The sequence below is a fragment of the Musca autumnalis genome, unplaced genomic scaffold (assembly GCF_047663935.1).
Source record: "Musca autumnalis isolate F117 unplaced genomic scaffold, ASM4766393v1 scaffold_1, whole genome shotgun sequence".
In the NCBI taxonomy this organism is placed as follows: Eukaryota; Metazoa; Arthropoda; class Insecta; order Diptera; family Muscidae; genus Musca; species Musca autumnalis.
Window position 1 is genome coordinate 291,502,932 of NW_027411644.1, and position 144,179 is coordinate 291,647,110.

Sequence of the window (144,179 nt, forward strand, 5' to 3'; positions counted from 1 at the left end):
GACTAGTACAAATTTTTGTTATGATTGTTTATGTTCCTTATTTTTAATATTGCTTAGCTGATTTACTAAACAGATCTTCATATTTTCTTTAATTACATCCTGTTAATGAATTTTAAGACTATTAAATGTAATGTATTGTTAGTTTTAAGCTTTTGGATTAGTGTATGTTTTGTAGCTTTTGGAACCGCTCTTGGCCCTATGGGCTAGGTTCCCATTTATGAAAATAAATTGAATTGAATTGAAATCTTTTTATGCTTTGTTTTGTTGTTTACGTTTACTTGTGAAAATAAAAATGAAAGAAACTGGAAGAAAAAGCTTGCAACGAATAACAAGAAGAGTCAACACAACAAACACAGAAAACCATGTACGTGGGTTTCACTACTTCATACACCTCGCCTATAAACTTAACGTCTCCATGTTGAAATCGTGCTAGTCTGACCATTGGAACTTGAAACCCAAACCCACTGGGTTAATCCGGTTAATAGCCCGTTTAGACTATACCCTTATACGATGATTAAGGGTATTATAGCACGGTTACACTACAGTTTTTTGCCGGGTTAACCCACTTCATGAGGGTTTATTGCTTAATCTGGTCAAATGTGACCAGATTTGTCATACAAAAATTAAATCCTCACGACTGGGTTTATTTTAAATCCGGCACAAATCCACCAAAACTACAGTGTTGTATTCGGTATTTGTGCAAAAAAATCCAACTCTACTCAAAAAGTACCAAATGTTGCAACTGTGTTTGCAACAGAGTTTGCCGTGTTTTACACGTTTACGATTGGTCGCATGAGATTTTATGGAGTTAATAAATCTAAAGTGATTTGAAAATCATAAAATTATTTATTTTTTTACATTAGATACTTTTTTAACAAAAAGTACGCTTGATACCATGATACAAAAATGTATTCCTGTGTGTAAAATATGCCAATATGAGCAAAGAGAGGACGATATCTCATACGAGAAATTGTAAAAGTGTAAAACACGACTTTATTAGTTATTTTGTATGTATACGTAAACAAACATCAGCTGACAGTTTATATCTTCGAAAAGCTGCTAAGTGTAACCAGCAAAGATTAACCCACTGGATCTATTAAACCCAGTGGGTTAACCTTCAATAGTGTAACCGGGGTATTATCTCGATTTAAGTGCTTAATCCACCCAAATCCACCCTGATTTACCATACAAAATTAAATCAACTCAAAACTTGGATTTGTTTTAAATCAAATGTTAAATCGAAATATTTTGATATACAACACTGCTTTTTGCTCCTAAAAATGCAACTATTGCGGTCTGTACCAATATTGGCAACTATGTTCATGTGTCGTTTATTTACTAGGGTTATGACTTTATGACCTTTCTTCTCAAAAATGATTTCCTGTAGCGAGAGTGAATGAAATTTTGCCTATTAATGCCAAAAATAACGTTCATTCCATTTAATTATTAAAAAAGGTCACGCACAAACCACTTTAACATTTTTTTTTTTGAAAATACTATGAAATGAAAAAAAATTGCTCCAAAATTTTTTCCTGTTGCACGAATAAATGGCATTTTATTGATTAATGACTAAAATAATTTTTATTCCATTTAAATATTGAAAAAGGTCCCGTGGAATAAAGCTATATATGATATAAAATTATATATATGTAATATTATGACGATAAAATTAGTGAGAAACAAAAGCTTATGTCATTCTGGATATGTCGTGTGGTATTAACGATTGTTTTGAGTTATTTATGTGCTTAAGGTGACTCCAAAATTTTTTCCAAAAAGCTCATCTATAAAAACTTTAAAAGCTTTTTGTGAGTGAGCTTTTTTCTATCGAATCACCTTGTAATTAAGATTTTATCTAATCTTATGCAAAAGCTCATCCAAATATGATACAAGGATATGAGGTTGTAAAAAAGTCGTAACCCTATTATTTACATTTTTCAAATAAATGTAAACACAAACACACAAAAACAAACAGAAGCGGAAAAATAGAAAAAAATATTAAATAAAAATAAAATGGATGTAGCTTTAATTTAACATAAATTGTAAACAAAATATTTAATAGCAATTTGTCAGATTATTTTTTGCAGTATTCCATTCCATTTTTAATTTTCAAGCAATTCTTTTTGCAAATTCGCCTATGTATACGTAAACAAAGATCAGCTGACTGACATCTTATATCATTTTAGACTAGTCTAAACAACTAGGATTTGAAAGTTGGATTTAGAAATCGAGTCGATTTAAAATGACTAGTCTAAATGGGCTATAAGTGTAACCGGGGTATTATATGCTGTTTATATTATAGCTTTTCGCGGGTTAACCTTCATTACCGGGATTTAAAACACGGTTACACTTGAGCTTTTTGCCGGGTTAAACCACTTTATGAGGATTTATTTGACATTTGCGCTATGGAACATTTGAAACCCAAACCCATGGTTTAATAAGAAAGGTTAGCTAATGATTTGTGTCAATTTAATTTTTTTTTTTTTGAAACTTCAAAACAATATACACAATCTGTATACATATGTGTGTTCAGTTTGAATAATATGCCAAACAATTTTAAAAACAATCGAATTCAATTATTTTTAAAATTGTTTTTAGAGCATTAGTATGAAAGAAATTCTTCCGTTTTGCATTGGAACAAACATTTACAGCCTGTTTCTGTATATCGAAAGAAGAATATGTGCGAAAGAAACACGTCCAAACTCTTGTGTTTTGTTTCAAATTTGTTTTTTGTTTTGAAGCAAAAGCAAATGTAAAACTATTTCGAAAACTAAAGTTGGGGCGTGTTTCAATCGCACACATTCTTCTTTCGACATACAGAAACTGGCTGTTAATCATATCCACAACTCGATTATGTGGAGAAACCTTGATACTTCATTCAATTTTCCCGTTTTTTATAAAATGCTCAAAAAAGGTATTGTAAACAAACGCACCTGTTGTTTTTGTGTTTACTAATTTTGAAGTTTTAGGAATTCGGGAAAAACAAGGGTTCTATAGATACTTTTCATTTAAATCTACCTCTTTACCATGGTACAATAATACAGGTAGCATTATCATGCCAGCTGATGGTAACATAATGTGTCAACTGCATTGAATTGATGTCAAATTTTGACACCTTATGTTACCAACAATTGCCGATGCGGCTACCTGTGTATTTGTACCATGCTCTTTACTTATAGCCCAAACCCACTGGGTTAATCCGGTTAAGTGTAACCCAGGTATTATACGAGTCTTCTTCTTGACAATCGAAAATGAAGAAAAATGATAGCGCACAATCACGAAAGACTCTCATCAAAGACATATGGTCTGTTCCTTTACTTTTAAAAGTGGTAACTGTGGCAGAAAATGGTAAAAGTGGTGAACTGTTCTCATATAAATTGTATGCTTTTAAAAGTAATAGCTATATTACATTACGTGTATTTCATGTGTATGTTTTGAATTTTTTGTCCTCGTGTAATTCTTTGTGTGTGCGAAAAATGACGTTTTACATATGATTTATAATTTTTGCTATTACACCAGTATATGTTTTTTTATGTGACATAACCTATAAATGTAAACAAATCCTTTATCAAATCGATTTATTTAAGTTTCTTTAAGAAATTATTTCTTTCATCAAATTTTGCAAATTTCTGCTTTCATCAAAACAAACAAATCAGCTGTTTTCTATTTATTGTACATACAAAAATAGGAAGGGCTCTAAAACGAAAAAGTTACACATGGGTTCACACATCATTTTGATAGATGAAATTTTTTATATGGATCACACTATGTGTACAACATGTAGATGTAAAAAATGCAAAACATACACATGAAATACACGTAATGTAATATAGCTATAAGGGAACACTTTGCGGGTAAAAAGTGGTAAAAACTGGTAACCTCTGGCACGTAAAGGAACACGACTATAAATACAACTAAGACATGACAAAATGCATGCAACAAAAAAATGTTTACGAAACTTTGTATAGAAAGACGGCTTTCACACAGTGTCGTTTTGACGACACCATTTCACAGTTTCCGTTTTGATGTTTATTCGTAGATGTTGTCAGGGTGGGAAAATGTAGTGAAGAAAACGTACGAAAAAGTACTGTTGATGTAAATTCATACACAAAATAATTATTTTATTGCACTCATTTTTTATGTTTCTTACCTGCAATGATGTTTTATAATCAGAATCAATATATATACATATTTTGTAATCTCTATTTCAACATATTTCATTAAAATATTTTTGTACATTCGGTACATAAATAGTACGCTTAGGTAAATTTGTACGATTGGCACAAAAATCCCGCAAAAATGCAACCCTGCTTACAAAAAAATACGAATGAAGCGAAAACGGAGAGCAAGAAATGACGTCGTCTCCGTGACGAAAGTACACTGTGTGAAAGCCGACAAACATTACCCTTAACAGGTTGCAGTTAATTCAAAATCGCAACCAAGGAGGAACATTTCATGTAATGGTATCAGAAACGAAATTTATGAATTCAAGGATCTATTCAAGAATAATTCTATGTCAATTGGATCGGTAAATTCGGTTAAATACGCAAAAATGTATAAAAGAAAAAAATGTTATATCACCATATCGTGATATAACATTATGTTAAATTCAAAAGCCATTCACTGAAGAATGATAGCAAAAAATGTCTTATCTTGTTGTATTTATGTCTTTGCTCTCATTCTCTTGATAAGTAATTGGTATTCGTTGTCTGTGTTGTCTGTACGTCACACGAATTTTAGCGCCGAGAAATAAGTAAACATTTACCTTCATTTAAAATTTTTTCCAAATTAATACAATAAATTACAATTGCAATTATGCCAGCTATTGCAAAATCCAAAGAAATTCCTATGGATACGACGAACGGCAAGTCTTTGAAAGACAAGAATATAAAAGATAAGAAGCCAGTAACACTATTCAACAAAGTTGAACGTTTTAACGAAAAGGAATGCAAAGCTTCACCTGTGGCATCACGCACTAGACAAGGATGTCGAAACAAATATGCCCAAGAAGCAGTTGAGCAGATGCCGCCACCACCACCACCTCCAGTCATAAAAGAACCAGAGTTGACATTCGAAATGTTACACGAAGATGACTCCACCGATGATGAATCCTTCGATGAGAATACCGTTTTCAAAAAACGTCCCCCTCCACCATCATGGAGTTTTGGTATGTGCCTTAGAAAAAATGTACAGTAAACAGTATTTTATGGGCCGATTCCGTACAGCGAGGCGAGTCATGTCGCGTCGTCTATCGTCTCTGTGACAAAATTTAAAAAATGCACTACGTACAGCGATAGAAAATAATCGTCGATAACAAGTTATTTTTATTTTTTTTTTATTCGTTAGTAAAAATGTATGGCGACAGCTAATTTGTTGTCGCCGGAAAATGAACATTTCGGCGACAAAATTTGACGACGTCAGGCGATATTGCCATACGGAATCGAAAAATTGCATTTGGCAACGCGACACGACTCGCCTCGCTGTACGGAATCGGCCCATTAGTCTTCGCTGGAAAAAGTTTTTACCGGTCAATTCCATACAATATGGCTGACTTCCGAAACGCCATAAAACTGCGTTGTTTCAATAATTGCTCATGCTTTGGAAAATTATTTGTACATTTAAACCGTTGCAAAATCTACCTAATGCATCAGTTTTCTACCTGATGCTTATTTTGTGTGTATTCTGCGTTTTAATTCTGGGCATAAGTTGAATTTCGTTGGATTCGGCGGATCGATGATAAAAAAATTCGATTTAAAGGAAATTTTTCTTCGGGTTAGCCGAGATTTGCTCCTGTCCATAGGAGAAAGTCTTAAATACCCGGTCGAAGGCCGGCTATATATGAAAACATTTGGATTTAAACTAAACTTATCGTGAAAACCAAGGGATTTTTTGAACTTTCGGAGCCTATATCTCGGGAAGTACGGACTTCCTGCCCATGATATATTGGCGTGATCATCGCTGCAAGCCCTATCTGTGGTAAAATTTTCAGGTCGATCCGAATCCAGTCCAAACATTCAACCTGCTCCTTATTCTGTATCACAGCGGTATGTGATGGAATTTCGGTGCTTCGGTATTAGAATTGCATTAGTGTGTTTATATGTTTTGAAAATCAGATGTATATACTACAACCACGTCTATAAATTAGACGGTCCTGAATCTTTTTTTTTTTAATGTGAATTCTTGTATATTTTAGCTCATAACCGCAAATCATTTGTTTTGAAGCAAGAATTTACGCCATCTGATTACGTTGATTGCTTTTTCTCAGTTCAACCTATGACACCAGATCTAAGAGAGATGTTCCCGAACATACATGCCCGTCATTTGAAACGAAGATCCAGTGCCTTTTGGTCTACACCACCTCGATACTCGGAATTACCTAGATACTAGAAGAAACATGGAAATGCCTTGCCAATATAGCGTTTAAGATCTTTACTTCATTTGTGTTAAGTTTATTGTTAGTAATTACTGATTTTTGTCATTAATAGCTTAATTTTTATGCCCATATTACTCTTTTTATATAATTTATAAATATATTGTCCTATTATGAAACACAATGCCAGCTTGTATTTTTAACTAAGATGCTTGCATTATAATTTTACAAATTTCCTTCTAGTGATTTGGAGTTGACTTCCCTAGACATATACATCACTTCAATTCCCTTTACATGGTCCTTTGTTTTGGAGGCCCTTAATTGCGATACTCTCTGAGAGTTTGTCTTCATAAGTTCGCATCTTCTTAGAGACTTTAAGGATTACTTATTTAGTTGGCCTTATACCTACAGGACATTTGTATTATAAGTCGGCCCGTATCTATACACCTTTTTAGCAGGTTCATCATTCTTATACCCCGGTTACACTTAACCGGATTAACCCAGTTGGTTTGGGTTTCAAATGCCAATTCCATAGCGCAAACCTCAAATAAATCCTTATGAAGTGGGTTAACGCGGCAAAAACACTAGTGTAACCGTACTATTATGACATGGCTAGCCAACGCAATCGTATCCCGATACGTTTTACTATTCTGAAGTTTGTTGTATAACCGTACACTTCGCGGTTCATGTGAAGCACAATGGTTCAGGTTTCGATTTTCTTGGCCACACCCGCATTTTTGTCGTCACCGATTGTTAATTCCTATATGGGACTCGATAGTAAACATATTAAAGCTATGGAAACCAAAATATTGGGTCCTAATATTGGAAGGTGTGGCATGCTCCTATAGACGACCTTTTTCCTTGTTTGGGAAAATTTGTCATTTTTGTAAATTTCTGGAGAAATAGCTACAGTGACTGTCACTGAAAATGATGCAACCTGAAATAAAAAAAATTTAAACGTTGATAACATGGAAACGAGTGGAGATTTTCAACAATTTAAAAAACAATTTTGTAGGCTGAAAAGTTGTCTTTAAGATGGCATACAAAAATATTCCGTTTACAGTACCGTTGTACACGTTTTTGCCGAAAAAAAAGGCATTTTTAAATTGATCAACGAAAATGATGCACCACAATAATCGATTAATAATTTCCAAATTTTTTGCTTTTTATGCCATTTTAGTAATCAGTATGGTGGGGTAATTAGTACCCTATCGTTTTCAGTTGTTTTGTCATTGATTCCGACAGAAAGAATGATGTTCGTAATTAGTCCCAATTTACATTAGGCGAGTTTACTTGCGGCAATTGTCAGTTTGTGGGTGAGAGAGGGTGTTGAGAGGCAAAGGGTTACCATATACCTCACCTCTCTCTCCATCAAACTGACAATTGCCGCAAGTAAACTCGCCTAATGTAAATTGGGACTATGTGTCCCTTTATAGGCAATTTGTCTTCCAACAAATGACTATGAAAAATCTTTAATGGTTATGTCTAGAGTACGTACAAACTATGTATTGATGGGAAGTCCTGGGGGGTTACTCTGTATTCCGATGCGAAAGCAAATGCGATGCGAAAGTTAAATGCTTTAAGAGTACAATTTGGTACTCTGTATCCCAAACGCAAACGCTTTCGCAAAATAAACTGAAAATATGGCAACGCTGGCTGCACAATGTAAACAATAACGAAGAATAAGAAAAAGAAATGTCAAAAAATTGTAAACATGGTTTAACAAGAAAGGTTAGCCAAAGCTTCATGTCAATTTAAATTTTTTCATTCGAGTATGCCTAAAACTTCAAAACAATATAAACAAACTGTGTATGTGTGTATGGTGTTTGAATAATATGCCAAACAATTTTAAAAACAATCGAATTCAATGATTTTTAAAATTGTTCTTAGACCATTTGTATGGAAGCAATTGGTGAGATTTGCATTGAAACAATCAGTTTATCATATTCGCGACTCGATTATGTGGAGAAAACTTAACCCTTCATTCATTTTTCGCGTTTTTTATAAAATGCTCAAAAAAAATCATTGTAAACAAACCCACTTGTTGCTTTTATTTTGAAGTTTTAGGAATTCAAGAAAAACAAGGGTTCTATAGATTTTTTTCATTTAAAGCTACCTCTTTACTTATACCATGATTGTAAATAAAAACATTTTAAAAACATTTTTGTTCGGTACGTGCGTTTTTAAAACTTGCTATACGTTTATAACAAAAAAAAAAAAAAAAAAAAAAAATAATTAAAAATAAAGATGCGGTTATGTACATTTAGACAACTAATGTATTGCAAATTGTTCGTTTGTAGCAACAAATTATGTAAAAGCTATTACGATTTCTTGTGCAAATCTCTTGCTATTGGTCCTCAAAACAATATTCCATTTAACTATACAAAGTGTTTTTACGATTTATAAAAAATACAGTGAAAAATAAGCATTGACTACTACTTTGGGTGACAAATAAAGAATTTGGATCAAGTGTCGTTTAGAAGCACCTCTTGGATTGGTCTGAAATTTTTACCATAGCTAGCCCTTGGTACCCTGATTATAACGATATTTAATTTTCCAGAGCTTAGTCTATACTTCCCGAGATATGGGTCTTAACATTTTTACTTCTATCACCATTATTACTAAAACCTATGAAATATTAGACTCGACGAAAGGAACTTTCCAATGCCGCAAATAATTAATAATTGTAATTTGATTTTTTTAATAATAATTTATTAAATTATTATACGTCAACATTTTAGCAACATTTCCCTAAAAGAATAAACAATTCTGACATAAATACACGCATTTAATTATGCTAACTCCCATGATTCGTTTCCTTTGCGTTTGATATTTTGTTAACGCAAGATATTTGCGCTTATCGCACGAGTTCGACATACGCTTTCGTATTACAGAGTGCGGTGATACCAGATTTGCGAAAATTAGATGCGAAAGGAGATGCGAAAACGCATTAGAGAGTACGAATTACTGGATTCGGTACAATTTTTCTTACGCATCGCGATACAGAGTAACCCCCCTGGGGTTCAATTCTGTTTCTATGAAAATGTGAAATGAAAACTTTTATAAAGGAGAAAACTGTCAAATGAAAAGAAAAATTTAAAGGAAATATTTTTCATTGCAAATTTTCATAGAACAAGAATCCAGCCCCTGTATTAGCCAGGCTTGCCCTTTATTATACTAGTGTTTAACGGCGTTGCCCTGATAGAAGTAAACATCAGGGGGTTTACTCTGTATTGCGATGCGAAAGCAAATGCGATGCGAAAGTTTAATGCGTTAAGCATGGTACAATCAAGTAGAGGTAGGCCAGGTATGAAAATCACTGAGAAGTGCCACCCTGCAGCCATGGCTTAAAACGTCAAATGGCATGGTACAATAATAATGGTAGATGTACCTGCATAGCTATCCCGTATTACAAAAACATATGGAACTTAAAGCTTCACTTTTTATATGTTAAAAGTGCCATATACTGTAAAAACATTTCTTTAGCTAGTCTCCAGAATATTCTTGTTGGAAAAGTGTTCCAAAAATAGCAAAAGTTCTTCCAAAACTTATGACAGTGAAAAAATGCCATTCACTTATTTTCTACTTGACAAGTTTGGCTAATCTGACATCGTGATTGCTGGTATCCGATTTGCAGATAAATGTCTGCAGAGTTTTTACAAAAATTGTAATTTTTACATTCCTATACTTTTGGAACAAATTTAAATTAATATCAATATTTGATAAATGGTTCATTCGTAAGTTTTGCTAAAAAATCAACAATTTGATTTTGCCGCGCGAATACATATTTTTTGTCCTTGTTTTCAATTTTAAGATATAGTGTTACAGCAGAAGTTTTTTGTTGGAACAATTCAGCGATACATCTACCTTTATGATTGCATAATGTCAAAAACAGTACAAAATGTCAACCCTGCTTTTGACAGATTAGGCCATAAAAAGAAAAAAATTGTAATCAGCTGTTAGCTGTAGCCTACCTTTACTTTATTCTACCATGGCGTTAAGAGTACAATTTGGTACTCTGTATCGCAAACGCTTTCGCAAAATAAACTGAAAATATGGCAACGCTTTCGCAGAATAAACCGAAAATATGGCAACGCTGGCTGCACAATGTAAACAATAACGAAGAATGAGAAAAAGAAATGTCAAAAATTTTTAATTAAAACAGTTTAAAAAATTTTTTGTTCGGTACGTGCGTTTTTAAAACTTGCTAATCCTTTATAACAAAAACAATAAATACGGATTCGGTGGCGGAACGGATTACAAGGAGAAATTTCAAATTTTCATTTTAATTGTTCGTTTATAGCAACAAATCGTTTATAGCAATAAATTGTGCAAATTTCGGAACAAATTTCCTTTACCGACCCTTCGCAGAAAAAAATACAAAAATTTCCTTTAAATCGTAAGTTTTCTTAAGTAGCCGGCCTTCGGCCGGGGATTTAAGACTTTCTCCTATGGACAGGAGCGAATTTCGGCTACGCGAACAAACTTTTTTTGAAATCATAAATTTTTCCCCAAGTAAACAAGGGAATTTTCGGAACTTCGGAGGCCTATATCTCGGTAAGTATACATTTCCCCAACAAAAGAAATACATCCTTGGAATCGGCATAAAAAGCACTATCTGTGGTATTTTTTTCATAATTTTCTGCGGTGGGTCGGTAAAGGAAAAATATGCCCAAATTTCTTGCTATTGGTCCTCAAAACAATATTCAATTTAACTATACAAAGTGTTTTTACGATTTATAAAAAATACAGTGAAAAATAAGCATTGCCTACTACTTTGGGTGTCAAATAAAGAATTTGGAACAAGTGTCGGTGGAAGCACCTTTCGGATGGGTCTGAAATTTTTACCATAGGTAGCCCTTGGTACCCTGATTATAACGATATTAAATTTCCCAGAGCTAAGTCTATACATTCCGAGATATGGGTCTTAACTTTTTTACTTGTATCACCATTATTACTAAAACCTATGAAATATGAGACTCGACGAAGAGTACTTTCCAATGCCGCAAATAATTAATAATTGTAATTTGATTTTATTAATAATTGTTTATTGAATTACACTGTGTGTAATTTTTTGTGTCATGGAAAATTAACCATATTCTGACACCGCAGCGTGATAGAAGATGAAAAATAAGAAGACACGTGTCTCGTGGCGTTTTTCCCTGTTACTTCGAATTTCGCGGTTATGGCCCCCAAAGATCGAGGCCTTGATGTTAAAAAGGACCATTTTGTCAGGCTCATATCTTCTAAACCGCTAAAAATTTTGGTTTACTCGTGGAGGCAAAGTTGTAGCTCTCATCTTAATGAATAATAATTGTGAAGACATAAAATCCATTCAACCTTATCTTCAAGGTCAAAATCGTTAAGATCAAGTTTCTGTTATAATTTGTTCTCAGATTTTGGCCTACAGATATCAAACCGATCAAAATTGAAACAAACAACCAACTACAAAAATGTACCTTAGATCTCAATAAACAATTTTCTAGAACATACGAACCCTGTAGAAATGGTTCTTAAAGGTCAAAATAGCAAAACAAATGCAATTTTTATTTTTCGTTTTTCGGTTTCTGCTCCATAGAAATTAAACCATTCAAAATTCAAGAAAACATTCAACCACAGTAATGTAGCGAATTTATCAGTATACAACTTTGTGGAACATCAGAGCCCACTACGAACTGTCCTTAAAGGTCAAAATAGCAAAAAACTTTAGAAAATATTCGATTTTTATACTTTTTTCTCCGATTCTGGTCCATAGATACCGAACCGCTCAAAATTCAAGAATACAAGCAAATACAAAAATATACCTAAGATCTCAGTTAACAACTTTCTAGAACATATGTATATGGTCTGTTCCTTTACTTTTGAAAATGGTAAAACTGGCAAAAGTAGCAAAAGTTGTAATCTACTTCCATATGAATTGTATGGTGTCTGAAGTAAAGGAACGCTTTTCGAGTAAAAAGTTGTAAAACTTGAAGATTCTTGCACGTAAAGGAACAGGGCTATAAACATTCTAGGAGCGAGCGAACTACCGAAATACGTCGAGCGTATACTTTTTGTAAGTTGAACAAGTTTAACTTTGACATAACGTTATTGTTTGTATGTGTGTGTGTTTTGTATTTTAAAAACAAAAGCCCAACAAAACATGAAATACAATTCATTGCAAAGGAAAATTATTTGTTTTACGAATGAAAACATTTAAGTAAGTTTTGGTCGAGGATTTTGTGTTTTAAATGTGATCGGGGACTCAACGTATTTGGGCAATACGGACGCTCAGAGAGCGTTGTTTTGGTAGGTTGGTGAAATATTTGTGTACGTCCCGTCGTTATTTAGGTTTAGCAGTAATACACGTGTTCTACTTTATTCACCACACACGCCCTGGGCATACGTCCGTATATAGGCATGGGCCAAAAAAAAAACAAACATTTCAACACCCTTTGTTGCCATTCAAGCCCGATTTTTACGACGTAGAAATCAAAAATGTCTTTACGTTGCCTTATACCCTAGACAGACGGCAGTGTTAATTTGCATTAAAAATTCCTTAATTTGAATTAAGTTTTTACCCTGACAGACGATAGTTTCTGCATTTATGAAACAGCTGTTTGTGTTGTTTATTTGTACCCAGCCGACCATTTCATAAAGTTTTACAAAAGTTCGCCAACATATGCGAAACAAATATACTTTCTACCATTGACTTTTTCACCAAGATAATGCAAAAATAAATTTAATTTATTCGCGATATTTTTGAATTCTTTTAATATTAAAAAATGTCGCAAAACTCTAAAGGAACATTTGAGGAAGATATTATTTTCGATAGAATTGGTATGGTGGGTAATGAAATGCTTGTGAAAATAAACATTTTAAAAATAGGTTTGATAGAAGGCGCGAAAAACGATTAGCTGCTATTCTATGCGAGAGAGACCACTACTTATTTGAAAGAAACGCGAACATTTCTGATTTGTTTTCCTTTTTTATTTTCTTAAACATGGAAATTTGACAAAAGACAATTGATTTTCAATGCAAATTGTGTCTCAGAGCATGAATATGCTCTCTTTCCTACATGAATATGGACTTTCTTTCACAGCATTGCCATATTGAAATACCTAAATTCAGTTTAAATTTCCTTTGATTTTGTGCATTAAGAATGAGGATAATGCACGAATTAATTTGAATTAAGGCAGTTAATGCAAATTAACGCTGCCGTCTGTCTAGGGTATTAGCCTGGGGCTGGATTCTTGTTCTATGAAAATTTGAAATGAAAAATATTTCCTTTATAATAGGTTTGTCCTTGTACTTTCTCAGTAAATATTACTCAATAACTTCATTTTAGAGGGTAAAGCATTTTATACTCTTTCAAAGGAAAAAAATAAAAAAGTAAAAAGACAACATTCAGTAAAAATATTCAATTTGATTAATATTTACGTTTATGGTATTTGAATATTTTAAACTTTTGACAACTGCCTAAAGCTACAAAATGTTACTGAACAAAATTCCTTCAGTAAAAATTATAAGTTCTCAGTAATAAAAATTTCAAAACAAGTTTCTCAATTCATTCTCTTTTACCAAAGGATTACACATGCAAGTAACTTGCAGAGAGTTGTGTATACATATTATAGTCGAAACTTCAATTTTTTCGAACTGACACTTGCATGTGTAAACGTTCGGTAAAAAATTGAAGTTACTTTCAAAGCACTTACATTGATTACTGACAAGGAAATTTTGTCGGCAGTGAGGTTGTTAGTTGGTGTGGCAGTGAATATGTGTGAGTGTATTGGTATTTTTCGAACTGCCACTTGCATGTGTAAACGGGGGGTTACTGAACATTTGTGTAAAAAAACAACATTCAGTAATAACAAAGATGTCAATATTACAAGATAGGAAAAGTCAATTGTTAAAAATTAACTGTAGAGGGAGTTAACCTCTGTTGCTACGACATCATAGCAACATTCTGTTAAATGAAAACTGTTACTCATTGGAATATTGACAAGAAAAACATTAAAACTCAAATTTTAAGGCGTTGACTTTTGTTTTTTTATTAAATAAAAAATAAGAAATAGTGAAGAAATAAATTTCAGCCACAAAATACAACGTTAATGTTTTCTGCCGCGAGAAATGGGAATCAAAAACTATTGACATTGCTGTTATCATTTCCAATGAGTTGTGTAGCCATCTGAAACCAAAATGTGAAACTATTATCATATGTTTTTGGAAAATGCATTTGTTCGGGTCTTTATTACTTTACGTCTTTGGTAATAATTTGTAATAATTATTACAAATTATCGAGTACGCAGACACACTTAATTTTTTTCATTTGACAGTTTTCTTCTTTATAAAAGTTTTCATTTCACATTTTCATAGAATTGAGCCCCAGGATTACGTTTCGTTGCATTTCCAAGCATTGGCAACATTTAAGCTCTGTTCCTTTACGTGCAAGAATCTTCAAGTTTTACCACTTTTTACTCGAAAAGCGTCCCTTTATTTCAGACACCATACAATTCATATGGGAGCAGTTTACAACTTTTGCTACTTTTGCCGGTTTTACCATTTTCAAAAGTAAAGGAACAGACCATTATTTGCATATGAGACCTCGAATATTTGGTGTCTTATTACTTACTAAATGTTGCTGAAACATTTTTTTCAGCAACTTTTCCTTTATACAACTGTCAAAATCTGCAACATTAGTAATAATTATTACTAATTTTTGTATGGCTTTAGTTGACCTTTGGACTTAGTCTTCCTTCTTAATTTAGTTTGGCTTGAGGTCAGTGCAATAAAAACAATTTATACTTTTTGTTTTTATATCTTTTTATTTTCCAATATTTCGATCGACGTCGTCGATCATCATCAGGGATTGTACTTTAAAAGAACAAATAACAATAATTTTATAATTATAAAAACCTTTTATATTTTATGACAATAATTACATTTCTTTTTGTTCTCGAAAAACAGACTTTACTTCCACATCGATTCACAGGTATTTTCCAACTAAACTTTTTGGTGTTTTTCTACTATGTTTCTATAAATTTGTGCACAGTGTTCTGTGTCTGATTTAAAATTCATTCTGTTTTCAGCTGGGACATTGATAATGTGAAGCATCTCTAACATATCGAGCCCTTCCCGCGAAAAAGATGTAAGCGACATTTTTTCGATTTTCGTTTTTTTACGGAAATCTATGAAGAATATTCCAACACACCATCTCCCAAATTTTTAGAACTCAGCCATGTACCGTTACGAAATTAGAGCAAAAACAATTTTGATGTAAGCGCCATTTTTGCTTTTGCGTACATTTGTTTGTGACAGCGAATTGTCGCTTACATCAAATTGCACATTTACATACCATGTCGTTATTCTACTATATTACAAGAAATACGTTTTAATCTTATAATTCTTCGAATAAATACTTGCTATAAAATTAGTGTGCTTTGTTTTTAAATTGTAGATAAGAATTACTCTAAAAATGATTTGTTTCACATATTTTTTTTTTTTTGATGTAACCGCCACTTCTCGAAGTAAAAGTCTGATTGCGTGACAGCGAAAAAGATGTAAGCGACACAAACTACCGTTATATTGAAGATATTCCACATTTTTTTATTTTTTCAGTAAATAGGATTTAATAACAGAACTATACCAAATTTGAATAAACAATTTTGGTTATATCAAAAGTTATTCAATAAAAACAGTCTCCTGTAAAATTAGCTTCTTGTCGCTTACACCTTTTTCGCGGGAAGGGCTCGATATATCTTCGCTTATAATTGTTTTCTTGGGTTAAAATGTCAACATTTTTAAAATCAGGTGCATGTCCTGTTGTTGCACAGTGTGCGGCAAGCGCTGTTTTCTGTTCCAAAGATTTGCCTTCAGCTTTCTGGTTAGATTTATGGGCGCTTAACCTAGTTTTTAGTTTTGATTTAGTTGTCCCAACATATACTTTTTGGCATATGTTGGACCCGTCACCATTGCATTTTATTTTGTATACGACGTTGGATTTGTCGTCTCGAGGAATTTTGGACTTCATTCTACTAAAGAGGTTGTTATTTGTGTTTGTACTTCTCAATGCCAATTGATGTTGTTCCTTATTGTATAGGTTTGAGTTAGATAGTCTTTCAGAAAAACCAGGTATATAGGTTGAACGCTTATAAATTTTAGCTGGCTTTTGTTCAATGTTTTCCCTTCTTTTGTGTCTAACATGTCTGATAAGTTCATCAACCGTACGTGTTGGAAAATCATTCATCTTTAGAATATTTTTGATTTTGTTTATATTTTTGGTGTGAAATTTATAGTCACTGATATTTAGTACCCTTTGTATGAAATTGGTGGCCGTATTTATCTTAATTCTGCGTGGATGTTTAGAGTGATAGTTAATTAATCTACCTGAGGAAGTAGGCTTTTGGTACCAATCTATTAATAGTACGTTGTCTTGTCTTAGAACAACAGCATCAAGGTAAGGTATTTGGAGGTCTGATTCACATTCCATTGTAAATCGTATGTGCTTGTTGTACATATTTAGTGTCTTCAATGTGTTATCTATTTGATCCTTCTTTATTATGCAAAATAAGTCATCAACATATTTTGTTAATAACCTTGGTTTTACAGGTAACATTTTCATCGTTTCATCTAGTAACTCTTCCATCACGATATCAGCAATAATAGGGGAAATTGGTAAGCCCATTGGCATCCCTTTTAATTGCTCAAATATTCTGTCGTTGTATACAAAGTACCTTGAGTCTTTTATGCATATTGTTAAAATCTCTATAAATAGATTCAAGGGGATTTCAGTGTGTTCCTTGATAATATGCCACTTTTCTTTTATAGAGTTTATTTCCAAGTTCACAGGAATACTGGGAAACAAGGATATAACATCAAAGGATATTAGCATCTCACTATCGTCAATGTGTTGGTTGTTTATCCTCGATTTAAATTCCACAGCGTCTTTTATGTTATAGCTAGATTCCATAGTTAGGCATTTTAGAATAGATGCCATATATCTAGACAATTCGTAGGTTGGTGAGTTCGTGAATGAACATATTGGGCGCAATGGGATCCCTTCTTTGTGGATTTTTGGTAATCCATATATTTTTGGGGGAACAGCAGTTCTTGTTAATAACCGATTTTTGTCCGTTTCAGAAATTAGTTCGAACAATTTCATAACCATCCTGTTGTTCTTTTCCTGCAATCCTGTTGTAGGATCTTTTCTTAGCCGTCTATACGTACATATATCCACTAGAATTTGATTCATTTTTGACTCATAGTCCGTTTTTAGCATTGCTACAGTTTTTCCTCCTTTTTCGGAATTTTCTATGGCAAAAGACAGCCCAGTATACTAAAATTACTTGAGATAATAAGTGTGTCTGCGTACTTGATAATTTGTAATAATTATTACAAATGTTTCAAATTTTGACAGTTGTATAAAGGAAAAGTTGCTGAAAAAATGTTTCAGCAACATTTAGTAAGTAAAAAGACACACCAAATATTACAAACTGCATGTGTAATAACTAGAAAATGATCTAAACGGTATCCCACGGAAAATATTTAATATGTACGCTTATTGCAGGCTTCTCCTGTAGAAGCAGAACATTTTTATAAATATGTTTTGGTATTTTATAAAATGACACAAAATATGTTGGGATACTCCCTCCAAACATTTTCTATCGCTTGCTTGACGCAAAAGTCACTGAAAACGGATTGTTGTGTCTACTGCGACAGTCGCATTTGTTTCCGAAAAGACAAAAATTACTAAAGAAACTGTTCCACTTATGCGGTCCAAACTCTATTTTCGCTTCCGTCACTGTTGTATGTTTCTTATGCGATTCAGTTGGAGTGTCGGAAGCGGGGCACTTTGAGTGTGCATTAGGTACTCATGCAGGTACCGTTTACGAAACTTTCAGTAGTGACGGAACCGACAGTATTTGTAAAAGGCTATTTAGTTTTTTTATTGTTTATTCAAACATATTATGATTCATTTGAATTTAATGTTACTGCGGTTATAAAAGATGCATTTTATTATAAAATTGATCAAAAAAGAGAAAAAAAATTATAATACAATGCACCTTTTATAACCGCATTAACATTGAATTCAAATGAATAATATGTTTGATTTACTTTTTTATAAAAGTTGTAAATATACAATAAAGAATCTAAAAAGCTTTATTTTCATTTAAATTTTTGTATCAAGTTTGTACCGATTGCTAACAGAACGTCACAAGAACTGAAGAAATCACGTCAATCAACTCATGTTTTATTCTACTTATTTGCCACTATTGTTTTGAAAACATTATTCTCTATAATAGAGAGTAGTATCAATACTCCAGACTTTAAGCATTTGTTTTTGTACAACATAAAGTGTCGCTTTTTATAATACTGTAAGTCGCGCAGTTGCGACCACATAGGGATAAAAAAGCGATATCAACATATTTGTTCTTGTAAATAGACAACATTCGCTTTTTTAACTGAATGCAGGCACTTTACGGAGACGCATTTACTGAGAGAAGATATATTTAACTTCCAAATGTTTGGAGGGCTATGGGAAATATTTGTATTTTCAAACAAACACAATCTCAAAATATGTACATATCGTCTGCTCCGTCGGAAAAGGTCGTAAGTCCCTTTCAATAAATTTTTCAGGAGGAAGAAAAAACATTACAGCGCTTTCTGTATTAAAGATTTTATTTTGGCGGTAAGGACAGTATTTTTCGTTTATTTATTCCGCTTCAATACCTGTACTTTGTTTGATAAAGTTCCGTCGCGTTTGGGAGATAATTGGGATGTCTTTGGACTTACGACCTTTTCCTTGTACAGTTTTGTATTTTTGTAGGGACTTACGACCTTTTCCTACAATTTACGGACGTTTTTAAAATAAAATATTTATACTTTACAAAACAATGTGGAAAGGGTATTATACGCTTGGTTTGTCCAATATTCGTGTAACATCGCGAAGTATTCGTCGTAGACCAGACGTGACCAAAAAGAGAACAGCCCAAAATGTGAATGTATTAAAACTATTGGCAACTTATGACTGTGTGTTAGTGTGTTTTTATGCACGCACGCTACAAAACAAATCAAAACATTGTGTCTTTTTAGTACGCTCTTTCTATGCATTCGGGTCGTATGTGTGTAAATTGCCGAAAAACTTCGGCACCGCTGTGTCAAAGAAGAACACATTTGTCGTAGACCCCCTCCCTTCGCCATTTTTTCATATCTTGACGAGATAAAGCGATCTAGCTATGTGTGTCCGTCCATCCATTAACAATTGTAATAAAACTCCAGGCCTCAATTTTGAATCGATCGTCACGAAATTTTGTGGAGAGGTCGGGTTCCGACCAGAAGTGACCCCATTAGATGTTGGTTATGATCGAAAGGTGTGAAATGGACCAAACCCACAATTTTTACCCGACTTTGTAGCTGTCCTGTAGATCGCAGTAATATTCCGATCGAAGCTAAATTTTAAGAATGATTTGAGTTTAAGACAAAGAATAAGCTTGCAACTTAACATGGAGATGAGATAATTATTAGCGGGTTTAATATTGTGTGAAATCTTATATATAATAGACAATGTGGGTATGTTTGTACCCAGCAAAAATCCTCATTACAAACCTCCTTTCCCACCCATTATTTTAACAAGGGCATGTCGCGCGAAATATCTGGTTATTTTGTAACCACTGAACAAAGTAGATGGTAACAACTGAAATAAGTATATACTGAGTAGATTCTGACAGTGGTTACAAAATATCCAGATATTTCGCGCGACATGCCCTTGTTAAAATAATGGGTGGGAAAGGAGGTTTGTAATGAGGATTTTTGCTGGGTATGTTCCGCATAGACTCAAAAACGGCTGAACCGACTTTTTTGAAAAGTTCAGAGAATATATAAGGAACAACCGAGGTGAAAATAGGCTTTATATTTTTTGAATTTCGGAAGGGGCAAAAGTTATGAAAGTATCGGTCAGAAAAATAGTTTGCGAGGCAACGGTTGTTGAATCTCCGACGATAAGTACTTATTCCATGTAATTTTCAGATTATGCACAGGGATGTCCCTTGGCTATATATTTTGTTGAATGTCGGAGGAGCGGGTTACACCTGTGCCCTATTTTTTAAATGCCCTGTATATATAAAAATTACGAACGATTCCGTTTCCCCAATCCTGGGTACATATTTAAACAATAAGACCCGACCAGAGTAAAATTCTAGGTCGGTATAACCATGACCGTCTGTCCGTCTTTTGAAATTAAGATACAGCTCGCAATTTTTAAGATAGATCTTCGTGATTTAGTATAGAAGTTTCTATTACTTCTAGGATGTTTGGTATTGACGCCTTCATATAGCCCCCATAGAACGGTACCACCCGATTTCCGTTATTTTGAAGGTGTGGCCTCAATATTCCTCCGAAATGGCTGAAATTTGGTATTTATTCTTCGTTTCCGGTATAAAACTTTCTCCCATAAATTTGTCTATATAGGTCCACGACTTCATATAGCCCCATAGAACGGTGCCTCCCGAATTTCGGTATTTTGAAGGTTAGCCACATTGTTTTACCGAAATTGCTGAAATTCGGTATTTAGTCTACTTCATAAACGAAAGGAAACTAATTGAACTAAAATTCAATACAAATCATGGTGGAGGGTATAACAAGTTCGGCCTGGCCGAATTTAACGACGTTCTTACTTGGTATTGATATTCACATGCATATTCCAACTAATTTGCGATGAAAAAAAATTTAATTGACATAAGAAAAGGTAACATAAACTGTTTCAAGGGCCAGAATCGTGGACCGGTTCGGCTAATATTTAATATAAAACATGACACGTTCAATTAAATTTCATGATTAATTCCGTTAATGTACATGGTTTCTTAGCTACATTGTAATCCCAAATAGTGTCCTTTTTTGTCTTCCCAAGTATTTCTGCCCCAACTCACTGCATCTTTTGTTTTTGTCTGTAAACCATGTAGAATCTTCAGCATGGAATGTCTTCCTGCGTTTAGGAAGTTTATCATCAGAGCTTTCAGAATCACCGTGAAAACCATAGGGAACTAAACCCATGACACCATCGTCTAATTCCATTCCAAATTCATACTGCTCTTTGTTAGCAAAAACCATGATGTCTTCTTAGTTTAATAACATTTCTATCAATTATTATTTTAGAATCATTTAATAATATAAACATTGCATTTATTCGTCCGTTAGAAGGTATTACTTTATTGAATTCAGAATACAAACTAATCTCGTTATGTGAATAAATGTCCCTAGAGAAACCACAAATTACCAGTTGATAAAGTTAAGTAAGATATACGACAGAAAAATACAGTAAACATTTTGTTTTTTTTTACAAATTTTTCAATACATGAGGAATTTGAACACATACAGAATCCCAATTTGTATCAATGAAAAGGCCAGAAGTCCATCTTTCATAAGCAGTTCGCTTATAGGGGAAAATAGATTTCAAATGTAAATTTTCGTTGCAATATAGAAATTATCAAATTTTTGTTCAATAGTTTGGTCCACAGCCTCCGCCAAATATCATCCGATTATCATCCAAAGGTGTAGGCTAGTTCTTTACATTGTACCCCAATCATGTATGACGTTAAACATGATATCTGAACTACATTAGCTGTAGTATTCTTTTAAAGTATACATTTTCCTGTGGACTTACGACCTTTTCGTACTCAAATTTGTACGTTTTGTGGACTTACGACCTTTTCCGACAAGGGCAAAACATATACAGGGCAATCATGAATAAAAATTCCGTGCGGAATTTGTTCCCTTTCCCCATTTTCAAAATTTTTATTTCCAAATTTATGGCCAAAAAGGGAATATTTTTGGGAATGCGGCGAGAATATTCCATAATCGAGTGATTCTAGCAGTTTCCAACGTTTTAAAACATTGATTTTTAAAAGAATTTCACTTTTCAAAATAATTTTCTTGCGGAAAATTCCGAGGGAATTATTCATGATTGCCCTGATAGAAAAACGCGACATACTACCATTTTCTTTGTATGATACGACGTGTTTTGACTTGTACTATCATCCTGTAACAAAAACGCGATTTCCACAAAAAGTGGACTTACGACATTTTCCGACGGAGCAGACGATATGTAGTTGTGTGCACAGGCCTAGTCTCCCTGCAAACATTTTTTCAAAATTTTAATCGCTTAAAGATAATCTGCGATACGCGGGGAAGATCAATTCAATCGCGCAAGAGCGCGCCTAATGATAACCTGCGAATCGCCGACATAAAGTAACTGTGTCCGGGAAGCGAATCGCGAGGAAGAATCGCAGATTAATCATCTGGAAGATCTTCAAAAGATCAACATGTAAAGAAAAATTAAAAAAAGAATAGAACAATTGTTTTTTGTTTCTTTTATTTGTTGTTTAGTTTTCTGCTTTTGTTTTCTTTTCTGCTTTGTTATGGTTTTTAATTATTCCTTTATGTTGTGGTTATTTGTTATAGGCACTGTACTCAGTACTGTTTCTCAGTCACTATGTTGTCTTTTGTTTAAACTTGGCAAAACCTGGACATGTGAGTATTGACATTGAGTATTGACAAACCAATACTCATAATATTATACGTGCATTTATATCAAAGTTCTGTAGAAAGTGTATATGAGAATTATATGCAACAAAATCAAAAATGTTAGTAACAATCATCTGTTGCTCTTCCAGAAGAGTCTTCTGTGATTCCCAACGGCGATCATTTGAAAAATGTAAGAAAAAAATGTAAACAATCACCCAATGATCGCCGTGGGGAATCACAGAAGATTAATCTAAGCGAACAATCTTCCAAAAATTGAAAAAATGTACATAGAACTTTGGCAATAGTCTCAGATTTCATGTTTTAAATATTTATGACACGGGTATAGCCAAACATTTCCTGGCTAACACTATGTTTACGTTTACGAAATCAACTCGATTTCAACTGCCAATTCCATTGCTCAAACGTCAAATGAAATCCAGTCGATGTTATGTGCTGTTTATATTAGAGCTTTTTGCAGGGTTAACCTTCTTTATAAGGATTTGTTTGAAATATAAGCAATGGAATTGACATTTAAAACCCAGTCGGTTTGTTTAATCTGGTTATATATTCATTTGACGTATAGGCAAAGGAATTGACAGTTAAAATCGAGTGGATTTCGCAAATGTAAACATAGTATTGCACCCACTGTGCTTCCAGCAACCAACCATTGTGGCCATCACAAACAACATCATTAAATAACTTCATAATTATGTTTGTTTTCGTAGACTCCGAACATGTGGCAACATTTCGTTTTATGTTGGCGAGAGAGAACATGAGAAGAACCATGCAAAACTGTACGAGAGCGCAACCAGATTAAAATTAACACAACTCTAACGAATCGATCGTAGTGTTATTAAAATCGCCATCCGTTAGTGTTGTGGAAATGTTGTGAAGAGTGGTTGCCTCTGGCTGTTTGTTTGGCTTGTTCTGTGTCCTATCAACGTTCGTTCGTTGTCTTCTCATCGATATTGATTGATAGAGTCAACATTGGAAGTTGGCAGTTTGTTCAAATAGTGGCAACTGTGTGTGACTATCACCTCCTGTTGTGCTGGTGTTTTTGCATTGTAACTAAATTTGTGCCAAACAAAAGATCCAGACGTTACTATCGTTCATTTGACAGACGTGTTCAAATCACATTTTGGTGTGAAGTGCGCTATATTAAAGAAAACAATCTGACGACAGCGGCAATTTAAACAGAAAAAGTAAGCTTATTAATAAAACACATCATATAAAAAGTTAACAAAAATAACAACAAAAACACAAATCAAAATAAAATCACAAAAAAAAACTGCAAACTAAAAATAAACTGAAGTTAGTATTTTGCTAAAAAAAATCAAAGAGAAACAACGCTCTTGCAGTTGTAATTATGAAAGTAGTGTTGAGATATTAGCAGTGGGCTTTGTGAAAAAGCCACGTATTTGTTCGCAAAATAAAAACAAAAATAATAAACTTAATGAAAACGAATCATGAAAATGGTATCTTAATATTATCGTGAAAAAAGAAATTTAAGTCGGCGTACGTAAACCAGAACCCATCAAGAAAATAGTGTGAAACATTGGTTGGTAAAGACTTAAAAATTGTACAAACAACAAAAATTGCAGACTGTTGCTAACCCTCCTTTGGCTTGTGTGTAGATCACTAATAACAACAAAAACGAAAGAAAGTGAGGTTTCTTTACATTGCTCTGTGTGTTTGTGTTTTGTGAGATATTTAGCACATGTCAGGGTTACCATAATTACGCAAATATAAACAAAAATGGTAACAAATGAGCTAAAGTTGTGTTTGTTTAACCTAAATAACTAACGGATTTCTTTTAATTTGACAGTTATTGGAAATAGGTACCTAAAATTGTCATATTTTACGCACAAGTGAAGGAACAGGTCTCGCTTATGGGCACCTCTCGGCTCCGGCTGAAGTTTTTGACATAGCTAGTGCTTGGGACCCTGATCACAACGATATAAAATTTTCCCGAGGGAAGTAGGTCCATACTTCCCGAGATATTTATCTAGACATGTCAGAAATGTCTTACTTAAACACCATTACCTTGTTTATGGGTGCCTCTCAGATCGGGCTTAAATTTTTACCATAGGTAGTCCTTTCCCAGGGGAAGTTCAAACTTCTTTAATGCCATTAAAATTTCTGCTAAATTGTAAGTTTCTTTAAATAGATGCCCGGGATATTCAAGCCTTTCTCCTATATACTCCTATAGACTGTAGCAAAAGTCGGCTACGCAAACAAAAATTTCTTAAAAATTATACGTTTTCTTTCAGCTTTACTCTTCATAACCTTTGAACCGATACTCATATTGTCCAAGTATGAATAGTAAAATGTCAAGACCATATCTAGGGATGTATGGACTTCCCCGGGAAAGCGATATATCGGTGTGATCACTGTCCCAAGAACTAGCTATGGTAAAAATGTCAGCCCTGTCCGAGAGGTGTTCATAAACATATCTCGGGAAGTGTGGACTTCTCGAGTTCCCAAAGACTAGCTGTGGTAAAAATTTCAGCCCGATCAGCGAGGTTCTATACCGTTAATGTGCCGAATTACATATCTCATCCTTTAGCTCTTGATTTGTTGCTGGCTTATCGACGTGCACCTTTTCTTTTTAATAACCCCAAAGAAAGAAGTCTAACGATATAAAATCCAAGATATTGGCGCCCAATTAAATTTATCGCACAAAAAAGTCATTATTTCGTTATTTGTATGTCAAGTCTCACCGTCCTGTTGAAACTACATATCTGTGCACAACCATATTGTCCAATTCGGCACATGAAAAGTGCGTTATCATCTCGCGATAGTGAACAGCAATCAAAGTAACTGCATGACCGGTCTCATTTTGGAAAAAGAAGTACGGCCCCTTGATGCCGCCATCCTATAAATCACCCCAAACAGTTACTCATCTCGGCAGCAGTGGTTGCAATTAGCCTTGGATTAGCAGTCGAATAAATACGGCAAAACATGTACGTTTAGGTGTAGTTTACGTTCAACATCGGAGTTGATTTTACCCTCGTCTCTCTGTCTAGCTGGATGATAATCACTAGATTTGTCGAACGGATAAAACGGTTCAAAAATTTTCAAAAAATGTTCCTAAAAACACAATTTAAGTACATGTCTCGGATCGTTTTGCAATTTGTACAGCAGGTATATTTTTCGAGGACAAGTCCATACTTCTTGGGATAATTTCTCTAAAGTTTTAAAATACCTTTTTATTTCTTCTTTAATATCAAGTTCCAAGAATGTCAATATCGGACAACATCTTCGGATACCTCCTTTACAAATGTTCGAGACTTTTCCTTTGAATATGTATATTTTTTTCTTTTTGACAAATGGGGTCGCAATGTATGGGAGCAAGACACCAAGTTCCCTTGTCATGGTTGTATGTCGTGTTGTTTCGTTTTATTTTGTGGTAATGTTTAAGATTCGGTATCCTTTTTGCAGGTTCGGCACCTTGGTATAAGCCCCGATCCATGGTACAATTATTATTATTATGGTACCATGGTCCCGACCGAGCGTAGGTGGAAACCCACCAAAGCACCGTATTAGGCAGTACGCAAAAATAGGGTTTTTTCGAGTTTCATTTTGAATTTTTTTACCGAAGCTACTCCTTGTGGTTATGTTTACAGTAATATAACGTTCTTCATGTCTATGCTTCCAGATAATGTCTGGGAAACTCTAAAAACAGCATACTGTAACCAAATGGCTGGTGGGCACGATGACTATCGAAAGAGGTGACTGACTTGCATTGGTTGAACCTTTGCACAACGCAATATTTCACTCAAGTTTGAGGAGGGTTTAGAAAATTTCATGGAAGGTATTTCTAATTAAAACTAAACAATTCTTTGTCGGAAAGCCCATGCTTTCTGGAGTAAGGGCCAAAAAGCGCTAACAAATCCAACGGTGACCAGCTAAAATGGCTGGTTGGCAAGATGACTATCGAAAGGGGTGACTGACATTGGTTCAACCTTTACGCATCGTAATACTTCTCTCAAACTGAAATCGATCGATGAAATCTCAAACAACTCCTCACGGTACCTCCATCATTAATATTCAAAATTTTCATTACTAAAGTACAGTTTAACGTATTTTCGAGGATTGTTTTGACATTTTCTTTGTAGGTAATCCTTGTGATTCTGATATAATTTTTTCGTGGTCAGGACCATGCATACTGACATCCAGAAGCTACAAGATGGACTGTGTAGTTCCATGTAATTATGTTTTTTGTCGTCTTGATTGGACCCTACCCCACGAACACCTAAAAACTTAGGCCATGTTTATGTTTATGTGGATTTATTTGAAATATAAGCAATTGAATTGACATTTGAAACCCAGTGGGTTTCTTAAATCCGGTTATATATAAACGTACTATTACTCCGGAAAATGTCAAAACTTCTTGTTACTTACCTCTTCTTACTTGGGTATTTTAATAACCGTTTATGTTCCTCTGGTCAGATGGTACTTTTCATTTGATGCACATCTTATGGGTATGTTTTTTACATATGAGTTGTCACTTCTCCAATACAAGATGTATATGCAAAGTGACAACTCATATGTAAAAAACACATCGTGTAAAGTACCCATTACCTGCGTGTGGCTTCCGGTCTTTTAACGATTCATAACCAATGAGTTCTTCTTTATTTGCGTATCCGATATTCGGATATATTCAAAAATATACATATTTCAAATATAGATATTATCTAGTTGTAAGTAAGCTCTCGATTTTTAGCGGCATATAGTAAGTTAGTTTCATCTCTGTGTCCCGTCCAACCTTCAATGCTTTTTGTCCAGTATATCTGTCTCCTGCATCTGGTTTCCCTCCATTTTGCTTTTTATTGGTAATGACTATTTACACAGTGCGACCAAATTTTTTTCCTATAAATATGTGGAGAGAGAGGTGAGGCATATGGTAACCCTTTGCCTCTCAGCACCCTCTCTCTCCAACAAACTGACAATTGCCGCAAGGAAAATTGCTTAATGTGAATATGGACTAAAGGACATTTTGTTCTACTTTTGCTTGCTTTTATTTTTTTATAGTAGGGTTACATTAGAGTTTTTTGCAGGGTTAACCCACTTCATGAGGATTTATTTGACGTTTGCGCTATGGATTTGACATTTGAAACCCAAACCCACTGGGTTAATCCACTTAAGTGTAACCGGGGTATTATCTTGAAGCACTATGTTAACGGTTGTTAAATGTTGCTCCACAAACAACACTATGGAGAGCTAAATGTTTACAAGGTAAATCCCATATGTATCTTTTTAAAGATTTCACCCAAAACATTACTCATTATCTCCATTACTTCATATTTATCCCATTTTTCTCTATTTACCCAAAAATGGAAACACTAACACCCAAAGTACACAAAAGAACCACTAAGCAGAGGCGGGTTGTTCACTGATTTAAGCATTTTTTGTGTGTATGGGTGCAGGTCCCTACTCTTTTTTGTTGTTATTGTATTTTAATGTTTTTTTTTTTGCATTTAGCCCTTTGTTGACTGAAATGAGTCCGCACTTTTTTGTCGACGATTCCGTCGTCGTTGGTGTTTAAATTGCAAACGGGCAAAAGTTGACATGACATTTCGAAATACGTTTTAATTTTTTTTTGGTAAAATATAAATTAATTAGAGCATTAAATAGTACGTCTGTAATGTGTATACAATTAAATGTGGTAACTCTTTTTCCCTCCACTTAGTTCTCGGAAGAGTTGGTTAGGTTATTGCTTTGTTCTTACGCGGATTTTTATTGGTGTTGGTAGTAAAATTCAGCTGCTGTCTCGTTTCTTTTGTTATTGAAATTCTCTTGTTTGTTTTTTTTTTTCGTTCGTAGTAGCTCTGAACTATTTATTATTACTTAACAGCGGTTTGTTATGTTTTGTTCTTTTATTTGTTTTGGTCTAACGCACATACTCTCCCTCATTCCCTCGATTTCGTTCTGTTGTATCTATGAGATAAATGTCATAGAGTTGCCGTTGTTAATGTCAATGGTGATCGCATAACATTTTGTTTGGTCGAAAACTACCAATCAAATTTGTAGCAAAAAGAGATGCATTGCCACCGAGTGTAATATCAGTAGTGGGATTCTCTAAAGCATTTTTTTGGTTATCGAAAAAAAATCGCTAAAATTAAAATGCTTATAATTTCGTTAATTAACGATATTATTCGGTAAGTTAGCGACCAATAAAAATTACTCGCAAAGTTCTACCGATAGCAAGAGTGATATCAACTTTTATTTAAACTTTTCATTCATAATTTTGCGTTTTAATTTGACGGATTTTTGTCGGTAACCAAAAAATGTCCTAGAGAATCCCGCTACAGGTATAATCGCCTTGCGAACTGAATGTCCAGGTTCGATTCCCAGGCAAAAATACTCCTCAGCGTAATGTTGGCGGCATTTACCGAGTATTTCAGCCGTGTTTTCGCTGGTGGTGGTTTCAATAGCCAAACTTAAGATGAAATAAAATATGAAAATTTAAGAATATTTCAATTCGGATAAATATTTACTTGCAGCAAAGATACGTACGCAATGATTAAACGTAGCAAATAAAGAACAAACTGATACAGCACGGAAGTTGGATATCGGTAAGCTGTAATCGCAACAGATAGCCACAGCATTCAAATAACCCAATTGGTTAACGAAAGTACTTCTCGTTCCGATAACATATCTGCACAGTGGTAAAATTCATACATACTTGGATATCGGAGACCTTCAGCAAGGAACCCACGTTACGACCAGAAGTGTCTCGTGCTGCTACAGAAGAGAAAAATGTGGCATATAGGGCTACTCTACAGAGAAATGGAAAATTGAGAGTTCGATAGCAGTCTGCGTAAGGCACAGCTATTTGCGATAAGATCAAGATGCTGACCGGCAGGGGTGCTGACAAAAAACCCTGTTGACATCTTACAAATTAATATCTCGGTCTGTGGTAACCCAGTAAATCTAAAGTCGGATGTCCGACACGTCTGAACAATTTCGGAAGCCAAATCGATCAGATTTGGTTTGATGGGAAGTTATGCGCTGCCAATGTGCATGCAAATGTTAGCGCTACGCAGTGGAAGAATATCCAAACCTGCCGAATACCGCCCGGGACCATCTATATGGGGAGACGAAGGTTTTACCGGTGCATCAGCACAATAGGATTTTGTTTGCATGTTATCCCTGTGAGCATCCATGTCACGATTTAATGGACAGGCTTCCCCCACCCAGGCACGTCAGGATAGATCTTTATGATGTATAGAGGGAGAGGTGCAAAGGTATGAAGCTCCGACATCGAAACAATGTTTGTTCTTCTCTCCTACTAAATACTTCCCAGATCGATATAATTGAATGAATATTTCAATTCACCGTTCTTTTGTGTATTCACGCGTTTTCATAGTGCTGATCTTCGGTTGTTTTTTGTTGTATAGAGAAACAGTGTACTTGGGGACCACCCCCATCCCTCGCAGAAGAAGAACTCCAGCTGTTAAAGCACTCCAACCCGATTTCTTGCCACGGCATGTGGATTGGGACCATACGATACGCTGCATTTGTCTAGCTGCCCAGCTAACCCTATTCACTTGTCTTCTTTAGGGACGCAACCAGTCCAGGTTGCAGAATGTTTGAGTCTGAATACGGAAAAACCACAACCTGATAACAGAAATAATACAAGAACGAACATATTTGCTTTGATACAACAACAACAACACTTACCCGATGATTGGAACGTGAGCATCTATGTCCCGTCCACAAGAAAGGAGATATTCTCAAATTATAGGGGTATAAGTTTGCTCCTTATGGATATAAGGTAGTGTTAGGATATTGAGCAAACGACTAACAGGGTGTTTTTGTAAAAATGATTGCCTGTCACACGAACCGTTCGTACTAAAACGTATACGTTCAAAATTTGGTTCTTGTAAAATTTTACGAACCATTCGTTTTTATCTGAAAGCTTTCGTCTATTTCATAAAAGCTTTTATATTTCAGGGTTTCCATGATACTTATTTTGTGAAGTTTGCATATGCTTCTGCACGTAAAATTTGTTACTTGATGGCAACCCCGATAAACAGATGAAAAACAAAAAATAAGAAAAATATGTAATCAAATTTGTCCAAAAATAATTGTGATAACATGAAGAAACGGATGTACATTTACGCGTGTGCTTCTATGGAAAAAAATAAAATTGCATTCCCTTCCAGTTTTCGTGTGTTTTGTGCCATTTATTACTCAAATTATTTAATTCATTCAAAACGATGGGTCTTTTCCATTCGTTTATTTTTGACGTATTCGTTCGTCTGATTTTGTTACGAAAACCAAAAAAAATTACGAAAATAAAAAGCTTTCATTTGTTTGTCACACGAATACAAACGTCAACCGCTATGAAAACCAAATTGTGTCTTCGTTCATGAAATCGACGAACGAATGGGCAAAAACTTTTTACAAAAACACGCTGTAAAGCCAATGGTTGGTGAAATAATTGAGTCGGTCTAAAGCCGCATTGATGGCTTTAGACCCAACCCCGACTTCACCATTGGCGTTGGATACTTGTGCAAGCAAGTTTGGTTGAGAGAAAAAATTTCGAAAGATTTTTGGGCAAATCGGCGTTGACGTGGAATACCGAAGTCATATGAACCACGAGCTGTACGGCTATATAACGTCAAAAACAACAACCACATGAAAAAAAGTGTAAGTCATGCCATACCTTATGTACCGAGGCCTATAAAAAGGCGTATAAATACGTGTCACTTTATAGGAAAACAAAATATATCGGAAAACTAATGATGTTGGTTTTGGTATTGATACAAAAAAGAAACATTCTCGGACGCTAATACGCTAATGATATAAGCCTGATGATAGATAACCCTAAAACACTACAGAAAATGATTAGAAAAGTATGACTCGTTCTAAATGGGGAATGGAAGTTAACCAATTAAAATCAAAGACAAATGTATTCAGAGGAGGAGAAATCCTGTCAGCATATAAAAAATGTGATGTTGCCTTGTCGTATGGTGTATTTAATGTCATGTCGCTCAGTAGTATTTCGGAAAATATTTGAGTTTCGTCAAAATAGCCAGTAGCATAATAATATATTGTAATATATGTTTCGCTATCAATTTTACCTCGGAACATTAAGGGCCTGTTTCACTATGTCGAAAGAAAATTATTGCGAACTAAAAACACTTAAACTTTGCGCTTCATGGCAATATTGACATTGTGTTTGATTTAAAACTACAAAATTTTAAAATCTTGCACGAGTTTCGTTATTTTTCTTTCGTTTTCATTTTCGTTCGACATAGTGAAACAGGCTGCAAGTCAACTTAAGGTCCAAAGACTGTTAGATTGGACTGCAATTTTGCAATTTGAGGAGAGCTCGCACAACAGAGGTGTTTGCCTAACGTTGGAAATGTGATGTTTTATAGGACGGTATTTCATTACCGTCAATTTTTAATAGTTTTGGTCGGAATTCATCGTAAAAAAATATAATACAAATGAAACGACAACACTGTTTAAAAGGTTACCAAAGTGAGTAACACAGTTCTCAGATACCATATCTCTGTTATGTTTTATTTCTTTGTTTCCTTCACCAATTCCTCTCTTTAAGCATCTCAGACATACTGTTCTATGTACATAGTTCATATTGAGTATCAAGTAAAGGTCATGGACAAAATAAAAATAATTAAATAAGAACAAGAGTTCTGAGAATGTGTAACATGAACAAAGAAACAGATCTCTATTCTGATGGTCTACTAAAAATCTTATGAAGATCGTTTTAGATAAGAGGTTGATGAATCTGCAGTAAACCTAATAAGCGCAGTGGGATATGTATGTAGTACACAGATATTCAATGGAAATTCTCTAAAATCTACTATATAATTATGTATCCTGCATTAAACGTAGAACAATGTAGGAACCAGTAAGGGTACATTTACATTGTATTGGACTGAAAACCTAGTAACTACCATTCCATATACGTCAAATAAATCCACATGCTATAATATCTAATTCTTGGGCGATTCCCATGATTAGTAAATACCTATACATAGTAAGTAGTGCGAATTCTCTTAATTCTCCCAATTTTTATTTCATTAATACCTATACAAATTATAATTTTCTTCTGCCTCTTTCATATTTTTGTATTTCGTTCAATTCTTAAGATTTGATGTTGTTGTCAAATTTTGTTAGGTATTTATTTCAACGTAACCCAAGTTCAATGGCCAACAAACACGGTCATTGATGATCACCGCCGCTTCATTAGGTAACTGAAACCTGACACATACCGATTTACGGAGAAATTTTATCGGCTGCATAAAACAAAAAAAGAACAAAACAAAGATACAATTTGTGTACTATGAGTTGAGTGCGTACATATAAACATACACAGATTCATACATGTTCCAAATGCCATCCGTCACAAGCGTCACAGGCTAGGGAGAGATTGAAGTCAGGCATTTTGCAAAAAGCAGCTCTCTGGCCTTTTGTGTGACCGACCCGACTAACCATCCTTTCCGTCGGCAATGTGTATGTGTAAATGTGTATGTATGTATGAATGTATAAGCTACTATAACACCTGCCTTATTTCCATTGTTTAACAATTGGACACACTACCAACAAAAGGTTGTTGCTCCTTTCCGTATTGCATGTACGATTTAGGTATGGATGTTATGTGCCAATGTTGTATATTGTGTTCTTGTGTTTTTTGTTGTAGCCGTTACTGCGATATATTGGTATCCAGAGAAGTGACTATACAAATTGGGCTGCATACTGGGCACAGTGTTTTCAGAACAGAATAAATGAGAGAGTTGTTGCTGTAACAGTATTGGATATGATTGTATGTTTATTTTCCTGCTTAATGCGGCTGTGGCATTATCTCCAGGTCTAGAAATGTAGCTTCTTCGATTAGTCGTAACTACAAAACTACTAGAATTAGTTGAGCAGGTTTGGCAGGGTAACTGAAAATGTGCAGTGTGTCGTGCAGACCTGTGGCAAATGTTGGGCAGACGTTGTTCACGGTGTCATCGATCGTTTTCTGATCTATAGGATTTTAGGCGACTGCACCATCCCGAGTGTAGCTAAGTCAAAAATACCCTGGTTTATCGTGGCAGCTAAGGCTCGTCAGCTACGATAGATGCTTGACATTATCAAAGGCTTTTGATAAGCCACGGGCTGCCATCACTGTTCTATCACACGACTAATATGTATGAAGATGTCGTCCCTAGGTTTTGTCGTATTTTCTGCTTAGGTTAGGTTAGGTTTAAGGATGCGCAGCCCTCTGTTATAATAGGTGACTGCTTCACTCGGAGACTGTTTGTCCATTGTGTTCATCCTGTATAGGCTATTTTGAGATGCTGGAAATGATGATTTAAAGATGATTAGATGTTTGAAGATGAAGGAGATGATAGAGTGTTGATGCAGCTTGATGAAATGAGGATGATGGATAGAGGTGAAGAGATGATGGTGAGTTTAGGAGGCGTATCTGGAAAAGTGAAAACGAAATTTTTTATTAAGGGTTGCTAGTGATCTTTGCTAAGCCATGCTAGATGCCTGGCAAAGTTGAGTAGGACGATGGGATCTATGTTAGACAGGAAGGTCAGAGTGTCTATCTCATATCCGTATCATATCTCTGTACGGTATTTCCTTGTGTGCAACATGGGGCACCTACAAAGCAGATGTTCGGCAGTATCTATCTCCTCCGCATCTTCACATAGTCTGCAGTAGTCAATGCCACTGTCGTCCCATTTTGAACGTAGGGACTGGAGGCTCGAAATTGGGAACTTTGCGTTTCTTATTGAATAGTACAAGCACTGTTTTCTCCGGGATTACTCCCAGACCATTGTTCTGGGCCCAGTTTGCGAGTTGTACTAATGCTCTTTGCATGAGCTCAGACAGGGTTGGCAAGAATTTGCCACTTATCATCACAACCACATCATCAGCGTAGGCGACCACCTTGATCTTCAGCCGATCGAAGCACACAAGTATTTCATTTATTACCAGAAGCCATAGCAGAGGTGAGAGAACTCCTCCCTGCGGAGTGCCTTTGTTACCAGATTTCCTCACGGAACTCTCTCCTATGGATGAGTTGATGATTCTACTCTTCAGCATCTCATCAATCCATTCCACGAGGATGGAGGAAACACCTGCGTTGCTGAGAGCATTGTGGATTGAGTCAAGCTTCACGTTATTGAAAGCCCCCTCTATATCAAGGAAGGCAGCCAGCGTGAAGCCTGAATTTTCCATATGCTTCTCAACATGCCCGACCACCTCATGCAGGGCAGTCTCCACTGATTTGCCCTTAGTGTAGGCATGTTGTGATTTGCTGATGTTATTGGGGTTTAATAGTGTTCTAATTTCAAGATCCAGTAACCTTTCTAATGTTTTCAAAAGAAAGGCAGAAAGACTAATTGGTCTGTAGTCTTTTGGCGAAGTATCACTTGGCTTCCACAGACCAGGTATGTACGATAACAATAAACAAGCCTTGAAATTTTCTACCAGGATTGATAGCGCCGGCTCAGCCACATTCTGTAGCATTGCCGGTATTATACCATCCGGTCCCGGTGATTTATAAGGCTGGAAACTGTTGATCGCCCACCGAATTCTTGGGTGAGTGGTTATTCTGTCAATCAGCTGTTCATCCTCGACGGTTCGGACTCGACTAAGATTTGCTCTTGGCAAGGCTACGTCAAAGTCAACACAACCGGGAAAATGAACCCCTGACAGCAGATCCAAAGTCTCCAGACCGGAGTTAGTCCAGGAACCATCGCTCCGTTTGATACTACCTATGGGTTTTGGGTCCTTAGATAGTATCTTACGGAACCTGGCAGCTTCGCTAATTCCTTCTATCGACTCACTGAAACTAACCCAAGAATTTCGTTTAGCTTTCTTGATTTCACTCTTGTACTTATTGAAATTGACCTTGTAGGCATCCCAATCCGTATTGAGTTTAGTCTTACTGGCTTTATTGTAGGATTTCCTAGCTGATTTACGTAGCTTGGCTATTTGTTTAGTCCACCACGCCGATTGGGATTTCTTCCCCGGATAGGTGATAGGACAAGAGTCCTCATAGCTCACTAGGAGGTTTTTAGTTAGGGAATCCACAGTTCTCTCTACCTCCTCAACAGTATGGAGTGTGTTCATTCCACTTCCATACAATCTTGAGGCCGTCAGAGCTTCGAATTTACCCCAATCCGTTCTCCTGGGATTTCTATGAGGGTTCTGTGTTACCCCAAGTATAGAGATTTGAAAAAGTATCATCTTGTGATCCGAAAAGGAGCACTTTTCTGATATTTTCCAGTTCTCTACAACGGAGTCGTCCATGTTGGTCAGGGTTATGTCAATGACTTCCCCCCTTAATCTATTTTGAAAGGTGGGAGTGCTACCCCTATTACAAATTCTTAAATTATTTTTTAAATAAAATTGAAAATGTACTCACCTCTGGCATTTCTGTCACCGCTTCCCCAGTGAAAGTGGTGGGCATTGGCATCACATCCAAGGAGGACCCAGCCTATGCTCCCTAGTTCATCCACTAGATCCTGAGTGACCTTGCCTGGTAATTCGGGGTCTTCATAAGGCAGGTAAATGAAGACAAAACTAAGGGTTTGCTCCGACCGATTTTCTGCTTACGGAACCCAATGCTGATGATCAGCAACTGAATATCTATTTCTGACGATTTGGAGGAGAAAAGCATCAAGAGTTTTTTCAAATCGGTCTGTACGATTCACTTGGCTTAAGTAGCGGGACTACCGTGTCCATTTTTTCGCTAATGATGTGAGTGTCTAGTGGCAGGTTGAGAACTATCGTGAGATACTTAACCCCCGGCTCATCCTGCTTTTTCAGCATTACCCTGTAGATACCGTCAGGGCACAAGGCTGTGGATAATTTAGCATTCGTGATGACATTTGCGACATTATTCATTGTGGTTCATCCTCGGCAGGAAGATATCTAATGCGACTCTTCCCTTCGCCTTGTTACACCCGGGGTGTTCGAGAAAAAACCTTGCGCACCTCTTCGGATCAGTCAACGTAAGGTCGCCAAACTTCACTCTTTCCAAGGTTCGAGACTGACTTAACTGTTGCCCTCATTTCACTAATTCCGCCTAAAGTGTTGCAATTCTTCTGATGATCTAGCCACTTGTTACGCTTGTATTCCGCTCCTTAACTCTGGGGTCCCTAGGTTTGGCTCGAAGAAGTTTATCATGTTCATTTGCTCAATCCCAGGCGTGCGTACCGGAGTGACGCGAAACCATAGTGTTTCGTCCAGCGGCTGCCCAGCATCAGCATTGCGCTTCTACGTAGGTTTCGTGCTGCTATTTCCGCCGCATTTGTTTGCAAGTACATAGCGATCGGTTGCAGCTGTAATTATTTATCGTAACAGGCTTTCTTCTACCTCAGAAGGACAGTTCTCTAAATCTGTGATTGGTGAATTCTTTGAAACCTAGCCAATTAGCTTTGTCATGATTGATGAAAGTGCGGCGTTTAGAGGTGATGAAGTCGGACGCTCTGCTAATGGGGCCGATTATAGGGAGATAAACAACGGATTGCCAGTTGACGTCGTTTGTCAGGTCTATCCGCCACTTCTGTTTGGGGCATACGATCATTGAATATACCTCTCAGGTTCCGCCGCCTTTGCTGGGAAATTTCGTCTCACTTCGGGTAGTCGACCCAAACATCAGAAGATGTCATTTGGCGGAGAAGGGCACTCTACGATAATTCTGTTGCAACGCAATTAAATTGTAAAAATGAACCATTTTCAGGGATTGGAACAACAACGGTTGGTATTAAGTGCTGCGTGTTCGGCTACTGTTAGGGGCGATTGCGGAGGAGTCACGTATTGTGATGATGACGACGACTCATTGGCGGATGTGTTCATCTATCACCATAATTCCGCTGTTGTTGTTGTAGCAACGCAAATATGTTCGTTCGAGTATTATTTCAGGTGTCATGTTCTGGTTCCTCTGTATCCAGACTCAAAAATTCTGCAATATGTTGTAGTCCTAAGGGCGGCATTCTGGCAGGTTTGAATATTCTTCCATTACGTAGGGCTAACATTAACATACCACATACCAAAGCCTATTGCTTTGTAAGAGGTCCACACGATTTCTTTGTCGGCACCCCATGTGCTGCCGGCCAGCGACTTGGGACCTTGTTCCTACTTCTGATCTTATCGCAAATAGCCGTGGCTTGCGCGGACTTAAGCATGCGCTCGAACGATACAAGGAATATTTTGGGGTAGTTAGAGGTCGGAATCAGTACACCATCGACCAATATGTTCAGTGAGAGCCTCATTTCAGCCGTCCAAGTGGTGAACTGTGTGGCAGTGAATTAAGCGGGTAAGCTATGTCAGTTAAATATCTATGATATTTAACGTCAATCAACATACATTACGATCTCTATGACGTCTGGAGGGTGTGACATTTTAGAAATGTAGATATTAAACAGTTTCGTAGATATCATCCCGCCTAGGGGAACTCCCAGCTTCAATCTACGGATATTGGATATTTTACTGTGGAGGCTTAATAATGTGATCGATCACCTTGTTGAAAGTTGAGACTAATTTTAAAGAATTGACCTTTAATCCTTTCTCATCTATGTGAACGTGGAGACGAGAGTTTTTATTCTCCATTTCACCCTAAACCTATACTCAGATTCTTGGCAACGAATTGTACCAGCTTTTCTAAAAACCACTGTACACCAATCTTACATTGACCTATGCAAGCAGATATGTATTTGCAAAACCAGAACACATGGCCAGACATACTACACGCAGTTATGCTTGTAAGACATCAGGTGAACATACGCCATGACATATTGCTGCGTTCATAAAATGCAATCACAAGCTTAGCCAGTGAATAAGTGAATTAGTGACGAAGTGATTGACGCTGTTGATGTTCCAACAAGCGAGCGAACATATGAGCCGTCATAGTTGATGTCGTCAACCCATTCAGACAGCCAGTCAGTGAGGCAGACAAACTCTTCTGGTATTTTTTATGGATGATTTAGTGTTGAATTTCATGTTGTGAGATGCTGACTGATACTTATTTGTTGTGACAACTGATGGATAACTTAAAAGAACAAAAATGTTGTATCTATAGTGTTGCATATCCATTATTTAAATTGATAAAGGATAAAGAATATACTGCAGACTTTTTATGGAAGCTGCAAAATTGAATTTAGCTTTTTGTTTTGATATACGTATTGAAAATTGAATGTTCAGTAGGATTTGAAAAAAATATATTGGGTATTGGATACTGACATTGGTCAAATATCGTGATGTTTCTCTCAAACTTCTACCACGTTCCATGATGGGCTATACCGTACAACACCACAGTAATTCCCTCACAAAAGATCAAAACATTCACTTAAGTGAGTTTAAGGGCTGTCAGGAGATCGTTTTGAAAATCTGATCGGAAATTCGGATTAGAATGATTTTTTTGTTGCAAAATTAGATCCAGTTCCAAGATGGACCAGTCATGATAATGTCGATACATTCTTTTAGCTACCACCTATGCAGAAGTTCAACACTTTTGCGCTTTAATAAATCTTATTCACAATTTGAATTCACGGTGGATCGGAAATCATCTCACAAAAATTGTAAAAAAAAAAATTAAAGTCATGCATAGATTTCTCATCCTTTAATATTTCTTTCCGTGTATTGCTAATTAATTACCTGTCAAAGATCCCCATAACTTTATGATTTATTTTCTCGCGCTGTGGAAGCATTCTCTTATACACCCAGGTTAGGTTTGCTTGTGTATTGGCATAATATTTAATCTTTAAAATCTTCTTTTCTCTTCCACGTTTACGTCGTTTCAACAATTTCTCCTTAGTCGTCGCCCTATAATCAACTTGAAGAGTGTGTTTTCAAGTGCTAATTTGCTTATCACATTTTTTCGATTAAATTCTATCTAATTGCTAGAGCAGCAGCAGCGAACGAACAACAAACGCGTGTTTTTTGTCGCCAAAAAACACAATTGAGTAAATTATAAAACGGAGCAACAACAATAAATATAATAATAAGAAATATGATCATAAAGCAGCAATATACAAAAATAAACAATCGTAAATGATATGAAATGAAAGTTTTCAAATGCTACACAGCAAAAATAGTAATAATAAAACAATTATCGCACCAAGTTGGAATATCTTTGTCGTCATCGTTTACATTATGTTGGTTGACTTGCCTTCAACTTGGGTAGTACTTTTAAGTTTACAAAAAAAAATTGCCAAACATAAAAACAGTAATTTTTGTAATGGTCTGTTTGTAAGCACGTGCCGCCCTTTCTTCGATCATTGATCTTTTACAATGATTGGCTGTTAGCTATGGGGTTGGTGACTTCATGTCACACACCACTGAGAAATACAACATAATTTTTCTATAGGAATTTCTGATTTTTTGATTGAAAATAATTTAAAATGGCATTAAGTTCGTCTGGGTGCGTTGTAGGAATAAACTAATGTCCAATGTCAAAGAACTTACTCTATCATAAGAATTTACTGAATGATTTTTACTAGAAATGTCATGGAACATCAATAATAATTACGGCAATTACACGAATTTTTAGTAAAATGTTAATCATCCATCCTAATCCCTTCAATTGGGCGCCACTGTGGTGCAACGTGGTTTATTTGGTTAAACAGAAAGAATTGTTACTAAAACAAGTAAGAAAGTATCAGTCAGCTGAGCCGACAGAGATATGTATACCCTCAGCCACGTACCCGAAGAAAAAAAGTTAACACAATACTTCTGTAGGTTTTTAGCTGTTGGGAAAATTTTCCAAGATGGAAAGGGTAGCAAAAAACTACATGTTGCAACAAAATTCAGAATGATCCAAGACGAGTGCATTTTTTCCAAACTTTGGGTAGGGTGTACCCGTAGGAGTGATCCGATGTAGTACATATTCGGACCTAATACAAATCTGTAACCTGCTGCAACCTGCTGCATCACAAATTAATAAAATCAGAGAGGAGTTGTTAAACTATACTTTTCCAAATTTTGTGTGGGAGGTACCCAAATGGGTGGACCGATATAGTCCATATTAGAACCTGATCTATGCCTGAAAGTAATATTACCAATAGCAAAGTTTGGCTTTATTCGGTTACTCCCTCCTAGAGTTATCATGCCCACAATCTTGGCGAAAAATTTTTAACCTTTGTGGGGGAGGTACCGGAAGGAGTGGACCGATATGGTCTATCTTCGAACTCAAACAAAGTTTGGACAAAATATTGAAAGACCCAAAATTTTAACCAAATAAGTTGATCCGTCCGAGAGTTAAGTTAACGTGCGCTCCAACTACGACACATGGTATTACTCATATATGGGTTGTTTGCAGTTTTCGTGCTGATTTCTAAGGAAGTATGGACTTGCTCCTGAAAAAAATTATATCGTCGTAATTATATCGACAAGTGGCTGCAACAAAATCAAAGCGATTCGAGAGCAGGCCTTAAACTGCACTTAAACAAAATTTTGTGTGGGAGGTACCCGAAAGAGTGGACCAATAGGGTCCATATTGGAACCTAATCTATGTCTGGTAGAAATGTCACCATGTGCATAGTATGGACTAATTCGGTTACTCCCTTCAAGAGTTATCGTGCGGACAATTTTTCCGAACATTTTTGGAAGGAGTGGACCGATATGACCCATCTACGAACTTAAATCAAATCTGGACATAATATTTCGATACCCAAAATTTGAACTGAATCGATTGATCCGTTCGAGAGTTATCGTGCGCACCAGCCAGACAGGCAGACAGACAGACAGACGAACGAACATTGCTAGATCGACTCAAAATTGTCTGAAACGGATATCGTACAAACATACTTGGGGTCTAAAACCATTATTTCGATGAGGCACATTTTTGGTTGTATCAAAGTGTATATACCCTCTTTAGCCTAAAGGCTGAGGGTATAATGAATAATTTAAGGTCTCAGTATATAAGCCATTCTTCTGATAAAATAATAAAGGCCGGCCGTGCCCTTTGCCTTTTATTCTTTTATCAGAAGTGACTTAAGCCAGAAAGCCAACCGAGGCCTTTGGGTACTTTTATAAAACATATTCTTAGCCTCCATTCACAAAATGGAACAATCACTCAGCATCTCACCAAAATATGGTGAGTAAACACAGTGTTTTTAGTCAAACGGTGGTCTATATGTGGCCTTCACCAGGCTGGGAAACTTCTATTGAATTGGTTTTACGTGGATCAATATTCAAAATCCTGCAGATTTCTGGTTAAAATTCCCTTGGTAAACAATTGAGGAAATATGTATCATTTTCAGAAGGACCTTGAAATATTCGTCGATAAATACTTTTTTTTTGGCAATGAACACGTTAAAAAATTTGGGCGCCGCCGTTATGCAGTGGTAGGTAAGCACACTCTCCTTGTCCAACGAATGCCCGGGTTTCAGGCCAGACACAGTCTAATGTTGGCCTATCGGATCTGTACCAAAATCTGATTCGATTTTCACAAATTTTTTTAGGATTCGTTTTTTAGCCACAATAATGAATTGATAAAAAATTTTCACCATGTGTTAGATGAGTTGAACCTGTGAATCTGAAAGAAGACTTCTGCAGTAGTAAAACTGAGATTTCCATAATCTCGAGAGACGACTCAAAGTTTCTCTTCCATCACTTCACTGAGAGGACTTAGTTCTCTGCTGTAAAAGTTATGAAGCTTCCAATCACATGCAATGTACGCTGGACTCGTTCCATTTTCTTGCGTTGATTCTTATATCTGAAACTCAGAACTGGTGACGTACAATCTGTTCTTCATTTCGTACTCACGGGCAGATCATTGGTTCAGTAGTCACTTTTTCCGCCCTGTAGATTTCACTATCGGTATGACTGACTACCCAAATGCTTGAAGACCCACTGGAAAAAATATGAATCTCCAATCTGCTTTGACCGAAGCAACCATTGCTGTAATCGTGCCATAGCATAACACCTGCCCTGTTACAGTTACGGTTTAAGACCTGTTCAGTCGCCCGTAGCAAAGACCCTTGAGGATTTAGTCCTCCCCAGCATGAAAAATATCCAGTTGTCGACCATCAGCATGGGTTCCGTAGGCAGCATAACACGACCACAACGCTGCACGCCATCTCCACACATATTAGTCGTGGACTCAACTATCAAAAGCCTTTGATACTGTAAGGTACTCTATGCTGTTTGAGAAAACCCTCCCGCCAAGTTTGTAACGTTGGATAATCAATTATATGTGTGGACGACAGTTGTACATGGACTGCTATTTGACTGATCTTACCACCTTTTTCTACGCTAGGAATATGCAATATTCGACAATAAATCTACGGCCGCTCTGTTCATGGACGGCAGAGGTGAGAAGAGAGTTGAATGTCATGGTCGATGGTAGCGGAATCCCGACCACAAACAAGTCGTCAGCGCATGATAACCCAGCAAAAAAATCCTCCCACAATAATGGGTTTTGTAAGTGATTTTTGGCAGCCGTAACTACTTACACATCCCCCTACTAACCCATTATTTTAACAAGGGCATGTCGCACTGAGTTACTAGTTATTCTATGACCACTAGAATAACTAGTTATTCTACGGCCACTGGAAGTTGAGAAATAAGCTATATGATAAAGAAAAAAAATATATATGGCGAAAAACAAAAATGTTTTACAATCGATGAATCCGAGTTTCACCCATTCAGAATTCGCGGAATGTTAGCATATTCTATATAGTATGATAAACATTCTTTAAAATGATGTGTTTTAGGAGGGATCCCATAATATCGACCATTAAAATTAATTTACGTGGAAGCTGTGTTGGCATCAATATAGAAAAATAGGTAAAAATGGGTTGAAGCCAACATGTTTTTTTATGCTCTATTCCGATTTCTGGCTTAACCTTACATTTTATAGACATATGCCCAAAGAAAGACTCAAAGAATACTTCATGGGCAATATGATACTGGTGTATCATTTTTCGATATATCCACTATATCCACCTAAAATTGATGCTGACATTTTGAAGCCGGAATTTCGGGGTTTTTTGAATTTTTTTAATAATCCGGACGCGCAACAAGATAATATTCCAAACTCATAATAGGATTATAAAACTCGTGATTTTACGTCGTTTATGGCTTATCTCATGAGTGTGCTCCTTACAGCATCCTAGTAATTGGAGTCTAAAATCCAATATTTGATGTGTGATTTTTTTAAAAAAACTTATTTTTAGCGTTTAAAATTTACATGTGTCATTCAATTTACTTTGTACCCCGCGTGAATTTAGTTTTTTTACGCGACGGACCTAATGAGCCCATCCGCGATCGAATCCATCCACTAAAACCTCGGATATAAATACCCTGAAAGTAGGAAAATCAGCAAAAATTTATTTTGACAAATCCGCGTACCAAACCGCGATTTTCTTTAAATTTTTTTACGTAAATGGAATCCTTTATACGCGATTATAATATTTGCGAAAACACGTGTCATAAAAAAACAGAGATACGCGAATAATATGGGTATTTCGCCAAAAATTGAATGTGGAGGCACATCCGCGGTTTTTGAAGAATCTATTTGAAATAGGTGTATATTGACATATTTTTGATGGGCTCTGATGAAACCGGATGCGCATCAAAATCTTATGCAAATTGCGCGATTTTTACCCACTTTAATGTTTTTTGCATTGTGTGATGCAACTGGCGGCACACTTTGACCGCAGAGTGAAACATCGAAGTATGAATAAATATTGAAAGAGATTGATTCGCTGTATCCAAAAACGGATGCGCATCAACTGATTTTAACTTATTCGCGAATAATAGGCTTTTTAATTTACACATTTTTTGAATGATTGTAATTTCAATATTACTCTTAATTTCCTATCCTTATAAGTTATCACAGTAAGCAAATAAGCTTTCACGATGGTAAACCATATTTCTTGATGAAGTTTTAGTAGTACACATTAATTATTGTATGGGATTTTAGCGAAATAGTTAGAGAACTCCCAAATATTTTTTTAATTTTTCGAATCAAACCAAAAAATATATTTGCAACAATATTTTTCAATAATAAGTTTTTCTCTTTTGTTGTTGCTATAATATGCAATTTATGTAACCAATCTCTATAAATTTGGTATCATATTTTTATACGCATTGTCTAGATTCCGCATATATTTTTTAATTTATTTTTTGAGGGTTTGTACGGACTCTGGGACAGGATAATATGGATTTTCTTAAAATTTTTTGTACTATTTGTTGATTTTCCGCGAAAATAATAATAGATGTAATAACTATTTAAACATCTACGAATAGATATGGAATGCTGTTAACGATTTATGCATAAATTTTCTCATAACAACAAATAAGATATTTTTAAATATTTTTTCTTTATATGAGAATAAAAACCGCCATAACTTTTGCGCGCATCGTCCAATTTTGTGAACGCGAACAGATTTGAAACCAGAATATTTTTCTTAACCTCTATGCCAAAAATTGTAGATGTGCTCGCAAAAAATTTTTTTAATTTTTTTCAAATGGAATTGCAAAGGATTTTTGTTTTTCGCCATATATATATTTTTTAGAACAGTTTAGGTGGAATTTGTTTTTTTTTTCCTATAGTTTTTATCGACCTTTGGATATTTTTATTGTTTTTAAGACTTCTGTCTTATTGGGCTATAAGGTCCTTTTTGTCAATGAAAAATAAATAAAAATTACTTATTTCATTTTTATATCCGACGTTTCGTTGGGATTTTTCCAACTTCTTCAGGGATTAGTTTTTATTTATAAGTAATTTCTCGTCACTTCTACATTTAAATATTAATAATTGTAGGTAAAAACAACACAAACAATTAAATATATAAATAAATGCAAAAATAATCAAAAATTAAAATAAAATATCACAGTGGTCCTTAATTCTAGTAATCACAGTGGGTTAAATACGACTAAAAAAAATCAATTGTTTTCAATTTCAACACACTTCATATTTTTATTTTATTTCGCCCCTTACTGGATTTGAACACACGAACTTCTGCTTTGGAGCCGAACACACTACATACTAGGCCACGCACACGAACATTAACGGTTCTTTCAATGTTTACATGTGCACCACCAAGTGTTCATTGGTTTGGTTTTTTAACAAAAGGTGTCCGGCCGGCGGTGAGCGTTGAACACACAAATCTCTGTGCCACCGTACTCATACCTTAATAGGGATTAATTTAAGTACATACATAGTTATTTTTGTTTACATTACTTTGTAATGGGTTACACAATGACTAACGGATCCGAATTTTTGCTGGGAAGCGATCAGCGACAAGTTGAGATGCAGGAACAATATCCTCAAGTCTCCCGCCGGCAGCACTTTGGGTACAGATAAAGAATCCTTGTTAGGTATGCGACGCCAGTATGGTCCTGTCAGAATGCCTTTTCTTGTCTTGAGTGGACCATATAATTGAGGAGAAAAAGATTCTTCCAGTACAGCAACACAATGGCATGCTTTCGTTGCAGTATTTGGTCGGGTGTTACCGTGAATGCCATCCTAATCACCATATGGTGGATAGAACCCCCACCTTGGCATGTCAGGGGGGAACATGATGTAGAAAGGGAGGTCCAGCGTTACAAGAGAGAACTCCTATATCAACAAGTCCTTTAAAACAGGTTTAAATAGCATAGCATTTCGTTAATGGTGCTAACAAACCTTCCGGTACCTCCCTTCAAATATGTTTGTTAGAATGGTACACGTGATACCTCTAGAAGGGATCAACCGATTTGGTTCGAATTCGAAAATGAACCATATCGGTCCACTGCTTAAAAAATGTCTCACCCTCAAAAAAGTTCAACATTTTGCACCCTACAACACACTGTGGTAAGGGATATGATGTCTTTGTGCATTTGTTTGTAAGATGTATAAGGAAACGAGATAGGCCCATAGTTCCTTTTAGGAATATACATAGAATCACTGTCTGAGTCGATTTATGCATGTCCCTCCAAGTATTTTTGTAATCAAAGTACAGGTCGCATTTATTGTCCGATTCAAATAAAAATTTGGGAAGATTTTTTTTTGCCAAAGGACGAATGCTATTTATTTTGGAGAAAATCGGTTAAGATTGGGATATAGCTCCCATAAATATATTTTCGCCCGATTTGAGGTAATTGATGCACAATTCACGCAAATTTTGTCGATTTTGATTAAATCTGAAACGTGTGACTGAATTTTTTCTAGAAAAAAGTTTGCAAATTATATTGAAATCGGCTCGGATTTGGATATAGCTCCCATATATATTTTCGCCCGATTTGAGGTAATTGGTGCACCAAGCGCAGAAATTTTTTGCGATTGTGATGAAAAACGTGTGACGGAATTTGGTCTAGAGAAAAGTTTACCAAATTATATATATATATATCTCCCATATATATGTTCCGATTTGAGGTATTTTGAAACGTGTGACGGACTTTGGTCTAAGAAAATTTTTATTTTACTCATTCATTTATTTATATATATCATTTTATAATACAATTATAAAAGATATATCGAACCGATAAATTACTAAGTTTAACAGGAAATCTATATATATAAAAATGGTGTAAAAAATGTATAGTAATTCATAAAATGAGAACGGCTAGGCCGATTTCTGTAAAATTTTTTGTCAGTTATTCGTATTTTCGAGGAGAAGGTCTTTACGGAAGAAAATTTTGGAAAATCTCTCTGGAAAAGTCGGAAAATTGGAAAAATCGAAAATTGAGTTTTTGTATGAAATTTTATTCTTTAATAGCGAGACGAAGTTCGCCGGGTTCGCTAGTTAGTTATATTTTTGGGGGAACTTCCACTTGTGCCTTAAAACAGCTTCTTTATAGAGTCGTGCTCGTTACAAGAAAAAATTGTTATAAAGAAGTTCGACTTTATTTAAAAATTTCCAAAATTATATCAAGTACCAAGAATGTCTATATTGGTGCTGCCCACATTGGTGCTGTTCCCTCACAAAAGTTCAAAATTTTCGCTTAAGGGATGTTCGAGCATCGTTTGGAAATTATTACCAAAGCTTTAAAAATCTTACGGCGACCAACTGAAATGGCTGCTTGGCAGGATAACTATCGAAAGGAATGACTTCGGTCCATTTTTTCAACTACTTATCCTGCACAAAATATCAAAACTTTTGCGCTTTAATCTAATCAAATTTATTAGCAAAATGTCCACATTCGGACACGTCCACAGTCATTAACAAAAATTGCCCCCAAAAGGCCACAAAATTCTGAAAACCCCTAAGTACCTACATAATGTTTGAGGAAAAGGATTTAGGTTGTCGACTGATTTTTCACATGCATATTTTTAACTGATAGTGCTTTATGTTGGAAATGCATCGTCATGCGTGGAGACTTTTCATAAAGGCATTTACAAAGTCAGTCGTAGTTTTTTCACCAATCCTTATCCCCGGAATATAATATTATTTCGATTTCAGCTATTGAAAGAAATGTTACTATTGAAGCAATTCACATGTCAGTAAATACATTTCGAATACCTCTGTACTTCAATAATAACACTTTTAAAGCTTCTGGACATTTGTCATTGTGATTTTATAATTTTTATACCCTCCACCATAGGATGGGGGTATATTAAGTTTGTCACTACGTTTGTAACTACTCGAAATAATCATTGTAGACCCCACAAAGTATATATATTCTTGATCAGCGTGCAATTCTACATCGATATAGACATGTCCGTCCGTCTGTCTGTCTGTCCGTCTGTCCGTCTGTGGAAATCACTCTAGCGTCCGAACGGATTGACGTAGGTTGATGAAATTTTGGGAAAATATGTTATATTTACGTAGGACTTTTGGTATTGAAAGCGGGCTATGTAGGTCCACGCTTTCGTATAGCCCCCATACAAAATGACGCGTGACGCGTCGTCGTTTTAAGGAATTTTTAAGATATTTGGCCCATTTTATCACCAAATTGATTGTATTTTGGTACTTTGTGCCTCCATAGGCCAAAAAATATTCCTACCAAAGTTGGGTTATATAGGTCCACGTTTTGGTATAGCCCCCATATAAGGCCCCTTATAAAGTGCGCGTCATTTTAATATATTTTGAATTTATTAGACCCATTTGACCACAGAATTGGTTGTAATTTGGTATTTTGTGTCTTCAGAGGCCAGAAAATATTCCTACCAAAGTTGGGTTATATAGGTCCACGTTTTGGTATAGCCCCCACATAAGGCCCCTTATAAAGTGCGCGTCATTTTAATATATTTTGAATGTATTAGACCCATTTGACCAAAGAATCGGTTGTAACTTTGTATTTTGTGTTTCCAAAGGCTAAGAAACATTTCTACCATAAAATGTTTATATAGGTCCACGTGTTGATATAGCCCCAATAATACAATATCTCCCGATTTTCGATATTTTGAACGTTTTAGCCTCATTATCAAACCGAGATGGCTGAAATTTGGTATTTAGTCTTCTTTAGGCGTATAAAACTTTCCCCCAGAAATTTGTAGGTATAGGTCCACGCCATCATATAGCCCCCATAGAACGGTACCTTCCGAATTTCGGTATTTTGAAGGTTGTGGCCACATTAATCCACCGAAATGGCTGAAATTTGTGGTGGAGGGTATAAAAAGTTAGGCCCGACCGAACTTAACGCTTTTCTTACTTGTTTCTATTGTGATTGATCTTTAAATTTAAAGTTTAACTGACAAAATGTTCCCGCTGTAAAATAAATTTAATACAACTATTGTAAGCAACTGTAAACTACTACTAACATTTGTCACGCCCTACTTGATGAGATCTCGCTTCTTAAAAGTAGCAGCTAAGCGAAACGAAACTCAATGAATTCGTTCATTCCTATAAATCAATTTGAAAACTACATATCAACTTCAATGCTTCCTTAAGTACATGAACCGATAATAGTGCATCATCAGTAATACAGAGAGTGAATCAAGAACACAATATTCGCAAATGTTTTGTATGGCGCCCAACGTGGGGCCATATAAGAAGATGCTTCCTTCAGTATTTGAAATCTATAATAGCGCATCATCAGTAATACAGACAGTGAATCAAAAATACAATATTCGCAAATGTTTTGTTTTATTGGCGCCCAACGTGAGGTCATATAGGAAGATACTTTCTTCAGTATTTGAAATCTATAATAGTGCATCATTAGTAACACAGAGAGTGAATCAAACAAACAATCAATGAAAAGCGTGTTGTTTCACTGGTGCCCAACGAGGGCCAATTTAAGACGATGGTTCATTTCTCTAGCGTACAGCATGTCAACTTCAATGCTTCCGCAAGTACATGAAACCGATAATAGCGCATCATAAGTACCTACAGAGAGTGCTTAATCCAAACTATCTACGAAAACGATATGTTTTACTGTCTTTATAATTAAAACTGCAAGAACATTTTGTTCACATTCAATTTGGACTTAATTTTCATTGTCGTTTACTGTTTTATTATCATAAGTTATTTTCTATTATTTCGGCGAGAAATTGTTATTTTTGCAATAATACTCCAGCTGCCACATTTATGATCATTATACCCTCAGCATTTATGCTAACGAGGGTATATACACTTTCATACGGGCAAAATGTGCCTCATCGAAATAATGGTTTGTACGAAACGTTTGGACTAAATGTGTTTCAGATATTCAGATATTGGATATTGTAACATTTCTTCGAATATAAGATGATATTCTTATAGGTCCTTTCCTTCCGGTACCTCCCCCACAAAAGTTCGAAAATATTCGCTAAAATGGTACGCGCGATTTCTTATAGACGTAGCAACCGATTTGGTCCAAACTTTGGATCTTTATATATTGTCGAAACTTAGTTTATGTTCAAATTTGGGCCTTATCTGTCCAATCCTTGTGGTGCCACCCACACAAATGTTCAATATTTTTCTGTTGAAGGTTTTCCTAGTGGCCCTGTTTACAGCAATATTATGTTTTTCGTAGGCTAGTGTGATGAAAAAGCCCTATCTATCGATATCCCCGTAAATTTTTGAGCTTTAATCCTATCCACACTTTTGTCGGTTCATACGCCCAACAACCGCACGCGCAGCCTTTAACACCAGCCGTTGTTGTCCCACTCCCAGAGAATGCATCCTTTTTGCCATTTAATTGCAATGGACTCCGAGGTAAGATCGAGGAAATAGTAGATTTCATGAGTCGGTGCGGTGCAAGAAACCAAGCTCAACAACAACTGTAGCTTACAACATTGTGATGGTTACAAGGAAAGATCGCACCAGAAGTGGAGGTGGGGAATTAGCTTTCCTATTGCACCAGTCTGTCCAATACAGACCTATCTCGCTTGAGCCTGTCTCTAATGACCCGTACATGGAATGTATGGGGGTAGTAGTCAGGTGTGGAACTGCCGAGATAGAGTTGCTGAACGTATACATCCCGCCGAGAAATAGCTGTATCTCAGATTACGTGCCTAACATTAGCCCGCTTTTGGAAGGTCATAATCGTCTGGTCCTGGGGGACTTTAATGCGGATCATGAGATGTGGCATTCGGCCCTCGGAAACGACCAGAGAGGTACAGCGCTGGCTGAGCAGATTGACAGCTCTACGTTTTGCACGGTCAATGAGGACGCCCCTACCAGAATTAGAGGAGAGTGTCACAGCTCGCCGGACATAACCATCGTGTCACCTGGTCTGACAAATGACGCTACCTGGCAACCCGTCATTTCCCTTGGATCAGACCATCTCCCCATAATTGTCTTCATTAACAGACCACCCGATTTCATTACCTCTGAACGCCGCACATTCGTCAATCATAAGAAAGCTGATTGGCCGGGTTTCAGAGAGTTCACCAATCACCGCTTCAGAGAACTGCCCAATCCTTCTGATGTTCGGGTAGCGGAAAGGACTTTCCGAGACATCATCACTGCTGCAGCCGCTCGCCATATCCCTGCTGGTCGAATACCCGAAGTAAGAACAAACTTCCCAGCAGAGGCGACGGGACTAGCAAATGAGCGTGATGAGCTTCGCCGAACCAACCCCAATGACCCCAGAGTCAGGGAGCTGACACTGGAAGTTAACAGGCTGGTCGGCGAGCACAAGCGGAACAAGTGGTTAAATCATCTGAAGAGTTGCAACATTGGAGCCGGTATAGGTGAATTGTGGGCAACGGTTAAGTCACTCTCGAACCCTGGAAGAAGGGAAGATAGGACCTCAGTCACGTTTGGCGACGTTGCGTTGACTGACCCGAAGAGGTGCGCAAGTTGTTTCAATCGACAGTTTGTCGATCACCCCGAGAGTAACAGGGCGAAGAGAAGAGTATTACGTCGCATCAGATCTCTTCCTGCCGAGGAGGAACCACCACAGTTTACAATGGATGATGTTGCCAATGCCATCAGGAGCGCTAAATCATCCAAAGCGTTGGGCCCTGATGGAATCTCCATGGTAATGCTGAAATAGCAGTTGTCGTGCTGTGCACGCCATTACCACACATATTTGTCAAGGACTCAACCAGAGACGGCCGTGCGATAGAACAGTGATGGTGGCGCTTGACTTATCAAAAGCCTTTGATACAATCAGGCACTCCACGCTGTTTCAGGGCATTGAGCAGACAACCCTCCGGCCAAGCTTGAAACGTTGGATAGTCAATTATATGAGTGGACGCCAGTCGTACGTGGAATTCAGGAACGAGAAGTCCAAACCCCGTAGAGTGAAACAGGGAGTTCCCCAAGGCCTCTACTTCTCCTGTATTCCGCCCCCTCCAGACGGCATCGAGATCGTAAAGTATACGGATGATTGCACGATCTTGGCGTCGGGTACCTATCCTGATGACATCTGTGAGAGACTGAACAACTATTTAACCGATCTTACCACCTTTTTCCATTCGAGGAATATGCAGATTTCCGCCACAAAATCAACAGCCACTCTGTTCACCACATGGACAACGCAGTTTGGAAGAGAATTAAATGTCGTGGTCGTAGCAGAATTCCGACCACAAACTGTCCCAAAATTTTAGGGGTCACATTCGACACTACTTTCACGACGTGCGCGCACGCCACAGCTATCTGCGACGAACTGAAAAGTAGGAACAAGGTCCTCAACTCCCTAGCAGCACTTGGGGTGCAGATAAAGAAACCTTGTTGACCACATATAATGCGATAGGTCGATCTGTGGTAAGCTATGCGGCGCCAGTCTGGTCCCCGAGATTATGTGATACGAATTGGAAAAAGATTCAAATTTGCCAGAATGCCGCCTTGAGAACAGCAACAGGGTGCCTCCTCAAATCTTCAGTGGACCATCTGCATGAGGAGGCAAAGATTCTTCCAGTAAAGCAACACAATGAGATGCTTTCGTTGCAGTACCTGCTTGGATGTTACCGTGTGAGGCATCCCAATCACCATCTTGTGGGTAGGCCCGACGCATACAGGTAGATCAGGAAGGATATCCATGCTCTAGAGGGAGAGGTCCAACGATACAGGAGAGAACCCCTAGATCAACAAGCGTATCAAGCAGGTTTAAGTAGTATTCACACGGATGCAGTTGCCAAGGCCTTAAGCAGTTAAAGTGTGAATAAAGTCCTCGAAATACATCCCCCATCTATTGCAGCTGAGGAGCGTCAGCTGACACGACAACCTAGAGAGCGTCAGCTGACACGACAACCTAGAGTAGGCAGTTGCCTAAATTCTTATTGGGCGGAAATCGACCGCGCCGTGCAAGATATCTGCCCAGTATGTGGCATGGGCCCGCACGACCCAGAACACCTTTTCAACTGCCCAGCCATCCCTACTCATCTAACTCCAGTGGATCTGTGGTTACATCCCATCGAAGCAGCCACTTTCCTGGAACTGGAGATAGACCCAGAGCCAGATTGAACAAAAGAACGAACATACAAACATAATAACAAACACTGTTACAACAACAACAACCATTATTCCATATACTTCCAATACTTCCTGAGATATGGACACGAAATGTATCAATAATTAGGGCAACTCATTTTTTTACCTCCTGGCTAATCAAATTCGTATCCAGTTTATTGGCAGCTATAATAAAGTACTCCGCCTCAAAAGTGATAAGTCGTAGAAAAATAAAAAAATATATATTAATATTTTTATTAATATTGTTTATTTATCCGCTACCCTTTATCACGACTTCACCCTTCTTTATTTATATTAATTACATACATACACATTCTATTCTTTGTGCATATGTGAATGTGTCATCACATTATTGCTTGTCGACTTCTAGATAAATTGATAATGTAATCAGTGGAAATGTGCGATCGGTAATGAGTAAATACACAATAAGATCATTCTTTTATTTGTTCCCTCAATCTTTAAGGTTGTCGGTCGGTCGATACAATTTTTTTTTCTGAATGAACTTTACTGACTAAACGATGAGTTAAATCGATGTTGTGATTACTGTAAGGGGTGGTGATGGCTGGGTTTCAGAGTTGGGGGTATATGGGGTTGTTGTTAGACTATCTGACCGACTGTGGCTACAAATGATGATGATCAGGTAGTGAGTGGTAATTTTTCCCCATTGCTAAGCTAAGCTAAGTTAAAGAGAACAAACGGGGACGTTGATTGTCGTCAGCAGGGGGAGAACAAGAGATTTCAGTTGGTGGCTCGTCGTCGTTTGGTTGGTTGTCGTAGACGTTGTTTCATTGTTGAGTTGTTAAGTTGACGTATCAACAAAAACTCATTATAAACATTTTTAACACGGACGGCTTTAGTTATCGCTCGAACAGCGAACGTTATAGAATTGAATTATTTTTTTAACGCTGCTGTCAGACTACCGGTGCATTTCGTTTTGATTTCAATAATACATTTTAACGGTTTTTAAATTAACAAAAATTAAATATTTGAAATAAAAAATAAAAAATTATAAAAATATATGAAAAAAAATTAATGGAAAATTTGGAAAGAAAACAAACGAAACCAAATAAAAGTTGTTAATTTATAAAAAAAATCGTGTTAAATTAACAGATGCTCCAAATTGCAGCCAGCACATGATAAGTGCAAACAAGTGTGTAAAAAGTTGGCCTTTTGTTGTTATTGTTATTTTTTTGTATTTAACTGTTAACCCAAGTACGCAGTTTAATTGCGTCAAAAGTTCCTATATACCTACATAAATATAATAAAACAAAAAAAAAAAAAACTACAAGAAAAATAATAACTAAGTTAAATACAACAGATTAAGGTAATAAAGCAAAGAAAAAAACAAGTCATTACGAATTTTTGTAAGAATAACGTTGTGCTTTTGTTGTTAGTAAATTTAAAAATAAATTAAATTTTTTATTGTGCTTTTGTTTCTTTTTACTTAAGGTGATTTATTTTTATTTTATGTGTGATTAATAGTTTTCTTTTGTGTTTTTTTCTTTCTTCCTTTACAGCATTTGAATTTTTGTTACCAAACAAGAAAATTTGTTTTTTGAAAGAAAAGTGCAGTGCAGTTTAGTGCAGTCACACAACAAAGAAGTGTTTGTTTCTCTCTCTTGTAAAACAAAGTTGCACCTGAAACAGCAGCAGTATTTTTTTATTAAGAAAATTCCATCAAAAGAACCAGAAAACACAGCCACAAAAATGTTGAAAAACAAAACAAATGAAGAAAAAGTCGACACATTACTGGCCAAAAGTTTGGTGCCCATCATTGATTTGGCTCACTGTGGTAAGTGTTTTGAAGTGAAGTTTAAAAATAATAAATAATTAAAAATAATGGTTAAATAATAAAACATAAAAAAGCAATACCATGAACAGTGTCATGTGTTTATATGGATTCCTTGGTACCTTTTTCCGACATGGAAACAATTTGTTTTTAAAACTGTAAAAAATGTAAAAAATTATGTGTTAAATTTTCACCAAAACCCATATTTACAGTTTTTCACTCTAAATTGGGTATTATGGACCCAATAGTGAGCAAAATTGCAAATAAAGAAATCAAATGCAAAATTATGAAATTGTATGGCGATCGGTTAATGTCAACCCTTGCCAACCTAGTGACCTTTTTTATATGGGGCCAAAGGCGCATTTTCATCAAAATTCTCTAAATGCCACAATTATGGTCCGATCGATGAAAAAACATTGTCAGTTCATTGTTGTGGCTAAAAAATGATTTCTACAAAAAAAAAATTGGAAATCGGGTCGAAATTTGCATATAGCAATATATGGTTGTGTTGTTGATTGAGCCTGTCAGTGAAATAATTTGGACCACTGTTTATGATAACTAACCCCAGAGGTGCATTTTCACGATAATTCTCTAAAATGTCCAATCCTACAAAAAATTGTGAAAATCCGATCGGATTTTGATATAGATATATTGGGCCCAAATACCCTAAATCGACAAAAAATTCATATTGCAGCTATTCCAAAATCTAATAATATTTTCAAAAAAATTTTCTAGGATTTGTTTTTTAGCCACAACTGAATTAACTGGTAAAGTTTTTTCATCGATTGAAGGGTACAGCATAACTGCAAAGGTGAAGTTTAATGACTTATTTTGTGGGGTCAAGTCCATACTTCCTGATAAAATGATTCTAAAATCCCTGTCAGCTCCAACTGAAAAGACAGTTGAGGACGATAACTTTCAAACGTGGTAAAAATGCACCAAAGATACGAGGGAAACTAAAAAACTTTCTGGCCTAATAATGAAAACGCGAATATTTATCATCAATAATGGTTTTAATGATTTTCAAAGTATTATCCAGCATGATTTATATCCATTTTCATGCGTTCAAACCAATTGTTGAAGCACCACTTCCACTCCGATTGAGACACCTCCAAAACATGGGTTTTGGACGCTACAAAAACATCTTCTGGAGACGAAAATCGTTGACCACGCCCTTTCTTTCTTGATGTGCGGAAATCAAATGAAGTCATTGGGTTCGAAGTCAGTATTGTAGGGCGAATGACCCATCAATTCCAATTCAAAAAGGTGCTGCATTGAATCGATGTTTGAGAGCTCGCATTGTCATGGTGCACAATGACTAATCTCCTCTTGTTCGTTTTTATTCCCTCCACCATACGGAGGGTATAATTAAATTTGCCATTCCGTTTCTAACACATCGAAATATTCGTCGGAGACCCTATAAAGTATATATATTATTGATCAGCATAAAATTCTAAGTCGATCTAACCATGTCCGTCTGTCCGTCCGTCTGTCTGTTGAAATCAAGATACAGCTCGCAATTTTTAAGATAGAGCGTCAAAATTTGGTACAGACATTTTTATTACTTCAAGGATGGTTGGTATTGAAAATGGGATATATCGGTCCACGTTTTGATATAGCCCCCATAGAACGGTACCACCCGATTTTCGGTATTTTTGAGGTTTTAGCTTCATTATCCCACCAAAATGGCTGAAATTTGGTATTTAGTCATCGTTGGGTGTATAAAACTTTCCACCTGAAATTTGTTGGTATAGGTCCACGCCTTCACATAGCCCCCATAGAACGGTACCTCCCGATTTTCGGCATTTTGAAGGTTGTGGCCACAATAATCCATCAAAATGGCTGAAATTTAGTACTTAGTCTTTGTTGGGGGTATAGAACTTTCCCCCAGAAATTTGTCGGTTAAGGTCCACACCTTCATATAGCGCCCATAGAACGGTACCTCCCGATTTTCGGTCTTTTGAAGGTTGTGGCCACAATAATCCACCAAAATGGCTAAAATTTAGTACTTAGTCTTCGTTGGGGGTATAGAACTTTCCCCTCAGAAATTTGTCGGTTAAGGTCCACGCCCTCATATAACCCCCATAGAACGGTACCTCCCGATTTTCAGTATTTTGAAGGTTGTGGCAAGAATAATCCCCTAAAATGGTTGAAATTAGGTAATTAGTCTTCGTTGGTGGTATAAAACTTTCCCCCAGATTTTTGTCGGTACCGGTGCGTCTCTTAATATAGCCTCCATAGAGCGGTACCTCCCGAATATGGTTATTGTGAAAATTAGCCACATTTTTTACCGAAATTCCTGAATTTTTGTCTTCTTTATACAGGAAGGGAAATTGTTCCATTTTACTTCAATACAAATCGTGGTTGAGGGTATAACAAGTTCGGCCCGGCCGAACTTAATGCCGTTCTTACTTGTTCGAATTATTCCGGATATTTCAGGCAAACAAATTGTAGTGTACCACTCAGAATTAACCGTCCTACGTTGCTCAAGCCGTATTGTCGCCCCATGATCAGTTTTGCCGAAGCAACAGGCGACCATTTACTTCGCAGTGCTTTTTCCATGAATAACTCTCGTAGGATTTGGCTCGCCTTCGAAGACCCGCACGGTCGATTGCTGTTTTGTTTCGGGCTAATACGCATAAATCCAAGATTCGTCTGTGGCATTCCCTTTTTCAATACAACACCTTGGGTTATAATAGCTCAACTCGAAAGAGAATTAATTGAAGTACGTTTTTGTTGTTGTTCTAACAGTTCGTAAGTTTTGGCTTCTCTGTTTCCAGATCTTACCGGCCTCGATTTTAATACCAATAATTCCAATAATTACGGAAAATGTGTCAGTGAGTATAAATCGGCGTGCACACGTGGATGTGAAAGAAGTCTCCCTTGTCCTTCCAAAAAGAGCCATGTTTACTAAGTATGTCGTTGGTTTTTGCAAAATCAGACGGGATATGACGTCATGAGAGTTTATATAATTCTCGCCTTGACGGCTCTTTCCTTGGTGCACCATTGCCCGGGAGCAGTGATAGCAAGCGTCAGTCAACGTCTTTTTGTGATTTTTTAGAGAGCGCTCAGATCAACTCCATGGGCTTCACTAGCCTTTTCGTAAGGAGGATGAGGTCTATCTTTCACTAGAAAAAAGTCTTCGGTCACACGCAGAGAAAAAATATTTTTCGCTTTTGTTGGAACAAAAATATCTGTTTTGGTTCCAAAAATGTATTTTTTTTTGTTCAAACATTGTAATCCAAATCCAAAAATACCATCTTTTGTTCCAAACATAGAAAACAAAAACAACTTTCGAATTTCCGCAATATTGTAAAAATCGTTAACAATACCGATTGTAGTTCCTACAATCTAATTTTGTTTACAAAAAGTATTGTCAACCCAGAAAACCAGCCCAGAAAATTTTGATTTGAGTTTATATACTTCTCATATATACTTTTCGCATAACTTGGATATAAATGTCGCGTATAATATTGCAATCATTGATGAACACAATACATGGTTGCTGCATTGGCTGACAACAAAGACAAACAAAAAGCCACAAGCACCCACCACAACATAAGAAATAATTAAACACCATAACAAACTCCGGTATAACAACAAACGTCAAAGCACAATGAAGATAAAAGAATGAAACAAAACAGAAACAAATAAAAACAAGAGTCTCCTTGTTGGTATACATACACACAAAAACAAAGATAAAGGCATCATGTCATACAAACAAAACTCACCATAATTGTTTTTTTTTTCAACACGGCATCGAATAGCGAGAGAAGAGAAAAAATTGTCGAAGAAAAGAGAGAACTATTGTCCAGTTGACAAAACACAATTGTTGGAATCACAATACTACATTTGGAATTTAACAATATCTTTACAATACATATTTTGCTCTTCGAATATTGTTGGATCAATCATATTTTTTTCCCTGCGTGCAGACATTGTAGTTGATACTACTACCTAAAATTGGGGATTGCTTGGGGAGCTTCTAGAAAGTGGTTGCCCTCCACTGATCTATCAGGTCTATCTTACAGGCCCCAATTCGAAGATCAACGACATGGGATTCACTTCCCACTTTCTAAGTTAGTTGAGGTCTATTTTTCACTAGAAAAAGTCTTCGCACATACTTCGTAGTTGACACTACTTCTAGTCTTAGTTCCATACAATTCGGAACTGGACGCCCAGTGCACAATAATTTAGGCACACTCAGTGATTAGGAGGCATGTACCAGAAGTATTACAATGATGGAACCTGAGCTTCCAGGTCTATCCGAAGACCCATCGCATAGGTTTCATTACACTTTTCGTAAGGATGATGAGGTCTATCTTTAACCAGAAAAAAAATTGGGATTATTTAGAGAGCTCCTAGAAAGTGCTTGCTCTCCACAGAGCTTGCAAGACTATCCTGCAGACACCAATTAAAAGATCCACGGCATCACTTCCCTCTTCGTAAGTGGGACGAGGTCTATTATTCAATAGAAAACGTCTCCGCTCAAACTTCCTAGTCTACAAAGTTTTGGTTGAAAACAAATCGGAAGTGGAAAATTTAGGCACACTCAATGAATAGGTAGCGTGTAATGATGGAACCGTCTAATCACCACAATTACAATGACCTAACTTTCTCACTGATTGTAGAGCTGAAATTATCTTTTTATCTTTAGGAGCGCACCACGCCCCCACTTTTCAATATTTTGGCCGCTATATGGTTTGTATGCCCGCATTGCATATTGAATACCTTAGTAAGTCAACACTACATTTTTCCGACAGGGTTATACATTTCTCAACAAAATGCTAGCCACAGTTTTTGGGTACGTCGCCTTTGTATAACTTGTTTAAAGGGGCGTTCGGATAAAATTTTGGTTTTCGTGTTACTCGTGTTTTTATTTCATTCTACCCTCTTAATTTGTGGTATACGCTGTTGAAAATGTTCTCTATAATTTCCCAGACATTTGGACTGTTCTATTTTTATTTCTATTGAAATTTCTTGAAGTTTCTTATCTAAAAATATTTATAGGTGCACATAGGTATTAATTTATTTATTCTTTTTTATAACAAAACAAACTAAAGATTTATTTGGTATTTAAATAAAAAATCACACACTTGACATAACGTCATAACTCCCCATAAGCTTCTAATTTACGATATTTGATATCAAAGGTGGTAATAATATCTAGAAACAACCATAGAAAAATGGACGTCGAAAGAATGCATTTCAAATTAACAAGACAGAACCAACCAACAATAGAAAGAGAGTAATCATAAAAGATGATATTTATTAGACTACTACATGGCAGGAATTTCAAGGCCCCCCACCACAGTCACAATCAAGTAGAGTAAACATCTTCAATCAAAAAAGTTAAGGGTCAATGACTTTGAAGAACAGTAACGAGCAAAAAAAATAATATCGAAATAAAGAGGCGCCATGCATGAATTCAACAATTAACTGTGGACACAAAAAATTTTGACTAACGAAACTAATGGCATTTGAATAACCAAAAATTTGTTGGGGTGTGATACAGATTCAATTCCAATACTAAATAACACTTATTCAGATGTTTTATTTATTATTTCATTTGACTTAAATTAAATAAACAGCAAAATAAGTGGCATAGAAAAAAACAATAAACAGCTGGATATTGTTTGTTAGGTTGTAGCATTAATTAAAACAAATATGTATTTCAACTTAAAAACAAATATCAAGTTTTGTTTTTATTTTTTTTGTGTTCCTCAAAGTCAAAATCTGATTCCAACTAACTTAGGAACGAACACCTTTTAAAGAAGTTTCGTGCAATGACAAAAGATTTTCAGTGATTATGCAGGTGAAGTACATACAAGCATGTATGTATGTACATATGTGTGTGTGTGTGTGTTTAATTGTATTCATTAAAAATAATTAGTTGCAATCGCAAAACAAAAAAAAAAAAAAAAAAAAAAAAATAACCGGCATTGCCAATATTTTAATAACAACTATTTAAGGGGTGAATCACTAATTATCAACTTTGAATACTTATAAAACAACAAAACTAACAAAATAAAAACAAAAACAACAACAAACCACACAATACTACAATTTATGTTATCTCTTTTTTGGAATTTGTTATTGCTATGTGTCTCATAGAACAACAGCAAAAGGGAGAGGGGTCGGGAAGACTTCTTCATTTTAACGTCAACGGAATTCTCAAAATTTCAGAAACACCCAGAAGTGACTGATAAGAATTATAACAGAGTCAAAGACATAGAACTCTGAAATCTGAATAATTTATTGTATAAATAAGAAATTAGTAATCGGAAATTGTCTGCAATGTGGAAGGACGGACACATTGCATTTGTTAAGAATTTCTCAAAATAGGAATTTCAATAAGGAAGCCAAGGAATATTGGTGTGGTAAATAAAAATCGTCTTAACGACAAGTGAGCTTGTTACTGAAATGTTACTTTCTCTTACCTTGTGTTAATAGCTTACCATCCTTATATATGTTTATTAGGGTTACGACTTTTTTACAACCTCGTGATGATATGTTATTTTGATGCGTTTTTACCAAAATTACATAAAATCTTAATTTTAAATTGATTCGATAAAAAAGCTTCCGCACAAAAATCTTTTAAAGTTTTTATTTTTCAGAACATTGGGAAAATTTTTGAAGTCACTGTAAGCAGATATTTAACTGAAAAACTGTTTAGGGGCACACAACATAATCAAAATGACATACCCGTTTGTTTCTCACTAATTTTTTCATCATATATTATATATAACTTTTAGTACATATATCATATAAAATAAAAGTGGTTTGTGCGTGACAATATTTAAATGGAATACAAGTTATTTTAGTCATTAATAGGCAAAATATTCATTCATGCAAAAGGAAATATTTTTTTCATAGTCTTTTTTCAATTTTTTTTTCAAAGTGGCTTGTGGTGGAACTTCTTTTATAACAGAATGGTATGAACGTTTTTTAGAAATTAATAGGCAAAAGTTCATTCATTCTCACTACAGGAAATAATTTTTGAAAAACAAAGATTGTCAAAAAGTCATAACCCTAATGTATGTTGGTCATGATATTCATATTTGCAGTTGTTTGAAAAACTGACTTATTTTTATACCTTCAGCTTAGCCTAAAGGCTGAATATATAAGCCTGCTTTTCACTTTGATGCGACCAAAAATGTGCCTTTTCGAAATAACGGTTTTAGACGTCAATTGTTAATTTCTATATGGAATTCGATAGTAAACATATTGAAACTAAGGAAACCAAAAAATTCAATTTCAGTCCAAATACTGTTGTAAGGTGCGGGCGTGGCGTTCTCCTAAAGATGACCATTTTTTTCGCAATTTTGGAAAATACGACATTTTTGCAAATATCTGGAGAGAGAAAGAGCTATTTTTCGGAAAATATAACATCTAAATTATAACTTTCCCCATATAAATTATAAATGTTGGATATCGTAATATTTTGTCCAAACTTAGTTTAAGTTCGAAGATGGGCCATATCGGTCCACTCCTTCTGGTACCTCCCCCACAAAAGTTAAAAATTTTTCTGTAAAATGGACTGAACGATATCTCTCGAAGGGAGCAATCGATTTGGTCAAAACTTTGCACATCGTATTATTCCTTCCAGATATAGATCTGGTTCGAATATGAACTATATCTGTTCACTCCTTCGGGTACCTCCCACAAAAATTCGGATAAAGTGAAGTTTAAGGGCTCCCCTCGAATGGTTTTGCAATTTTTTTCAGTATGTTTTCCTTGCGGCTCCCTTTATGACGGTACAATTTTTATCTTGTGGAAGTCCATACTTTCTGAGATATTTGCCTAAAAGTTCCAAAAAAACCCTGACGGCGCCAACCAAAATGGCAAATCCGCAAGATAATCCTCGCAGGGAATTTCTGATTGGTGCAGGCTTTGCACATCGTATTATTTAATCCAGTCATGTATCAGGTTGGAATATGGATTGTATCGGTCCACTCCTTCGAGTACCTCCCGCACAAAATTCGGATAAAGTGAAGTTTAAGAGCTCCTCTCGCATCGTTTTGAAATTTTTTTTCTGTAAGTTTTTTTTGTGTCTCGCTTTACGACGGTACAATTTTTTGCCGGAGTAAGTCATTAATTGGGGTGCCACCGTGGTGCAATTTTATGCACACCCGTCTTGCACACATAAGGTCGTGGGTTCGATTCCCGGGCCAGGCAACATCAAAACACTTTTCAACGGTGGCAAAATACCCCTCAGTAATGTTCGCGACATTTCCTGAGTATTTCAGCCATGTAAAACTTCTCTACAAAAGTGGTGTCTTAGACACGCCGTTCGGACTCGGCGATAAACAGTAGGTCCCATATCATTGAGCTAATATGAATCGGGGTGCACTTATTGATATGAGAGAAGTCTCCCTTGTCCTGAGATATTGGCCTAAAAACTCCAAGAAACCCTGACGGCACCGACCAAACTGGCAATTCCGCAAGATAATCCTCGCAGAGAGTTTTGATTGATTCAGGCTTTGCACCACACAAAATTCGGATAAAGTGAATTTTAGGAGCTCTCCTCGCATCGTTTTGACTCTTTTTCAATAGATTGTTGGAGCGGCCTCCGTGGTGCAATGGTATGCACGCCCGCCTTGCACGCAGAAGGTCGGGGGTTCGATTCCCCGGCCAGGCAACATCAAACATTTTTCAACGGTGGCAAAATACCCCTCAGTAATGTTGGCGACATTTCCTGAGTATTTCAGCCTTGAAAAACTTCTCCATAAGTGGTGTCTTAAGACACGCCGTTCGGACTCGGCGATAAACAGTAGGTCCCATATCATTGAACTAATATGAATCGGGGTGCACTCATTGATATGAGAGAAGTCTCCCTTGTCCCGTATGGGATGTTGTGGAACAATGTTTTTTTTTTTTGTTTGGAGCGGCCTCATTTACAATGGTACATTTTGTTCCGGGGTAAGTCAATAATTCCTAAGATAATGGCCCAAAAGCTTCAAAACCCTGTCGGATATTGTGCAAGATAACTCTAAAACTTTTTCAAAAATTTCTTTCAGACTTATTTTAACATAATTTAATATTTTGAGTCCTTTATGAGGAAGTTTGGTTGGTAAAAATGTTTGGTATATGTCAATGATTTGGTATAAGCCCACGTTACGGTACCTACAGATTTTAAAGCCACTTGGTCAGTTGCTGAGGGTATTTCTCCGTCGGCACAGCTGACTGATACGTACTTCGAAATTGTAGAAACCATCTTCCACAGTTGGTCCGAGATCTATGTACGCATTGCGCGTCAACACCATCAACTTGGTCTTGTCGCCGTTTACCGCCAGACCCACTTCAGCAGACTCTCCTTCGACCTTCTTAAAGTTACTTCTTTCATTGATCGACCCATGATTACTATATCATCAGCATAAGCAATTGACATATGGCTATTGGTGTAAATTGTGCCATATATTTTGACGTTTGCATTTCGTATAACTTTTTCCAGCAAGAAAGGTTCGAAGAGATTCTTTCCTATTTTAACTGAGGAACTGGTATCAATTCAAGTCATCTTACAAACGCATTTTATGGACGCATTTCACGTCGATAATATAAGCTTGGTCTTGTAGCCGTTTACTGAAAGACTCACTTTTATTTACCAGCAGGATGTTGAAGAGATCACATGAAAGGCTGTCTCCTTGTCTCGTTAGGTAGTGAACTGTTTGGAGAGGTTCTTTCCTATTTAAATGATGAGTGGGACTCAGTTAAAGTTATCGTACAATGCCGAATAAGCTTTGCGAGTATACAAAATTTAGATATAGCTTGGAATACCTTTCAACGTGACGGTTTGTCGAAGACTGCTTTATAATCGACAAATAGGTGGAACGTGACGGTTTGTCGAAGACTGCTTTATAATCGACAAATAGGTGGAACGTGTCGATCTGCATCTCGTGAGTCTTCTCCAGGATTTGCCGCGGGGTAAATATCTAGTCAATGGTGGACTTGCCAGGTCTAAAGCGGCATTGGTATGGCCCAACTATTTCGTTGACCATAGGCTTTAGTAGTTCGCACAATATCCCTGACACTATCTAGTAGGCAATAGGGAGAAAACTTATGCCAATATAGTTAGAGCATACAGTCTTATCTCCTTTCTTGTGGACAGGGCACAGGAGGCTCAGGTTCCAATCGTCGGGTACTCGTTCTTCCTGCCAGATGTTGCTAACTAGCTGATGAATACACCTTGTATAGTCCGACTTGGTAATCCAATTTTTAAATGTTCACAAATACTATGATAGATCTTTATCCTACGTCATCAGAAGATTTGATCATCAATGATTGTCTACAAAAGTTTCGATATGTTTAACTTTCTTCTGGGTGAAAGTTTAGCTATTTTTCCCCCAAATGATACCACGGGGGTCAGTGTCCACTTGAGAGGAAAGAAGGGGACCAAGATAAGTCCATGCTAAAGCCGGTCAGGGCCGTTCCTTGATATCTTTCATATCCTATGTCACTCGTCATGAATTTCTATAAATAGAAACTTCAATAAGGAAGCCCGAGAATAATATTGGTGTTGTAAACAAAAATAGCCAACAAGAATTATATGGGTCATGCATGATATTCATATATGCAATTGTTTTAAAAGCGGCCTTATTTATTTGTCAACAATTTCTAAAAATATGAATATGTTTCAATTAACAAAAGCAATCTTGATGGCATCTTACTTTATAACAACTTTATGACTTTTCATGATATTCAAGATGTATATAATTATCTCTTACGCAGATTTAATTGCTTCGTCATGGATTTCTAAAAATATGCATTTCAATAAACTCATCTTGTTACAAAATGTTTCACATTCTTTCCCTTTATATAAATAGCCTACAAGGATTACGTACTCGTATATGGGTCATTATATTCACGTGTCTTTCTTTGTTCTTTCCTTGATTTGCATTTTACCGGTTATTACCAATATCAAAAAAAAACAGATATTAAAATTATAAATAAACCTTTCAAATGCATAAATTTATAGCGTCCAAATATGTTGGTCATAAATTCTTTTTTTTTTTTTTTTGGTAATTACCCCAATAACAAACAACAAAACTAACTACAACTAAAATAAGTAACAAAAAAATCCAAACACAAACTCCCTTTAACGGGGGGTTCAAATGTACATCTTTGGTAACAACATTGCATTCAAGTTTTTTTTCTGATAGCATGAATCAGTTGAAACCAGTTACAACTAACCATAGCGGGATGAAAAAGAAGTTGACTAATGGAAATTGAATGATACTCTCAGGTATGCTGCTGATGCTTGCTGCTCGTGCTCCATGGCATGTAAATAAAATGAATGGAGCGTCGCGTAACATGACACTAAGCATCGCCACTAAATTAATTGAATTGTTAAATTATTCATAGATTTGATAAAACAAATTGTGCTGTAGTTGTTGTAATCGAATATAAATAATTTGAAAATGTCATGTAAAATAATTTACCCAAATGTGATAAATAATTTATTCGCTTTAGAAATTTCTATGAGCGGATATACCCATGCCTGAAATTATAAGATCTCCTTCATAACAATAGGGACTTGTGGGTTCCAAGGACATATTGTAACTCAGAATTCGAGTTTAATGACCAAAAATCAATTTTTTTGTTATCACCGATTTTTATACCCTCAGTTTTTGGACTAATGAGAGAATATTAGGCTGATAAAACAGACTAAATACCAAATTTCATCAAGTTCGGTAAAACAGTGTGGCTTACTTATAGAGTTTTGGGTTTTCCCGGTTTTTATCATTCCCGGGAAATGGGAATCAAAAAATCGCCATTCCCGGGAATCCGGGATTTCCCGGGAAATTTCAAAATACGAGAGTGTATCAATATTTCGGCGTTTTTTTATCTTCTCATAGTAAATTTTATGAAATACAATATTCTCAAAGAGTTGCGGGCTCAAAAATGGATGACACGTTTTCGCTCTATCGATTAAAAACGAAAAAATATGGAAAAATGCACCATGTTTCCCGGATTTTGCCCACACTGGTCATTTCCATTACTCAGAGCTAATGAAATCGCTCTGTGCAAAGTGGTTTGGCTCAAACAATGAAGCTATTGATGAGAAATTCCAATTTTATGGACCTCGAAAATCGTATGTTTTATTCTTATGCTTAAGATTGCTTGAAACAAGTAAGAAAGTATCAGTCAGCTGTGCCGACTGAGATATACCCTCAGCCTCGGACCTAAAGAAAAGAATCAAACACAATACTTCTGACGTTTCTAGGGACTTTTTGAGTTTTTGAACCAATTTCTTAGGAAGTATGGATTTTCCCCGAAAAAATTTGTACCGTTTTAACTAGGGTCGCACACAAAACATGTTGCCAAACATTTAAAAGAGGGAGTGTGGGAGATTTCTCCCTTCGACGGCTATCTTACGTACTACCCAATGTAGGTGGTTTCGGCAGGCTTTTTTGAGATTTTGTGCCTTTACCTCAGGAAGCGTGGACATGCCCTCCCAACAAAAGTTTCGCCGTCGTAACAGTAGAACTTTTTGGAAAGAATTCCAAAACTATTCGAGATGAACTGTTTAACTGCACTTTTCTTAAATTTTGTGTAAGAGGTTGGACCGATATAGTCTATATTCCAACCTGATGCATGACTAAATGAAATAATACGATATGCGAAGTTTGGACCAATCAAAAACTTCCCGTCAAGGTTTCTTGGAGCTTTTAAGACATTATCTCAGGAAGTATGGACTTGCCCCCGACAAAATTTGTACTGGCGTAAAGAGGGCCGTAAATACAAATTGCTGAAGAAATTCAAATCGACCTGGCATACGCAAAATTATGACCGATTCGGGTTTTCCCTTCAAGAGTTATCGTGCGCACCATTTTAGCGATAATTGTTGAACTTTTGTGGGGAAGGTACCGGAAGTAGAGGACCACCGATAGGGTCCATCTTCGAACTTAAAACTAAGTTTGAAAAAAATCTCGAATGTCCAATTTTTGACCTGATCGGTGGCTTCGTTCGAAAGTTATCGTGCGCACTAGCCAGCAAGCCGGACCCTCTTTAGCCCAATGGCTGAGGATATACTCGTAAAAATGGGACTTTAGAATAAAAAATATTCTTTCGCACTTTGGTGCGGCTCTTATAACTTTTTCACTGAAAACACTTTTGTAGATTAAAGTTATTTCCAAGTATTTTGTAATTTATTGATTCTGTAAAATCGAATTCTGATTCTATGGTATAAAAGTGACGGGAATAGTTTATTCATTAATTCAATATTAGTTGTGATAAATGTAAAAAAATATTTCCCGATTTCCCGGGAAATATGATTTTGTTTCCCGGGAAAATCCCGTAACCAAAAAACCGAGAATTCCCGGTGCGGGATTTCCCTACCCAAAACCCTACTTACTTACTTAGCTGGCCAATTACTGAACATTTGTTCCATAGGCCGAACTAAGAAAAAATCTCCAATTCGCTCTATTTGTTGCTTCGCACTCTGGAATACCGCGCCTTTTCATCTCATCATCCACTTGTTTGCGCCATCTATTCCTTGGCCTGCCAATTCTGCGTGAACCGCCAAGCGGTCCGTATTTATACGCCTTTTTAGCGGGTTCATCATCGCTCATTCTTATGATATGAGCTAGCCAATGCAATCGCTGCATCTCGATACGTTTAACTATATTGATGTCGTTATATAGCAGATACAGCTCGTGGTTCATACGACGTCGATATTCACCGTCAACGCAGATCGGTCCGTAGAGCTTTCGAAGAATTTTTCTCTCAAACACGCCAAGCACTGCCTTATCTGCTTTCGCAAGTACCCAGGCTTCGGAACCATACATCAACACGGGTAGTGTCAGTGTTTTGTAGAGCGTTATTTTTGTTTGACGAGATGTGGCTTTGTTTATAAACTGCTTACTTAAGCCAAAGTAGCATCTGTTGGCCAATACAATTCTTCTTTTTATTTCACAACTGATGTCGTTTGTTGTGTTTACGGCGGTGCCGAGGTAGACGAAGTCTTTTACTACCTCAAAAGTATAGGAACCAACTTCCACAGTCGGTCCTAGCTCATTGGACGCATTGCGCGTAGACACCATCAGCTTGGTCTTCTCGCCGTTTACCGCCAGACCCACTTTAGCAGATTCTCCTTCGACCTTCAAATAGGTATCGGTTACTTCTTTTACTGATCGTCCCATGATGTCTATATCATCAGCATAAGCAAGTAACATGTGGCTATTGGTGAAGATTGTGCCACTTCTTTTGACATTTGCCTCTCGTGTAACCTTTTGTAGCAGGATGTTGAAAAGATCACACGAAAGGCTGTCTCCTTGCCTGAAACCTCTTTTGGTACAAAACTCTTCAGAGAGGTTCTTTCCTATTTGAACTGAAGATCTTGTGTCAGTTAGAGTCATTTTACAAAGCCGAATGAGCTTTGCGGGGATACCAAATTCATACATGGCTTGGAATACCTTTGAACGCAGCGGGCTGTCGAAGGCTGCTTTATAATCGACAAAAAGGTGGTAGGTATCCATCTGCATCTCTTGGGTCTTCTCCAGGATTTGCCGCAGGGTAAATATCTGGTCAATGGTGGACTTGCCAGGTCTAAAGCCGCATTGGTATGGTCCAATTATTTCGTTGACCATTGGCTTTAGTCGTTCGCACAATATCCCTGACACTATCTTGTAGGCAATAGGGAGTAGACTTATGCCCCTATAGTTAGAGCATAAATTCTTATCTCCCTTCTTGTGGACGGGGCACAGGATACTCAGGTTCCAATCGTCGGGTATTCGTTCTTCCTGCCAGATGGTGCTAACTAGCTGATGAATACACCTTATCAGAGTGTCGCCTCCGGTGTTATACATCTCGGCTGGTAAGCCATCGGCTCCTGCTGCCTTATTATTCTTCAGCCGATTTATTGCTGTCTTTACCTCATCTTGGCTGGGCGGTATACAGTCAATACCATCTTCTGGGATTGGGACTGTGGTTTCTTCGTCGACTTTGCTACTATTGGATACCAACAGTTTTGAAAAATGTTCTTTCCATATCCTGAGTACACTTTCTGTATCAGTTACCAAATTACCTTGCTGGTTTCTACAGGAGGATGTGCCTGTACCAAAGCCATCAGTTTGATGCTTGACTCTTTGGTAGAATTTTCGGACTTCATTCTGGCTTCTGTACTTCTCGATTTTTTTCACACTCCCTCTTTTCCATCTCTCTCTTTTTCCTGCTGAAAAGACGTTTCTCCTCTCTCCTTTTCTCCCTGTATCTCTCTCGTGCGCTACGGGTTGCTACGGATTGTAAAGTAGCCCTATGTGCCGCATTTTTCTCTTCGGTGGCAGCACGACACTCCTGATCATACAATGGATTCCTTGGTGGAGGTCTCTGGTATCCAAGTATGGATTTTGCGGCTGTTTGCATGGAGTGGGCAATGATTTGCCATTGCGCTGAAATGTTATCGGGATGAGAAGTGCTTTGATTAAGCAATTGGGCTAGTTGAGTGGAATATGCTGTGACTATCTGTTGTGATTGCAGCTTACCGATGTCCAACTTTCGTGTTGTGTCTGTTCGTACTTTGTTTGCTACGTTTAAGCGGGTGCGTACCTTTGCTGCAACAAGGTAGTGGTCCGAGTCTATATTTGCACCTCGGAACGATCGTACATCCAACACGCTTGATGCATGTCTTCCATCTCTCACAAAGTGATCAATTTGATTTCTTGTTCTTTGATCTGGCGACAGCCAGGTGCCCTTATGAATATCGAGATGCTTAAATCTGGTACTGCTAACTACCATGTTTCTAGCAGCTGCAAAGTCTATCAGCCTCATACCATTGTCAGATGTTTCACTGAAACTCATGCTTTGTGTCATGGCAGCATTCCCGTTCCATCGTATTTCCTGTATGGCAGTACTGTCGGCCTTGTACTTTTCAAGTACATCTGCCAATGCGTAAACTGCACCTTCTCTATAAAGAGTGCGAACATTCCAGGTGCAGATTTGCAGATCATGGTCCTTAAAACGTTTGCGGGGGTCGTCAACTTTTGAGGGATTTGTTTTTCTTTTCTTTCGTTTTTTCATAGTAGGCTGTTTTTTTCTCGGGGAGGATTACTAACCCGACGCCCAAACCCATGTTTTTAACGTTCTTATCGGTGGCGGCACATGTTAGCTCACTACCTTTAACGGGTGTTAAAGGTAGTTCCCCAGGTGACACCACGGGAAGGTCAGTGTCCACTTGAGATGAAAGAGGGACCAGATAAATCCTGGGCTTTGCCATGTTAAAACCGGTCAGGACCGTTCCTTGGTATCTTCCATTCCTTACGTCACCCCCAACGAAGACTAAAGACCAAATTTCAGCCATTTCGGTGTTATAATGAGGCTAAAACTTTCAAAATACCGAAAATCGGGTGGTACCGTCCTATGGGGGCTATATCAAAAAGTGGACCGATGTAGTCCATTTGCAATACCAAACATCATAGGAGTAAAAGAAACTTCTATACCATATTACAAATCTCTATCTTAAAAATTACGAGCTGTATCTTGATTTCAACAGACGGACATAGTTATATCGACTTAGAATTTTACCCTGATCACTAATATATATACTTTATAGGGTCTCCGATGAATATATCGATGTGTTACAAACGGAATGACAAATTTAATTATACCCTCCATATTATGGTGGAGGGTATACAAAATTATGTTTGTATCAATTTAACCTTCATGACCAGCTGCCTCTTAAGTGGATGACTAAGGGAAGACATTTTATAGAGTTTTGTTGAGATAACCAACATAATTGTTGTTGTAGTGTTTGCACTAATCAATTATGTACCAATATTTGTATTGGCTGTCTTTGTGCTCTCATACTCCACTCCAGTTGTATAGCTGCAAAACTATTTGCTCCCTGGTCTCCATATTTATTGGCGGCGCCCATAATTTTAGAATAGCATAACTACACAAAAATGCTTTGTTGACTGAACTGAACATACAAATAGGCGACAGCACAAATATGTATGTATACTCGTTTTAGCGCCGCCTTTAACATGCATACATGGATTTTCGCAATGAATGCGTAATTGTTTGAAACCCCCCTTACCCCACTCACTACTTGCCACAGTACTCTTAGTCAGCATGATCTCAATGTTGCTAATAATCGAGTTGTTGTTCTTTTTGTTGGTAATTGATTTCCTCCCATTAGTCGTAGTCTCATTTTATAGGAAATTAGCAATTCTCGAATAATTTTCAATTACAAATAAAAACCAAAAATTATATTTGTCAACCCGCCGCACTCAAATACTGATGTTGTTCGCAAATAATGTTCTTGATGCTGTGTTTGAGTTATTATGAACTGTTGTTGTTGTTGTTTGAATATATTGTTTGTTTTCGTTCTTTTTGTTTGGTTTATTTACTTGTTTGGATATGTTTTGATACTGTTTAGCTAATGATTGCTAATTATTTTCCGTTCAATCGAATGAATTATTGATTGTATCAATTGAACTAATGATGGATAAAATTTTGTAAAATGTATATTAGGGTGTTTCATATAGAAAAGATTTAGAATTGTTATTAATTTGAGCAAAAAATAAAAATTTGCAAAATCATAAGATAATGCCAACAATAGGGAGATCTTTTTTTTCTTTTTGCCTTATTAAGATCAATTAGTCCATTAGATTTTATTAGTCCACTGACAGGCCCAATCAACCCTGTGTACACCAAAAAAGACATTTCTTCTGATAGTTATCGTTTCAACAGCTTTTGGATCCTTATGTTAGGAAGCATAGACTTGCCACGAAAAAACAAACCTTCCATAAAAATTAAAAAAAAAAAATAATTAAATAATAGTTTTAAACACTGGCATTTGGTCAGGAAGCATAAACAGAATCAAAAACACTATATTTAATGAAAATTCTAAACTGCACTTAAGCGAAAATTTTGAATTTTTTATAGCTTTTGGTCATAATGTCAGGAAGCAGGGACTGGCCAATGAAAAATATTGTATCGATGTAAATAGGACAAAACTATCTTCGAACTGCACTTAAGAGAAAATTTTGTTGAACTTTTTTATATTTAAACGTTATTTTAGTGATTAATAGGCAAAAGTTCAGTCATTCGTGCTGCAGGAAATCATTTCTGGGCGGCTCATATAAGGAAGCATGTACACTTACCCTTGAACATTTTTTTATCGCTGTAAAACGACCACAAGAAGTATCTTTGGTAAAATTAAAAAAACTACTTGAGAGAAAGATGGACCGAAAATGGGTCATTTTTCAAAGTTAAAGCATTTACAAGTTTTGACAAAATATTCCAAGATCCCAAGTTTTGACCCAATCGGTTCCACCGTTTAGAAGATATCATGCGTACCGTTTTAGGGAATATTTTTGAACTTTTGTGGGGGAGGTTCCGGAAGAAGTGGGCCGATAAAAGAACCATCTTCGAACTTTATCTAAAATTCGTAGAAATTTGTAATTTGATATATAAAGTTTACACCAACGTAGTATCGGGTTCGAAAATTGTTGTCCGCTCCAGTTTTACACTTGGCCTACGGCTCTACAACATTCGGAACATTTTCTCAGGTTTTACGGTCGTAATAGGGTCCAAGGGGACAACCTGTTCCATAAAAATAAAAACTATTTTAGAGGTCTTAAACTGCACTTTTTCGAAAATTTGTGTAAGGATATTCCATATTCGGACGGAACCTATGTATGGTGGAAACATTACAGTATGAAAAATAATGCAACGATTCGGTTACTCCCTTCGAGCGTTATCGTGCGCATCATTTCATGTCTTCTATATGAACACCAAATGGTCTTCTATAGCAAGACCAAATTGTCTTCTGTAGGAAGATCAAACGGTTTTCTATAGGAATACCAAATGGTATTCTGTAGTAAGACCAAATGATCATCTATAGGAAGACCAAATGGTCTTCTATAGGAAGACCACATCGTCTTCTATAGGAAGACCACATCGTCTTCTTTAGGAAGACCAAAAGGTCTTCTATAGGAAGACCAAATGGTCTTCTATAGAAAGACCATATCGTCTTCTTTAGGAAGACCAAAAGGTCTTCTATAGGAACACCAAAAGGTCTTCTATAGGAAGACCAAACGGTCTTTTATAGGAAGGCCAAATGGTCTTCTATAGGAAGGCTGAATGGTCTTCTATAGGAAGGCTGAATGGTCTCCTATAGAATGACTAAATGCTTTTGTATAGGAAGACCAAATGGTCTTTTATAGGAAGGCTGAATGGTCTCCTATAGAATGACTAAATGCTTTTGTATAGGAAGACCAAATGGTCTTCTATAGGAAGGCTGAATGGTCTTCTATAGAATGACTAAATGCTTTTGTATAGGAAGACCAAATGGTCTTTTATAGGAAGGCCGAATGGTCTTCTATAGGAAGGCCGATTTGTCTTTTATAGAAAGACTAAATGGTCTTCTATAGAGAGACTAAATGGTCTTCAATAGGAAGACCAAATGGTCTGAAATAAGAAGGCCGAATGGCCTTCTATAGGAAGACCAAATGGTCCTCTATAGGAAGAACAAATGGTTCTCTATAGGAAGACCATACGGTCTTCTATAAGAAGACCAAATGGTCTTTTATAGGAAGGCCGAATGGTCTTTTATAGAAAGACTAAATGGTCTTCTATGGGAAGACCAAATGGTCTTCTATAGCAAGACCAAATTGTCTTCTGTAGGAAGATCAAACGGTTTTCTATAGGAATACCAAATGGTATTCTGTAGTAAGACCAAATGATCATCTATAGGAAGACCAAATGGTCTTCTATAGGAAGACCACATCGTCTTCTATAGGAAGACCACATCGTCTTCTTTAGGAAGACCAAAAGGTCTTCTATAGGAAGACCAAATGGTCTTCTATAGAAAGACCATATCGTCTTCTTTAGGAAGACCAAAAGGTCTTCTATAGGAAGACCAAAAGGTCTTCTATAGGAAGACCAAACGGTCTTCTATAGGAAGACCAAATCGTCTTCTGTAGGAATACCAAATGGTCTTTTATAGGAAGGCCGAATGGTCTTCTATAGGAAGGCCTAATGGTCTTTTATAGGAAGGCCGAATGGTCTTCTGTAGAAAGACTAAATGCTCTTCTATAAGAAGACCAAATGGTATTCTATAGGAAGGCCGATTTATCTTTTATAGAAAGACTAAATGGTTTTCTATAGAAAGACTAAATGGTCTTCTATAGAAAGACTAAATGGCCTTCTTTAGGAATACCAAATGGTCCTCTATAGGAAGATCAAATGGTCCTCTATAGGAAGACCAAATGGTATTCTATAGGAAGACCAAATGGTCTTCTATAGGAAGACCAAAAGGTCTTCCATAGGAAGACTAAATGGTCTTCTATTGGAAGGCCGAATGGTCTTCTATAGAAAGACTAAATGGTCTTCTATAGGAAGACCAAATGGTCTTCTATAGGAAGACCAAATGGTCTTCTTAGGAAGACCAAATCGTCTTCTGTAGGAATACCAAATGGTACCAAATGGTCTTTTATAGGAAGGCCAAATGGTTTTCTATAGGAAGGCTGAATGGTCTTCTATAGAATGACTAAATGCTTTTGTATAGGAAGACCAAATGGTCTTCTATAGGAAGGCTGAATGGTCTTCTATAGAATGACTAAATGCTTTTGTATAGGAAGACCAAATGGTCTTTTATAGGAAGGCCGAATGGTCTTCTATAGGAAGGCCGATTTGTCTTTTATAGAAAGACTAAATGGTCTTCTATAGAGAGACTAAATGGTCTTCAATAGGAAGACCAAATGGTCTGAAATAAGAAGGCCGAATGGCCTTCTATAGGAAGACCAAATGGTCCTCTATAGGAAGAACAAATGGTTCTCTATAGGAAGACCATATGGTCTTCTATAGGAAGACCAAATGGTCTTTTATAGGAAGGCCGAATGGTCTTTTATAGAAAGACTAAATGGTCTTCTATGGGAAGACCAAATGGTCTTCTATAGGAAGACCAAATGGTCTTCTATAGGAAGACCAAATGGTCTTCTATAGGATAGGAATTGTCTTCCGTAGGAAGACCAAATGGTCTTCTATAGGAAGGCCGAATGGTCTTCTATAGAAAGACTAAATGCTCTTCTATAGGAAGACCAAATGGTTTTCTATAAGAAGGCCCATTTGTCTTTTATAGAAAGACTAAATGATCTTCTATAGAAAGACTAAATGGTCTTTTGTAGGAAGACCAAATGGTCTTCTATAGAAATACTAAATGGTCTTCTATAGGAAGGCCGAATGGTCTTTTATAGGAAGGCCGAATGGTCTTTTATAGGAAGGCCGAATGGTCTTCTATAGAAAGACTAAATGCTCTTCTATAGGAAGACCAAATGGTTTTCTATAAGAAGGCCCATTTGTCTTTTATAGAAAGACTAAATGGTCTTCTACAGAAAGACTAAATGGTCTTCAATAGGAAGACCAAATGGTCTTCAATAGGAAGGCTGAATGGTCTTCTATAGGAAGACCAAATGGTCCTCTATAGAAAGACCAAATGGTCTTCTATAGGAAGGCCAAATGGTCTTCCATAGGAATGGTCTTCTATAGGAAGACCAAATGGTCTTCTATTGGAAGGCCGAATGATCTTCTATAGAAAGACCAACTGGTCTTTTATAGAAAGACCAAATGGTCTTCTATAGGAAGACCAAATGGTCTTCTATAGGAAGACCAAATGGTCTTCTATTGGAAGGCCGAATGATCTTCTGTAGAAAGACTAAATGGTCTTCTATAGGAAGACCAAATGGTCTTCTATAGGAAGACCAAATGGTCTTCTATAGGAAGACTAAATGGTCTTCTATAGGAAGACCGAATGGTATTCTGTAGGAAGACCAAATGATCATCTATAGGAAGACCCAACGGCCTTTTTTAGGAAGACCAAATGGTCTTCTATTGGAAGGCCGAATGATCTTCTATAGAAAGACTAAATGGTCTTCTATAGGAAGACCAAATGGTCTTCTATAGGAAGACCAAATGGTCTTCTATAGGAAGACCAAATGGTCTTCTATAGGAAGACCAAATGGTCTTCTATAGGAAGACCAAATGGTCTTCTATAGGAAGACCAAATGGTCTTCTATAGGAAGACCAAATGGTCTTCTATTGGAAGGCCGAATGATCTTCTATAGAAAAACCAAATGGTCTTCTATAGGAAGACCAAATGCTCTTCTATTGGAAGGCCGAGTGATCTTCTATAGAAAGACCAAATGGTCTTCTATAGGAAGACCAAATGGTCTTCTATAGAAAGACCAAATGGTCTTCTATAGGAAGACCAAATGGTCTTCTATAGGAAGACCAAATGGTCTTCTATAGGAGGACCACATGTTTTTCTATAGGAAGACCAAATGGTCATCTATAGGAAGACCCAACGGCCTTTTATAGGAAGACCAAAAGATCGAACATAGAAAATAAATTACCCTCAATCTCAGCAATCTAACCTATAAATATTGTCCACAAATGTTAAATATTTCCTATAAAATCCAAAATATTTATATTATTTATTTGCCACCATTGTTTTCATATTTTATAAATTTTATTATGAAATGCTTGCACAATTTAGTAAATATGATAATCTCTCTCGTAAGCTACTAACTATCAAAGGCGGAGTAGTAGTCAGGGCAGGAGGAAAGTGCTAAAAGTTGTTTGTTTTTATTTGTATCTGGTATGGCTAGTGGACGTGGTAGTTGTTATTTGTCAACATTTTGCCGTGGATATCAGTTTTGGTAGCTGGTGGGGGTCATATATTATGGCGCTATCTTTTCATCAGCAACATCAAGTGGATGAACAGCTACGGTTGGGAGTGCGGTGCGTGCATGGACAGCAGCGTTTAATAACAGAAAAATTTATAGATTGATTTTTGTTTTTATTGTTGTTATTATTGTTTAGCTGTTAATTATTTCGCATTAAACGCCAAGTCATTGCCAGCCATTGGGGTGTAACTGCAGTTATCTTTAATATCATTTTTTTCCACTTTCCTTCGATTGCTTGAAGTGGAATTCCTCACGGTTATAATTGACTTCATAACACAATCATAAAAAATAAAAGAATTGAATGAATGGTTTTATTGAAATTTATTGCGGTGTAAAGTTTGCCTCTTTTGTATTGTTTTACTAATTAAGATTTAATTACTTAAGCTATAGAGAGAGTGATCAAATCCAAGGGTTAGTTGTTTTTATTTCGGCAAAGGAAATCGTTTTTCTCAGTGTACAATTTGTAGATTGTTTTTTTATTTTCACACAAATATTGTTGTCAATTCAGAGTTTTGTTTTTAAAATTTAAATGATTGTTTTTTATGCCGTTGGTCGGTCATCCAGTATTTTGTTTTTAAATCGTCACTTTTTTCGTTCTGTTGCTGAGTTGAGAATATTTTTTTTGCTGCAATATTGTTTATGTTTTTGTTGTCACTACTGGGGGTATTTATTTCAGTGGTTTCGAATTCTTATCAATTTATTTTGCATATTTGTTCTAAAACTCGTGTGTTATTTTTTTTTTATTACACCGAGCAACAGTTTTTGTGGTGGGCCTTTATTTTTTTGTTTGTTTGTTTATGTCGTACAGTTTGTTAGGGTACAACGATATTTTCCACATTGTTGGGGAGTCCATTAGGGGTCTGGATATATTTGTAAAATATGTTAGGTAACAATCACTTACTTAGCCGTACTATGATTTGAGTTCCAACGATACCCACACTTTTACAAATGACCTTCTATAGGAAGGACAAATTGTCGTCTAAGGGAGATCTGCAAGTCTTCTACCCGAAGACAAAATCGTCGTCTATTACTTACTTAGATGGCCCATTACAGAACATCTGTTCCATAGACCGAACTAAGAAAAGATCTCCCATTCTCTCTGTTCAGTGCTTTGCTTTTTGGAATACCGCGCCTTGTCATCTCTTCACCCACTTGTTTGCGCCATCTATTCTTTGGCCTGCCAATTCTGCGTGCACCGCCATGTGGCTCGAATTTATACGCCTTTTTAGCGGGTTCATCATCGCTCATTCTTATGATATGGCCTAGCCAACGCAATCGCTGCATCTCGATACGTTTAACAATATTGATGTCGTTGTATAGCAGATACAGCTCGTGGTTCATACGACGTCGATATTCACCATCGACGCAGATTGGTCCGTAGATCTTTCGAAGAATTTTTCTCTCAAACACGCCAAGCACTGCCTTATCTGCTTGCGCAAGTATCAGGCTTCGGAACCATACATCAGCACGGGTAGTATCAGTGTTTTGTAAAGCGTTATTTTTGTTTGACGAGTTGTGGCTTTGTTTTTAAACTGCTTACTTAAACCAAAGTAGCATCTGTTGGCCAATACAATTCTTCTTTTTATTTCACAACTGATGTCGTTTGTTGTGTTTACGGAGGTGCCGAAGTAGACGAAGTCTTTTACTACCTCAATATTATAGGAACCAACTTCAACCAACTTTAGCAGATTCTCCTTCAACCTTCATTAAGGTATCGGTTCGGTTACTTCCTTTACTGATCGTCCCATGATGCCTATATTATCAGCATAAGCAAGTAACATGTGGCTATTGGTGTAGATTGTGCCACTTCTTTTGACGTTTGCCTCTCGTATAACCTTTTCTAGTAGGATGTTGAAGAGATCACACGAAAGGCTGTCTCCTTGCCTGAAACCTCTTTTGGTACAAAACTCTTCAGGGAGGTTCTTTCCTATTTTAACTGAAGATCTTGTGTCAGTTGGAGTCATTTTACAAAGCCGAATGAGCTTTGCGGGGATTCCAAATTCAGACATTGCTTGGAATACCCTTGAACGTAGCGGGCTGTCGAAGGCTGCTTTATAATCGAAAAAAGGTGGTATGTGTCGATCTGCATCTCTTGGGTCTTGTCCAGGATTTGCCGCAGGGTAAATATCTGGTCAATGGTGGACTTTCCGCGTTGGTATGGTCCAATTATTTCGTTGACCATTGGCTTTAGTCGTTCGCACAATATCCCTGACACTATCTTGTAGGCGATAGGGAGAAGACTTATGCCCCTATAGTTGGAGCATAAAGTCTTTTCTCCTTTCTTATGGACGGGACACAGGATGCTCAGGTTCCAATCGTCGGGTACGCGTTCTTCCTGCCAGATGGAGCTAACTAGCTGATGCATACACCTTATCAGCGTGTCGCCTCCGGTTTTAAACAGCTCGGCTGGTAGGCCATCAACTCCTGCTGCCTTATTATTATTCTTCAGCCGGTTTATAGCTGTCTTTACCTTATCTTGGCCGGGTGGTATACATTCAATACCATCTTCTGGGATTGGATCTGTGGTATCTTCGTCGACTTCGCTACTATTGGATACCAACAGTTTGGAAAAATTCTCTTTCCATATCCTTAGCACACTACCTGTGTCAGTTACCAGATTACCTTGCTGGTCTCTACAGGAGGATTGTCCAGTTCCAAAGCCATCAGTTTGATGTTTCACTCTTTGGAAGAATTTTCGGACTTCATTCTGACTCCTGTACATCTCGATTTGTTCACATTCCCGCTTTTCCATCTCTTTTTTTTCCTACATTCAATACCATCTTCTGGGATTGGATCTGTGGTATCTTCGTCGACATCGCTACTATTGGATACCAACAGTTTGGAAAAATGCTCTTTCCATATCCTTAGCACACTATCTGTATCAGTTACCAGATTACCTTGCTGGTCTCTATAGGAGGATGTGCCAGTTCCAAAGCCATCAGTTTGATGTTTCACTCTTTGGTAGAATTTGCGGACTTCATTCTAACTCCTGTACATCTCGAATTGTTCACACTCCCGCTTTTCCATCTCTCTTTTTCCTGCGGAAAAGACGTTTCTCCTCTCGCCTTTTCTCCCGATACCTCTCTCGTGCGTTACGCGTTGCTACTGATTGTAAAGTAGCCCTATATGCCGCATTTTTCTCTTCGGTAGCAGCACGACACTCCTGGTCATACCATGGATTCCTTGGTGGAGGTCTCTGGTATCCAAGTACTGATTTTGCTGCTGTTTGCATGGAGTGGGCAATGTTTTGCCATTGTCCTGATATGTTATCGGGACGAGGAGTGGTTTGATTAAGATTTTGGTCCAGTTGAGTGGAATATGCTATGGCTATCTGTTGTGATTGCAGCTTACCGATGGCCAACTTCCGTGTTGGATCTGTTCGCACTTTGTTTGCTACGTTTAATCTGGTACGTACCTTTGCTGCAACAAGGTAGTGGTCCGAGTCTATGTTTGCGAACGATCGTACATCCAACACGCTGGATGAATGTCTTCCATCTATCACAACATGATCAATTTGATTACTTGTTCTTTGATCTGGAGACAGACAGGTGCCCTTATGAATATCGAGATGCTTAAATCTGGTACTGCTAACTACCATGTTTTTTGCAGCTGCAAAATCTATCAGCCTCATACCATTGTCAGATGTTTCACTGTGGAGACTGAATTTCACGACTGTTGGGCCAAAGATATTCTCCTTTCCAATTTAGGCATTAAAATCGCCTAGAATAATTTTAATGTCATGGGCAGGGCAACGGTCATAAGTTTCTTCTAAGCGCTCGTAAAATATAGCTTTGGTCTGTTCGTCCTTGCCTTCAGCGGGAACATGAGAGCAAATAAAGCTGATGTTGAAGAATTTTGCTTTTAATGGAATTGCAGCGAGTCTTTCATTCACTGGGGTGAAGCTGGAGACCAGATGTTTTAGTCTCCGACCAACTACAAATCCGCAGCCAAACTCACGCTTGGTGCCAAGGCAGCTATAATACTGTGCGTCACCTTTAGGTGTTGTTGTGACGCCTTTCCCGTTCCATCGTATTTCCTGTATGGCAGTAATGTCGGCCTTGTACTTTTCAAGTACATCTGCCAATGCGTAAACTGCACCTTCTCTATAAAGACTGCGAACATTCCAGGTGCAGATTCGCAGATCATGGTCCTTAAAACGTTTGCGGGCGTCAACATTATTAGAGGGGGTTGCTTGTCTTTTCTTTCGTTTTTTCATAGAAGGCTGATTTTTTTTCTAGGGGAGGGTTACTAACCCCACGCCCAAACCCAAGTTTTTAACGTTCTTATGGGTGAACGCGCGGCACATGTTAGCTCACTACTTTTAAAGGCAGTTCCCCAGGTGACACCACGGGGAGGTCAGTGTCCACTTGAGATGAAGACCAAAAAGTCCTGCAGCTATTCGATAGGAAAACCATCAGTTCCTCTATTCGAAGACGGAATGGTCTGCTATGGGAAGAACAATTGGTTTTCTATGGGATGTACAACTGGTCTTTTATATGAAGACTATAAGAAGACCAAATGGTCTTTCATTAGTAGTTTAAATGGTCTACTATTAGAAGGCCGTTTGGTCTTCTATAGGAGGAACAAATGGATTTCTATTCGTAGACTGAATGATCTTCTATGGGAAGACCAAATGGTTTTCTGTAGAAAGACCAACATGTTTACTATGAGATGTCCAACTTGTCTTCTATCTTTGTACATTTTCATGAATGCCGAACCACGTTATTAATTTCTTTCTAGAATTTTTCGGAGGTCTCAGTTAGCTCAAATCCTGACACCAATTTAAATGACTAATGAGCACGGTAACATAGAAACTGAGTATCCGATTTGCCCGAAACTTTGCACATTGCAGAATTTCTTACAAACGCTTAGGGTACCTCCCACACAAAATTTCAAAATTTTTCGCTAAAGTTCAGTTTAAGGGTTGTTCAAGGATCACTTTAAAATGTTTACCATAGGTATATTTTACGGCCCTATTTACAGCAGTATAAAGGTTTTCGTGGGAAAGTTCATGCTTCCTGAGATAATGACCTAGAAGCTCTAAAACAAATCATGTCTGCTTAAGTGCAGTTTAAAAGCTGGTAGAGAATCGATTTGAATTTTTCATCGAAGGTGGTACTTGTGATTGTTATTCCATACATACAAACATATATATGTTCCCACAACATTCCTCGAAGAGACAAGGGAGGCGTCTCTCATATCAATGAGTGCACGCCGATTCATATTGGCTACTTTTTATCGCCGAGTCCGAACGATATGTCTTACGACACCGGTTGTAGAGAAGTTGTTCATGACTCAAGGGCTAAGGGGATATGCCACCACCATTGCTAGCGGGAGGTTAAGGGTATTTAGGCAAAGCCGACAGATTTTTATATTATACTAGCATGTGCCCGCTACTTCGTTAGCGGAAGTGACACAATTATAAAGAAAATCTCAACATTAAAACTATTTTTTTAATAGAAATTATTTTTGTTATTTCTGACCGATTTCTGAATTTAATACCCTAATTTTGTCTTCAACAGCAACTCATATATTCAACAAACCAAACATTATTGAAAGAATTTTAGTTTTAATTTGAAATTGAAAACCAAAATTTTTACAAATTCATCGTTTGTAATCATTTTTTGTCTAACTGGATTTTAACGAAAGAAAATCTTTTGTGCGACACCTGTTATGTGAAAACAAAATTATTAAAGCTTACTTGAAGTTTATCACCAACTGCGACATCTGTTGCAATGGAAAATAACAATCTTCATTGTCTTTCCAATATACATATATATTTACGATAAAATAAATGCGCCTAGAAGTAAACTACAAAATTTGAAATTGTTTGTGATATTTTACAGTATTAAGAAATTATAGCATTTAATTTAACAAATGTGTTGCCAACTAAGTACATAAGTAAGTAATAACAGTGAATAATAAGGATTTTTGTTATTGTTATTTTTTGTGGTTCCAGGACGAATTTTGCAAAACCCGGCCTTATCTCGCACATTTGCACCAACAGTGACCTAATGGTAAAATTTCAAGCTCCTAGCTTTAGCCGTTTTAGCTGGGCGTTGATGATGAGTCAGTCAGTCAGTCAGTCAGTCACTTATCACCAAACTCAAATATATAATAGATATAGTTCCGCTTGTAGGTTATTGACAGTTACGGATATTTTATTTTTCAGCGTTGAATTATTATCGTTATATTATTATTGACAAAGACCTACAAAAATGTACCAAGTACCAAATGTACCACGGTTGTATTTTCAAATCACTTAAAACCAACCCATTTAAACTTCTGTATAAAGAACAATAATTCTCTACATTGAACCGTTTTATAGGCAAGAATATCCATTCTCCCACAAAGTAATCTCTTTATAACGAATTTTCTCTATAACGTTGTAATTCTTCGTCCGCAACAAATACATTATAGAGATGGTAGACTATATTTTTATTTTGTTGGCTAGTGCCCATGATTACTATTACGAGTATTATCATTTTTTATATTATTTAACAAACGTCACAATGCTATTTATAATGATGTACTATTTTATTATAAACAAAACAAAAACATAGCTTATTTATTTTTCAAGTTAATAATTGTTAATTAAACAGAAAAACTTGCATACACTCATAAATAGTTGACGGAGAAAAAAATACATACTTCAAATTGTTTACATTTTTCGAGGAATTTTAATTCTCAGTTGTGGTTTTTCTAACGACATACAGACATGCACACATTTTCCTACACCACAAATCACCTTAATAATCAGGCACCTATGAATGCATTGGTGACGTTTACCCTTTATAACTATTTAGGTGTTTTTAACGTTTTGATTGATATTCTTAAAAATAAAAAAACGTAAAACTTTTTGACGCCCTACATTCTTGATAAATATGTATGTGCTTGCTTGCTGGCGTTTTGATTATCACAGTCCGATTTGTGTTTGCCGTTAGAGTGGTTTTCTCTAATGTTTCCGCCGAGTCGTTTGGCGTTTGTCTCTTCAATGTCTGTCCATTTGTCCATACATTCATCCATCTATCTATCGGTTGATGACTAATGTCATTTATTTCATTGATAATTATTTTACAACTCGATTTTTATTTGCTCTCCTTACTTCAATATGTGCGACATACACTCGAACAGCCGAAAGAGAATCAACAAACTCTCTAGACAACAGCACAAGTTTTGAACTGAACATGTGCCGATATCGTGTTCACTCGTTTTTCACTTAACAATCAAAATTGCAAAACACAAACAAAAAACCGCTTAAAAATTTCATGTGAAATTTAATTCGCCACCAACTAACTGAACTGACTGACTAAGCGTTTACACGCTTTCGAAAGATGCATTGGAAAATTTAAACTCGGATTTGAAGAAGTGGATTAATAACATGTGGGGATTCACAAATGACAAAGAAAGTAAAGAAGAAGAAGAGGAAAAAGTAATGTGAAAGTGATGTTGGCTGCATTAAAACAAAATGAATCATTTGAGGAAATGAGTTATTATTGCGAATCAACATAAGGGTTTAAAGTACATTAAATTAAAATAAAAAAGAATCAGTCGAGTTTACCGATAGCTAACACCCTCAGCCTATAAATACACAAAAACAATAACAGAAGTGGTAGACCCAAATGTACAGATTCCTAATTTTAAAAGTAAATAGCATTTTCGTAGGCGAAAAGAGACATTTTAAATGTTTGCATCGAATATTTTTAGGCCCTTGTTTAGGCTGCCAAAATTGGAAAGGAGAATATCTTTGGCCCAACAGTCGGGAAATTCAGTCTCCACAGTGAAACATCTGACAATGGTATGAGGCTGATAGACTTTGCAGCTGCAAGAAACATGGTAGTTAGCAGTACCAGATTTAATCATCTCGATATTCATAAGGACACCTGGCTGTCTCCAGATTAGAAAACAAGAAATCAAATTGATCACATTGTGATAGATGGAAGACATGCATCAAGCGTGTTGGATGTACGATCGTTCCGAAGCGCAAACATTGATTCGGACCACCTTGTTGCAGCAAAGGTACGTATCAAAAGTACGAACAGACACAACACGAAAGTTAGACATCGGTAAGCTGCAATCACAACAGATAGCCACAGCATATTCCACTCAACTAGCCCAATTGCTTAATCAAAGCACTCCTCATCCCGATAACATATCAGAGCAATGGCAAATCATTGCCCACTCCATGCAAACAGCCGCAAAATCCATACTTGGATACCAGAAACCTCCACCAAGGAATCCATGGTATGATCAGGAGTGTCGTGCTGCCACCGAAGAGAAAAATGCGGCATATAGGGCTACTTTACAATCCGTAGCAACGCGTAGCGCACGAGAGAGATACAGGGCAAAAAGGAGAGAGGAGAAACGTCTTTTCCGCAGGAAAAAGAGAGAGATGAAAAGCGGGAGTGTGAAAAAATCGAGATGTACAAGAGCCAGAGTGAAGTCCGAAAATTCTACCAAAGAGTCAAACATCAAACTGATGGCATTGGTACAGGCACATCCTCCTGTAGAGACCAGCAAGGTAATTTGGTAACTGATACAGATAGGGTGCTCAGGATATGGAAAGAACATTTTTCCAAACTGTTGGTGTCCAATAGTAGCGAAGACGACGAAGATACCACAGATCCAATCCCAGAATATGGTATTGAATGTATAACGCCCAGCCAAGATGAGGTAAAGGCAGCAATAAATCGGCTGAAGAATAATAAGGCAGCAGGAGCCGATGGCTTACCAGCCGAGCTGTTCAAAACCGGAGGCGACACGCTGATAAGGTGTATTCATCAGCTAGTTAGCACCATCTTGCAGGAAGAACGAGTACCCGACGATTGGAACCTGAGTATCCTGTGCGCCGTCCACAAGAAGGGAGATAAGACTGTATGCTCTAACTATAGGGGCATAAGTCTACTCCCTATTGCCTACAAGATCGTGTCAGGGATATTGTGCGAACGACTAAAGCCGATGGTCAACGAGATAATTGGACCATATCAATGCGGCTTTAGACCTGGCAAGTCCACCATTGACCAGATATTTACCCTGCGGCAAATCCTGGAGAAGACCCAAGAGATGCAGATCGACACCTACCACCTTTTTGTCGATTATGAAGCAGCCTTCGACAGCCGGCTGCGTTCAAAGGTATTCCAAGCCATGTCTGAATTTGGTATCCCCGCAAAGCTCATCCGGCTTTGTAAAATGACTTTAACTGACACGAGGTCCTCAGTTAAAATAGGAAAGAACCTCTCCGAAGAGTTTGGTACCAAAAGAGGTTTCAGACAAGGAGACAGCCTTTCGTGTGATCCTGCTGGAAAAGGTTATACGAGAGGCAAACGTCAAAAGAAGTGGCATAATCTACACCAATAGTCACATGTAACTTGCTTATGCTGATGATATAGACATCATGGGCCGATCAGTAAAAGAAGTAACTGATACCTTTATGAAGGTCGAAGGAGAATCTGCTAAAGTGGGTCTGGCGGTAAACGGTGAGAAGACCAAGTTGATGATGTCGACGCGCAATGTGTCTATTGAGCTTGGACCGACTGTGGAAGTTGGTTCCTATAGTAGTAAAGACGACATCAGTTGTGAAATAAAATGGAGAATTGTATTGGCCAACAGATGCTCCTTTGGTTTAAGTAAGCAGTTTAAAAACAAAGCCACATCTCGTCAAACAAAAATAACGCTCTACAAAACACTGCTACTACCCGTGCTGATGTATGGCTCCGAAGCCTGGGTACTTGCGCAAGCAGACATGGCAGTGCTTGGTGTGTTTGAGACAAAAATTCTTCGAAAGATCTACGGACCAATCAGCGTTGACGGTGAATATCGACGTCGCATGAACAACGAGCTGTATCTGCTATACAACGACATCAATATTGTTAAACGTATCGAGATGCAGCGATTGCGTTGGCTAGGCCATATCATAAGAATGAGCGATGACGAACCCTCTAAAAAGGCGTATAAACATCGACCGCTTGGCGGTGCACGCAGAATTGGCAGGCCAAGGAATAGATGGCGCAAACAAGTGGATGATGAGTTTAAAATGCGCGGTATTCCAGAGTGCGAAGCAACAAATAGAGAGAATTGGAGATCTTTTCTTACTTCGTCATATGGAACAAATGTTCTGTAATGGGCCAGCTAAGTAAGTAAGTTGTAGGCTGGTATCATAAAGAGTGGACCTAATTATTCCACTGACAGGAACATTCAGCACAGTATACACAAAAAGAACACACATTATCCTTCTTATATTGCAAGAATACCACTTGTGCGAGGTTTTTCGAACACTCCGGCGGTCATTATCGAGGGAAGTGGTCCTCATTCCTTCCTTAAAAAATCGTTTATTGGTCTGATGGTTCATGAATATTCCTTAAAAATTCCACGTTTTTTGGTCTGATGGTCAATGACAAAATATTCCTTAAAAACCCAAGTATATTGGTCTGAAGGTCCATGAAAAAATATTCCTTAAAAAATCCAAGTGTTTTGGCCTGATGTTCCAAGAAAAAATATTCCTTAAAAAATCCACGTTTTTGGTCATGAAAAAATATTCCTTAAAAAATCCACGTTTTTGGTCATGAAAAAATATTCCTTAAAAAATCCACGTTTTTGGTCATGAAAAAATATTCCTTAAAAAATCCACGTTTTTGGTCATGAAAAAATATTCCTTAAAAAATCCACGTTTTTGGTCATGAAAAAATATTCCTTAAAAAATCCACGTTTTTGGTCATGAAAAAATATTCCTTAAAAAATCCACGTTTTTGGTCATGAAAAAATATTCCTTAAAAAATCCACGTTTTTGATCATGAAAAAATATTCCTTAAAAAATCCACGTTTTTGGTCATGAAAAAATATTCCTTAAAAAATCCACGTTTTTGGTCATGAAAAAATATTCCTTAAAAAATCCACGTTTTTGGTCATGAAAAAATATTCCTTAAAAAATCCACGTTTTTGGTCATGAAAAAATATTCCTTAAAAAATCCACGTTTTTGGTCATGAAAAAATATTCCTTAAAAAATCCACGTTTTTTGGTCATGAAAAAATATTCCTTAAAAAATCCACGGTTTTGGTCATGAAAAATATTCCTTAAAAAATCCACGATTTTGGTCATAAAAAATATTCCTTAAAAAATCCACGTTTTTGGTCATGAAAAAATATTCCTTAAAAAATCCACATTTTTGGTCACGAAAAAATATTCCTTAAAAAATCCACGTTTATTGGTCTGGAAAAATATTCCTTAAAAAATCCACGTTTATTGGTCTGGAAAAAATATTCCTTAAAAAATCCACGTTTATTGGTCTGGAAAAAATATTCCTTAAAAAATCCACGTTTATTGGTCTGGAAAAAATATTCCTTAAAAAATCCAGGTTTATTGGTCTGGAAAAAATATTCCTTAAAAAATCCACGTTTATTGGTCTGGAAAAAATATTCCTTAAAAAATCCACGTTTATTGGTCTGGAAAAAATATTCCTTAAAAAATCCACGTTTATTGGTCTGGAAAAAATATTCCTTAAAAAATCCACGTCTATTGGTCTGGAAAAAATATTCCTTAAAAAATCCACGTCTATGGTCTGGAAAAAATATTCCTTAAAAAAATCCACGTCTATGGCCTGGAAAAAATATTCCTTAAAAAATCCACGTCTATGGTCTGGAAAAAATATTCCTTAAAAAATCCACTTCTATGGTCTGGAAAAAATTTTCCTTAAAAAATCCACGTCTATGGTCTGGAAAAAATATTCCTTAAAAAATCCACGTCTATGGTCTGGAAAAAATATTCCTTAAAAATCCACGTCTAAGGTCTGGAAAAAATATTCCTTAAAAAATCCACGTCTATGGTCTGGAAAAAATATTTCTTAAAAAATCCACGTCTATGGTCTGGAAAAAATATTTCTTAAAAAATCCACGTCTATGGTCTGGAAAAAATATTCATTAAAAACTCCACGTCTATGGTCTGGAAAAAATATTCCTTAAAAAATCCACGTCTATTGGTCTGGAAAAAATATTTTTAAAAAATCCACGTCTATTGGTCTGGAAAAAATATTCCTTAAAAAATCCACGTTTTTGGTCATGAAAAAATATTCCTTAAAAATCTACGTTTTTGGTCATAAAAAAATATTCCTTAAAAAATCCACGTTTTTGGTCATGAAAAAATATTCCTTAAAAAATCCACGTCTATGGTCTGGAAAAAATATTCCTTAAAAAATCCACGTCTATGGTCTGGAAAAAATATTCCTTAAAAAATCCACGTCTATGGTCTGGAAAAAATATTCCTTAAAAAATCCACGTCTATGGTCTGGAAAAAATATTCCTTAAAAAATCCACGTCTATGGTCTGGAAAAAATATTCCTTAAAAAATCCACGTCTATGGTCTGGAAAAAATATTCCTTAAAAAATCCACGTCTATGGTCTGGAAAAAATATTCCTTAAAAAATCCACGTCTATGGTCTGGAAAAAATATTCCTTAAAAAATCCACGTCTATGGTCTGGAAAAAATATTCCTTAAAAAATCCACGTCTATGGTCTGAAAAAAATATTCCTTAAAAAATCCACGTCTATGGTCTGGAAAAAATATTCCTTAAAAAATCCACGTCTATGGTCTGAAAAAAATATTCCTTAAAAAATCCACGTCTATGGTCTGGAAAAAATATTTCTTAAAACATCCACGTCTATGGTCTGGAAAAAATATTCCTTAAAAAATCCACGTCTATGGTCTGGAAAAAATATTCCTTAAAACATCCACGTCTATGGTCTGGAAAAAATATTCCTTAAAACATCCACGTCTATGGTCTGGAAAAAATATTCCTTAAAAAATCCACGTCTATGGTCTGGAAAAAATATTCCTTAAAAAATCCACGTCTATGGTCTGGAAAAAATATTCCTTAAAAAATCCACGTCTATGGTCTGGAAAAAATATTCCTTAAAAAATCCACGTCTATGGTCTGGAAAAAATATTCCTTAAAAAATCCACGTCTATGGTCTGGAAAAAATATTCCTTAAAAAATCCACGTCTATGGTCTGGAAAAAATATTCCTTAAAAAATCCACGTCTATGGTCTGGAAAAAATATTCCTTAAAAAATCCACGTCTATGGTCTGGAAAAAATATTCCTTAAAAAATCCAAGTCTATGGTCTGGAAAAAATATTCCTTAAAAAATCCACGTTTATTGGTATGGAAAAAATATTCCTTAAAAAATCCACGTTTATTGGTCTGGAAAAAATATTCCTTAAAAAATCCACGTTTATTGGTCTGGAAAAAATATTCCTTAAAAAATCCACGTCTATTGGTCTGGAAAAAATATTCCTTAAAAAATCCACGTTTATTGGTCTGGAAAAAATATTCCTTAAAAAATCCACGTTTATTGGTCTGGAAAAAATATTCCTTAAAAAATCCACGTTTATTGGTCTGGAAAAAATATTCCTTAAAAAATCCACGTTTATTTGTCTGGAAAAAATATTCCTTAAAAAATCCACGTTTATTGGTCTGGAAAAAATATTCCTTAAAAAATCCACGTTTATTGGTCTGGAAAAAATATTCCTTAAAAAATCCACGTTTATTGGTCTGGAAAAAATATTCCTTAAAAAATCCACGTTTATTGGTCTGGAAAAAATATTCCTTACAAAATCCACGTTTATTGGTCTGGAAAAAATATTCCTTAAAAATCCACGTTTATTGGTCTGGAAAAAATATTCCTTAAAAAATCCACGTTTATTGGTCTGGAAAAAATATTCCTTAAAAAATCCACGTTTATTGGTCTGGAAAAAATATTCCTTAAAAAATCCACGTTTATTGGTCTGGAAAAAATATTCCTTAAAAAATCCACGTTTATTGGTCTGGAAAAAATATTCCTTAAAAAATCCACGTTTATTGGTCTGGAAAAAATATTCCTTAAAAAATCCACGTTTATTGGTCTGGAAAAAATATTCCTTAAAAAATCCACGTTTATTGGTCTGGAAAAAATATTCCTTAAAAAATCCACGTTTATTGGTCTGGAAAAAATATTCCTTAAAAAATCCACGTTTATTGGTCTGGAAAAAATATTCCTTAAAAAATCCACGTTTATTGGTCTGGAAAAAATATTCCTTAAAAAATCCACGTTTATTGGTCTGGAAAAAATATTCCTTAAAAAATCCACGTTTATTGGTCTGGAAAAAATATTCCTTAAAAAATCCACGTTTATTGGTCTGGAAAAAATATTCCTTAAAAAATCCACGTTTATTGGTCTGGAAAAAATATTCCTTAAAAAATCCACGTTTATTGGTCTGGAAAAAATATTCCTTAAAAAATCCACGTTTATTGGTCTGGAAAAAATATTCCTTAAAAAATCCACGTTTATTGGTCTGGAAAAAATATTCCTTAAAAAATCCACGTTTATTGGTCTGGAAAAAATATTCCTTAAAAAATCCACGTTTATTGGTCTGGAAAAAATATTCCTTAAAAAATCCACGTTTATTGGTCTGGAAAAAATATTCCTTAAAAAATCCACGTTTATTGGTCTGGAAAAAATATTCCTTAAAAAATCCACGTTTATTGGTCTGGAAAAAATATTCCTTAAAAAATCCACGTTTATTGGTCTGGAAAAAATATTCCTTAAAAAATCCACGTTTATTGGTCTGGAAAAAATATTCCTTAAAAAATCCACGTTTATTGGTCTGGAAAAAATATTCCTTAAAAAATCCACGTTTATTGGTCTGGAAAAAATATTCCTTAAAAAATACACGTTTATTGGTCTGGAAAAAATATTGCTTAAAAAATCCACGTTTATTGGTCTGATGGTCATAATAGTCGCCACGAGGTCAACCTGCTACAAAACAAAATAAAAATCACAAAAAATCAAAAAAATCACTTTTGCGACAAATTTTGAAAATTTGTGTGGGAGGTACCCGAGGGAGTGGACAGATATGGCTCATCTTCGAAACTGACCTAAGTTTAGACCAAATTGGTTGCTATCTTCGAGAGTTATCGTACGCATCAGCCAATCAATCGATTCAAAATTGTCTGAAACTGATTTGGTTCAAACATACTTGGGCCCCGAAACCATTATTTCGATGAGACACCTTTTTGATCGTATCATAGTGTTTATTTCCTCATTAGCCTAAACGCAATGGATAAGAGTTCAAAAAAATTAATTCGCAATTATTCATTAAATTCCAATTAAAAACAAGACATTACTCAAATATCAATTAAAGACAATTAATCACCGACATATTAAAACAAATATTTATATTTATTTTAATTTCCTCATTTTCTCTCATTGTCTTGAAAATAATAATAATAATTACCATCTGTTTAAAAGCCAGCAGCTGTTAAAACCAACCTCGGCTTTTAAGCAAGTTAATTGCAAATGTCAATAAACTCGAAAAAATATTTTTAAAATTTGTTTTAACAAAATCCGTTAAAATAAATGTTGTTATTATGACACATAAAATTGAAATAATTTAAGCGTGGTAATAATTTTGAAAAATTAGGAGGAAGGATGAAAATTAGTACCGTTTACCATTTGCCGATAGATATTCATTCACTTATAACCTTATAACTAATCTCCTTATACCTATTAAACCTTGAAACAAGTTTTAACATTCAATGCAACTTCAATGGCATTTCACCATTCAAAGAATTGTAACAAGAACAACAAACAATACAATCAACAGGTGGAACAAAACAAAATGCAATAAGTGCCAAGTGTTCCTCTTGTGTAGCCAGTCAGCCGGCAGCATTCGTCACTAAGCAGTTTGTTTGGTTAATACAACCAACACCAACGTCCATTCATATCAAGGAAACTACTATTACAGCAACAGGTAGCGAGTTTTAAATGCCTAGTAACAGTAGATGGATCTATTGACATTTGTACATATGTATGTATGTATGTATGTATAGATGAAGATTTGTTTGCATGTACAGAAAACCCCCACACCAAAGCAACTTAATGTCAAATAGTCAATTGTCAGTCACTGCCCAGCAGAACACTTGTTGCGAATTCCAGAAAATCTTCATAATCACGAGTTGATACTCTGCTACAGCAACAGCTGTTCAGTAGAAGATAATGATGCTGCCCTGATAATCACTTCCAATTGCAATGATGATGTATTTCCACAATTACTCTTTTCGATGAAACGAACAATAAAGATTAGATAAAATGTTGTTTTTGTTCTTTTTTTTCTTAAGTTCAAATATAGGAAATAGGCCAAGATTATCTCAGTGATAATTTGAGATAATAATCATGGGTAGAAGCATCTTTGTGCAAGGAGGTAAAGGACAAATTCTTGAAATAGGTATGACGCATTATAAATATATTCTAGAAAATATTTTTTTGGATAAATAGTCGAGAGACAAATATAATAGTTATGACATTTTTGTAATAAAAACAGATTCCTAGTGGAAACAAATTATTCGCAAAGATGATAAAATAAGATAATAGAGGTCTGGGATACTAATACCAACCCACCAAAAACATGGTTCTAACCAAAGTCAATTACAGAATTTTTAAAAATTTTACAGAACATTTATCCTATAAGCCAAACGAAAAGTAGATTTCCAAACCCTCCAATCGTTTACTTTGATATTACGTTCTTGGATTGTTGTTTCCACTACACCATTTTCAACTGTAATTCAGAAAATACCAGTTGTAATTCAGACAGTTTATTTGAAATCCAGATGTTTTATTTGTAATTCAGACATTGTATTTGGAATTCAGATATTCCATTTGAATTTCAGAAATTGTATTTGAAATTCGGAAATCGTCAATTTAAATTCAGAAATTCCATTTTAAATTCAGATAATTCATTTAAATTTCAGAAAATTTCAATTGAAATTCATATATTCCATTTGAAATTCAGATATTCCATTTGAAATTCAGAATATTTCAATTGAAATTCGGAGTTTCCACTTTAAATTCAGAAAATATCAGTTGAAATTCAGAATATCCATTTTAAATTCAGAACACGTCAATTGAAATTCAGAAAATTTCATTTATAATTCAGAATACTAATAACAAATTAAAATTAACCTGGCACTAGGGCAGTGCAAATTCTCCCAACGTCCAGAGGTCCAAATGTTCATCTCATTGGAGCAATAGGCGCGTGCGGCATAATAAAAATGGATCGACGCCGTGGAGCATTTAGAGGAAACGATGCAAAAGAGTGGGTCCAGTCGGTTTTGTCCAAATGGGTGGAAATGGGGAACCAATTGTCGGAACTCGTTCTTGTTGTGGATAACGCTCCATGTCACAATAGACTGGAGGAAATATTTTTGCAGTCCCCAGCGTCTCTTTTACGATTAGCGCCTTATTCTCCTCAATTAAACCCAATCGAAATTATATGGGGTAAAATAAAAACTTATGTTAAAGGGAATTTGGCCATTCCAACCGTGACACCAACAAACATCGGTCAGCAGAGGTTGCAATATTTGGAATCTGTAATAGACGAAGCTTTGTTAACTATTAGTGTCGGCGACTGCAGTCGAGCCATTCAACACTCCTCAACATTCCACGAAGAAGCCCTATCTCTGGAAGATATACCGGTGGGACGATAGATTATTTTACATTTGTTTTGAACTGTTAATACTATGTATTTACATAGTATATTGATTATATGCGTTGTATTGTCATTGTTATTCATTCTTAATTTTCCGCCATTTTATTTACAATCCTATCAACACTTTAGTCGTTCGCTGTTTTTCTTGTTAATGTAAATAAAACTCAATACATTATTAAAATATGTTTAATAAATTATTTTCTGAATTTCAATTGAAAATTTCTGAATTTCAATTGCAATATTCTGAATTTCAAATGGAATTTCTGAATTACAAATGAAAAATCTGAATTTCAATTGACGTGTTCTGAATTTGAAATGGAATATCTGAATTTTAAATGGAATTCCTGAATTTCAAATGGAAATTCGTAATTTCAATAGAAAAATTCTGAATATCAAATGGAAATTCCGAATTTCAAATGGAATATCTGAATTTCAATTGCAATATTCTGAATTTCAAATGAAATTTCTGAATTTCAAATGGAAAATCTGAAATTCAAATGAAGTATTCTGAATTTGAAACGGAATATCTGAATTACAAATATAATGTCTGAATTACAAATAAAACATCTGAATTTCAAATAAAATGTCTGAATTACAACTGGTATTTTCTGAATTACAGTTGAAAATGGTGTAGTTTACTGCATTGGAGTCTTTGGCTTCGAAAAGCTTATTTTCATAGGCGCATTTTCATCCATTGTCATGCATGGATTCCGGAAAATTCACAGTACCACAACAGCATTACGCGCCATATCCATATCTTGATATGTGTCAGTTGAGAACTGAACCAGAACAGGCCTTGCGACTGAACAGAATCAATCGTCGCTTGCTTTGCTTGCTTCCCCAAATGTCAAATTATAAAGGAATGCCAGAGCCTCTTTGCAAATCCGCCTGCGTTCCCCTTTAGGAGGCTGTGGCATTCCTTTATAATTTGACATTTGGGAAAAAAGCAAAGCAAGCGACGATTGATTTTGTTCTGGCCATATGGCTCGTGACCTATTGGAGGGATTCGATACCGTCAACCATGTCAGGCTGTTCGATGGCTCCAGCCATGTATGACACGTTGGATAATCAATTATATGAGAAATTCAGAAATAATAAGTCGAAGAACCGTAAAGTGAAACAGGGAGTTCCCCAAGGCGTGGTGATATTTTCGTAACTGTTTAACCTCTACATTTCTGAAATTCCACACTCTACAGATGACATATGTACATATATCTGAGGAATATGAATATGTCCACCGCTAATTCATTGAACATAAAGGTCGATGATGCCCTGATTCCGACCACTAACTACCCGGAGATATTGGCTGTATAGTTCGGCAGCATGTTTAAGTCGTCCGTACAATCCACAGCTATTTGCGACAAGATCAGAAGTAGGAACAAGGTTTTCAAGTCGATGACCTGCACTTGGAGTGCTGACAAATACGCCAGTGTCCCATCTTTATGAGGAGATGAAGATTTTGGCGGTGCATAAGCACAATAGGGATTTGTCCATGCAGTACCTGTTTGGTGTTACGACCGTTAGCATCCCTGGCACGATAAAGTGGACAGGTTTTCCATACTCAGGCACTTCATGAGAGATCTTCATGGTCTGGAGAGAGGTCCAAAGGGCAAATCTAGTTCCAAATCGTTCTAAATAGTTCCGACACCGATACTTAGCTCCACACCGATATTTAAATAAATCTTTCAATTCAGCGTTCTTTTGTGTATTCACGTGTTTTCATAGTTCTGATGTTCGGTGTTGATACATAAACAAAATCTCGTTCTTTGGTGGATGAACTAGGTAGTAACGGTACTAACCACCTCTAATGAACGAGAATATCAAGATCAACGAACCTATCAGACAGACTTGAATAGCAATCATGCTAATGCAGTTGCACAGGCCTTACAAAAATACAATGTGAATGCCCTACTCGGAGACCATCCTCCATCCATCGCAGCAGAAAAACTGCAGCTGCTAAGGCAAATACGAATTCTTTATTGTTCTCTAAAAAAGATTAAAAAATCCACGTAAATTGTCCTGTAAAAAAATCCACGTTTATTGTTCTCTAAAAATATTAAAAAAAAAAAGTTATTATCCTCTAAAAATATTAACAAGTAAAAAAGTATCAGTCGGCTTCACCGACAGAAATATACCCTCAGCCTTTGTATATTGAAACATTTTTTCCCAAAAAACGTATGTATTTAGGGGGTTTTAAAAATTTTGGGCGTTTGAACCGGCAAAAATGTTGATTAGGATTAAAGATCAAAAGTTTTGCGGAGGAGATACTAAAAAGAATGGATCTCCAGCCACTACTCAAGAAGTATGGACTTGCCCCTGAAAAAACTTTTACCATCGTAATTGAGGCAGCGGATGCAAGTAGCTTCAACAAAAATCAAAGTGATTCCATATTAGGTCTTAAAGGGAACTTATCCGAGGTACCTGAAGGAGTGGACCGATATGGCTTATCTTCGAACATAAACTATGTTTCGACAAAATATTACTTAGGCCAAATTTTGGATCGAATCGGCAGATATTTTTGAACTTTTGTGGGGGAGGTACCGGAAGGAGTGGACCGATATAGCCCATCTTCTAACTTAAACTAAGTTTGGGCAAAATATTACGAGAGCCAAAATTTGAACCGAATCGGTTCATCCGTTCGAGAGTTATCGTGCGCTCCAGCCAGACAGACAGACAGACGGACGGACATTGCTCAATCGACTCTAAATTGTCTGAAAGACATTTCGTCCAAACATACTTGGGGTCTAAAACCATTATTTCGATGAGGCACATTTTGCCCGTATGAAAGTGTATATACCCTCGTTACCATAAATGCTGAGGGTATAAAAAATCCATGTTTATTGTCCTTTAAAAATATTAAAAATTCATGTTTATTGCCCTCTAAAAATATTTAAAAAAATCCACGTTTATTGTCCTCTAAAAATATTTAAAACCCCAACTTTTATTGTCCTCTAAAAATATTTTAAAGAAAACCAACTTTTATTGTCCTCTAAAAATATTAAACAAGTAAGAAAAGCATTAAGTTCGGTCGGGCCGAACTTTTTATACCCTCCACCACAAATTTCAGCCATTTCGGTGTATTAATGTAGCCACAACCTTCAAAATACCGAAAATCGGGAGGTACCGTTCTATGGGGTCTATATGAAGGCATGGAACGATACCGACAAAGTTCTGGGGGAAAGTTTTATACGCCTAAAGAAAACAAAAAAACCCAAATTCCAGTCATCTCGGTGTTATAATCAGGCTAAAACCATCAAAATATCGAAAATCGGGAGATATCGTATTATGGGGGGCTATATCAACACGTGGACCTATATAAACATTTTATGGTAGAAATGTTTCTTAGTCTCTGGAAACACAAAATACAAAGTTACAACCGATTCTTTGGTCAAATGGGGCGTTGGGGGCTATACCAAAACGTGGACCTATATAACCCAACTTTGGTAGGAATGTTTTCTGGCCTCTGAAGACACAAAGTACCAAATTAGAACCAATTCGGTGGTAAAATGGGACAAATATCTTAAAATTTCCTTAAAACTACGACGCGTCACGCGTCATTTTGTATGGGTGCTATACGAAAGCGTGGACATACATAGCCCGCTTTCAATACCAAAAGTCCTACGTACATATCGACACCTCCAAATAATAGTATGCTAAGTCTGAAAAGTGAGTATTGCAGGAGAAGCTCTCAAAGTTTACAGTTTTCTTTGACTTTCACTACTATTCTGAGTAAACATTTGTTTATAACTTCTGTTCGGATTGACCGATCATTACCAAAATTTGACAGAATTTAAGTTAAAGGACGTAAAATGTAAAAATGTAAAGAACTTGAAAACATGCTATGTCGACTTAGCATACTATTGTTTGGAGGCGTCGATATAATATATTTTCCCAAAATTTCATCAACCGTTCGGACGCTAGAGTGATTTCCACAGACGGACAGACGGACGGACATGGCTATATCGATGTAGAATTGCACGCTGATCAAGAATATATATACTTTGTGGGGTCTACAATGATTATTTCGAGTAGTTACAAACGGAGCGACAAACTTAATGTACCCCCATCCTATGGTGGAGGGTATAAAAAAACACGTTATTGTCCTCTAAAAACAATGTGCACAATTTTTTATGTTAACATGTGCAAACAATTTGAGCCGAGGATTTTTTGAAAGTACAAACCTAATCGACAAAAACCCTAGTTGGGTTTTGTTGCGTCAGATTCAGCTTGGATTTTATGGCCCCATATAAACATGGTTAAATATTTACTTTGTAAAGCAATTCTGGGCTATATCTCTCAAACCTAAGTGAATCTTCATCTCACCTCTGAAGCAAATTTGTAGATAAAGGCAAGAATAAAATGTTTGTATAAAAACTGAACTCAAAAAACTACATTTGTTGACTCAAATTTTATAAAATACATATCAAAAATTTCCATAAGTTGTATACATTTCGCACCTTTGAAGATACCAAAACCATAATTTTTTTATATTTTCTTTTGGAGAAATATTCCCTGGACGGTATTACACAACTCTTCACGTTGTTTTCAATATATTTTTCAACGATGATTATTAATAAATATGTCAATAATAAGGTGAAATACGAAATGCGAGAATAAACTGTTGGTGTGAACTGTGTTTGAAGTAGAGTTGTACTTTTTAGCTCCTTTAGCTGATCGCTCTTTTTAGTTCAGCTCTTTTCAACGAACTAGGTCGCTCTTTTAGTTCAGTAGTTCAATCGCACGTCGAAAAGCTCTCGTCAGTCAGCTCTCTTTTTGTTTTATCGTTCACCGGCACTGACTCGTCCGCTTGCAAGTTCGTTCATTTGTATACCGAAAAGGAACAAACAACAGGAGAATATTTTGAAGAACTCAGCAACGAAAATAGCTTTGGTGTGACTAAAAAACAAATATGGAATTTTAAAAACTTTAAATTAGCAATTATTTAAGTTTAAATATAAATGAAACTATTAAAATTACGATGAATAAAGTTGTGTGTACATATGCGTATAAAAAACAAAATGTAAACAAAAATATTACCTGTACAAAGTCATCAGTTAATTCTGACGACGGCGTCACATTATGGTATGTGAACGACGTGCTGGATCGTTCGTTCTTTAATCGTTCCTTCTTTGTTCGTTATTTTATCTCTCGGTCGGTGCTCAGTGAACTACTGAACTATAATGAACTATATCGACTGATCTAGTTTGTACGCTCTTTTCAATGAATCGTTCAGTTGAACTAGTTCGTTCGTGAACTATACAACTCTAGTTTGAAGTACCTGTTGTAAAAGATATGATGCAAAACACCGCTGAAACAACATGAAGTAATGCTTGGTTTACATTTACGAAATCCACTCGATTTCAACTGTCAAATCCATAGGTTAAACGTCAAATGAAATCCAGATGAGATTTCATTTGTCGTTTAACCTATGGATTTGACAGTTGAAATCGAGTGGATTTCGTAAATGTAAACTTAGCATAAGCATTTTAGAGTTTCAGAACGTTCTGAAGAATTGCGGATAACTTTATTTGGAAGATTTTTGTGAAAGGTTACTTGGTTCCACTACCAATATTATAGCTGATACTGACCAGAATACGTAAAATTTTCTATATTTTATCGATTTTGATGCCCTAGATGGAGTTTTTCTTATGTGGTCTCTTTTTTAAATAAAGGACCGATAAATCCAAGAAAACTGTAGTTTTACTACTAGCGTTTTGGTAGTCTCGATATGTGCTATCAAAAAATACATACTAGAAGTTGTTTGCATTTTCAGTGTTGCATAGTGAAATATTAAAAAAAAAAACACCTTTATTGTCCTCTAAAAACATTAAAAAATCAAGTTTTCTGTCCCCTCTAAAAATATTATAATAAAATATATGTATGTTTTTGTTGGTAAGAGAGGTTTACTTACACAACACCTCCTAAACCTATTACTAATAACGCTCTTATCGGTGAACGAATGTTCACCGAGACTCTTTCCTCAGATCCTCTGAACTGCCCAATAGAACTCAGATATGCTTCCCCGAATAAACAATAATTTCTAGTAGCTTAACAAAAGCTCTTTAAAACCCTATAATTTGTTACAGCCATTGTTTTTGCCATAAACTGGAATTTGTTAATTGTGAAAAATTGATTTGTTGCTATGTAATTTGCCAACAAAATATGCACCAGCCCCAGTAACTACAGACATGTAGGTGAATTCCAATTTGAAGTTAAGTTCATTACAATTTTTTACTAAGCCAATTACATTGAATGCTTGAAATTTACACGATCTAATTGTTTTTGTTCATGGATTGTTATGTGCGCGTGTTACCAGGTTACCAAGTTTAATTTATTTATTATTCATGAATTGAAAAAAATGTAAACTTTAATAATTTTTTATAATTAGTAATTGCAATTTGATGATAATTTTATTAGTCGACCATTGCAACAATGCATTCATGATTTTTTTATTAATGAATGAATGAATAAATGTTGTAAAAAAAGCAATATTTATGTTTTTGCAAAGGTTGAAAAGCTCTCCAACCTAACCGCAAGGTCGTTTTTAATTACGCTTCGTAGTTTTTTTCTACCCTTCCTATATACTGCAAAAGCCGCATTAATCAATCATTGAATTATTATAAATTAATTAAAGGTTATTATTTTTTTTTCACTACTAAGAAAATGCATCAGCAACAATCCAAAGTGTAAATTACATTTCGTTGTATTTAATTTATAAAATAATGGAAAATGGGGTTTATTTTTTTTTTGTTATGCGGTATTTTCGTATCATCGAGTAGTCATCACAACACTTATCATTTTAACCACTCAACTTTAATTACTGCTAAAAGTGGAACTTTTGTAAATCTGCTTTCTTTTTAGTTTCTTGTATCACGTTACGGTAAATGTGATATGGACTTGGTAATAACCACAAAATAAATTTACCGGGAATTCTATTTATACACAAAATTGCATGATTTTTTTTATTTTAAATTATAATTACATACAACAACATAAATTTATATTTCATTTTCTTTTATTGCAGGCACCGAAGAATGTCCAGTAAGATCAGTTGTCACACGAGTTGGTCATCAGCTACACAAAGCCCTCACAGAAAAAGGCTTGGCACTTTTGGTCAATCATGGCATCTGTGATGAAAAGGTAAAGTGTAAATCTTTCTTATAAATTTGCGACAACTTTTTTTACTTAACTTTCTTCCCTTTCCCTTTTCCAGCTTAAAACAGCCTGGGACCATCTGGACGACTTCGTAGATCTACCGGACGATGTCAAACAACACTACATACGCACCGGTGATGACAATCACGGTTATGTTAGTCCCGGAGTAGAACGTTTTGATGGCAAAACTCCTGAATTGCGCCATGCTTTCAACATTTGCACACTTAACTCTAAAAATCTGCCCGAAGAACCATTACCAGGCTTTGCCGATCACATATCGGTGTTGGCAGAGGATTTCAAAGCTTTGGCCCGTTTCATTCTGCAAGCATTGGCAATATCACTCGATATACCACAAACATTTTTCCTGGAAAAACATTCACACATGTTGTCGGGAGATCATGATAACGAGACCACCCTACGCCTGCTCTACTATCCACCAGTTGTGGAAGATGATGAAAGTAGTAAAAATCAATATGTTAAAGGACGTTGTAAATACAGTTATCAACGTTGTGCTTCAATGCAACCTGACTTTCGTCCTGAATATGATCCCCGCGAGGACTACAATGACGTGGATGGCGTCGGTAGTGATAATAATAAAAATATGACAGAACGACATTTACCGAATGGGGCGGTAATACGTTGTGGTGCCCATACAGATTATGGTACATTTACTCTATTGTCTCAGGATTCAGAAGGTGGTTTGGAAGTCCAACTGCCAGGCAGTGAAAAATGGCATAGAGTTGGTCATCTGCCGGGTGCAATTTTGGTAAATTGTGGTGAAATTCTATCGATATGGACACAAAATAAATATGCAGCTCTGGTAAGAAGAAATAAGAATTTAAATCATTACATTAGGTTTTTAATCGGTTTTTTTTTTATTTTAGCCTCACCGTGTTGTTGTGCCCGAACAAGAGCATTTACGTTCCCGCGGTCGTCATTCAATAGCCTTCTTCTGTCATCCTGGTAAGTTTGTTGGAATTGGATTTTTAAACTTTATAGTAAAATATGTTTCTTTGTTCGATTTTCTAGATAACATGACAATGATATCGCCAAATGATTTGCCTCTACCCGCCGAAAATCAAGATGCCATTAACAAAAAGCCCCGCAAGAAATCATTTAAGGCTGCAAAAGAAAAGTAAGTGGAATATATATGTAGTTTTTGTGGAAACTACATAGTATATATGTCGTTTTTGTGGAAACTACATACCATGTCGAAAATTCCAATTCAGGAGACCCAAAAATAATAGCTGCTAAATTTACACACTGTTCATGTATGTCGACCGAAAGGTTTCTTGCGCTTCGGAAGTGGAAAAAAATCATTTTCTGTTCATGTAAAAACCTTCGAAACAAAAATCTATGCGACCGACAAGCCCTACGAAATAACACGTAAACGTACACTTTTCCATTGTATTTTTGTTTATGTATTTCTTAAGGACTGTCTCTTATAGAAAGAGAATGTCAAAATCACTCACTTGCTTTGTAGCTGCCGAGTAGAACGTAAACTCGCGAAGAACACCGAAAATCTTAAAACAAATTTATGCAACACATTCTTGAAACAAAATAAAAATTTTACAGATACGTTTCAATGGCGCTTTCATTCATTATTTTGAAGAAATCAATAAAATAAAATAATTCAAAATACCGACACATTTTATTTTTCAAACAAAACAAATCACACATATTCCAATGTTTGTATGTATATGTGGATTTTGTTTTCATTTCTCATTTGGCTCTCATTTATGGAACATAATTGTACAAATGTACATTCAAATTAGTAGTATTTCGCATAGGATACGTAACGGCAGTCGCACGATAGTTTGCGAAATACATGAACGCATTTTTAGACGGAAGCGAGTGACTGCTTTCCTTTCGTACAGGTTTCCGTGCGACATACATGAACAGGCGGTTAGTCAATTTTTGTATTTCTTATGAATACATAGGGTATATGTATACTAGGGTGACCCCAGTTTTTTAGCCACAACAGTGAACCGGTATTTTTTCATCGATTTGAAAATAATAGAAAATACTATGGGTTATCGTTAACCGATCTTCATTAATTTTTGTAGAAATCGTTTTTAACCACAACAATAAACTGGTAAAATTTGTTCATCGATTGGACCATAATACAAACTATTTTGGAAACAAATATCGCTCGGTTTCATATATAAGGTTTTAAATGGAAAAAATTAGGGGAAAGTGTTCCGATTTTTTTTTTTTTTGGCTCGCTCTTATGTATACGCTATCAGAAATGTGCCTCATTAAAATAATTGTTTTAGACCCCACCAAAGACCAAATACGTATTTACACATTTTAAATTCGATCTAGATGGGTAACATCCCAGCAAACACAATGTCGGACGTCCGAGGCGTCTACTCAAAGTCGGAAGTTTTTTCCGAACTCTGTCCGGTTAGTCTGACAAACTTTTTTCCTTTCTCTCTCTCTCTGAACTTAAGAGGGTTTACATATATGTAACCGGATTTAATAATCCCACTGGGTTTCAAATGTTAATTCCATTGTGCGTAAGTCAAATAAATCGTCATAAAGAAGGTTACCCCAATAAAAAGCTATACTATAAACAGGCTATAGTTTTAACATTTTTAAATAATGTGCCGTTTCCACGGTACGTCCTTCGTGCTCTATTCGTTGTTCGACCCATAACTACGAATTAATTACTTATTCCCCATACAAAATTCTGAGAATGAACGATGATTTTTCTACGTTGTTCAAGTAGAAATACTCTCCGAACAACGATATAATATGTCCCATCTCTAACAAATGAGAGCATTTATCGAAATAAATTCATTATGACAGACAAAATACAAAATTAAAAAATGTAGGGCTTTTTTAGAAAAAACTTATGGATTTAGGGGGTTTTCAAAATTTTGGGCGTATGAACAAACAAAAGTTTGGATAGGATTAAACCACAAAAATTTGCGGGGATATCGATAGAAAGGGCTTTTTTATCACACTAGCCTACGAAAACCATAATATCGCTGTAAACAGGGCCACTAGGAAAACCTTCGGTAAAAATGTCCTAAGGATCCTCGAACAGACCCTTAACCACACAAAAAATGTTGAACATTTGTGTGGATGGCACCACAATGATTGGACAGATACCCACTACCTTCGAATTTCATCTTATATTCGAAGAAATATTACAATATCCAAAGTGTGGACGAACGCAGTATTGGGTTCGAGCTCTCCAGCCACTACATATGGTGCCATAGGGGTTTTTTACAACTTTCGGGCTGTTGTCTCAAGAAGTATGGACTTGCCCCTAAAACTGTCGTAATTGAGGCAGCGAATGCAAGTTGCTTCAACAAAAATCAAAGTGATTCGCGAGAGCAGGTCTTAAAGTGAATTTATCCAAAATTTTGTATGAGAGGCACCCGAAGGAGTGAACAAATATAGTCAATATTCGAACCTGATCTATATCTGGTAGATATATTAGGATGTGTAAAGTATGGACCAAATCGGTCACTCCCATCAAGAGTTATCGTGCTCACAATTTTTTCGAATATTTTAGAACTTTTGTGGGGGTGGTGCCTGAAGGAGTGGACCGATATGGCTTATCTTCGAACTTAAACTAAGTTTGAACAAAATATTACGAAGATCACATTTTGGACCGAAACGGCAGATCCGTTCGAGAGTTATCTTGCCCTCCAACCACTACACACGGTGTCATAGGGGTTTTTTGCACCTTTCAGGCTATTTTCTCAGGAAGTTTGGACTTGTCCCTGATGAAACTTATATCGTCGTATGGGGGGCAGTGAATACACATTGCGACAACAAAAATCAAAGCGATTCGAGAGCAGGTCCTAAACTGAACTTTTCCGAAATTTTGTGTGGGAGGTACCCGAAGGAGTGTACCGATTGAGTCCATATTGGAACCTCATCTATGTCTGGTAGAAATTTCACGATGTGCAAAGTACGGACCAAATCGGTTAATTCCTTCAAGAGTTATCGTGCGCACAAATTTTCCGAACTTTTGTGGGGGAAGTACCGAAAGGAGTGGACAGATATAATCCATCTTCGAACTTAAACTAAATTTGGACAAAATATTACGAAAGCCAAATTTTGGACCGAATCGGTTGATCCGTTCGAGAGTTATCGTGCGCTCCAGGCAGACAGACAGACGGAAGGACGGACATGGCTAAGTCAACTCCAAATTGTCTGAAACACATTTCGTCCAAACATACTTGTGGTCTAAAACCATTATTTCAATGAGGCACATTTTGCCCGTATGAAAGTGTATATACCCTCGTTAGCATAAATGCTGAGGGTATAAAAATCAAATACAAAACTGAAATACATGTATTTTGTTTTTTTAAAAGCACGCGCAACACGCAAAGTTATAGGTTTTGGCCATTAAGGAAATATTTTTCATTTAATGTCGGAATGTCGGATAATAAACCAGAAATTCATACGATGGTTCAGCAGTAGTGGAATTTTCTAACTCTTTTTTTTAATTTACCGACAAAGATCGGTAAAATTAAAACCCAAAATTACGAATGAAAAGTATCAATAAAAGTTGACAACACTGTTGTTATCGGTAGGAATTAGCAACAAATTTATTTTAGTTGTTAACTTACCGACAAATTTCCTTAATTACCGAAAGTAGAAGCATTTTAATTTGTTCTAATTTTGTTTTTCGACCTTCTAATTTGTTTATTTATTTTGTTAAGACTTTGTCTTATCGGTCTTTGAGGTCCTTAATGTGTCGGTAACTCGAAAAATAGATTACATAATTCCACTACAGAATTCGGACCGAATTCGTTCGGTAAACTCGAATGTTTCTTCAGACTTTTGGACCGAATTCGGTCCGAACTCTGATATTTCTTCCGATTTTGGTTTGCTGGGATATTAACAGTCGAACGGTTGTTGTTGTCGTTGTTGTAAGAGCATATGGTATGTGTGCGTGTTCGTTTAGCTACTTAATCGGGCTCTGGTTCTATCTCCAGGTCTAGGAATGTGGCCGCTTCGATGTGTTGTAACCACAAAGCTACTGCAGTCAGTAAAGTAGGTTTGGTAGGGCAGTTGGAAAGGTGTAGTGTATCGTGCGGACCTGCATCGCATGCTGAACAGATGTTATGCTCGGTGTCATCAATCCATGTCTTATAGGAATTAACACGACTCCACAATCCCGGACGTGGAAACGTCAGTTGTTTTGTATTCGTACATGAAACTAGGGGTTCGTAGATCGAGTTCCCCATTTCATAAAATTACTCTAGTTTGAAACTCGATCTAAGAACCCCTAGTTTCATGCGCGAATACAAAGCAACTGACGTTTCGGAAGTCAGCTAAGGTTAACCCCGACAAAAAGCTGTAATGTGTATTGCGTTTAAGCTCAAGCGATATGATTCGTTTCAATGTTTAATGTTTCAGGAAGTATCAAGAGGTTTAAAAAGGTCTTTCCTAATTTGTCCCGTTAGACTATGAAATCTCCAAACATTCTTTTCATATTGATTTATTTACCTATTTTATTTATTTATTTACCTATTTTTTTGTTTAATTTCAGAGTTTACAATGCCTATCAGTTGATACAGAAACGTTTTCGTGATACATATACCACCGGTTCGTCGCATTGATAGCCAGCCAAGCAACCAACTAACAAAGGCATCAGCAAAAAACAAACACTAATAGATGGACCCTAATGTCCGCAAAGGTGGTCCTTAAAGTCATTTAAAACGTGTATTTTTAAGTTAATCATTCAAATTCATTCATTTTTTGTAAACAACAACTAAACAAGTAATGCAAAAAGCAAAAATAAGTGATTATTATTTTTTATTATAAATTAAATATTTTATTTTAATATTCCACTGTCCCTCCCCGCCTGTCCACTTTTTAATGTCAGTGTTCTCTTAATTTTTATTTTAACATTTTTTTTTAATTATACAAACTTTACCCCAACCCAATACACAGCAATACATTAAACAAAATGTATGTATTAGGTCTATACAATATACTATGTATGTATGTATTCCGCTCCCATTGTTTAGAAGTATATATGTATCAAAAATAAGACTTAAAATTGTAAAATGTATTTAAATTCCATTCTACGTTTAAACATTGGGAAACTTATACATAAAATAAAGAAAAACAAAACAAATGAATAAAATTTGGTTTTATTTATGTAAAGAGAAAGTATTAAGGTTTGTATAGTTTTAAGTCCATATTTACATTAGACAATGCAAAATCCATACTTGGATACCAGAGACCTCACCCAAGGAATCCATTGTATGATCAGGAGTGTCGTGCTGCCACCGAAGAGAAAAATGCGGCATATAGGGCTACTTTAGAATCCGTAGCAACGCGTAGCGCACGAGTGTGAAAAAATCGAGATGTACAGGAGCCAGAATGAAGTCCGAAAATCCTTCCAAAGAGTCAAGCATCAAACTGATGGCTTTGGTACAGGCACATCCTCCTGTAGATACCAGCAAGGTAATTTGGTAACTGATACAGATAGTGTACTCAGGATATGGAAAGAAAATTTTTCAAAACTGTTGGTATCCAATAGCATCGAAGACGACGAAGAAACCACAGTCCCAATCCCAGAAGATGGTATTGAATGTATACCGCCCAGCCAAGATGAGGTAAAGACAGCAATAAATCGGCTGAAGAAAAATGAGGCAGCAGGAGCCGATGGCTTACCAGCCGAGCTGTTCAAAACCGGAGGCGGCGACACGCTGATAAGGTCTATACATCAGCTAGTTAGGACCATCTGGCAGGAAGAACGAGTACCCGACGATTGGAACCTGAGTATCCTGTCAGGGATCGTGTCAGGGATTTTACCTATGGTCAACGAGATAATTGGAACATACCAATGCGGCTTTAGACCTGGCAAGTCCACCAATGACCAGATATTTACCCTGCGGCAAATCCTGGAGAAGACCCAAGAGATGCAGATCCGCCCCGACCACCTTTTTGTCGATTATAAAGCAGCCTTCGACAGCCCGCTGCGTTCAAAGGTATTCCAAGCCATGTCTGAATTTGGTATCCCCGCAAAGCTCATCCGGCTTTGTAAAACGACTTTAACTGACACGAGGTCCTCATTTAAAATAGGAAAGAACCTCTCCGAAGAGTTTGGTACCAAAAGAGGTTTCAGACAAGGAGACTGCCTTTCGTGTGATCTCTTTAACATCCTGCTGGAAAAAGTTATACGTGAGGCAAACGTCAAAAGAAGTGGCACAATCTACAACAATTGTCACATGTTACTTGTTTATGCTGATGATAAAGACATCATGGGACGATCAGTAAAAGAAGTTACCGATACCTTTATGAAGGTCGAAGGATAATCTGCTAAAGTGGGTCTGGCGGTATACGGTGAGAATACCAAGTTGATGCTGTCGACGCGCAATGCGTCCATTGAGCTCGGACCGACTGTGGAAGTTGGTTCCTATAATTTTGCGGTAGTAAAAGACTTCGCCTACCTCGGCACCTCCGTAAATACAACAAACAATATCAGTTGTGAAATAAAAAGAAGAATTGTATTGGCCAACAGATGCTACTTTGGTTTAAGTAAGCAGTTTAAAAACAAAGCCACATCTCGTCAAACAAAAATAACGCTCTACAAAACACTGATACTACCCGTGCTGATGTATGGCTCCGAAGCCTGGGTACTTGCGCAAGCAGACATGGCAGTGCTTGGTGTGTTTGAGAGAAAAATTTGTCCAAAGATCTACGGACCAATCTGCGTTGACGGTGAATATCGACGTCGCATGAACCACGAGCTGTATCTGCTATACAACGACATCAATATTGTTAAACGTATCGAGATGCAGCGATTGCGTTGGCTAGGCCATATCATAAGAATGAGCGATGGTGAACCCACTAAAAAGGCGTATAAATACGGACCGCTTGGCGGTGCACGCAGAATTGGCAGGCCAAGGAATAGATGGCGCAAACAAGTGGATGATGAGATGAAAAGGCGCGGTATTCCAGAGTGCGAAGCAACAAATAGAGAGAAATGGAGATCTTTTCTTAGTTCGGCCAATGGAACAAACGTTCTGTAAAGGGCCAGCTAAGTAAGTAAGTAATTTTCATTGCGCCACTTGTCAGTTTGACAACACTCTCTCTAACCGACACCCTCTCTAATTGACATTTGCCGTTTTAAATTCGGAAATGTTTCTACAAGTGTTGTCGTAAGACTCGCTGTTCGGACTCTTTCAGCTGTCATATCTCATTCAACTAATATTAAACGGGGTACACTCATTATTCTGAGCGAAGAATCCCTTGTCCCTTCGGGGATGTTTTTGGAAACATACCTAAAATTGATAATAGTAAATTGGCAAATACAAATTTTTAAAAGATTTTGGATCTTTCTTTTTCAATTACAGATTTTTATGTTTAAGAGTAACTCTTATTGGCTGGACAAAAGAATCATTCGGACGATTTTCTCTACAAACTGAACCAACCTCTCGCTAATTAGAGCCATTAAACTCTGAAAAAAGTTATTTTTTTTTATTTTTTCCTTGTTAAGTTTAGGTCCAAGGTAATTTTATAGTGATATTTGAATTAATTCTCTTTCGAGGTGAGCTGTTATGAAAAATTAGGAGTCTACCCAAGACCCGCACCTTCAAACGGGTGGTTAAGTCCGATCATCATTTTGCTTTTGGCTTTTTAAACCAATTAAGCCAAATCATATTCAGCACTTTACGTTTGCAAAGACAACTGTTCGCGCGTAGCTGAATAAATTTTGCATTGAATTTATTTTTTATGAATAAAAATACGAAATTACCACTGCTAAGAATAAAATGAATAACAGAAATAACTCCGGATAATTGAGGTAAACAAATTGTCGTGTGTACAGTGTAAATATTTTTAGTGTTCGGATTAACGCGTTGTCCGGATTATCGAGACTTTACTGTACATTGAGTAAAATTTCTCGGGTAACCATAATCAGTGTTGTAAAGCTGCAATTTGTATATTATTTAGTTTTACTCCTAATAGTATGCTTTAAATTTATATTATAATTGTATTCATATCTTTTGGGAAGTGCAATTAAAATAATTTATATGTCTTCCTAAATAAAATTGACATTTCTTTTCATGTCATTTTTTCCCTTTCAACTATACAACAATAACATTTATTAAATAACACCAAACAAGCTTTTTCTCATTAAATTACCACATTGTCTAAATTCGTTTAAACGTGTGTGCCCTGTTTTTTTTTATTTCTTGCTAAATCTCGAGATAATTTTGTTAGTAAATTACATTTAAATACTTTCATTAGTTTATTAAATTGGATAATTATACTAACGACCATAACAATATGTAATTAAATAATTATTTTAGTTAACACCGCCACAAACATTTATAGTCTGTTTTTGTTATGCTTCAACGCTGACTGGAATTAGTCTCTGAACGTGCATAAATGGGAATAAAAATACAGCCAATAGGACCAGAGAATATACATACATATGATGTTTGTTTGTTTGCAGGATAATGTCATTGAACTAAGGGGAAACACTGTAGATAATATACATATGTACATACATACATACACTCCGGTTCATCTGAATAGAACCATCCAGTCCTTGGAATTTCAAAAGGGTTTAAGACATTTGATGTGAAAAAACAACTTAGCGATAGGGAAAGGCAGACGTTAATTTTTTCGAAAGGAAAGGGTTTAATTTTGATGGTTGTTCACTCATCTTTTAATCATAATATAAGTAGCGAACAAATATTTCTGATCCGTTATTGCACAAAAAAGAGCGCCTATGTTTCTGTGCTTTTCATGTCATGCGATATCTTCTACAACAAAGCCCTTGATGTTGACATGAAGCGTTCGGCACACAGTGCAAAATATGAACACTTTAGCGGAACTTTACTAATAACTTTTAAAGGAAAAGATGTAGATTCCTAAAATTTTGCACAAATGTTTCTTATGTTAGTGGACAGTGTGGGGCTCAAATTGGGCCACATATACCCGCGGTTTCCTGTAGCGCTCATGTAACGGTGGCTGCCGTTTTTACGTTTTACATTCAATTTTCAATCGATTTTGATGCAAATTGGTATATTGAGTTTTCAGCGGATAGAAAACTTATGTACAAAATATTTTCAATATAGGTTCGCGTTTTGGAATAGCCCCCACATGCCCGGTTCCCTCATATGGGGTATTTTAAAGGTTATAGACAAAAATTGCGGCCGATTTTGATGCAAATGTAAATTTTAAGATGTTAGCAAATAAAAAACCTCCTCACACAAAAGCTGTCAACATAGGTCCACTTCTGGGTGAAGCCCCACAACCCTACACATCTATTAATGAGTAAAATATCAATATTTTTTGTTTTCATTTGTATCTATAATGTTTATTGGTCCATTCAGCAGGTCTGTACCATTAATTTTGTTAATAATGTCTTTCAGATCAAGTTCAGGTCTGCACTGCATTACAATTTTTAACGTATTTTGGTATTTGCACCGCAGCATCTAAATATGTTGCACTATATGTAAATCATCAACATTTAGAGGTCAAAACTATGAAAAACTGCGAGAGGTTTCCTAATTTTACAGAAATTATCATTGTTAGAATTAGTGAGTCCATTTCTTCAAAACACAGTCAACAATAGCGTTCATTGTCGCGTTTACCTTCCACTTTTGGAAAATGCAACTGAATGAAATTCCCGAAGTCTTTTAAGAAAATCCTGAATATCTCCAAAGACAGCGCGATACCGCAGCAGTTTTATAGCTTTGCGAACAGAATAGAATCCAATCTTTCAGATTATATATATCTTAACACGTGAATGTACGGAACTCACATTTGAAATGTCCACGGAAAATAAAAAATTATAATTTTGAAAACTTCAAAAAATCACTTCTTTCCGACTAAAATTGCAGGAAAACAATAAGGGATTTTTACATTTTTTAAAGGTGTAAAATATCATAATGGTTTTGTAAAATATTAAGAAAAATAAATCATGGCATACTGACTTACCATTTGTCCGCGCCACTCCATTTTTTAATGAATCAAAAATACATTTCTTACAAAAAAAATTATTAAACAAAAGTGCAACTTTAAGTGCAGTTTTTAGTCGTTTCGTGGAGTAAATCGGCAAACTGAGTATGGACCATTTGCAGTGGAGTACTTAGCTAACGAATTCAATAAAAGTTAATTAATTTCATGTACTTTGAAAATCCCTTAAAGTTCCACTAAACTTCCCAAATGTCGCACTGTGCGGCGGTGGGATTTTCTTTATCTTTTGGACCTGTAGATGTCCACAACCAACGAAACTGGGTGGAACCCATCGATTTGCACTTTCCTGAGATAAAATATCAATTTTTGGATTGGAAAGGTAGAAATTTGAGTTATCTTTACCATATTTTCTTTAGTTTCAGACTCATAAACCTATCAAATGTGACTTTTTTGTAATTTTATTGTAGTCTTGAAAATTTGACCATAATTCAGTATAAAATTTTGACTTTATAAATTGTTTCTTCCGATTTCTTCATAAAAATATTTTTTGGAGCTCTAAGCATTGATTTTCATCAAATTTCAAGACCCTAATACAAATTTTTGCACACTATTTGTTGGCAATCAACACTCACGGCATTTATTTATAATTGTAAATAGTTTTTTGTTAAAGTTTACCACATCTAACAAAGGATTTGTGTAAATTCTTAGGGTGGTTCTATCCTGGTGAACCATTAAAACATGCTAATATTTTGACATATTTTCATAAAGAGAGTAAAAAGTACAGTTATAACGCATATGTGAAACATGTAAGGTATTGAAAACATCGACTACTATATACTCTACATGTCCGCAAAATTATAATTTACAACTCCTCTCCTTTCGTCAGAAATAACGGTATTTGTAGGCTAATATTGGTTGGTTCTATACAGATGAACCGGAGTGTATATACATATGTATATGTACACGTCTTTTCCATTTGAAAAAAATCAAAAAAAAAAATTTATACTACATCAATGATTTTTGGTACATAGATTAAGAAAAAAATCGTCATTTCAAATCTGTTACCAACTTTGATGGTTGCGCGCAAAAGAAATAACCGTTTTAATTATGATAATAAGAAAAAATCTAAAAAATCGAGGCTTTATATAGTAACCTCTTATATCCTATTATCGTTAACTGAATTTGTACCCTTTGTGATGATACAAAAAAATAGAAAAGTCTCAATGGATTTGCGAAAAATCATATTTGTTAAATAATTTCACGTATTTACCAGGGTTTCGGAGTCGGAGACTACGAGTCGGAGTCGAGCAATTTTGCTGGAGTCGGAAATAACTCGACTCCGACTCCGGGCAAAATTTTTTCCACGTTATAGAAATATAACATTAAATTTGGAACAAGAACATTTTTTAAAAATCATTACTTATTTTCAAAGAAAGGTATAAGAAAATATATATGCAAATTATATATTATACTAAGTTAAAGGACAATTCACAGGATATTTACTATCCTCTGAAGTGTAGTCTATTATTCATCACTATTTTGTTGATCCAATTGATTCGTTATATTTTTGCAAACAAAAGTAAAGTTCTATGACAATCGAATTAAGATTGGACCTTTAACCTCTTTCGTCAGAAGTCTTACTTGTTTTTTATGAGAAGTCCTTGTCTTCTATTATAGACATTGTGGTCTCTATGGGAAATCTTACTGAATACCCTGTGACGCAAAATGGAAGTTAAGATCTGGGGGAGGAAAATTCCTTTTGGGAATGAAAGCCCCAATAGAGAACCCCAAAGGATCCCATAGCTGAAATTTCTGAGTCATGACAAAATTATTTTTTTGATTGACCCACATCAATCATTGAGAAAATAGCTTTATATCTCTGTTTGGAGATAAGTTTCAGCTGACAACTTTCAGCTCAGTTCCTTCCATGTCGTTTTTGTTCTTGAACTCAAAAAGTAAAACAAAATGAAATTTTCTACAAAAATGTTTCACCGAAAAATATACATATGTATTTCCCATATCCAAGAAATCGATATTTTCACGTTTTCATTGTCCTTTATCAGTTTTACTCGTTACTTTCTCAAAAAAAAAAAAAGAAAGACCGTATGTTTATGTATTTCGGTAAATTTCGCATAATCTATTGACTTTATATCAAATTCGGATGGTTACGCTTCTGAATTAGGAATCATAAATTCGTTGTTGGTTACCGACAGATTCATCCCGCTATAACTCAGAAGTCTGACAAACGGCGAATCTTTCTTCTAGGATTCATAATATACTCAATGAGGGCTTTAGATGTAGACATTCAAATAACCGGATCTGTCCGCCAGGAACAGATATAGTTCATGTGTATCCGAGTTTTCTACACAATCATAGAGTTTTCATGAGAAAAGATCGGGTACAACTGATACAGGACAATGAAAACATGACAATATCGATATCTTGTCCTAACGGCCCTACATAAAATTTTCCTAGCAAAAATTTTGTAGAATATTTTCATGCACGATAGTCTCATAGTTTGCTAATTTTTCAGTTCCAGAAAACATCCATCTGTGAGCGCTGAATTTTAGTTTAAGGGGTGATCCCTACTTATAAATTTCAGAAAAAAATAGAAAATATAAGTAGCATAGAATATGTGGTGAATTGCATATAGTTTTTATTACATGTAGTCCTTACGATTTGTATTTTGAAGGCTTAAAGATTTTCTCACGCGGAAGAATTCCGTCCAGAATATACTCGTGCAAAAAAGGAAAACCGACAAAAACTTTCTAACTTTGCTATTTTTCAATGTAAGATTCGATAGAAACAGTATTGATATGTTCGAATGTATTCGAACGAATGCCCTTTCTAACAAATATGTAAGGAAAAACTAACACATTAGCCTATGTAGGCCAAATATAGGAAAAAGTTAATAATTTGTGAACATTTTATTCATTTTTAGTGGTATAGGAATTCACTGTCGGAGTCGGAGTCGTGAAAAAACTCGCCTGGAGTCGGAGTCGAGGTCGAGGTATTTTTGGCTCGGGTGATCCCGAGGTATTTACAAACATATTTTTGAAAAAATAGCGCTTATACTTACAAAAAATATATAAACAAACTAGCAAAATGCCCGCCACTTCGTAAGCGGAAAAGGAATAATATACAAATAAACAATATTTAATATGGAGAATACTGACTATTTTGGTGTACTAATACTTATTTGAATTGTTATTTAATTTCTTTCAAGTACTGCTCGTATTACATTTTAAATCCCAGTCCATGTTTTATTAGAACGGTGTGGGTATTTTGAAAATTTTATACACATTTTCCAACCGAATTTTGGAATTTGTGATATCAAAATGTAGAAAACCTTTATTCAGAAGATGTTACCCTATATAACAGTTAATTTTTGAGACATTTTATTTTAGGCCTTTTTTCTCAGGATGTAAAACCCTTCTTGTAAAACATTATCCGCATAAATCTACCTTTTCATTTCATTTTGATTTCAGTACATTATTTAGAAACCGAATTTGTGTTAACCTAGTGACAATAGTACATTATTCAGTACAATTTTTAAAATCCAGGACCTTAGCTCAAATGATACAGTTTTAGCTCTATTTGTTCACCCAATGTCAATGGTATTACATGTAGAAACCTTTCATACATTTAAAGGAAGATTTAAATAAACATTCTGATCCAATCTCAACAGTTATCCTCATAACAAATTTCATTTATCGATTCACCCAGTACCAGTGCTTCAATGTTTAGTATTATTTAATACTTCTAGTATACTTATTGTACGACCACCTCTAAAAATGAACCTGACAAATCAATAATATATCAGAAATTTATTGCAATTTTGTACTTTTCACGCACTAATGATATAATTCCATCTTCATGTAGCACCCAACGTCAAATTTAATAGCATTTAGTACATTTCGTATTTCTCAATAAATCAACCAGCCCTCAGCCTAATTTTAGAATTTGTATGCATTTCAAAAAATCCGTATCTAAACACCAACACAATCCCTCATACAACAATTCGAAATTCCCCCTATATCCCATCATGCAACACCAAACTGGTACCAAATTTAGTACTTATAGTATGTATAAGTTCCAAAAATTACTTCCTTTTATCCAAAACTATATCCAAACCGCGATTTAGTATTTTTCGTATACATTAGTACGAATTTGCAAAACTTCCTCTCTATCTCCACTCTAAACGTCAACTGCTATACTAATACCGAATTTCACAATTTCAGCTCTACCCCTTTACAAAATAACAATTTGGACCAAATTCTGTGCCATTTAGTAATTTTCGTACACTTATTGTATGTACCCTACAACCCTACACACCAAGAGCGGCTATAATACAAAATTTCCGAATTCCACTTCTATTCATAATACCATTAATACTTTTCGTATGAAAGTACGAATTTCAATAACTATCTCCAACAGTAATTGCGAATTTCAGTATTCCACCTCTATCCGTCCACACAAATCAAAATTTTTTCAAATTTAGTACCATTTATTAATTTTCGTACCCATAAGTACGAATTTCCAAAGCTACCTCAATGCAACACTCCATAAGTAATCTTAATTATAAATTTCACGATTCCAACTCTATCTGTACACCCAAATCCAAAATGTACCAAACTTAGTACCATTTAGTACTTTCCGTACCCATAAGTACGAATTTCCGAAACAACCTCAATCCTACACTCCATAAGTAATCATAATTCCAAATTTCAGGATTCCAGCTCTATCCGTCCACCTAAATTTAATTGTACCATATTTAGTACCATTTAGTACTTTCCGAATTTCCAAGACTAAGTCAATCCAACAGTAATCATAATTCCAAATTTCAGGATCCCTGCTCTATTCATTCGTTCCCCCAAATTGTACCAAATTTAGTACTTTTCGTACCCATAAGTACGAATTTCCAAGACTAACTCAATCCTACACTCCAAAAGTAATTAAATTCCACATTTCAGGATTCCAGCTCTATCCATTCACCCAAGTCCAAATTGTACCAAATTTAGTACATTTAGTACTTTCCGTACCCATAAGTACGAATTTCCAAAACTTCCTCAATCCTACACTCCAACAGTAACCTTAATTCGAAATTTCAGGATTCCAGCTCTATCCGTTCACCCAAATATAAATTGTACCAAATTTAGTACCATTTAGTACTTTCCGTACCCATAAGTATACATTTCTAAGACTAACTCAATCCTACACTCCAAAAGTAATTAAATTCCACATTTCAGGATTCCAGCTCTATCCATTCACCCAAGTCCAAATTGTACCAAATTTAGTACATTTAGTACTTTCCGTACCCATAAGTATGAATTTCCAAAACTACCTCAATCATACACTCCATCAGTAATCTTAATTCCAAATTTCAGGATTCCAACTCTATCCATTCACCCAAATGTAAATTGTACCAAATTTAGTACAATTTGTAATTTCCGTACCCATAAGTATGAATTTCCAAAACTACCTCAATCCTGCACTCCATCAGTTACCTTAATTCGAAATTTCAGGATTCCAACTCTATCCGTTCAAATAAATTTAAATTGTACCAAATTTAGTACCGTTTAGTACTTTCCGTATCCATAAGTACGAATTTCCAAGACTAACTCAATCCTACACTCCAACAGTAATATTAATTCCAAATTTCAGGTTTCCGTGTCTATCTAAATCCAAATTGTACCAAATTTGGTACCATTTAGTACTTTTCGTACACATAAGTATGAATTTCCAAAACTACCCCCATATCTCAATCGTACACTTCAACGGTAATCTAAATTCCAAATTTCAGGTTTTTAGCTCTATCGGTTCACCTAAATCCAAATAGTACCAAATTTAGTACCATTTAGTACTACTCGTACACATAAGCACGAACTTCTAAAATCATTTCCTTATATCAACACCACTTCCCAACCTTGATTCCCATACCAAATATGAAGATTGTAGCTATATCCGCTCAATATATACAATTGGTACCAAATTTAGTAACTTTTCGTACACTTATAGGTCGAATTTCCAAAAACCCTTTGGTACATCTTTCTAACTCTCCATCAGTTACCCCCATTCCAAATTTCAGAATTCTAGCTCTTCCCGTTTGCCTAATACAAAGGGTACCATATTTAGTACCTTTTAGTACTTTTCGTACCCTTCTAGGTCGAATTTCCAAAAATTGCCAACACTCTGAATCACTAAAAATAAAAAATAAATCAATCTGGTAACATCACATAGTGACATACTGATCTGGCAATGGTGACATATTTTCATATGCATCGTTTTCCGACATTCATTATAAATAAGTAGTGAACGCATTTTATGCGCAAAAAGGAACATTTCATCGTTTTTATATTTTTTAAACATGGAAAGCTCTTTAATTTGTATGTAAAATAAGATGGTGTTAACAAATAATAAAAATGTTATGTGTGGTAAATGTATTTTTGAGGTAAGATGTGATGTCTTTTTTGGAGTATTTTGCTTTGTTATCAATATGTTCTCTGGAGTATAACTTTTGAGATCTAAGTAGATCTAGGATATTATATATATGTGGTGAAAGGTATTAATGTGTACTATCATTTTGTGAAAAAATTAGCTGCGCCCATCTGCGCCTTTTCATAAAAATCTGATCCGACCACAGCTTCCGCTTAAATTATGATTTTAAGAAACCCATTGGTGAATCAGGCTAAAACAGTTTATTTTACCGAAATTTGTTAAAAAGTTATGGTATAGTACAACTATTCGCGAGTAACAATACCCCATACCTCTGTTTCAACATAAGTTAATTTTCTACAAAAAGGTCAATATACACTTTCATACGGGCAAAATGTGCCTCATCGAAATAATGATTTTAGACCCATACTTACTTTGGACGAAATGTGTTTCAGACAATTTGGAGTCGATTTAGCCATGTCCGCCCGTCTGTCTGTCAGGCTGGTGCGCACGATAACTCTCGAACGCATGAACCGTAGACTTTTGTCGTTCATGAACGAACCGGTTCAAAGAAACGACTCCGTGAAAAGAACGAACGGATCCGTATCCAGCACATTCTTTTATATCGTTCATTTAGATCCCTGCTGGCCATTGCTGCTTACAAAATTAGCAGCAGAGCCATCACCTTTAGTTTTACACAGATTTAAGATATAATTTATTGAGCCTTTCATTTACAAACGTTATAATTAGATAGAGTTGTTATGATATTATATACAACTTAAGTATATAATTAGTTTTACAAACACACTCACGCAATCAACTCACAAATTTGCACACACAAAACAATCAACGATTCAGTTAACTACAATCGTTCAGTAAATCAATGGCTCATATGGTTCATCTAGTTCTTTTAGCTCCTCTGTTTCTTTTTGCTTCTTTCGTTCATATTCAAAACAGTAACCACTACCATTTTTTGCACACAGACAAACGCACACAAGCTGCGTCAGCGCTAGCATTACAAATTTGCAAACAAACATGGATCATATCGTTTGGTTGAACGAAAAAGAGCCAACGAACGAAGTAAAGGACCCGGATCTTTTTGGTGAACGGAATGAAAAAGATCGATCCGCTCAATGAACGAGATTGCCCAACACTAATGAACCTATTTGGTCCAAAATTTGGCTTTCGTAATATTTTGTCCAAACTTAGTTTAAGATCGAAGATGGGTTATATCGGTCCACTCCTTCCGTAACCTCCCCCACAAAAGTTCGAAAATGATCGGAAAATTTGTGCGCACGATAACTCTTGAAGGGAGTAACCGATTTGGTCTATACTTTGCATATCGTAAATTTTCTACCAGGCTCCTCCTTTGGCTACTCCCACACAAAATTTCGGAAAAGTTCGGTTTAGGACCTGGTCTCGAAGTGCTTTGAGTTTTATTGTAAGAACTTGTATTCACCGCCTTCTATACGATGGTACAAGTTTCATCTGGAGGAAGTCCATACTTCCTGAGAAAATAGCCTGAAAGTTGAAAAAACTCATATGACATCGTGTGTAGTGGTCCGAGCGCAAGATAACTCTCGAACGGATCTGTTGAAGCAACTTGCATTCGCTGCCTCATTTACGACGGTTTGAAGATCCTTTGGAATTGAATACCGATGCTGTTTGTTGTGGTCCGAAACCCGGTTTTTCAAAAAAGCGAAAATTTCGGTTAACCGAATACCGTTTTGTTTCAAAAAACCGGTTTTTTGGACACACTATTGGTAACGGAAAAATGTTTGGACGTTTTGCTTTATTGTGGTGCACATGCATGTGTTCCAAAAATTATTTTATACTTACATGTTAGTTACCACTTTTACCACTTTACACAACCTAAAAGTACTACATATTTATAAATTTTATTTTGTCATCGTTTCCGTTTTATTTTCACTTGTCTTTTTTATATATTTCAATAAATTCTAATATAAACAATTATCTTTGTATGTAACATTTAAAAACTAGAACATTTGTATACTTACTTTTACATGTGTTTTGTTTTGTTTTTTTTTACATTTTATGTTTCATTTTTGGAAACATTTTGTTTTAATACAAAAAATATTAACAAAATAACAATTAACAAAAATATAGTATAAATATATAGCTATAAATAATAATACCTTTGGAAGATAATAACTTAAACTTGTGTTGTTATTTTTGTACAAAAGTCAAATGAGATCTTTCATGTATAAGAAATACAAAATACTTATATATAAATAACGAATTAACAGTTGATTTATACAATATATTCTAATAAAATATGTATGTACTGTAATAGTCGACACCAATCACACATAATGATGGTATAAAATATTTCCTTCAATAACGTTTTCTTTGTTATAAAATCTTAATGAAAATGACCCTGTTATAGACGAATGTTTGATGCTACTTCTAATAGAAAGACAAATCTTAAACGAAAGTACGAGAGAATGTTATGCAAACGATTATGTATTTATTGTTGTTTTATATGTATCTGTAAAAGGTAATGTAACATTGAACATGAGTTTCATTCTTATTTTAAATTTTTATCGTTTTTTAACTACTGAGCTATGTATTTAAGATTTGCCAAATACAGTTTTAGAAACTTAAGCGTTTATAAAAACAAAATACCAATGAATGTGTGTTTAGATTGTCTACAGCATAAACCGATGCATATTTAGGTATTAGGGTGGCTATATTTAAAAAAGAAGGCAGAACAACCCAGCAAACCAAATGTCGGATGTCCGATATATCGAAACAATTTCGGAAGCAAAATCGTTCAGATTTCGTATCGATTTCTATACGATTTTTCGTAGGGGAATTTGTTCAGTTTTCGTTCCGATTTCGGAGAAAATGTCGGAAGTAAATTTCCCTTCGAATTTGCTAATGTTTTTCTTCCGATTTCGTTACGAATTCGGATCGATATGTCGGAAACAATTTTCGCTTCGCACAACAACCACCTTTTGTATATATCTAACAAGTAACATTTTAGTTTGTTGTCGAAAAACAAAATGGTTGGTTATAAAATTCGCATATACATTTTTTAAATATTTTAAATATAAATGCAACATATAATAATTTAAGCTAGTGCTGATAGATTCAACATATTGGTACACAAAGTTTACATTGTTCTACTATAACTACAAAATGATAACAACAGTGAAAATCATTAGATATCTTTGAAATTATAATCTTCCAATAAAAAAAAAATTATCAATAAAAAAGAGGCATCAGAGAAAATTTTTTTCCTTCGATAATCATACGAAATTATTCCAAAATTGTTCAGAAACCTTTACGAAAGTTCGGAAGGTACCTCAGATTTTCATACGACATTATTCCGAAATCGTTCAGAAATCTGTACGAAAATTCGGAGGAAGAAATTTGAATTCCGAATTTCCCAAGGATTTTCTTCCGATTTCGTTGCGAATTCTGACCGAAATCGATCCGATTTCGCTCCGACATTTCGTTTCGAAATTATGTCAACCACATCATACAACTTTCGTTAAGATATCGTTACGATTTCGGATCAGATATCGGACGTAACGTCCGAAATTTGTTCCGATTTCGTTACGATATCGGTACGATTGGTTTGCTGGGAAAGTACTAAAAAAAATATATTTAAATGGAAAACTGAATAATTAATTATATAAAGTCGGATTGAGTATTACAATTAATATTATGCTATATTGAGTAGTGCCGCCATGGCTGGGCAAAGTGAGACGTTGTGACAAAGAAATAACATTTTTGGGCCACCCGGTATTCAAAATCGCTCATTGCAGACCGTAAAATTTTTCTAAATGCTCTGGTACCCACAGAATACTTTACAAGTACACACATCTATCATGACTATTTATAACAATAAAATTATGGTTGTCTAAAATATTCTTTAGCTGACGATGCACAATGAATCAGAAACGTTTTTACTGGCTCCGAAACTTTCAACGCATATACATACATATATATTTTATAATTCGTGTTCGACTGGTAAAGCCATACACATCCATAGTTGTGTTCCTTTACTTGCCTGAGGTTACCATTTTACCATTTCTTAAAATTTTTAACCTACAACTGCACGCAGAAAAATATATGTTAGAAATATGTTTGGATCCAAACAAATATATGTTTGCAACATTTTGTAACATATCTCAATTTTATTTGTTTGGGTACCAACATATTTTTTATATTATGTAGAACATATTTTTATACCCTACACCACTATGTGGGGAGGGTATTATAAGTTGGTTTTGGCCAAAAAGTTTGTAACGCATCGAAATAATGGTCGTAGACCCATACTTATATATACCAAAATGAATGTTTCGACGAGCTGAGTCGATCTGGCTATGTGTGTCCGTCCGTCTGTCCATCTGAACCTTGTAATCACGCTACAGGTCGCAATTTTGATCGGATCGCCACCAAATTTTGGGTTTGGAGAAATAATAAGGGGGTATATCAAAAGCAAAACCTGCTAATGAAATTAGAAAATATCACCTTTACAACGTTGTATAGTAGGTTGTCGTAGGTGGTCAAACAACGCAGATATGGCTATAGTCGCTAATACAAGCCAACTTTTTATTTTTGCGATTTTAATTATAATGACGCATATCACAGCTTTGGATGGGGAACTTCCAAAAGCTAAGCCTGACTATGAAAGTAGAATATTGTACCTTTACAATGATGTCAAGTAGGTTGGCGTAAGTGGCCAAATAACGGAGATATAGCAATAGTCGATAATACATCCCATTTTTCATTTTTTTTTTTTCGAAATCACGCTGCATGTCGCAATTTTGATCGGATCGTCACAAATGTTGGGGGTTAATGGGGGTCCCACAGGGGAAGAAGCCCACTGATTTTGATGATGGTCGGATAATATTCAGGGGTCGGAATGGGCAAAAACTTATTTGGAGAAAAGTCAACATTTTATTTCAAAGCCAATATCTTGGTGATAGTCGGATAATATTCAGGAGTCGGAATAAGCAAAAAGCTTATGTGAAGATAAGTCAACGTTTTATTTTTTATGTGAATATCTCCGCTTCTGGTAAGAGTATTCCAAAAGGAAAGCCCGTCAATGGAAGAAGAAAAGATCTCCTTTATACCGATGCAAAGTATGTTGGCGTAAGTGGTCACGAAATTTTGGTTGCTTATGGGGGTCCCAGAGAGAAAGAGGCATATTATTTTTGGTTTTTATTAATTTTAAAATCCAGGTAAATTTAGATAAAAAAAATAAAAATTGTTAAAAACATCGATTTTACCTCACAGTGAAAAGTATCCAAACTATAAGTTTTGTTAAACAAAAAGGATTTCTTGGGTGTTTAGCACTTGGTATGATATTCGTTGTTATCCTTTACAGATTTTGGCATTTTTGACGTAGTTTTGACTAAATTTTCTGTGCAAAAACTCTGAATTTTTTTTTCCATTCTTCTTGCAAGGCAAAATTATTTTCATTAATCTACTCTTAGCAATCACAGTGGTAATGGAAGAAACTGAAGTGGATACTCTTGACTGTGACTCACTGTACATACATACATACAGTCAGGGACAAAAGTTTACATACACCCCATAAATCTCAGGTTTTGGGACAAGTGATGATTTTTACGAAATTCCAAGTATGCAGTTTTATTTCTTCTCAGTAATAAACAATTTTTGAAACAACAAAAGTATAATCCATAATACAAATAACGGTAAACTTTACAAAAACCAAAAAATGGTGGGGACAAAAGTTTACATACACCCCAAGGAAATTGTGTATTGCCGTAGAATTTATGGAATTAGCGGCAAAATTTCTACATTTTATTGTTTCAGCGAACGACTCTGGGTGTCCAAAATATATTTTAGAGAAACAAAAATAATTTTTGGGGGTTAAATGACGTTATTTAAGGTCAGAATTCTTGTATTCCTCATCAAAGCTGACCCTTGCTTAATTCTTTGCGTTTTAAAGTATTGTACTTTATAAAAAGCGTAAAATTAGTGTCAGGTGGCAAATCTTGAGACCCTAGAAAGCTTTGAAGTTGTTCCTGTTCATAATATACCTTCCTGGAAGTCGATAATGCACGTTTTTTTCTCAGATTTTGCTTGAAGTTAATAGATTCTGAAGAATTCTTTGCGCAAATTACATCCAGAAGGCTTTGAAGTGCCATGTAATATGGTCTGATACAATCCTTGGACATCAATTGACTCAGAAATGTACAATTATCCGAAACTTTTCGCCCCTTCAGTGACGGTAATCATCATAACACAAAAACGACATTGTTCACGGTACAAATTTCATGCTTTTTTGGTAGTGTTTATATTTTGATGCTATGGAAGCTTTGGGAGAAGGTTTGTAACAGAATATTTCACATTTCTGGTTCAACTGATGTCCAAGGATTGTATCAGACCATATTACAAGGCAATTCAAAGCCTTCGGTATGCGATTTGCGCAAAGAATTCTGCGGAATCTATTAACATCCAGCGAAATCTCAGGGAAAACGTGCCTTATCGACGTCCAGGAAGGTATATTATGAGCAAGAACAACTTCAAAGCTTTCTAGAGTCTCAAAATTTGCCATTTGACACTAATTTTATGCTTTTTATAAAGTACAATACCTTAAAACCCAAAGAATTAAGCAAGGGTCAGCATTAATGAGGAATACAAGAATTCTGACCTTAAATAACGGCATTTAAGCACCAAAAATTATTTTTGTTTCTCTAAAATATATCTTGGACACCCAGAGACGTTCCCTGAAACAATAAAATGTATAAAATTTGCCGCTAATTCCATAAATTCTACGGTAATACACAATTTCCTTGGGGTGTATGAAAACTTTTGTCCCCACCATTTTTTGGTTTTTGTAAAATTTACCGTTATTTGTATTATGGATTATACTTTTGTTGTTTCAAATATTGTTTATTAGTGAGAAGAAATAAAACTGCATACTTGGAATTTCGTAAAAGTCATTACTTGTCCTAAAACCCGAGATTTATGGGGTGTCTGTAAACTTTTGTCCCTGACTGTATATACATATGTATATTTGAAATAAATGGTTATCCATTTCATGGTTTCAAAAGTATGGGGCTGGAATTCGACATTTGTCAAACAAAGTTGTTAAACCATTTTTTTTTATTTTCCGTTGAAAGTTAGAAAATTTTCTGCTTTTGAAGCACATTTCTCGCTCGGTGAGTATTTAAATAAACAAAAATGTCGTATTTTGGTTTCTGAGAATCCTGAGGTAATTGAAGAGAGGCCATTACATCCAGAAAAAGTCACTGTTTGGTGCGCTCTTTGTCACGGTCAATTCGGAGAATACGACTTGGAGAATATGTGGTTTCAACAAGACGGTGTCACATGCCACACAACTCGAGCATACACACAGAGAAGAGATATTGTTGGAGCAATCATATTCTACGAACAAAATAGTGTATTTTAAAAATCTGAAATTATATATTGTTATTTCAACCATATATTTTGTATTAGGAAGCATAATCACACAAAACAATACATATTTTAAGAATTTTAAAATGCACTATTTTGTTCTTAGAATATGGTTGGTCCTACAATATTTTTTCTCTGCGTGTATATGGCTTTATTGCAGGAGACATTTTCTGGCCGCGTTATTTCTCGTCGTTGCGATATCAACAACACCAAGATCATGGGATTTGACACCATTAGACTTTTTTAGGGGGGCTACGCGAAAGACCGTTTTTATGCAAATAAACTTTCAACTCTTGAGCATTTAAAAATCAACATTCGTCAAGTTATGGCTGAGATACCGCCCAATATTTGTAAAAAAGTGTCCGAAAACGACCTCAAAAATTCCATGTTTGCAACAGTTCGCGTATAGGTCATTTAAATGATGTAGTGTTTCACATAAAATGTCAACGTTCAAACTATATAATAAAAAAGAAATATCATGAAGAAACATATTTTATATGTGTTTTATTTACGTTTACTTTTGAAACCACAAAATGGATAACCCTTTATTGTACATACATATAAATTTAAGTTGTGAAATTGCAGCCGTGGCACAGTGCAAAATATGAGCACTTTAGCGGAACTTTACTAATAACTTTTAAAGGAAAAAGTGTAGATTCCTAAAATTTTGCACAACTGTTTCTTATGTTAGTGGACAGTGTGGGACTCAAATTGGGCCACATAGACCCGCGGTTTCCTGTAGCGGTCATGTAACGGTGGCTGCCGTTTTTACGTTTTACATTCATTTTTCATTCGATTTTGATGCAAATTGGTATATTGAGTTTTCAGCGGATAGAAAACTTACATATGTACAAAACATTTTCAATATAGGTTCGCGTTTTGGTATAGCCCCACATGCCGGGTTCCCTCATATTGGGTATTTTAAAGGTTAACGACAAAAATTGCAGCCGATTTTGATGCAAATGTAAATTTTAAGATGTTAGCGAATAAAAAACCTCCTCATAGGTCCACTTCTGGTTGAAGCCCCACAACCCTACACATCTATTAAGGAGTAAAATGTCAATATTTTTTGTTTTCATTTGTATCTATAATGTTTATTGGTCCATTCAGCAGGTCTGTACCATTAATTTTGTTAATAATGTCTTTCAGATCAAGTTCAGGTCTGCACTGCATTACAATTTTTAACGTATTTTGGTATTTGCACCGCAGCATCCAAATATGTTGCACTATATGTAAATCACCAACATTTAGAGGTCAAAACTATGAAAAACTGCGAGAGGTTTCTCAATTTTACAGAAATTATCATTGTCAGAATTAGTGAGTCCATTTCTTCAAAGCACAGTCAACAATAGCGTTCATTGTCGCGTTTACCTTCCACTTTTGGAAAATGCAACTGAATGAAATTCCCAAAGTCTTTTTAGAAAATCCTGAATAGCTTCAAAGACCGCGCGATACCGCAGCAGTTTTATAGCTTTGCGAACAGAGGAGAATCCAATCTTTCAGATTATATATATCTTAACAAGTGAATGTACGTAATTCACTTTTGAAATGACCACGGAAATAAAAAATTACAAGTTTGAAAACTTCAAAAAATCACTTCTTTCTGACTAAAATTGCATGAACACAATAAGGGTTTTGTGCATTTTTTTAAAGTGTAAAATATCATAATTATTTTGTAAAATATTAAGAAAAATAAATCATGGCATACTGACTTACCATTTGTGCGCGCCACTCCATTTTTTAATGAATCAAAAATACATTTATTACAAAAAAAAAAAAAAAAATATTAAAAAAAAGTGCAACTTTAAGTGCATTTTTTAGTCGTTTCGTGGAGTAAATCGGCAAACTGAGTATGGACCATTTGCAGTGGAGTACTTAGCTAACGAATTCAATAAAAGTTTAATTAATTTCATTTCTTTGAAAATCCCTTAAAGTCCACTAAACTTTCCAAATTTCGCACTGTGCGTGGCCTTGTTTTATTAGGAGACGATACAGTCAGTGCATTGTCCCAATTTGAACATATAAATCTCAAAAAACGGTAAAACCTACGAAATTATCATAAATGTCAATCTTACAATACAACATTTTCTTTAGTCCCATTTCTATAGTCCCATTTCTATAGCACTTGCGGTTTTCAAGCAAAATCGTGAAAACATAAAAACCACTACAAATGTCAACTTAAATCGCGATTTATTTAAAAAGCGCTCCGGCGATTTTTTTTTTGTTTTTTGATTTTTCTCATCTATGAACATTGTGGTTCCAGAATCCGCAAAGACTTCCCAGGTGTATGCACCTTCCATTTAAAGTTGCTTCAAGTGCACCGTGTCGTATAACTCTTATAAAAACTCATACAGTGCCCGGCATAATTATTTTGACAAGTTTGAAAAAATTATGTGTTTGGTTTTTTACCGGATTAGTCTTCTACAAAAATATGAAAAAATATTCTGGCTAATCCTTTACTAGAGTACTTATAATTAGTAATAAATTTTATCAATTTAAATTTACGCTTCCACTTTTGTGATGTAAATAAAATTTCACTGCGTGGCATAAGTATTTTGACAAAATTGTTTTATTGATTTTTAGACCTCAACAATAAAAAATGTTTTATTTATACTTATGATTATTATTAGTTACGGTAAAAATAATATACTTCACACACATCTGTACCGCTATGGACCCATTTACGGATCGATGTTTCAAGGATTTATGGATTTATCACTAAACAACATTTTCGATCATTTTCTCCCATTATTTTCCACATTTCCACTTTTTAATGAGAGTAAGAACATTTTTCTCTTACAAATGTGATATTTGAAGGAGACTACTTTAAGTTTGAACCCGAAATACGCTCCAAACTTGCTCCACAAAATTCAGGCTTACCATAGTAGCAGTGTTCTGCAAATGAATACATAACATTTCGATCGGTTTAATACCATGTTATTATGAAATATTGTTTAAAATGCCAAAATATTCATTATAGTCCACAGCATTATCGATAAAAATTAAATATCACAGTATTTTAAATGGTCGATCAGCATATTCTGATGCCTGGAAATATTTGGGCATGGCAATAGCATCAGAAGGACATTTATTTCACAAAGATATCAAACTTTTTGGCGGTTTTTTGACTCAAGCATACTAAAAAGGTTATTTTAAGATGAATTATGTCCAAATTTATTTTTATCAGTCCACAATATGCTCTACCACAATGATTGGTGGGGTGCAAGTGATTTTTATTGAAAATCTAATTGAAAATTGTTGTGGCTATGATTTATAAATCGAGTGGAAAAGCAAAAAATGACTTCAAATTGATTTTTTTCTAATGTTTAGAGGTTCTAGTCTTAATAGAGAGTTTGCTATGACATCGAAATTATTCAGAATATGAGGATTTGTGTGCTTAAGTAAGATTAGATTTGCAATTCTGCTCTATTTACCGGAGAGCAACTTCTGTAATTTCACATTTTCTGCCTAGATCGACCATATTTACAACGTTTTCAGTATTTTGAGATTTATTCGTTTCAAAATAAATAGATAACTGCAGCAATGTCTAAACAATAGCTACATTTATCACCGAAACTGTAATTTTAAATTTCACTACAATGTTTGACACCAACATTCCCTATTTGAATTAAAAATCTATGACTGTCAAGAACATTTTTCTTAAATGTTAATAATTTAGCTAAATCAATTAATTTTGTTACCAAAAAGTTCGATTAAGTACCAAAAGTAACATAATTAAAGCATGTCAAAATACTTATGCCGTTTTGCGTTTGCCTCCCTTTTTAAACATTCGCCTACCTAATCACAAATAAAGCTGGAATATTTTTGAACCACTAATTTTTATTTAGCTGAGAGGACAAAGAAAACCCCTAAGCTGTTAATATCCCGTTATATGAATGCTGACAATAATTATATGCCTTTTAAGACAAATGTAAATTTTGTCAAAATAATTATGCCGGGCACTGTATATTTAAAAAATTGCCACTTGTGTAAACAAGCTGTATGGGAAACGGTATGGACAAAACGCACATTTTTATCCTTGTAATTTCTAAAAATTTAAAAATGTGTGAAACTGACGGAACAGGGCTTGTACAAAAGTATATATTGGCTGAAAGAGGACAATCTCGGGCATAATTCAAGCTGTACCCTAAAAGTTCTAGTCCACTAAAGTTTGAATTTCACTAAAATTTAGTATATGATGAAAATTAAAATAACTCACTTCGTGTAAACGCTACGGTAATTTAAAGAAACGGTTCTTAAAGACAACAATCTACCTAACAGACAAACAATGGATACGATATATGTTATAGTTTCCGATAAATATCTATTTCCAAAATTGGGAAAAATGGTCGTCTTTAGGAGCACGCCCACACCTTCCAATATTTTGACCTAATTTTTTTTTTTTGATTTCCTTGGTTTCAATATGATTACTATCGAATCCCATATAGAAATTAACAATCGATGGCGACAAAAAATTGGGGTTCTGGCCAGGAAAATCGATTCCTGAACCACTGTGCGTGCGGCGTTGTCAATTTTTAGTTGTACTTTTCATACATAATTTGTGCGTCTTAATTTAATTTGCTCCCTTGCAAAGCTGGGATATTTACCTCTACAATTAAAAATTTAAGAAACGGACATGTGTTAAATCTTTTGAGACAAAACCATCATATAATACCCCCCACACATATTGATCTAGGGTGTAACGTTTCTCAAATGTCATGGCGAGGGAGGGCAGTAGGCTCTCGTAGAATATATCTTTCTCCCCATCGCACGTTGGGGCAAGATTGAAAGAAACGGGTCTTAATTGAAAAATTGAAAAAAAAAAATTGATAATCTGTCTTGACAGGGTTAACGAGTACAAAATTCTACCTCACTAGCCAAAATAGCAAAGTCGTATGTTGTTTACTTTTCGTGTAGCACAGTGTTAAAGTTGAACATATTCATAAAATTTAAGAAACAGGTGAAAAATATTTAATTTTGCTGCTTTTAAATCGATATAAAGTAGTTTTTCCTACATAAACTTGGCATTTTCAAAATGGATATTTTAAACAGAGATAATTCTTAATATTTTAGGAAAAAATTTTACTGAAAAAGTCTTGTAGAAATGTGTTTAAAAAATTCGTCAAGATGTGTCCAGATTTTGCATAATTTTGAAATGTATTGGATTATAACAAAAAAGAGTGTCGAGAAGGTCGAGAGAATTTTTTTTTTGTATTTTTCCCTTGATTTTTGTCTTTGATACAGCGCAAACAAAACTTGCGTCTTGCTTGCGCATTTTGAGTTATGTCAAAAATGGTGGAAATAGCTGTGTGTCAAATTTTTGCATTTTGCGGTCTTTGTCTTCATTTTCCCTGTTATTGTTGTACAGTATGCCGTGTTTTGGTTTAATGTCTGTGGTCACCCTACATGAGACAATGTGTGCAGGTCCACCATTATGATTTAGTTACTATATATAATGATTTATATGAAATGATGCCGATGCACAAGGGGTGAAATCGGAAAAAATGGAGATTAATTTAAAAAATTCAATTCGGTTTTGGTATAATTGTCGTCACATGGTAATATGGTAGAAAATTCTAAGCCTTTAACCAAAATGTCAAGATCATATATTGTTTACTTCTACAGTTACACTGTGATAAAGGTAAAGAATTTTTAATAATAAGTATATGAATAATATTTTTTACGCATCAAAAGTGCCCTTTTTAGAATGGAATCGTCAACTTCAGTTAGAAATCAGAGTCTTAGAAAAATATATTTATGGGAAAAGAAGTTTAGAATCATATTAAAAATTAATGAAAAATGTATCCATTTTTCCCTATTTTTGAAAAGTATTTAGAGTTAAAAAAGTAGCGGAATATTTTATATGGAGGTTATTCCAAAACGAAAATATATAGAGATGATGTTTGATAGAATATTTTCAATCCATTCAAAAAGCACAATTCACAATTTGAGCTAGTTTAGTTGCAATGTATGCATAAAATATTCGAAAACACCCAAATTTGAATGTACATTTATATGGGGCCTATACCAAAACATTGACCTATATTGACAAATTTTCACACTATGAATTTTTAGGCATTCAGAACTATAAATCCTAATTTACAGATAAATGTACTAAAAAATGTGATCAAAATACAATGTGGTCTAAATACAAAATCGGGAGATACTCCTGTATGGGAGCTACACTAAAATATTGACCTTACTTAATAATTTTTTGCCAAATATTAGCTTAACCAATAATTTATTATATTAGAAGATTTTGGATTCATCAAATAAGAAATGAAGGCAAAACCGTAAAAACACTTCATAGTTTTTATGGTACCCATTTATGAGGGCTTCGAATATACCTCTCCAATCCCTCAATTTGCACCAAAACTGTGTTCCGTTATATTGATTGAAGTGTAAACATTCGAAAAATATAAACATTAGATCACTCAAATGCTTCCCTGAATTAATCTCCGTTTTTTGGAATCATGCCCCAATGTGCATCGGAGTGAATCTTTAATTCTACGTCTTACCATAAAACCAACAAGTAACTAGTTCATGTCTCGTTATCATGATAACGCCAAGTTAATCTTGCCATTGTCTTATTAAATTATAGGGTCGACTATGGATAGCAACCCAACTCCAGTAGAGAGATGACGTCAAAGACAAAATATTGTTCGTCAAATTTCACTATAGGTCACCAAAGAAATGAAATGTCTTTTTACCATATACATCATGAAAATTTCTGTATCAATTTTGCTGAATAAAAACATGAAAATATTTCCCAATGTTTGTTGATGAATTTTTTCCTTCTTTCTTCGAGTTGATACATAAAAGTAATATGAAACTTGGTTCTAGGTGAAAACTGCCAAAAGAAGAAAAAATCTACACAAAATTTCACTATGAGTTTCAGAATAAACCATATATCTTGGTATACTATTTTCTTAAGAAAATTAGATAACAAATTTCTATATTTTAGAATGAAATTATTTGTTTTAATTTTGAACTGTTAAATTTACATAATTTCATACTGGATAAAAATCTAACAAAAGCCTTCCCTTTGTGGGGATAGGGCAAACAGAAGAAATGTTCCAAATCAAATTTCACTATGAGTCTCTGAATAAAAGAAATCTGTAACCACCATAACATATAACATTCTTAGCAGCCCTTGTTCTTGATATATGGTTTAGGGCCATACAAATTTTGGGTTATGTAAATTTCTAGGGTTACTTCCGTATATGTCACCAAAGCAGGAGTTACTCCCATCATTGTATCATTTTTGACCACGCCAAAGTTGTTTAAATGGAGCGCACAACACCTTCAGTATGAATTCATAATGAAAAACCATCAATAAGATATTTATTGTGTCCAATCACAACGACAATCTTGATAAAATTTGTAAAATATGGCCCTAAACCATATATCAAGAACAAGGGCTGCTAAGAATGTTATATGTTATGGTGGTTACAGATTTCTTTTATTCAGAGACTCATAGTGAAATTTGATTTGGAACATTTCTTCTGTTTACCCTGTCCCCAAAAAGTGAAGGATTTTGTTAGATTTTGAGCCAGTATGAAATTATGTAAAATTAACAGTCCAAAAATTAAAACAAATAATTTCATTCTAAAATATATAAATTTGTAATCTAATTTTCTTAAGAAAATAGTATACCAAGATATGTATATGGTTTGTATTGTTTTGGTTGAAGTTTCAATCTTATTTGATTGTTTTTAAGTCTGGAGTATTACCCCAATGGCTTAAACTTCATCATTGCTTTCTGTTACAGAGAGTAATGTTTTTCAAAATGAAGGGAATTATCAATTCGCTTTTCAGCTGTTTGAAATTATGCCTTTTTTAGCTAAAAGCGGAACTCTCTAAGTTTCTAGTATTCTCAAATAAATGAGAATCACACTCACTTTTCGGTTTTCCCAAAAAACATCTGAACAAATCCAGACTTAACAAGTAGCAAAAGCGTTAAGTTCGGTCGTGCCGAACTTTTTATACCCTCCACCACAAATTTCAACCATTTCGGTGGATTAATGTGGCCACAATCTTCAAAATATCGAAAATCGGAAGGTACCGTTCAATATCAAAACGTGGACCTATATAAACATTTTATGGTAGAAATGTATCTTAGCCTCTGGAAATGCAAGATACAAAGTGACAACCGAATGGGACTAATACATTCAAAATATATTAAAACTAGCAAAGTGCCCGCCACTTCGTTTGCGGAAAGGAAATAAAAACAACAACAAACAATACTTAATACCGAAATGGTGAACACTGATTGTTTTGTTGTACTACTACCTAAAATCGGTCCATCTCACCCCTGCAAATCAGCAGCGAAGTATTTTAATTTATGGCTTTCTGTCCTTAGGGTGCAAAAAATTGTCGCATAGGTCTACGTTTCCAAATTAACTTTCTAATGCGTTCAGAATAAAAACACAATAAAAATACAATATTCAATACAATTTTTCTAACCCACGACCCTATCTAAAATTTTACAGTTTTATCCCTACTTGTTCGCCCAATGCCTATTTCATTACATGTAGAAACATGCCATATACATATTTAATGTGCGAATTTTTATAACCATTGTGATCTAAACCCAACAGTGACTCGTAACACAAATTTCTTAACGCTGGATTTACCACTTCATTCATATCGGTGTTCCAATGTGTAGTAAAATTTAGTAATTCTAAAACATTTGTTGTATATTACCCTTGAGTGCTATGCGTACACTAATATTAGCATTCCAAATTATATGATTTCGGCTTTAATCCTACATCCAAGACCAAATTTAATACTTATGGTAGCCTTATAGGAGGTATTTCCAATACCACCTCCACAGCTCAGTGCACAGAGACCTTCGTACCAAACTTCAGAATATCAAAATGGTACCAAAAATGCTACTTTTCGTACACTTGGGTATAAACTTCAAAAATTACTCCGTATATAAACGCTATACACCAACCGTGATTCTCATTGCCAGCTCTAGCTGTTCACCTACTAAATTACTCCCTCACACCAACAGTGGCTCTAGTTTTTGAATTCGAACTCAGCCCCCAAATACCAAATTTAGCACTTTTCTTGTTTTAGTACTTTTCTTGTATTTGTGGAACGTATTTCTACAAAATTGAGTACCACCCGATGTCATTTATTACAGCATAAGCATTAATTTCCGAGATTTCTTCCTCATCCCCATTCTACACACCAACAGGGATCCTAATACTAAAATTAAGAAATTTAGTTTTACATTTTAACAAATATCAAAAAGTTAAAAATTTTTGTTCCACTTAACACTTCTGGAACACATAAGTACGCATTTCCAAAACTACCTCTATATCTCAATCCTACACACTAATCTAAATTTCACGATTTCAGTTATATCCGTCCACCAAAATTGTAATTGTACCAAATGTAGTACCATTACGTACTCTTCGTACCCATAAGTCCGAAATTTCAAAATTACCTCAACTCTACACATGAACAGAAATCCGTTCAACCATTCAAAATTGTACCAAATTTAGTACCATTTAGTATTTTTGTACACATAAGTACAAATTTCTAAAACTAACTCAATCCTGCACTACAAAAGAAACTTCAATTTAAATTGCAGCTTTCTAGCTCTATCCGTTCAATCAAATCCGAATTGTACCAAATTTAGTACTTTTCGTACTTATGAGTACAAATTTCCAAAACTACCTCAATCCTATACTCCAACAGCAATCTTTATTCCAATTTTCAGCATGTCTGCTTTATTCGTTCACTCAAATCCAAATTGTACCAAATTTAGTACCATTTAGTACTTTTCGTAAACATCGTTCAAAATTTCAGGATTACATCTCTATCCGTTAGACCAAAGTCTAATTTTACTACATTTAGTACTTTTTGTACCCATAAGTACGATTTTCAAAACTACTTCCATTCTACACTTCAACCGTACCTTAATTGCCAATTTCAGGATTCCAGGCGTACTTTTCGTATCCATAAGTATGAATTTCCAAGACTACCTCAATCCTATACTCCAACAGCAATCTTAATTCCACATTTCGGCATTCCAGCTCTATCCGTTCACCCAAATCCAAATTGTGCCAAAATTAGTACTTTTGTACTCATAACTACTTCCATTCTACACTTCAACCGTAACCTTATTTTAAATTTCAGGATTCCAGGTCTATCCGTTCGCCCGAATCCAAACTGTACTAAATATAGTACCATTTAGTTATTTTAGTATTCATTATAACAAATTTCCAAAACTACCTCAATCCTATACTCTATCAGGAATCTTTATTCCAAAATTCAGGATTCAATCTCTATCCGTTCACCCAAATCCAAATTGTACCAAATTTAGTACTTTTCGTATCCATAAGTACGAATTTTCCATACTACTTCCATTCTACACTCCAAGAGTAAACATCGTTCAAACTTTCAGGATTACATCTCTATCCGTTAGACCAAAGTCTAATTGTACTACATTTAGTACTTTTTGTACCCATAAGTACGATTTTCAAAACTACTTCCATTCTACACTTCAACCGTAACCTTAATTCCAAATCGCAGGATCCGTTCACCCAAATCCGAATTGTACTAAATTTAGTACGATTTAGTACTTTTCGTATCCATAAGTACACATTTCCAAAACTACCTCCATATCTCAAACCTACATCCCAAAAGTAGTCTTATTTCAAAATTTCAGGATTCCAGCTTTATCCGTTCATCCAAATTGTACCAAATTTAGTACTTTTCGTACACATGAGTACACGTTTCCAAAGCTACCTCCTTTTATGAACCCTTCTTCTCAATATTGATTCTCATTCCAAATTTCAAAGTTTTGACTCTACCCGTTCGCATAATACGAAGTGGTTCCAAATTTAGTATATTTTAGTACTGTTCGCACAATTATAGTTAAACATATTTAAATCCTACACTCCAACAGTAATCTCAATTCCGAATTTCTGCATTCCAGCTCTATCCGTTCGTTTCAAATCCAAATTGTACCAAATGTAGTACTTTTAGTAAACATAAGTACCAAAAATACCCCTATATCTCAAGAATTCACTTCAACAATAATCTTAATTCCAAATTTCAAGTTTCCAGCTGTATCCGTTCACCCAAATCCAAATTTAGTACCATTTATTACTTTTCGTACACATAAGTACGAATTTCCAAAACCACCCCAAATTTTTCAATCCTACACTCCAACAGTAATCTTAATTCCAAATTTCTTGATTCCACCTCTATCCGTTGAGTCAAACTCAAATTGTACCAAATTTAGTACCATTTAGTACTTTTCGTAAACATAAGTTCGAATTTCTAAAACTACTCCCCATATTTCAATCCTACACTCCAAGAGTAATCTTAATTCCAAATTTCTTGAGTCCAGCTCTATTCGTTCCGTAAAATCCAAATTGTACCAAATTTAGTACCATTTAGTACTTTTCGTAAACATAAGGACGAATTTCTAAAACTTCTTAATTCCAAACTTCAAGTTTCCAGCTGTATCCTTTCACCCAAATCCAAATTTACTACCATTTAGTACTTTCCGTACACATAAGTACGGATTTCCAAAAGTACACCCATATTTAAATCCTACACTCCAACAGTAATCTTAATTCCAAATTTCTGGATTCCAGCTCTATCCGTTCGGTCAAATCCAAATTGTACCAAATTTAGTACCATTTAGTATTTTTCGTACACATAAGTACGAATTGCCAAAAGTACCTTCATATTTAAATCCTACACTCCAACAGTAACCTTAATTCCAAATTTTTGGATTCCGGCTCTATCCGTTCGGTCAAATCCAAATTGTACCAAATTTAGTACCATTTAGTACTTTTCGTACACATAAGTATGAATTTCCAAAAGTATCCCCCATATTTAAATCCTACACTCCCACAGTAATCTTAATTGCAAATTTCTGGATTCCAGCTCTATCCGTTCGGTCAAATCCAAATTGTACCAAATTTAGTACCATTTAGTACTTTTCGTACACATAAGTACGAATTGCCAAAAGTATCCCCATACTTTTATCATACACTTCAACAGTAATCATAATTCCAAATTCAGGTTTCTAGCTCTATCCGTTCACCCAAAGCCAACTTGTACTAAATTTAGTACGTTTCGTGACATATAGTTCGAATTTCCAAAAACTTTTCCTTTCCTTACTTTCCATTAGTGACCCTCTTTCCAAATTTCAGGATTCCAACCCAATCCGTTCACCCAAATTAAAATTGTACTAAATTTAGTACCATTTCGTACTTTTCGTAAGCTTATAGTTCGGCCCTCATTCAAAATTTCAGGATTCCAGCTCTATCCGTTCACTCAAATCTAAATTGTACTAAATTTGGTACCATTCAGTACTTTTCGTACACTTATAGTTCGAATTTCCAAAAACCTTTCATAGTTACTCTTCATCAGTGACCCTCATTCCATATTTCGCGATTCCAGCTCTATCTGTTCACCCAAATTCTAATTGTACTAAATTTAGTACCATTTAGTACTTTTCGTACCCTTATAGTTCGAATTTCCAAAAACCTTTCATTGTTACTCTTCATCAGTGGCCCTCATTCCAAATTTCAGGATTCCAGCTCTATCCGTTCACCCAAATCTAAGTTGTACTTAATTTAGTACCATTTAGTACTTTTCGTACACATTAGTACGATTTTCCAAAACCATTTAATTACATCAACACCACTTCCCAACCTTGATGTCCATACCAAGTTCCACGATTCTAGCTATATCCGTTCAAAATATACAATTGGTACTAAATTTTGTAAATTTTAGTACTTTTCGTACACTTAGAGGTCGAATTTCCAAAAACCCTTTGGTACATCTTTCTAGCTCTCCATCAGTTACCCTCATTCCAAATTTCAGAATTCTAGCTCTTCCCGTTTGCCTAATACAAAGGGTACCATATTTAGTACCTTTTAGTACTTTTCGTACACTTCTAGGTCGAATTTCCAAAAACCCAGCCTTATCTCACCCCTACACACCAACAGCAACCTACACCCAAAATTTCAACTTTCTAGCTTCAGCGGTTTCGTCTGGGCGTTGATGAATCAGTCAGTCAGTGAATACCTCACCTCACTGCTCTTTTATATATATAGATGACGCGTACTTTATATGGGGCGTTATATGGGGGTAATACCAAAACGTGGAACTATATAAACCAACTTTGGTAGGAATGTTTTTTGGCCTCTGGAGACACAAAATACCAAATTACAACCAATTCGGTGGTAAAATGGGACAAATATCTTAAAAATTCCTTAAAACGACGACGCGTCACGCGTCATTTTGTATGGGGGCTATACGAAAGCGTGGACCTACATAGCCCGCTTTCAATACCAAAATTCCTACGTACATATCGACACCTCCAAATAATAGTATGCTAAGTCTAAAAAGTGAGTTTTGAAGGAGAAGCTCTCAAAGTGTGGAAATTTTTTTGAACTTCAGTACTATGCTAAGTCAATATTTGTTTATAACTTCTGTTCGGATTGACCGATCATTACCAAAATTTGACAGAATTTAAGTTAAAGGACGTTCGACACCTCCAAATAATAGTTTGCTAATTCTGAACAGTGAGTTTTGCAGGACAAGCTCTAAAAGTTTGGAAATTTCTTTGACCTTTAGTACTATGCTAAGTAAATATTTGTTTATAACTTCTGTTCGGATTGTCCGATTATTACCAAAATTTGACAGAATTTAAGGTTAAGGACGTTAAATATAAAAATGTAAAGAACTTGAAAACATGCTAAGTCGACTTAGCATACTATTGTTATAATAGATTTTCCCAAAATTTCATCCACCTACGTCAATCCGTTCGGACGCTAGAGTGATTTCCACAGACGGACAGACAGACGGACGGACATGACTATATCGATGTAGAATTGCACGCTGATCAATAATATATATAGTTTGTGGGGTCTATAATATACCCCCATCCTATGGTGGAGGGTATAAAAACAATCAAATAAGATATATGGTTTATTCTGAAACTCATAGTGAAATTTTGTGTAGAATTTTTGTTCTTTTGACAGTTTTCAGTAAAAGTTTAATTTTATTAATTTTATTGATACTGAAATTTTCATGATATATGTATATCGACGCCTCCAAACAATAGTATGCTAAGTCGACTTAGCATGTTTTCAAGTTCTTTACATTTTTATATTTAACGTCCTTTAACTTAAATTCTGTCAAATTTTGGTAATGATCGGACAATCCGAACAGAAGTTATAAACAAATACATATATACTTAGCATAGTACTGAAGGTCAAAGAAATTTCCAAACTTTTGGAGCTTGTCCTGCAAAACTCGCTTTTCAGAATTAGCAAACTATTATTTGGAGGTGTCGAACGTCTTTTAAGTTAAATTCTGTCTAATTTTGGTAATGATCGGTCAATCCGAACAGAAGTTATAAACAAATATTGACATAGCATAGTACTGAAGTTCAAAAAAATTTCCACACTTTCAGAGCTTCTCCTGCAAAACTCACTTTTTAGACTTAGCGTACTATTATTTGGAGGTGTCGATATATAGAAGATTTAAATTACAGACGTCCTGAATGTGTTGGGGGAGTTAATTTAGAAGAACAGATTCACGTTACATACACACATTTATGTGAATGTGTTAAGTCATAGGAAAATAATGGACGATTTAATGTACATACATACATACATATGCTAAACATGTGCATACAATTAGTTTAATATCTAACGATTTATCAACTAGATTTTGGCTAATTTTCATTTCTTATACTCGTATATGATATGGATTTGTTTTTGTTGCTGCTGCTGCTGATGAAGTTTGTCTAAAGCTAATGACGGTGGAGAGGGCGGGCTATCATTAATTAAAACAACATTTTGGGTTTTCTTATATACTTAATAGAGTTGTACATAATATTTCTTTTTTATTTCAATATACATATGTTCTACATACATAAATATACGAATAGTTAATTATGTATATTTAACTTACAACTAGGAGGTGTTTGTTTTATTGTAGAATTTCTACACATTGTTTTGAGGAATACATTTCTTCTTTGGTTTTGTTTTTAAATTATTCTAAAATTAAGTTTTTTTTTGTTCATTCTAGTATTATTATTTTAATATTTTATTGCTATTTATGTAAACAACGAGTTCTTTGTTTTCATTTTTGTTGTATTGAATATTCATTCTCGTGTAGTGAATTTACAATTGAAATTTCAAATAAAAATTTCATCAAACAAATAACAATAAATGTTTCTAAAAGTTATTATTTTTGTTCTTATTTGTTTTTTAACATGACTTTTCTTGTATACATTTGTTTTATTACATAAATTCTTGGAATTATTGCAATTGTCTTTTGTATTGGTTTTTTGATGTATGTTTGTATATATGATGTGTTGTCATGAAGTATACTTACATGTAACCTTCTATTGTTTTGTGATTTGCATTTAAAATTACAAGAACGCATTTGAATCTATGATGTTAATTACAAGGGTTCAGAAAGAACAAGTACATAACTTGTATATATGAAAATAAAAAAAAGAACTTTTACAATCTTTGAATCTGAGCTCCACCCTTTTAGAATTCGCGAAGTGTTAACATATTCCATATAATACGACTGAATTTCTTTAAAATTAAGTGTTTGGAAGGAGTCTCACAATATCGACCATAAAATATAATTTACGCGGAGGCTGTAAATTAAAAATGTGTTGAAGTCACCAAGTTCTTTACCGATTTGTGGCTTAATCTGGCATTCAATAGACCTATGTCCCTACGCGAATCTAACGAACCCAGCCGTCGGATATTGCCTCCTTAAGAACAAAAAAACTGCAAATACATATTTTGACAATTCTGCGTTTCCCTTGGACTAATTTTGTTTAAATGCAAAAAATAGAGTTTTGGGTTTTTAGCACAATACGAAACTTAACTGAACTGCAAAACATTGTATGTGAAATAAAGAGCGCACAAAAAATTAAGAAAAAGAGAAACTACTTTGCATAGAAAAGTTATAAAATTGGATTATGTTAGTTACCAACAAAATAAAATGGTTAAATTTTGAATTACAATTGAAAATAGTGAAGTTCCAAAAATGGGTTGGACATAAAATATGTATCATATGTTCATGGTCCAGCCATGACTCAAAAAATTACATGCAAAATGCATATTTTGTACAATATTCCAAAACAGAATTTTGTGCAATATTCCAAAACATATAGAAATTGTACGGCCTGTTTCTCTAAGACGAATCGAACTCAAATTCGTTCAAATTACTACCAAACTCCTGTTGTTGTATGAAATGTATGTTTGATTAAAAATAAAAAGATTTCAAATAATTTTCAAAAAACTGAAATGTTGTAGTAATTCAAATCGAATCATCTTAGTGAAACAGGCAATAAATTTCAAATTCGAAAATTTCAGACATCATATTTTGAATACAGAGTTTCTCAACTCAGTTCTGGTGTAGTAAAAACCTTTGCAAGAAAAAAGAAGCTGTTTTGCGTAGGCAAGGTTTAAAATTGGAAAGTGGTATTTTGAATCAAAATAAAATGGTTGCATCAAATGAAAGGGCAGTTAAAGTTCCCGAATAAATACGGGAATTAGTGCAGAAAAGATAATAAAGCAGGACAGAAATGCCGTAAAAACGATTAATTTTTTGTTAAGTGATGGAGAAATAATTCCATGAAAATAA

At 35.5% G+C, this 144,179-nt stretch overlaps 2 protein-coding genes and 1 long non-coding RNA gene across 7 annotated transcripts; all 3 read left to right on the plus strand.

Moving 5' to 3' along the window:
- The first annotated feature begins 4,701 nt into the window (after nt 1–4,701).
- LOC141391348 (uncharacterized) lies at nt 4,702–6,551 on the plus strand. Of its 2 annotated transcripts, XM_073964255.1 has the most exons (3): nt 4,702–4,750; nt 4,820–5,164; nt 6,191–6,551. In XM_073964255.1, the coding sequence occupies exons 2-3, from the start codon at nt 4,846–4,848 to the stop codon at nt 6,382–6,384; spliced, it is 513 nt and encodes a 170-aa protein (XP_073820356.1). In that variant the 5' UTR covers nt 4,702–4,750; nt 4,820–4,845; the 3' UTR covers nt 6,385–6,551. The 2 variants fall into 2 exon arrangements, with proteins under 2 accessions (XP_073820356.1, XP_073820355.1); XM_073964254.1 differs by having other exon boundaries at nt 4,709–5,164.
- Nucleotides 6,552–10,652: 4,101 nt separating this feature from the next.
- Nucleotides 10,653–108,870, plus strand: LOC141389698 (uncharacterized). 4 transcript variants are annotated; one of them, XM_073961612.1, is made up of 7 exons: nt 10,653–10,924; nt 55,128–55,402; nt 102,622–102,737; nt 102,811–103,572; nt 103,637–103,715; nt 103,782–103,887; nt 108,271–108,870. In XM_073961612.1, exons 2-7 carry the CDS (start codon nt 55,318–55,320, stop codon nt 108,338–108,340), a joined length of 1,218 nt encoding a protein of 405 aa, XP_073817713.1. In that variant the 5' UTR covers nt 10,653–10,924; nt 55,128–55,317; the 3' UTR covers nt 108,341–108,870. The 4 variants fall into 4 exon arrangements, with proteins under 4 accessions (XP_073817713.1, XP_073817711.1, XP_073817712.1 ...); XM_073961610.1 differs by lacking the exon at nt 10,653–10,924 and adding an exon at nt 23,686–24,066; XM_073961611.1 differs by lacking the exon at nt 10,653–10,924 and adding an exon at nt 54,006–54,934.
- Nucleotides 69,888–72,924, plus strand: LOC141389701 (uncharacterized). The gene is made up of 2 exons (XR_012409146.1): nt 69,888–71,041; nt 71,328–72,924. It is a non-coding gene; the product is annotated as an uncharacterized lncRNA (long non-coding RNA).
- Nucleotides 108,871–144,179: the final 35,309 nt, after the last annotated feature.

What these genes read in the sequence shown, in the direction of transcription:
- LOC141389698 (XM_073961612.1), top strand. Translation starts at nt 55,318, where the DNA reads ATGTTGAAAAACAAAACAAATGAAGAAAAAGTCGACACATTACTGGCC. An exon ending in ATGGCATCTGTGATGAAAAG is followed by an intron (nt 102,738 to 102,810) that starts GTAAAGTGTAAA and finishes TCCCTTTTCCAG; the next exon opens with CTTAAAACAGCCTGGGACCA. An exon ending in AAAATAAATATGCAGCTCTG is followed by an intron (nt 103,573 to 103,636) that starts GTAAGAAGAAAT and finishes TTTTTATTTTAG; the next exon opens with CCTCACCGTGTTGTTGTGCC.
- LOC141391348 (XM_073964254.1), top strand. Translation starts at nt 4,813, where the DNA reads ATGCCAGCTATTGCAAAATCCAAAGAAATTCCTATGGATACGACGAAC. An exon ending in TCCACCATCATGGAGTTTTG is followed by an intron (nt 5,165 to 6,190) that starts GTATGTGCCTTA and finishes TGTATATTTTAG; the next exon opens with CTCATAACCGCAAATCATTT.